The sequence below is a fragment of the Equus caballus genome, chromosome 18, assembly GCF_041296265.1.
Source record: "Equus caballus isolate H_3958 breed thoroughbred chromosome 18, TB-T2T, whole genome shotgun sequence".
In the NCBI taxonomy this organism is placed as follows: domain Eukaryota; kingdom Metazoa; phylum Chordata; class Mammalia; order Perissodactyla; family Equidae; genus Equus; species Equus caballus.
Window position 1 is genome coordinate 41,398,918 of NC_091701.1, and position 129,248 is coordinate 41,528,165.

General features: G+C 39.8%; 1 protein-coding gene and 1 long non-coding RNA gene across 4 annotated transcripts; one reads left to right on the plus strand and one right to left on the minus strand.

Moving 5' to 3' along the window:
- Positions 1-246: 246 nt before the first annotated feature.
- On the minus strand, positions 247-108,474 carry PLA2R1 (phospholipase A2 receptor 1). 3 transcript variants are annotated; one of them, XR_011428245.1, is made up of 31 exons: positions 107,980-108,474; positions 89,403-89,786; positions 86,743-86,916; positions 77,162-77,335; positions 72,723-72,836; positions 72,088-72,231; positions 69,833-70,027; positions 67,958-68,115; positions 64,784-64,882; positions 60,986-61,098; positions 52,343-52,512; positions 42,430-42,632; positions 40,113-40,258; positions 36,722-36,806; positions 34,418-34,550; positions 33,508-33,543; positions 32,864-33,021; positions 27,635-27,699; positions 27,272-27,375; positions 25,566-25,705; positions 17,185-17,302; positions 16,101-16,231; positions 15,327-15,474; positions 11,825-12,063; positions 10,348-10,508; positions 10,063-10,231; positions 8,158-8,298; positions 7,270-7,386; positions 5,922-6,098; positions 3,235-3,267; positions 247-3,108 (listed from the first exon to the last, which is right to left on the minus strand). XR_011428245.1 is itself a non-coding variant. In XM_005601532.4 (30 exons), the coding sequence occupies exons 1-30, from the start codon at positions 108,368-108,370 to the stop codon at positions 2,855-2,857; spliced, it is 4,713 nt and encodes a 1,570-aa protein (XP_005601589.3). In that variant the 5' UTR covers positions 108,371-108,474; the 3' UTR covers positions 247-2,854. The 3 variants fall into 3 exon arrangements, 2 of the variants coding, with proteins under 2 accessions (XP_005601589.3, XP_023478757.2); XM_005601532.4 differs by lacking the exon at positions 10,348-10,508; XM_023622989.2 differs by lacking the exons at positions 3,235-3,267; positions 10,348-10,508.
- Positions 108,475-111,480: 3,006 nt separating this feature from the next.
- On the plus strand, positions 111,481-119,475 carry LOC138918659 (uncharacterized). Its single transcript, XR_011428246.1, has 2 exons — positions 111,481-111,717; positions 111,835-119,475. It is a non-coding gene; the product is annotated as an uncharacterized lncRNA (long non-coding RNA).
- Positions 119,476-129,248: the final 9,773 nt, after the last annotated feature.

The window sequence follows — 129,248 nt, forward strand, 5'->3', positions numbered from 1 at the left end:
TGAGTGTGTGACTCCGCTTTTTTTATTTTTATGCTGTAGCTGTGAAATCTAGTTCAGATTAAAAATAGAAGTGGAAAAAAGTTTTTTAAAGTACACCTATATGAGTAAAACAGAACATTTCAGGACTTTCTAGTTCTGAAATTTCAGTAACAGGAAGGAGGGCATGATCTGTTCATGGGGACAGATTCCCCAGAGATGTGGTTCAATACTAAATACCAAAGTACAGAGCATGGACAAGCAGTACAGTTTCTTTCTGCAAAACCACTTTATTAATGACATACTTTGTCAGATTGTTACATGTGACTATTCCACTTCAATATACCTTGACTGGAAGGATAACTGATTAGCAGTTTTTACCAAGTCCACTGAAAAGAACAGAGCTTTAATTTCACTTGACAGATTGTTAAATTGGGCTTTTAGACCATCTGGTTAATTCAAGTCAATTATGATTTTGAGTCATATATATACAACGGCCATATAACACAATAACTCTTAAAAAATAAAGTCCCCCAAATTAAAAAAATTACGGAAGTTGATTGTCTCAGCATATAAACTACAACGGGATTAGCAAAGAGCTGCTTTTGGAAGCTGCATTAACTGATTCAGGCCACAAGGACTTCATTCTCAGAGCATGCACTTCAAAGTGTATTTCTAATGATGATGGTTTTCCACTTAGAAATTATTTATCCTTTTTCCCGGAGCTCCACCTTGTGACTAGTGGCCACCAGTTTTGAGGCAGCCAGTTGTAATAATTAAAATGCACACTCTGGGGAGGCCCTGACATTCCCCCAGTTTCTCTCTATCATGGGACCTTACTTAATTTTCATAACCATCTGATATTTTCTACTTCTGCATTTCTTTACTGGGTTCCTGTCAGTTTTCCTTCATTAGAAAATAAGTGCAATGAAAACAGAGATCTCATTGACTTGCTCACTGTAATACCTCCAGTTTCTAGAATGACACTTGGTTCTTAATAGGAACTCAATAAATATTTATGTAATGAGTAACTTTTGAATACTGGTTATTAAGTCATTTTTCCTTATAAGAAATTAATGAAGGAGGGTCAAAACTGTGATTTTTAATTTATGGACAGTATCATGCTTTTAAGACAGCCCTGGTGGTTAAGATTCAGCACTCTCACCAGCATTGCCCAGTTCGTTTCCTAGTCACAGAACCATACCACCTGGTTGTCATACTGTGGCATCTGGCGGCTATGTGTTGCTGTGATGCTGAAAGCTGTGCCACTGGTATTTTAAATTCCAGCAGGATCACCCATGGTGGACAGGTTTCAGCGGAGCTTCCAGACTAAGACAGGCTAGGAAGAAGGACCTGGCCACCCACTTCAAAAAAATTGGCCACGAAAACCTTATGAATAGCAGTGGAACATTGTGTGATATAGTGCAGGAAGGTGAGAGGATGGCGCAGAAAGATGGGGCAGGGTTCTGTTCTGCTGTGCACAGGGTCGCTGGGGGTCAGAATTGACTGAACAGCACAGCAACAAAATCACACTGTTAATCATTATTCCCCGACTGCGCTAACCAGTCCAACACAAATGGATGTGGTTCCCAAAACCCACCGTTTACTAAACAGAACAACCCCAATAAACTCATTTACATAACAAAGGTATCTAGCTTACCATTGGAAAGTAATTTATTTAGTACTTCTCAACATATCCTCTACTCTAGTTGTAATGGGACTGTGATTCAGATCTTCAATTTTTCCCCTTTAAATTGAAGTCACATTTTATATCTTTTAGTCGTTAGGAGGGTTATATATTATTTTATACCTTTAGTTTTAAATAAAGCCCAGGAGTTTTAAAAGCATTAAAATCTCAATAAATTCCTTTAAGCTTCTCTATAAGACATTATTAACTATCAATTGAGTCATCGTTCAGTAATTGAAGATTTTAGGCCACTTTGTGTGGCTGCTCACGAAAGCGTGCTGCTAACCAAGATCTTCATTGTTTAAAGAAAGGCTATTTTTCTTCTCCTTTGTTTGAGAAGCGAGAACTAATAAAAATGAATGTCACTCTATATATTAGTTTAGTGTCCAGAACCTGTGAATTTTAAGCTTAGAAATTAGTATTTTCCAAATCTTGCTGCTAAAACTGATTGAATTAAAAAGATTGCAGTAAAAGCAAACCAGAAACCTCTCAGAAGCCTTTTTTTTCCTTCTGATATACAAATGTAGGGTTTTAAAATTTGTTTCACTTCCTCTCTCTCTCTTTTAACGGAAAGAGTGTGGTTAAATGTTTGAATAGATACCAGATTAGTTTAAAAATTCCCCCCCCAAATTTTGATAGAAATATTAATGCAAAAACAATTACTCACATTAGTTTGAGAGTTTTCAATAGGGAGTTTCTTTTAATAGTTCTTATTTTCTGAATAATAACCACCATATAATTTCCCCTTTTTATGAATAGATCAGGGGGCTGGCCCCACAGCTGAGTGTTTAGGTTCATGGGCTCTGCTTTGGCAGCCCAGGGTTTGTTGGTTCGGATCCTGGGTGTGGACCTACACATTGCTCATCAAGCCATGCTGTGGGGGCTTCTTACATAGAAGAACTAGAATGACTTACAACTGGGATATACAACTATGTGCTGGGGCATTGGGGAGAAAAAAAAAGAGGAAGATTGGCAATAGATGTTAGCTCAGGGCCAATCTTCCTCACCAAAAAAATAAAAAAGAATAGATCACAGTTTGGGGAAATGAATAAATCAACACTCATCTGATTTGGTTACAATTAAAAACCAGTAATCACTTTAAGAATAATTAAAATAGTGACACAATTTCACATTATAATGGCATCTGGTCTGTAAAGGAAAACACAGAGGAGGCTCCCCTTATAGTCTTCTTTACTCATCCTCATGGCTGTGGCATTCTCTGACTTCATTATTATGGTCATTCTTCTCAAGGTCAGAAATGAGAATATTCTCTTCTAGATGGACTGTACTAAAGTTGGTTGTAGGATAGTAAGGATTCTCGAACCCTGCAAGTCTCCTGAAGGTACCATTATTGTGCTTGTAAATGCAGAAGGAAAGAGTGGAAATTGCCAGAATTACAATCAGTGTCAGTGCCACTGTAAGAGGTACAATGCTGTGACTTGGTCCTGAAAAAAGATGAAAAAAGAGAAAACTTCAATGACAATAAAGTAAGATAGATACTGTCACATAGTTACTTCCTATTTTATTATTTCTAAGAAAAATCAAAATGTTTTCTACTGTTCCAAACCTACCTTTTCCTGGATGCTCCTTTACTGTGTGAATATCTAAAATCAAATACAAAAAACATACTGAGATGAAATTTTTCCGTTAATTCAGCAAAATTATGTCGTTACTTAAAGCAGGGCTCAGCAAACTATGGCCCATGGATCAAATCTGGTCGCCTGTTTCTATAAATAATGTTTTATTGGAACTCAGCCACACTCATCCATTTATGTATTGTCTATGGCGGCTTTCATGCTACAATGGCAGCATGACAGAGACCATTATGGCCCCCAAAGCCTAAAATATTTATTATCTGGCCCTTTACAAGAAAAGTTTCCTGACCCCTGATTTATAGTAATCATTATTAGTGCTCACAAACAAATATACAATTTTTTTTAAGCCTAAGACTTCCCATCCAGTGTCAGCACTATGCTGCAATAAAAGATGTGGGTAAAATATAGTCCCTGCCTGCAAGGAACTCAGTTTTGTTGGGATGTGATGGAGTTTGTCCAGCAGTGATAACCTCTCTGCCTCTACACAAGGATGTTATAATCAGCACCTTCTCGCCTTTGCACTCTCAAGAATCTTGGGAAATAAATAATGGCTCCTCTGTTCCAACAGTTAGAGGGCTCCTGTTTGAGGATTTCCTACTGTAAAAATGTATCTCTTTCAACTGGGCTCTATCTGAAAATTTGAGCTCTGCTATTTTGATCTAGGTAAAGATCCAGAGAATATGTAGAGAATGAGCCAGAGAAAGAGCAGTAAAGGATTTGTGACTGGAGGAGGAAGTGCCCTGGCGCACTACTTATGCCCATTCACTGTTATATTCTCAAAGGAAGCATAAACATCGTTACCAATAGTAAAACCATTTTTTTTACAAAACCTTTTTTTGCAATTTAAAAATAACCTGGTATAATTTTATATAATATTATTGAGAACATGTATTATTGTGTGTGTCAAGATGCTTTTTAAAGAAAGACTGTTAAAAGAGTATTTATTGGGGCCAGCTCCATGGCTGAGTGGTTAAGTTTGTGCACTCCGCTTCGGGAGCCCAGGGTTTGCCGGTTTGGATCCTGGGCGCAGACCTAGCACCGCTCATCAAGCCATGCTGAGGCAGCATCCCACATAGAGGAACTAGAAGAACCTACAACTAGGATATAGAACTATGTATTGGGGGGCTTTGGGGGAAAAAAGAAAAAGAGGAAGATTGGCAACAGATGTTAGCTCAGGGCCAATCTTCCTCACCAAAAGAAAGGCTGAGCAGAATTATCATGCCCTTTTAAAAAAAAGAGTATTTATTTTCACAATGCCGGCAGTGGGCAGGTGTACAAGGAGCACGTAGCCAGAAAACTTGGAGTCTAGTCCTTCATGTGGCCTCAGTTTGGACAGCTACTTTTCTCATCTGTAAAATAGGAATCTTTTATCTGCTTGACTGCCATGAAAAGTTGCTGTGAAGTACAAAAGAGATATCCTATGTGTTACAGGAAGCTGTAAAGTCCTGTACAGACACGAAGTATTTCTGATTTGTTCTTGATGCTTAAATGCTGGTGATCACTTGGGCACACTATTTATTAGGCTTAGTCATGTTTTCTACACAGAGTTGGTATTCACACTATGAGGGCTTCAAATATTGGTGCCACATCTACCATTTCTTTTCTCCTTCATTCCCAGTATCTAATCAGTTACCAAGACCTGATGATTCTCTTTTCCCATTTCTACCCTCCTTTTTTATTCCTAGTTCTGTCACTCAAATTACAACTGCCTCCTGTTACGTCTAGATAAGTGTGACTCCATAGCAGGGGTCCACAGAGCACAGAGGCAGTCCCTGCCTCCTTCACCACGGAGTTCAGCTCTTCACAGCACTCTCTGTGAATGGACCCTACATCACTGTTCAATTTTACTCCCATCACCGCCTAACATGAGCCCTTTGCTCCAATCTAAGCTCATTCTCAACTGCTGCCTTTAGTCATGCTGGGACTTTTGTCCGAAATGCCTTCCCTCCTCTATTCTCTTCATCCTTTAGGATTCCAAAGCCTCATCTTTTCTCTAAAGCCTTCTCCAGCGGCACAGGCCACACCAATCCCTCCGTCTTTATAATACTGACACTGAGAACTGTTACGATTGTTACAAACATCATCCTACTGTCAACGATCTCATTAACATCCTATCTTAGAAATCTTTGCTGTTATTTGCAACTGACTACAATTTTCTGGCTTAGATTTCTAAAATTACTATTTTTTATCCTTACAAACTAAGTAGTTAGCCCAAGATGAAGCTAAAATACGACTTTTATGGCATAGCGTGCAACAGAGAATCATATCTGATTATTTACAGCAAAGATACCTAGGCCTGGATTATATTTCCTGGGACAAAAGATGAAATTCTAAGTGGGAGTTGCCGGAATGAGGCTCACTGGTTTACATTTCTGGCTCTATTTGCTTGAGGTAAACTGCTTTTTTGCCCATTAGTTTAACAGCTGGGTGACACAAGAAAGTCATAGTCTTTGAGTTGATTTATAATGGTTTTTTCTTCGTATCAGAGAAAGAAGGAGCTGAAATGTCCTCTGACTTATTTGATACAAACAAGATGATAATGTCAGAATCCATCTGAATACTCTCTGAATACTGCGATTTTAAAATCTTTAAATGCTAAGAAGGTGGGTCGACATTAGTCAGAGGAGAATCAAAACGAAGAATTTCCTTCTGACTTTACTTACCTGCCTCCATTTTACATATAAATCCCTTTTTTTCTTGACATGGGGATAACTGCCACACTCCTTCGGGGATCCTCAGGGCAACACACAGATGGGGTTTGACATGCTCCATCTCTGGCTTCCGAATGCCCCAGTTTGACTGGTCTGTGGGAGTTCCATCAAACCACTTTATGGTTTCATCTGTGGAAAAATTGCTCACTTATTATGAATTATGTGCATGGTTGTCAAACATACTAAGACTGGAATGAACCATAAAAAGGAGCCCCTAAACTTAATGAGACTTTCTCCTTATCTGATGCATTCAGCTCAGTCGGTACAGTCATGAACTCAACAACAAAACGTAGGTATTAGTAAAGTTGCCTTGCGAACAACTCTATTTATTTTAGATATACTGTTCTAATTTAGTTCATTTAGGATAGGTTTTTTAATGTGACACTTTGAATTTTGAAATATTCCATATCATAATCAATTGAAAGAATTCATTTCATAAACTAATCAATAAAAAGAAAAATCCAAGAGAAGTCCTAACATCCAAATCATTACAAAATGGTTCACTTTCTGAAGGAATTGTACAGTGAGTTTCTTTAAATAGCAAGCCAGTGGTGTACCAAGGGGTGGGGGCAGCTGGAGAGCCCACCCATGTCTAGGCAATAAGAGGGTGTATTATCTGAAAAGGATGTAAAACCAACAATAAAACTAACTAAAAGTCAGTCAGCTTTTTATTATCACCACGTGCTAGAAATTCTAACCAATGTCAGTGATTGAAATACTCCTCCTCGCCAGGGTGGGTCCTTCTCCACTTTGGTCCAACAGTCTAACAAGCTCTCCATACCAATTAAAATAATTTTCCTTACACACGCTTTCAATAACCATCGCTTACATAAAGGAAAGAATACCATACTCTCATTTGATTACAAACTCTTTTTTTGAGTGGTAAGTAACAAGTCCAATAGCACAATTTATCACTGAGACGCCTCCATAACTCTATTGTTTTTTTTATAACACAACCTTTAGGAACCTGAGGTAGTTTCAAGTAAATATGGTTTTGGTGTCTATGACTAAGTTTGTGACCACAAAGTTCCAGTTAAGCATTTTCATGATGTGAGGGTAAGTATAAGATAAACTGCTTGTTTTCATTTTGGGTACCTGTAGGACTATTTCAAAGGACAAGAGGGTATAGAGAAAAGGGTTAGCAATGTTGTCTTTGGAAGAAATGGCTTTAGGACCCATGCTATTTTTTACAGCAAATGCATCCAAGGAGAGTGTTCTGGTTTGCAGAAGCCATCTTCGTCAGCATTGACCACCATGCACTTATTTACGCCCTCTCCTCTCCTCTATCCAAATCACTTACCGTCACCATCAAACTGAGCATTCAGCCAAACCATTTGGACAGAAGAAACAAAAGCAAAAAGCTCTTCTAGGAGAAATGAGTTTTCAGCCTCATCCTTGATTGTCAAAAGATTAGATCCTATAAAAGAGACAAACAGCAAATGAACAAGTATTTGTGTTTACATGTAAATACAATATAACTTTGTTTTTTTTGAGGAAGATTAGCCCTGAGTTAACATCTGCTGCCAATCCTCCTCTTTTTGCTGAGGAAGGCTGGCCCTGAGCTAACATCCATGCCCATCTTCCTCTACTTTATATGTGGGATGCCTGCCACAGCATGGCTTGCCAAGTGGTGCCATGTCTGCACCCGGGATCCGAACTGGGGAACCCCGGGCCGCCGAAGCGGAACATGCGAACTTAACCATTGTGCCACCTGGCTGGCCCCAACGTAAACACAACTTTTAAAAATGTCTCCTATACTCTAATTTGTAAAGTTCAGCCTTTGAAATGTGAAAATTTCCATTGTAAATAAGTGATTTTTAATTAAAAATTTAGAAGTAAAACCCCATTTATTAAAAAATACAAGCTTGTACTTAAGAAGTTAAAGCATAGAATATTAATTTTAAGGAACATTAAAAATTCATAATTCAAGTGCATTCCAAAGGAACATTTTCTTGGGAAAGTACAGTATTCTGAGACAGTATCTTAGGTTTTCAAATTCTATACTTGACATTGAGTATTGTATATTAGCCATCCCCCAAGCAAGCAAATTCAACAGTATTTATTTTTTCAATTGTTTTTGTTGCTCTCAAAGTCACCAAATAATCAGATAAATGAAGAAAACCACATTGTTTACTGAAATGTCAAGAAGGAGCACACCGAAAGCATTTTACCAACACAAAAGAATTACCTTCCTTTTTGCAAAATTCATGAGCAGCCTCAAAGCTTGTACTGTCTAGGACTGTAGAAAAACTGTAGCAATTACTTTCGAATTTTATCCAGGGAATAGATGTTTCTGAGCACAACTCTGGGTATCCAAATGGTCTTGTTTCTATGAACAAAATTCAGTTATGATTTCAGAGTGGTGGCTTGGTTCATTTATTGAGATAACGATTGCATTACATTCTGTGAAGGACCAAGATAACTACATGTAATGAGATTTTCATGGTAATACTCTGAAAGGGTGAGTTTAATGTAAATGGTCACAAAACTAGGACTGGTTTACGGCGTTTCTGGCAGGAGTAATCTTTACCTACACATAACACAGAATATTACGCAGAGCTTCATGGGCTTAATGTGGGTGCTGCCTGGGTGAGGGGAGTTGTCTTTCAAGTTTACAGTTAGTAGCCTAAAGGTTGGAAAAACTGGAGGATGTGATTCACAGAAGGACTGGCAGCCAAACGAAGCTGGCAAAAGGCACTTCCAGATGTACAAAATGTGTTCCATGCAATGTTGAATATTACGGATTTTAAAAATCCTTACTTGCTAATAAACCTATGAGAGAAAATAATGTATTCAATAAAGTATCATAACATAACATAACATAGCACATAACTAGGGAATTTGAGGTAGACCGCTTCAGAAGGCAAGCATGAGAGTCAGACACAGCCATGTGAGATCCTAGGTGTATGGCTGTGGGCATGCTACCTAATCTCCCTATACTTTGATTTCCTTATCTATAAAAGAGAGCTAACAACAACACCTTTCTTACAACTAGAGTTTAAATAACCTAGTGCCTGACACTTTTAAGCACTCAATAAACACAGGGCTACTGAAAAGGGAAGACTAAAGTCTGTGGAGTTTTAGAAGCAGAATTAGCTTTCCCAATATATGTATCTCTCATTTACATTTTTATCCTGAACTGTTTTGATCTGAAGTTACATAATGTGCATGTATGCTATTGAATTGACAGTATCCAGAATGTAAGTAATTACTTGAACATTTACTAATTGAGAGATTGAAAAAGAAACCAGCTAGTGTGAAGGAACTCTCTTTGTGTACACCACAGCAATCAAGGGAAAGGAGACCTCATGTAATGGGATAAACATCAAATGAGAGAGCCAGAAAAGTTGGCTCCTACTCCTGGTGCTGTTGACGGACATCTATGAGATCTTCAGGAGGCTATTTAGTGCTCTGAGTCTGTTTCATCTTTAAAATAAAGTTCACCTGGTTGGGCCAACTGAACTTTAAATGTAATGAGATGCTATTTTTATTATATAAGTACGTGTGTAATATAAATATAAATGTTATTACTATGATTATTGTTATAATCTAGAATCCTATTAGTCTTTGACCTAAACATAAATCCTCAGTCTGGCTCAAGATCCTCTACACACACTCCTAACCCATGTTTCTAGCCTGATTTCCCATCTCTTTTTACCTGTAACCTGCAACACTGGAAAATCTCAACACCAGTTTTGTCTTATACATGCCCAGTCCTTTCTTCCTTCCATGTCTTTGCTGAATCTTTTCTGCTCAGAATGCCTCTCCATGTCTCATCATTGTCCTGTTTATACCCAACTATTCTTCAGGGCCAATCTCCACAGTCACTTCCTTCAAGAAGCCTTTCTACTTTTCCCCAAGTGGCTATGATGCATTCTTTTTCTTGCCCCACAACACTTGCTACCTCTCTTATGTCATTTGGTGGCCCTGCCTTGTGTAACGATTATTTGTCTGTACATCACTTATCAGGCCAGAGATTTCTTGAGGGCAAATCCTTCTTACTAGTCTTCTTCATTTCTCCTGCTTAGCACAGTGCTTTGCATACAGCAGGTGCATAGTACATATTTCTTGAGTTGAACAGAATTGAACCTACCAGTGGGTACCTGACAAATGGCTCCTTGCAGAAATGACTCGCAGGCTGCGCTACTCCAGCGTCCACTGGTGTCAGCAAAAACGCAGTCACCCAGGAACGATGACTCATCGTCTTTCCAAAAAGTGAAGGAGGATTTGGTGCCATCTGACCAGTCAAAGTTAAGACCATTCTGTGGAGGGAAATTGAGTTCTCATTTCCTTGCCAAGACTGCTGGTGACATCATTCAATGCTGTCTGAACACCCCTCACTTCACACAAAGATTTACTTTTTCACATCTAGACTTACATTTCAGGGGGTCTAGAACAGCTTGCAAATATGGCCTCACAAAAAGGAATATCTACAACAAGCAGTATCTTTTTTAGTTTTGGGGAATCCTTGGCTCCTTGCCGCCATAACTTCCCAGGAAGCAATCAGAGTGAAGTTGGATCAATATCTTGTTCTTTACACTAAAATAAATTTCAGATCGATCAAAGATTCAGACATAAAATTGAAAACGCAAAAGTACTAAAGAAAACTTGGCTAAACATTTTATATTCTTGGTGGGGGGAAAACCCTTCTAAGTCTGATCCAAAATCCAGAGGCCATCAAGCAAAATTGACTACATAAACTTAAAACGTGTACAAAATACAAAATATAATAAACCACCAGGAAATGCCATCCGTTCCCCTATCCCACTGGCAAGGATTAAAATTTTGACATACTCAGTGTTGGCAAAGATGTGAAAAACTAGACATTCTCATACACTGTTGTAAATTGGTGCAAACTTTCAGAGAGCAATGTGGCACCACTGGTTAAAATTTAAAGGGTACTTTACTTCACTTCTGGGAATTTATCCTAATTGCACAAGGATATCTGTTGTGCATTGTTTGTAACTGTGAAAAACTGGGAAGAACCCATAAGTCCATTCACGGGAGAATGGTTTAATAAATTGCGGTATATCCTTATGTGCTGCTGTCCCAAAGAATGTATTAGATTTTTATGTGCTGACATGGAAAGCTGTACAAGGCATATTAAATAAAAATGCAAGTTTAGGGACCGCATATATAGTATCATCTCATTTGTATTTAAAAAATACGTGTATATATATATATATTCATCAATTACATGTGTATATATGTGCATACACAGAATATTTATAAATGACACACAAGAAACTGTTTACAGTGATTGACACTGGGGAGCAGAACTAGAGGTCAGGATAGAATAGATTTATTTTTCACTAATTTGGGTCTGTAATACTTTTATTTTTAAAAAAAGAAAACTAAAAAAAAAAAAAAAAAGCTCACTCTCCAAACTACATCCTTAGAATGGGAAAATAACCCCTATGTTAAATTCCAAGGGGGACTGAATTAATTAATAACCAAATTTCTAGGCAGGAAGCATGATTCATTTTTCTTAGGGATTCCTTGAACGCAACAAATTACCTAAATGCAGGGGCTTGAGTTTAGGATGTGTTCCAGTGCACACGTGAGAAAGTATCCCAAAATTTCTCAGAAACTTTCAGAGAACCTTTGAAGGGCATGAATTTCCAGAAAATTAGGCAAGGGATGTTCATGCTAAAAAGGTGCGCACCTTTATTTTGTCGTCATAGGCTGCTCATAAAGTTGTCAGTAGTTATTGTATAAACCAATTACTTAAATGTTATAATTACTATTATTTCTGGGAATTTTTTTCTGTGCTAATTTCAGTGGCTATATCGCTAAGGAAGTAGACGTGAGACTTAATTATGGGAGGATTGTCCAAGGGATTTGAGAACACCTACATCTGCGGTGAACAGTCCAATCCAGTGGGCATGTCCTAGCCGGCTGAGGATAACAGTGAGGAAGGACTGGCGATACTGATCTGTAATGCTGACCAGTTCTGCTCCATGCATCAGGCAGGTTTTTACTGCTGTATACCAAGTCATATTCGCATTAATTATTTTGTAAGTTCTGTTTCCATATTCTAAGGTATTGGGGATTGGATACATATCAGATGTATTTCTACCATGTCCAGAAGTATCTAGAACAAGAACAACAACAAAAATCATTTGTAGCATCTGGATGAGAAAGGGGGAGGCAAAGCTTTGCATAGATCGTGTCACAATGATCCATCCTACTGTTAACAACAGTTTTCCCTCCCGGAATTGACTATTTCGAAATGAGGACACTGCCTGAGACCGTAGGTGATGCTAAAGAATTAGAACACTTTAGGAAATTTAATGAATGAGTTTCTTAAAAAATATAAACATACATCGAACCATTTCTAGAAGTTTTCCCATTTTTTACAATCTCTGTTAAAATAACCATCTTTTTGGTGGAACCGATGTGATCTCCTTAGGCAAGTTTCATCCTACTAGATACACTTGGCCTAACATATACTGTTATGGCAGAAATTAATACTCACTAAGAGAATATTGACATATATTATGTAGTCATATACTGCATTGCAAAGATAATTTAATGAGTGCATATTCTCAAATAAACTTTATTAAACTTTTGAGACCGTTTGATAGTTGCTACCATGTTAAAAGTTTACACGTATAAATTCTAAAAAATAGTTTTAAAATTAAGCTAATAAATGCTTAGAAACACACACAGGTCTTATAAACAGTTGCTAGTAATATGCCACCTGGCAGAGTCAAGAATTATAAATTAAGAGGCAAGGTTTTCCCACCCGTGATCACTGGTGCTTTCTTGTACATGAGAAGCTGTGATCATGTGAAAACCAACCCCGTGTTTTACCTACAGATGTTTCCTCTTTAATACGTACATTTGCCTTTTTGTTCTGTATTATATTATGTTCTAGGGTAGGCTAAATTTAGAAGACCTAACATACAAAAACAACGCAAGAATTTCTGAACTGTCTGATCCAAAGCGGCTGGGATTTCTCTCTGTATACTGGTTTCATTACATTTTGGCTTGAAAAGGAGCATCTTGAGATGTGGATAGGTGAGAAGACCTCCAACTCAACCCTAGCCCTGATCCTAAATGGCTAAGAAACCTTGGGTAAATTACTTAATCTCTCTAAACCTCAAATATCTGGTCTGTAGGATTAGTAAGGCCTTCCTTAGAGGGCTGTGGGGAGCATTCAATGAGATATATACACAGGGCACTTACTGTAGTACCTGGGACCTAGAAGGCTCTCAATAATTGTTGCTTCTTGCTCCCCTCTCCTCCTCTTGTCACATTCTCCCAAATAAAAATGGCAAAGTGGGAATTTGACTTTTCCTGAAAATGTTACCTCAATACAGCAGGAGTACATATTGTAAAACCAAAGTGAAATTAATCCAATTACCAACTAAATTGTGATGGACCACACTTTTATCATCTGTTCATTCTTTGCTAGAAGTTTGTTTGCTAGCCTATGTATCACGTCTGAGGCTATTTATACAAAACCAATAGAATACCAAAGTAGCTATTTAAAAATGATAACAATTATTAAAATTAAACTAACTGAAATCCTTTGTATATATGAGCCAAATAACAATTTAACTATTTTTCTCCACTAAGTTATGCATCTGTATTTTCGCAAATATAAATTTCTCCCTGTGTAATTAATTTCTTCAAGTTTCAAAATATAAGTGATTTGAGCAACATGATTTTGTCACCTGTTGCCATGAAAAAGAAAGATCTATTGGAAACCAAGTTCCAAACTGGGGTTCTTGACTTTGCCCTTGTTTCTCTTTTTACTCAGATATCTTCATTCTTTCAGGCAGATAAGAGACTTTAGGCTCTAAGCCCAATGCAAAAACATACTTATGTGGCACATAAAGAAGAGAAGCAGAATCTGGGTATTCATTGTCGACTACAAGAATTTGTGTAGTTGAATAAAATTTCTTGGAAATAATAATAAAAACAACTTTCATTGGTTAAACATATGCTAGGAACTTGCTAAGCATTGTATATACATAGAGTCTATGACATAGTTATTATCCTATTTTACAGATGCAGAAATCAAGGTTCAGAGAAGATACGAAACTTGACTGACAGTTTATTTACAGAGGTGGAGTGGGAACCCAGGAGGGGTGTGAACTCCAGTGCCTATGCTCTCAACCACGACAACTCTATACTATCTCTAAAAGAACATATATGTGGTTAATCCAAAAAATATCAAAGAGAGAAAGTGGTCAGAGAGTATATTTCAAGAAGAGATCAACATCAATGCTGTATAATAGAATCATTTAACTGAGAGACCTTGAGTGTATTACATATTTTTTCTAAGCCTCAATTTCCTCATCTGTAAAATGGGGAGAATTTTACCTACTTCATAGAACTGTCATTAGAATTTTATGGGATAATGCTTACAAAGCCAAGGCACAGTGCCAGGGATATCATAAGTGTGCAAGCATATGGTACATTGATATCATTTCTTTCCTTACAAGACTCTGCTCTTCTCAAAATATTCTTGCTATAGCTGATCTGGTATCTTCTTTCAGTTCCTGACCACTATTATGCTTAAGTGATAATTGTGAACTAGGAAACGGGACTTCCTTGGAATTGCTTTTCTGAGGATGGGTTGATACTTAGTATCATTAAAGAATTTACATGTATGCAACACTAAGAGGTATAATTCATATTCCAAGTAAGTGCATATATATATATGGATGAGATATACATATACTAGGCTGCCCAGAAGTCCACACAGCTCCAGACACAAACTCTGGCCTTCTAGGCTGGCATGGCACAGGAAGCCAAGCACTCAGGAGAAGTATGAGATGGGAGCTATTGTTGGCGTTATTTTTATTACTCAAGGTCACTTACAGTGCATTCACACTGTTCCTGGACCCCACTGGCTACCTGTAATAGTATGGCTTTGGTAATTCACACCAGAAGTCATTGGGGGTTTCTGAACATCAGGTCTAGAAACATGCAGCATGCCATATTTATGCCATGATAGCCAGAGACCAGTTTTAGGGTTCCGAGAAAGGAGTAAGTATTGAGTGGGTTTATTTCCTTGACTCTTTTCCAACATTTCCTCAATGTCTTTTTTATTGCCTGAACAGAAACATAATCCCAGAACAAAGCAAGTAAAGCCTTTTAATATGACCAAAATGGGTGCATAAACTTGGTCATCACTCAAGTGGACTCTGCAGTCCTTAGCACCCCACTAAAGGGCACGATCCTGTGGTAGCGGAGATTAAATGACCATATATAAGTAAAGCTCAAAGAATAAGTGCCTGGCACTGTTAGCTATGAAACAGTCAGTTATATAGTGTGTAAAACAAATAGGGAAGAGAAGAGTGGCCCATGGAAATGAAAAGAAAAAAAGGAAATATTTCTTACCCTGCATTTTTTCACAAACAAACCCAAAACCTTCTTTTCCACAGTCTTCGAAATACCATTTTCCAGTGAAATGAAAATTAGGATTAGTTGACAGCAGGGCACAGAGAGGCATGTGTTTTTGAACTTCAGTGGTGTTATGACTTGGAATCTTTAAAAGAATAAATGTTTTCCAAAACATGGTAACATATAACATTATTATAACATTGACATTTTTATTAGGGACATAATTTTTAAAATACAAACACCATTATTCCTTTATTTGCATTTAATAAACCTGTTCACAAATCACTTCATAACCTACACAATAAATAATTATTGTGATGAGTAAAGTAATTACCTTTATGGAACACAGGAAAATGATATGAAATTACACTATTAAAATTAATATATTAATAACTGACTAATAAAAATTATGCCTACAAAATATAAGTGAAAAAAAAAACTTTAGGGGGCTGGCCCAGAGGCATAGTGGTTAAGTTCACCACTCCACTTCAGCAGCCCGGGGTTTGCAGGTGGGTGCAGACATACACACCACTCATCAAGCCACGCTGTGACAGCGTCCCACATATAAAATGGAGGAAAACTGGCACAGATGTTAGCTCAGGGCTTATCTTCCTCAAGAAAAAAGAGGAATATTGGCAACAGATTTTAGCTCAGGGCCAATCTTCCTCACAAAAATAAAAACCCCAAAAAACAAAAAAACACTTCAGTAAACTAGTCTCAAATAGGATCTCCTGCTAAAACGATTTCTAAAAAATAAATCTAAAAACTTACATTTATTATGTCAAATGGAGACCAGTTAGAATACGCGACAGGCTTTCCATTTAGCCATTTTTCATAATCATCATTTTGTAACCCTATCCATACATTAGTGGTCTGGCCAAAGAGATTCATAGTAATGAAAGCTGAAACATAGGAATACATTATCAAATTTAATGCCATACAAACTATTTGGGTAATCATTGAATTCTGTTTATAGCTATGATTTTATTTAAATGAAAGCAAAACTTAATTATGAATCAATTGTAGGAATTTGTTACTTTGTCCTTATGAAGGTAATGCAGGCTCTTTCACTTTTGTTTCAGTTTAAATTGACAGAAATTAGCTGGCTAAGCCTGGGATTTCATCATATCATTAACAAAACAATTTCCAGTCTTCATTCAATGGCTTTCTAAACAAAAGAGGATTTGTTTGCTGTACCTTTCTAAAGTATATGATTGCCTAAATATCAAAGTGTATAAGTAAATCTAAAGGGATCTAAAAAATTATGCCATGTGGGCCGGCTCCATGGCCGAGTGGTTAAGTTCTCAGGCTCTGCTTCAGTGGCCCAGGGTTTCACTGGTTCAGATCCTGGGCGGGGACACGGCACCACTCGTCAGGCCACGCTGAGGTGGTGTCCCACATACCACAGCCTGAGGCACTCACAACTAGAACATACAACTATGTACTGGGGGGCTTTGGGGAGAAGAAGGAAAAAAAAAAATAAGATTGGCAACAGATGTTAGCTCAGGTGCCGAACATTAAAAAAAAATTATGCCATGCAATTATAATAGACTATACCTCAGATTATTTTAGCTGTTTTATAATACAGATATACAGATCATAAATATGTCCTTATTCTTTCCACTATTACCGGTAAGACAAAAGGCTCCAAACGTCAGCTGTTCAAGCAATGCAGTGTACGAACTTTTACAGATGTCATGATATAAACCTTACAGGCCAAACTGAAAATTTATGTGTCATCAGCAATATAGTACTTAAAATATTGATTTGAAAATGTTTGTATTCTGGAGGAATTTTTAATAAATACTTGAATAAAAATGGTAATTTTTGCCTGATTGAATATTGAGTGCTCTACCTTGCTCCACCTCATTTTCAATGGCGACCAGTGTGCCCCCTTCTTCAGCACACAAATCTTGAGCCGACGTCCAGTTCTTCCCATGACTTGGGTCTTTGGGGATTTTCACCAAAAGGCACTATAAAAAAATGTCAAAACAAAGTGTTCACCTCCATATTTTTCTAAATGAATTAAAAATTTCCCAAAGATACTGAGGATCAGCCTTGAAAATTCTTTACAAAAATAACTCAGTTTTTCTTTGAGCTACTCCAAAGGAGCAAAAGTAAAACAAAGAGGATCACGAACTTTCAGGGTGAGTCAATGCCTCGCGTGCATTTGCACCAGGAACAGAAGTAAAGATGTGTTTTGTCATGCAGGATATCAGAACAATGTCTTTGCTAGTGGAAAATAGCATTCCTTCTAAAAAGGAGCCAGCCTGATTGCAAAGTTTACAATGGCAGATTTAATCTAAAAAAAAGTTCTGTGAGTGGCAATTAACAGCTTAGTTCAATTTTACTTACACATTTCATTACAAATATTCATCACTTTAAGTGAGAGAGGAATACTGGGGAATCAAACCACATCAAGTATTTAAATTCACTGAGTACTTAGAGTCAGCCATGAAAGTCCATAAAGAAGAGCCAGAAAAGAAGAAAAATGAGCCCATTGGGAAGAGAAGCAAGGCAGGACCAAGGAAACTTAGGAAGGAGAAACAAAGGGGAGGGTGACCAACCACGTCAAATGGAGCTCAAAAAGAAGTCTGCGGGATTTGGCAGTGAGAGCTGACTGTTGCTCCAGGAAGACTCCTATCGGTGGCCTGGGAAGGGTTACTCATTATGGGATGAGAAATGGAACAGTAACTACTAGGCAGGACAGGCAAGGTTTAAGCATAGTTTTTTTTTTTCCCCTAAAGCTCAGTGACATTTAACACGTTAGGGCCAGACAGAGCCAGGGGAGAGGTAGAGAGAGAAGAGAAGGACTATAACAAATCAGGCAACATTCCAGAGAAGTTAGGAGAGACTTTATGCAAAGGATATTCCATATGGAATATTCTCTCATCAATGCACACAGACAACCCTCATCACTGATAGGTCAGATCTCAAGATCTTGTCACTGAGAAAATCTGAGCTACAAGATAAGTCTAGGCTAGTGTGGAAGCCTACACGTGAGAGAGCATCCTTTCTCATCTTCCTTTGGTATGCCATCCTTCCCTATCTTTCTTTAATTTCTAAATTTGTCAGTCCCTGACCCCTTCCCCACCATCATGAATGCCTTAAAAGGCAGAGAGGTTAAGTGTTATTCTTTTTTGAACATCACACTAAAGAAAGACCCCCAACAAATATCTATGGAACAAAATAAAATTCAATACACTCTGAAATGGTTGTCAAATGCCATTCTCAGGCATTCTAGATTTAGTCCAGCGGTTCTCAAACAGAGCCATTTTGTCCTTCAGGGGATATTTTGATAATGTCTGGAGACATTTTTGGTGGTCACAGCTGGAGGTGGGGGGAGTTGCTATTGGCATGCAGTGTGTAGAGACCAGCGATGCTGCTAAACATTCTATACTGCAAGGTGAGTCCCCTACAGCAAGGAATTATCCAGCCCAAAAGGTCAATAGTGCCCAGGTAATTCTTTTCACAACTCAGTCCTGATCACGTCACTCTTTAGTTTAAAGCTTTCAAGGGTTTTCCACTGCTCTTAGGATAAAAACCAGGAACTTTGATCTAGCCTGAAGTTGAGGTACCAACAAAGAGAGGAAGTACATTTTCAATTCTTCTGGTGCCCTTTACCTTGTTTGCTTCACAAAGAAATGGAATTGGCCTTAAAGGATTTTAATTTTATAACAACTATCCTTTTATCTATTTCCTTTCATTTTGCCTCTTTCCTCTAATTACAAATTCCAAAGAGTGGCACATACTAATTATTAGGAAGTCTTATCATTTAATGCGAATTCACCTTATGTTCAGATAGTCACACTAATGAACCATTCATAAATACCAATGAACCTCATTGGTTCAGTTAGCTCAATAAATCTCTCCAGAAAACACACACAATGCCCCCTCCCTGCCCGCTCCCGCTTTGCCTCAGCCAAGATTTACTAGCTTGACTATGGGAGCGTAGCCTCCCATTACCACAACCTCATTGTTTCTAAAAATATAACATATTTACTAACAGACTTCAAAATGGTGTCATTAATAATGAAAGCAAAGCAGCAAGATGAAGTACGGCATCTTTAATTTTAAGTTGTTTACCTACTAATCTGCAAAACGTGATCAAGTTTAATGCATCTCTGATTATGACTGTGAATTAAAGATATCCTACAGTACTGAATACGAGTTTTGAATATAAAATTTTGTTTTGTCTCAAAGTTATTTCCAGCTCAAAATTTGAAAATAGAATTCATGATCTTCCCCCCAAACTTAGTCCTTTCCCAGTGTTCTTACTGACCTTGAATGGCAGAGTCATGCATTCATATAAGCCTGCAACGTGGGAGTCTCCTCACTGTCTCACTCCATCATTCCTTCAGTGCTACTATTTGGCCATCCTAGTTCTCAGAGTCCCCCACCATCCCCACTGCCCCATAGTCTCTGCACCACCATCTTAGCCCAACCTACTAATCTCTTGCCTGGACCACTGCAATAGCTTCCTAACTGCTCTTGCCTTCATCACCCTAGCTCTCTCACAATCTATCCTTGGCACTCTTGAGTGATTCTTTTCAAAACTCAGTCCTGATCATGTCTCTCTTTAGTTAAAACCCCTCAGGGGTGTCTCATTGCTCTTAGGATAAAAACCAGAAACTCTAACAGGATATCACCCTTGCCTATTTCTTTTGTCTCATCTCCTACATTCTAATTCTCTAAACTTCCTTTAGTTTTTTAAATATGTCACATTTCCTCTCACCACAGGAACTTAGCACATGCTGTTCCCTCTACTTTTAATGTGTCCTGTCCTTCTGACCACCTCAGTCAGGTCCTCCTGTTGTATACTTTAAGAGAACTATGTAACTCTCCTTCATCACATGTGCCACAGTTGTAAATGACAGTTATTTTTCTGATTGATTTACTAATATTTGTCCCCCCTCTAGTCTGTGGGCTCCAAAAGAGAAGGGATTATGTTCGTTTTTCTTCACCATTGAATGACCAATATCCAACATAGTTAAATGAATGAATGAAGTGCTAAAAATTTGAATAAATTTTAAAAAAGAAGAGAGAGTAGTTTTTAAGGAAAAACCATTTTGTACATGAAATCAAATATTGGTTAATCCCAAACCAGATGATGCAAAACATCCAGGCCCTTGAATAAGAATGTGTAAGTAGAAGCATAAGACTTAATCTAATACACACACACACTTAGAATTTCTTCCTCCTGCAGCTCTGTTGCTACAAGTACCTTAGATGATTCACTCTTTCTGGGGTAATTCCTGGTCAAGCCTCTTTTACATCATCAAACATAGAGAAAATAATTTGTGAGACATTTTTTTTTTAAAGATTGGCCCTGAGCTAACATCTGTTGCCAATCTTTTTGTTTTTCCTTCTTCTTCTCCCCAAAGCTCCCCAGTACATAGTTGTACATTCTAGTTGTAGGTCCTTCTAGTTCTGCTATGCGGGACGCCGCCTCAGCACGGCCTGATGAGCAGTGCTAGGTCTGCAACCAGGTTCTGAACTGGTGGAACCCTGAGCCACTGAAGTGGAGCCTGTGAACTTAACCACTTGGCCATAGGGCCAGCCCCTATGAGACATTTAAAAAGATGCTTAACTTGTGGTATCTTAGTTTTAAAACTCTTAAAGGTGGATAATTAGTCAACCAGCTAGGATTTTTTTTCTTAGAAATAATCAATAAAAATTCCTTCCAGGAAGCTGACAAACAAGAAGTGAAGTTTAGGGGCCGGTTCCGTGGCCAAGTGGTTAAGTTCGCGTGCTCTGCTGTGGTGGCCCAGGGTTCAGATCCTGGGCACGGACATGGCACCGCTCGTCAGGCCACGTTGAGGCGGCGTCCCACATCCCACAACTAGAAGGACCTGGAACTAAGATATACAACTATGTATCAGGGGGGTTTGGGAAATAAAGCAGAAAAAAAAAAAAAAAAGATTGGCAACAGTTGTTCGCCCAGGTGCCAATCCTTAAAAAAAAAAAAGGAAGATTGGCAACAGTTGTTAGCCTAGGTGCTGATCTTTAAAAAAAAAAAAAAGTGAAGTTTAATGGGACATAATATATTGACACATTCAGAGCTGTGAAGTGAGTAATGTCTGTCATTGCTAGCTCCCAATTTTCCTTCTGTAGTTTTTTGTTAATCAGGGGAACCATCCCCACTAGGCTCTCCACTTCTCTCAACTATCAGTCCTCCTATTATCAGCTTTTCTAATGATCTGATAAACCCACTTATTCTAAGGTGTAGATGACAGATGAGGCAATCTCAGAAATATTTCCCTTAAAAAAAAAATAAAGGAAAATGTTAAGGCAAAAGAGTGAGACTCTGTTGGATTTTAGCTATTAATAGGCAGAGAAGGCACTGTGGGTGGGGAGACACAGTTGGGGACCCTGAAACCTCACTCTGAAAGGTCATCTTCTCATGAGGCTTGGTGCGACAGTATCCTTAGTAATCAAATCCTTTGAATGATTCAGAGACTAAGTTGTGCAACCGTTGCGTCGCTGGGCAAATATTTGCTGCACATTGGAATAACCGAGGGAATTTTTAAAAAATACCAATGACTGGATCACATGCAGATCAATTAAATCAGAATCTTTAAGATGTCACCTGCACCTTGATATTTTTAAAAAGCTCACCTGGTGATTCTAAATGTTTGATCAGGGTTGTGAACCACTAATCTAGCTGTTAGTTATCCATAAAGACTTTTTTAAAAAACGGAGCCACCTGAGGGTATTTTAATCCTGCTCCATAGCTAGCTTCAGAAAGCCCTTCTCCTGTCATGCATGTATTTGTGCTCTACTCACGCCCCTTTCTACTCCTTTCAAAGGAAGCATTCGCTTGCTCTTTTGCCCTGGGTCTGTTGCACCATCACTGCTGCCAAGCCCATATGTGTACATACTCCCTGTGTTCACACAAGAAGAAATATGGGACAGAGCTAAGCTGTGTGGATGAAAGAGTTTGAGAGAAGGATAATAGTCAAGGGCTGAACCATAAACAGCCAGTGTGAGTTTCCTAGAATTATTTCTCTAATGCCAAGGATTTGACTTGCCATTAATTTCCTTAAAATATCCTCTTTTACACAGGGGAGAAATTATGATTAGTAACTAGAACAGTTGTGTTCATGCTTTGGGGTTTCTCACTGTCTGTATCAATCTGTGATTTTAAGATGAGAGAGGCATTTCTTTGTGCCTGTTCCCTACAGACCACTCCAGGATATACTCGTTCTAACTGTTGTGAAAAACTATCATATACAAGGATTAACTAAAAATGGACCAACAACCTAAATATAAGAGTTAAAACTATAAAGCTGTTAGAAGAAAACGTAAGGGGTAAGTTTTCACGAGCTTGGATTTGGCAATGTATTCTTAGATATGGCACCCAAAGCAGGAGCAACAAAAGAAAAATTAGATAGATTGGACTTCATTAAAATTAAAAAATTTTGTGCATCAAAGGACATTATCAAGAAAGTGAAAAGACAACCTACAGAATTGGAGAAGATATTTACAAAACATACATCTGATAGGGGTTTAATACCAGACTACGTAAAGAACTCCTATAACTCAACAACAAAAAGACAATCCAAATAAAAAATGAGCAAAGGACTTGAATAGACATTTTTCCAAAGATGGTATACAAATGGCCAATAAGCACATCAAAAGATGCTCAACATTATTAGCCATTAGGGAAATGTAAATCAAAACCACAATGAGATAACACTAGACACACTAGGATGGCAATAATAAAAAAGACAGATAATAACAAATGTTGTCAAGAATGTGGAGAAATTGCTAGCATACACTCCTGGCAGGCTTGTAAAATGGCTCAGCTGCTGTTGAAAACAGTTTGCTGATTCCTCAAAAAGTTAAACATAGAATTAGCATACGACGTAGCAATTCCACCCTAAAGACATGAAAACAGGGACTCCAACAGATATTTGTATGCCAATGTTCATTGTAGATTTATTCACAATAGTCAATAAAGGGAAAACAACCCAAGTCCAACAGCAGATGAACGGATAAACAAAATGTGGCATGGAATATCATTCAGTCATAAAAAGGAAGGAAGTTCTGATGTGTGCTATAATGTGGATGAACACTGAAAACATTATGCTAAGTGAAATAAGCCCAACACAAAAGGACACAATGTGAGTTCACTTATATGACATATCTAGAATAGGCACATTTGCAGAGATAGAAAACAGATTAGAGCTTACTGTGGGCCAGAGGTATGGGGAATGGGGAGTTACTCTTAACAACCAGAGCTTCTGTTTGGGATGATGATAAGTTTTGAATATAGTGGTAACGGTTGAAAAACATTATGGATGCAATCAATGCCACTGAACTGTACACTTTAAAATGGTTAAAATGGCGTATTTTATGTTATATATATTTTACCACAATAAAATAGCTTAAAAAAACTAATTGTGATAGGTTTTATTAAAAGGCTTAGTTATATTCAGAGTCCTATTGAGTATTTCCTATGTTTCTCATATTGAAATGTATAAATAATTTACAACTGGTAGAAAGATTTTATAGTTTGAGAAAATAGGAAGCAGACAGAAGGTGTCAACTATTAAAAATAGTGTATCTCAAAACTATATAAAGTTTTATAGAACCACTGTATTATTTTAGAAAATATCTCACAGTACTGCTGGACTGATTGCATCCTGGGGCTAGGCTGATGTGGTAATTCTTAAGTTCTTCTATGAAGCGGCAGCTGTAGGGGAGCGACAAGACTGCTAGACTCAGGGTCAGAAAACCTGAGGTTGATTCTCGGCCTGGCACTTCTTTGCAGTGAAGTTTCAGAAAAAACACACGATTTTATTAGCCTCGATCTTCTCATATGTAAGATGGGATAACAATTCTGTGTATTTAAAAAAATTCAATAAAGTAAGAAATATATATATATATATATGAAAACACCCAGCAAAAACAGCTAGCCATGACGTGGAGGAAACCCAAACGTCCATTGACGGATGAGTGGAAAAACAAAATGTGGTAAATATGCACAATGGAATATTATTCAGTCTTAAAAAGGAAGGAAACTGACACATGGTACAACATGGATGAACTTGGAGGGCATTATGCTAAGCAAAATAAACAAGTTTCAAAAGGACAAATACTGTATGGTTCCACTTATACTCAGTATCTGAAGTAGTCAAATTAACAGAGACAGAAAGCAGAATGGTGGTTGCCAGGGCTGGAGGAAGGGAGAATGAGGTATAATTGTTTAATGGGTTTAGAGATTCAGTTTTACAAGATGGCAGATTTATTGCAACAATGTGAATATACTTAATGCTACTGAACTGTAGACTTAAAAATGGTTAAGACGGTAAATTCTATATTATGTGAATTTTACCACAGTTAAAAAAAAATTAGTGCCAAATACGTGGTAGGTGCTCAATAAGTGTGTGTCAAATTCAAATAGCCCCATTTTACAAATTAACAATGAGAGGAAGATCACCAAGGAGACAATGCTCTGCCAGTGTAACTGGACATATAGGGTGAAAATTTGCTGTTCACGATTGAAGCGTGATTTCACACTAGCATACGGAATGATGACAGTTTGGGTTTTTTAATTATTGAAGAGTTAAACGTTTATAATTTGGGATGCATTTAAAATACTTCCACCTAAGGCCTATAAAGTTATTTTATTACAAAACACAAGGAGTGGAGGGGAAGTCTCAGCCTTAATTGGAGGCAGTATCAGAAATAATAAATCTAGTTTGCAATATCCCCACTGTTAATTATTTTTTTAATTCAATTCTGCATGGAAGCACCAGCTTTAAGAGGCTCAAGACGACATTGACTGAGCTCTGTTATTACAGCACCATGCCAGCTCCAGGCAGGGAAGACACAAAAGAAGGAGATGGAGTCTGGGCCCTCTGGAGTTAACAGCTCCCTTAGGAGCAGGGCCTGGATACACACGCATGCACACAGAAATGTGCGCACGCACACACTCATCACACCTAACGAAAGAGTCACAGAGCGCAATGAATGACTGTGTCAGTAGCAAAAACTGATTATACAAATGAAAGGTGGTGTCAAGGCCGTTTCTGACAAAAACTTTTTATTTCAAGAGGTTTGTCCCTAAATCAAAAACTTCTCAAATCTCTTGAAATTTGTGACAAAAAAATTCCAGGTCGAAGGAATAACTCATGGTTTTTCAAAGCCACACACACCCACTTTTTCTTGCTTTCTAAAATTAACATCTACAAAAGAGAAACAAAGGCAACCTTTACAAAACAAATTTACCTTATAATTAAAATATAGCCATCCTTTGGGACACGTTCCATGTTGTTTGGGTGTATCTTTCTCTCTCTCTATGACCCAAAATTTTTTTCGCTTACAGATGCTGGGCATAGGGACTGAACACTCATCACTAGCCCAGAGTCCTGGAGGAGAAAATGAGTTAGAAATGACTAGAAACAATGGTGAGGCTCTGTAGGCATTTCTATTGATCACTATTTTTATGACAGCTATGGTTTATCATAATTTGTTTTTTAAATCTAGAAATTGAACTAAACTTAACTACTAATCATAGAGTTCTCTAGTGACAAAAGCTACCTGGGCAAGGTGCCAAATCAGTAATTCTCATTCAAGAATGTAGAAATTTTGCCAATGCAAAACAAAAAAACCTAACTAAACAAATACTGCAATTGGAATCACAGAACTGATTCCAGTTCTAAGAATATTTGACTGGGTTAGCAAAAGAGTATTTTGTAGAGTAATATTTTTGTTTTAAAATATTCAACTTAAAAAAAAGATTCTAAAACAATAGATCATTTCTATTTTATAATTCTTTAGAAACTATAATGACTTAGAAAAATTAACTCAGGAACTTCTAAGGAAGCATTGCTCAACACTGACCCTTAGACAAAACAGGCACACACATGCCCTCGGGAGGATCTAGCCCAAGGTCCTTGGTCTCCTGGAAAATGATTTTTAATTTAGAAGAGCTATATTTTCAGAGTAAAGGTTATAGAATGCATTTCATTAGCATCCAAGTTATAAATTCCAGAATAGGGCAAGGATGTATGTAAATTGCAAGGCCAGATTCAGTTTTTTAGTGAGGGATATGAGGCAAAAAGATGTTGGCATGTTGAAGGAGGGGCTGGAACGCTATTTTCCATGCAGATCAGCTGCTATTCTTCCAGAATCACTTAACAGCCTTTCTGCAGGCTGTTCTGACACCTGCTGGCAAAAGCAAGCTGATTAAACAACATCGTTTTTCCTTTCCTGACTTTCTCGGCAGACGCCCTCACACCAAGGATTGCTTTCTGTATTTATCCATCTCCTGACTTGGGGACCAGGTTCATTATGAACCTGTTGGAGTCGGGAACATCATTACCTTTTATTGGATAGAAAGAGTGGGGTGCATATGAGTGGACAATCAACCCAAATAACACTGTACTGATGAATGGAATAAAAACCCCATCTTAAACGTACATGTACTTCTAAATCCAACTTGCAAACAGTTGGTGTTCTAAGACAAGCAGCAATTAATGCCAGGTATTTTGAAAAAAGAATACTGAATTCAATGAAAATTTTTCTTTAAAGGGGAAAATGGAAGTAAATTTCAGGGGTTAAAGTTCTGGCCAATTATAAGGTGGATACCAGGAAGAGATAAAAAATGGGCACATAGTGAAATTTCACAGAGAATAGTATCTGTCAGACATATTTTTGACTAGTTTCAATGGGTCCATTTTTGGTGCTGTTTTGGCTCACGAGGAAGGACTTATCTGGATGGAAATTATTTTCATGAACATGGATGAATAGAATAAACTGTAGAAATGGCCATCCTTAGGCCTTAAACCTGATAAAATGGAACATATTCAGTTGAAAGGCAAAATAACCAAGCAAAACTTTCTCACTGAACTAGTGCAATGAAAAGGAGACTTCAATCCTCCTGAAAATGATCAGTTTGTATTATAAACCCCAAAATGGATGAATAAAATAACCTGTTATGGATGAAATGAAGCCACATCTCTGGCTCTGATTATTTACAGATCCTTCTCTTCCTTTGTCCCAGTTCTGGTAGATTACTGGTGTTCCATCTCTCCAGCTGCAGGAAAATTAAAAATTTTAAGGTCTTCTCTCATTCTGCATTTTCAATCTCCAACACCATTCTTGGAATTCTGGGGTATGGATTGAAGGCGTAATATTTTATTAAATTAAAAGAAATACGTCTTTGGTTAGGGAAATGGAAATTTATAAGTTAAAGATAATGTTTGAAGGCTAATCAACAAATTGATCACTAAGATCTAGTCCAACCAATAAAACTTGTCAAACAAAATTAAATGCAAATTAATCTAGCTTCATACCGAAATTCATCACCGGCTTTTTCTTCTCGAAGTCCAATCCACCAATTTACACCATACTTTGATAGCTATTAAAAAAAAAAAGAAAATGTCAGCATTTATTCTACCTGTTTTCCATTTTCACTATTAAGATTAATGGGGTTGCTGTTAATAGCTTTCTATTCTTCAGTATTTACCCAATTATCTAAAGAAGAGTACACTAAGGCCTAGCATCTTGAGAAAACCTGAAACTTCGTTATTCTAAAATGTTCCCTCCTCATAATGAATGAAAATTGGAATCAATTATTGAAACTCTTTCCTAAAACTTTCCCTATGTATCTAAAAGTAACTTTTCTAACTCTCATAGTAGAGATTTAATAAGTAATATGTATTGTAAAGTAAAATAGGATGTGGATTCCTTTTTTTGACTAAAAATTAGTGATTTATCCTCTCAGTGATTTATAGAAGTTCATTGCACATATCACACTATTTGAGAAACAAGTCAAGGCACAAAGACATCAATAGTAAAAAGATTTTGAATTTTACGCATTCGTCTGCTTTTTAAGTTTTTAAACTGAATTTTAGCACCCTCCTCATACAAATAGACAAATACAATATAGGACAAAAGAATACTGCAGAATTTCCAGTGTTTGACAACTAGAAAATTATCCTTTATATATTTTATTAATTTTACATTATTTATCACATAGATCTCAGTACAATAAAGCATAAAATTGAAAAAGCATGTGTGTACACATGTGCCCAAGCACACACAAATATTAGAACACATGCAATATTGGATTACAAGCCAGGAAATTGAAATTCTCTCTGTTACTCTGAGAGAGGAAGAGGCCGTAAGGATTTCTCTAAGACCTCTAAATCAATATACTTTATTGTGTGTGCTCTGTATACATGTGTGTATGTGTATGTGTGAAACGTAACAATTTTTTTAAACTAAAAATCTGTTAATTTGAAAGAATTATATATTTAAATTTGCACTTCCATTTCTTCTGTAAAGAGTTCGGAATTACATTTTAGGATACATATTTTTTTCCACATGAATTTCAGGTCATCCTACAATAGAACCTAATAAATCTCTAACATTTGAATTTAGAAACAGGTATTTTTCCTTAAACAGTGTGGCTGTCTGCCATATCAGCAATTGGAGAATAATGCAAGATGGAGCAACTATAATTTTGGATCCCTGAGGTGTTGTTTCATGGACGTGTTCTTACATGCTGAATTTAGATTCCCATTGTCAGACTTTGGAAGGGGTCCATTGAGACTGGCTGTGAACTCAGTGGGAGGACAACATTTCATCCAATCTAAAGAGGGCTCATGTGCAGCAACAGTGGAAATCATGGCCTGATTGTTCACTGCCCCCAATTAAGGACCTCTAAAGAGAAATTATAACTGCTGCACCTTAAGTGGCATATTTATCACCACCTCAGTTACAGCAGCATGGTGATCCTCCACATGGTGCATCACAACCTGTTGTGACATAGAACAGAGCTTCATAGGACAAGCTAGAAGATACTCAGAGTGAAAAATCCAATGTGAAAAATGGATGTTTTAAATTTTTGTGGTATAAAACCACAACAATAGAAGACATTGATATTCTTTTGTCTAAAGAAATGTGATATGACCACGGATTTCACAATATCAACTATGTTTCATTACAAACAGCCATTATAGATAGCATCACATGAGAATAATACTCACCAAAAAGAAATAAAACACAGCAATAACTAACATATTAATCTACCAGGAATATAAGGAAGAACCTGCCACCACTTCAAATGTTTCCATCAAAAATAACCAAACCATGTTATTATAAGGGTTTAAAACACCATATTTTGGAGGATGACTAACAGATTTGATATATTTTTGTTAGAATCATTTAGAAATGAAATTTAAAACATAAGAGTAAGTTGCAATTTCAAAATGCAAATATTGTACAACACAGCATAAAAATGTTAGTTGAGTGGACTAGTTGGCTAGTACTTCATGTTAAACAACTCCTAAAGTGCTTGCGGCTTTTTACTCTTCTGACATTAATCTAATCAACAGGATGGCTCAAAAAACAAATTCTCACAAATTCACTCTCATTATGCGCTGTGGTACTCTGTTATTCAAAGAGAAAATACTGACTCATCACTTTTCCAAGATAGAAACGTTTTGTTAAAAGAATTCTGCTTCGGATTTTTACACCTGTATCCAGCTTCCTTTTTCAATAGTTAGTTCTTCTACTTTCCAACTAAATGTTATTTTTGTTTTTCACATTTCTAAGTTACTTCTCTTCACAGGGGAACTATACAACACATACATAATTTTAAAAATGACTTATTCTGATTCTTTTGCATGGATGAGTGGTGTGCCACAGAAGTGAGTGGTATGACCTCCATGTGTTTGGTTCCTCATTCTGCAATAAAATAATTTCTGGACTGACCCATTCCAGTAGGACGTTCTTAGATATGGGATTTCTTACTTATGAAATGTAAATGGTCACCATAAATACCACCACTATCACCAATAAAAAGTGCCTAACACAGTCACAAGTTATGCAGAAATAAGAATTGCTTTGGAAATCTATAGCTTTCTTCCTTCCGGATTGATACCCTTTCCCCATGGCCTCCTTGCCCCTTTCTCTGCCTTCATGGCCTATACCATCTAGTAATTTTCTTTTGTAGTACAGCCAGTGTGGGGTTAGATCAGTCAGCTGCTCACCCATAATAGTGACAGGACATTCTGTATTAACCTGGTCACAGGCTGGGTAACAATTTTGCCATATAGGACACCACAATGTTTGTCTGGTTTGAGATCACAACTAGATCTAGTCCTCAACCAGATCATGGCACTGGCTATGACTTACTGTCACACTGCTAAACCTGTGGATTTACTATTCCCCTCTATGAGAGGTATTAACTCCACCATCTCCACTGGCTTCCCAACCACCAAAGATTGGGTGAGTGAATTAAGGGAAAGGTGAAGGGAGAAGACCTGTAGATGCTTCCAGGAGAACTAAGCTCTGTTGGAAAGATCAAAGAAGCTCTTCATTGTTCATGTCCAAGACAAAGCTGGTGTCATCTTTGGGGAAGGGATTTTAGAACTAGAATTTTAATGTAGTGAAGACACTGTGCTCTTATGTACCCCCAATGCTGCTGTTCGGCTGCCAGCAGAGGGTTTTCAAATGACCCTATAAGTTAGATGGCTTCTAAATTCCACCACTTAGCTGCTGTGTAACCAAGTTGCTTTATCTGTTTGAAGTCTTAGCTTCCTCATCTGTAAAATGTATTAATAATAGACTTCCCACAGACAGTTCTTGCAAAAATTAAATGCTGTTAAATATTAGTACTTAGCACAGTGCCTGACAGTGCTACAGTAAGTATTGGCCAAATATCAGCTCCTTTTGGAATGTGCACTTTGCCATGTCAATGGATTGGTTTTCAGCCATTTACCTCGTCTTGTTATTGCCACCTGGGGTGAGGAATCTGCCGTCCAGCTATAGAAGCAAACATATTTTCTGACATCATGACATGTAATTTGTTGATACTTAATGCTACAGTTTTGGCTTGAGTCTTCCATTTGTCAGAGAGGAAGGGTGGTACAATAGCACACAAACCAATAGTGGGGACCATCTGGTTCTAGTGGTTGGTCTGCTACTGCACACCTGAAGGACCATGGAGTTGTCACCTAACCCTCCTGTTTCTTGGCTTTTCCATCAAAACGCAGTAGTAGTTCTGACCTGCCTACATTTCACAGGCTGTATGTGCATCAGATAGGATTACAGAAACGGGAAAGCCCCATGAGCTGTGAGGGAAGACAATTCTCTTACAAGCCAAGGATGCTTTAATACAGAGCTTCATTTTAACAGTCAACTTACAAACACATGAAAAGATAATAGAGGGAGAAAGGATTCCTGGAGATCATGAAACAATGGTAAATTACAGAAAAAGAAAAAAGAGTCTCTTACTTTCAATGATTTCCTAGGGAAAATTGGGAGTGACGTTTTCCCTCCTTATTACCCCTGTGGTGATTTGCACATACTGCTCCCTTTTTACTTACAACATTGTACTATCTCCCACTTTTTTAAAAACAGAGACTGTATCTCATTTTGGTGTCCTTGACATTTTTGTGTCTTTGACAAATATCACAATGCTTGAAACACACCTAATGCTCAATGATTGCTTGTTGCTGAAGAAATACACTGAAAACCTACTATTTCTTGGCAGTCTATTTCATAATTTAACAGGCTCTGCATGCTCCTTTCTAATTAGCCTAGCTCCTCAAAGGATTAAGTCTAGCCTTTATCTTAAGTTGAAATGGAAAACCACTCCTTACCATTTTCTGTATATTGAGTCCTTACTAACTTAAAAATATTGTGCTCTTGTATGTAAAATCTGAAACTTTAAAACAGCTAGGCAACCTTGCCTCTCATTTGTGCTTTATTTTCCTCCATGGCATTTATCCATTTATCTTTTTCTAAAATATGATGTAATTCTATTTACTTATATTGATTATGGTCTTTCTTACCAGACTAGACTATAAACTCCATGAGGGCAGGAATTTTGGTCTATTTTAATCACTGATAGAGCCCCTGTCCCCAGAAGAGTAGACTCTGAATAAATATGTGTTGAATGATTGAATGAACCTCACAAAAACCATAAAACTACTTACTCACCATTGTTGCTAGTAAAGAGTGAAAAGAAGTGAAATGACTGACCAACATAGTAAACCTCTGTTTCCATTATTTTCTCTTAATCTCTATAACAGGAACGAAAATAGTTCTCAAAAATCTATGGTTGTTATTTGTGACAACATGGATGGACCTTGAGGGTATTATGCTAAGTGAAATAAGTCAGAGGGAGAAAGCCAAATACCATATGATGTTGCTCATAAGTAGAAGATAAAAACAACAACAAACAATCACATAGAGACAGAGATTGGCTTGGTGGTTACCAGAAGGGAAGGGGGAAGGTAGGAGGGCGAATGGGGTGATGGGGCACATGTGTGTGGTGATGGACTGTAATTAGTCTTTGGGTGGTGAACATGAAATAATCTACACAGAAATCAAAATATAATGATGTACACCTGAAATTTATATAATGTTATAAATTAATGTTACTGCAATAAAAAAAATCTATGGCTTTTAATGAAACTTAAACAAACATCTGAAGTCAAATAAAAAAATCCCCCCAAGGACAGAAGAGGACCTAAGCTCTGAATTTCTCATCATTAATTGTATTCAAGTACCATTTTAATTTTGCTGAGGATGAATTCTTGCTCATGTGCAGAATGAATTGTGAGAAGATCACTGTGTAGCCAGCCACAGACAAACTCAAAGGAGGACCATTCTGAGGCATGGGTATGAAAAAGGTACTCTGCATCCTGATAAAAGAGCCAGGGTGCATCTGAAAGAAAAATAAACAACGCAAATGAAGCAAAAACTATTGGCCGATAAAAATGCAGACTTAAATAGCATATGCTATGATTGACCTCAAAGTTGTAATTTGGTCACTCAGCATTAACAGAACATGTGTGTGTATGTATATATCTACATATATATAAATAAGTATGTTTACACACACATAAATATGTATATAATTTGCTTATTTTCCTTGGTCACATAACAAACCTTCCTTTGTAGTCAAAGGTTTGGGATAGAGGCATATTTTAAAATCATGTGTCATGAAAATGGAGTTTAGCTATGATATTAGTCTTTAATCATATTTAATGACATTTATTAATCTGATTATTTATTAATTAGTTAGTTTGAACAAATTAGCTTCTAGATTAACATAAGAAAAGAGAGGCTCTGTTGGAGGACTGTAATAACACAGTAATCGTATGTAATAGCACGTAATTAGAAATTCAAGGACTGCCAGGATAGTTCTTACCGTACTGGTACCAGGGTGGAATCTTGAGTCTCACATCTGTGAAGTGAAAGCAAACCACTTTAAGTGACCTTTCTTCACAGCTATGCTATTTCTGAACTACTTCAGTTCTAAACACAATATTTTGTACTCTGCCTTTTTTTTAAATGCCCATTTCCCCACATCCTCTTTTTTTTTTTAAAGAGTTAAGCTTTTAAAGATTTTATTTTTCCTTTTTCTCCCAAAGCTCCCCAGTACATAGTTGTGTATTTTTAGTCATGTGTCCGTCTAGTTGTGGCATGTGGCATGCTGCCTCAGCATGGCTTGATGAGCAGTGCCATGTCCATACCCAGGATTCGAACCAGTGAAATCCTGGGCTGCAGAAGCAGTGCACACGAACTTAACCACTTGGTTATGGGGCCAGCCCCTTTTCTTTGCCTGTTAAAAGACCACTTAAAAACCAGGTCCTGCGTGCTGTTTGGAGTATAGTTAGTTCTCATACTTGGAGAGGAGGCTCCAGAGAGACCTCTGACTAAAGGAGGAAGGACATGAAGACTTGTCGAGGGCCTCCTGTGTGTCACGCACTGTTAGGTGTTTTCACTTACTCATCTGACAAGTAATTTTATTTGGTTGTAATGTCACAGTGACATTTCTTCCAGATTGTGCTAGAAAACTACAATATTCCACAATATAGACAATTATCCTCATTTCCTATTAACTCTCTTAGCATACCGCCCTGATGTCATCCTTTCTCATTCCCCTAGCATAAATTCTTTGCTAAAATGGTGCAATTTGGTTCACGATGAGGTTGTTGGTTCACGATGAGGGCTGTTGGTACCAGGGTGCTTAACTTTTAGATCTCTGTAACTCCTCACTTGGGAAAGTGCTATAGATGATCAGAAAGCAAATGTAAAGATGGTATTAATATTTTTACCTCTTGGAACTTTGCATATCCATTCGCGTTTGGAACCACAGTGTGAGGGCAGCAATGTTTTATTTGCCTTGTAAACAGCACAATTTCTTGCATCTTCTCCAAAATAAGCATTGTCTAAAAATGAAGAGATAACCTGCAGCAGATGAAGTTCATTATTCCTTAATGATGGTCCCCCACAAAACGTTTCAAAAGATCAAAAAAGGCACCTCTGTAAATAATCACAATAGACTTCTGGAAAAAGCTTCAGAAATGTCTGGATATGATTCCAGTTAAAGGTTGTTCCACATCTGTGAAGAGCAAGCTAATCAGACATTGGCATTTTTTTCTTAAAGGTGTTTTTTTTTTTTTTAAGAGGCACGCTCCTCCTTTCTCCAGAAGGAACCAATCAGATGCAAGCTTCCTTCTGAACTTGCACTGTTTTCTCACTGGCAAAATTAGGCTAGCCCTGGGATCCTGGGTAAACTTCTGAGAGGCTCAGAGATCTGTCAGATTTGGGTCTCACCTTTGATGTAGATTCTTTTAATATACACTAAACTTTTAGTCTCTAATCATTAAATTCTAAGTCATCACTAGCTTTAATCAGGAAACTATCCAACGCTTTCCGTGAATAATCACATATCAGGAGTATGAAATAGTCAGCCTTCTCAGCGATTTAATGCCTACTTGACAGAAGAGTGTATGGACTACAAGTAAAATCGGGGTAAAAATTTTGAAAAAAGAAGATGTTTTGAAACCATTTGTACTCCTCAAACATGTGCAACAATTCATCTATGTAAATATATATAAACTTAGATTCAGAGAATGCCGTGAGTGTGAATATTTATTTTCTCCAGTGGGGAGCGGTGAGGAACTCAGTCCACTACTTCATGGCTTTATCTCATTTATTTGAAACCAAATTGTGTATTCCTTTCCTATTACTAACGAGTTTGTTTTACTAAAATAAAATGAAGTATTCCCAACCACTACATACCACATTTCATCTTGCAAGTGCCATACTGACGTTAGCCACCCAATGGTACCATGTGGCGGCTGCCATTTACGGGGCAGCTGGACCCTACTGGGCCCCTTCCGCTTTCTGGACCTCAGTTTCCTCATCAGCAAAATAGGTGGGGCTGGGTGATCTCTAAGATCTCTTTGCACTCTCTGGTTCTGATGCCCTTTTCCCAGGAGCAGTACTGGGGTGGAAACATTTTTTTTTAACTAGTGTACCCTTATTATTTTTGTTGCCACTATAAGCATATAGCATTTCCACAAATCCCTTCCTTGCCACCAATTTGAACACCATCTCTGTAGTGGGCCTAGAGGTCCATTTTCTCTGTTGATCTTTACTATTTCAAAATTTGGCTGCTAATATTTTACCAAGTAGGAGACATTGTGGCAGCGTGGCTTTGAAAGCAGAATGCCTGTGTACAAATCCTGCCTCTCTTATCTAGTATTTTAGGCAAACTACCAATCACTCTAACACCCACTGCACTGGGTCACCGTCAGGATGGAAGGAGATTGTGCAGGAGGGCACTCAGCTTTGTCCCTGGAACACGATCAAGGCTCGATGGGCAGGAGCTGCTTTAAACGCTCACTGCAGGCTGTTGCTGGCCACCCCAGTTCACAGATCAAACTGAGTAACTGGATTTTGCAAGTGCCCTCAGATGGAGCTCTTTTCAATCTGGGATACTGCTTCTGTTTTTTCCCTACCATCTTGAGGAAAATGTGAGAATTCCTCATTGCACCTGAAAGAAAATTTAATCGTGAGTTCCCTCTTTCCTTCACAGAGATTTTTACAAGGATGAGGCTAAAGGAAAAGCAAGTCTTTTTTTCCTTCTGAATAACTTGTTCCGGCTGAGAAGGAGGTGATATTTCTAAGGCTGCCATTTCTGTCCTTTTAGAGTGAGATAAACCGAAAATGGTTCTTTTCATTGTGACACAACCAGGGTCCCACAGTCACACAGTCAGGTGCTGTGCAGGAGAGGGAGGGCGGGGAAAGGAAGGCTCGCAGTATTTCAAAGAATAGTTGCTTCTCTGCTGGACACTCTTCCCCTGGGAGATGGTTTGGGGATTTTGGGGATTTTTGATTCTTTTTCAGGATGAGATCCTATAGCTGGCCTCTGAACTCCCTGCCAGTAAAGGCTTCCCAGGACCTGGCCAAAATAACTCCTCTGGTACCAAGGGCTGGTGCAGTTTTTGATTTGGGTCTGAGGCATGGGAAATATGGTCATTATTTCCAGGTTCTCTTGGTTGGTTTACCAAGTGGTTCCAGGGCCATCTGTTTTGAATTCATTTTCTTTTCTCTACTTTGGAATGACTTACAGGAGTTCCATCAGACCACTCCCAAGAGCCAGCATTCAGCGGGTTTCTTTTATTGAATCCAATCCAGAACTGCCTTTCTTCTGTCCTATGAAGAGAGGAAACAAAAACTTGGCCCTTCCCATTGAATTCACAACATTATGTAAAAGTTCAAGAAATATTTTCAGGTCTTTATGTGTGCAGGAAACAGCTGATACTCCTGGCAGAACTGATCAAGTCAACAAAGATTTACTGAACATTTCCTGTATGCAAAGGCTGAGCTCTGAGATGAGCTGCGAGAAGAAGTCGCCTCACTTCCTATTCTCTTGGTTTGTGTGGTGTGCTCATCGGTGACGTGCTGTCGGGGGGAAAGTCAGCCTATATGGAGAACATGGCTTCTCATGTTCATTAGGATTGGCAATGCCTTTCAATTAGGACAGGAACAGAAAACAGCTAGTTGGTAAGAAATTTTGGAACATCTTTTCCCTAGAGGTCTTTTTACTATTTTACTATTTATTTACTACTTTTCTATATTATTTGTCCCACTTTACTATGCTTTGATTTATTGCTCTTTATTATTACTCTGAAGGGTAATCACCATCACCCCCATTTAATAAAAGGTACGAGGCAAATTTAGTTTTTTTTTCTGATCCCAGTGTAAATAATTCCATAGTGAATCAGTGTGATTAACTTCAGCAGTCGCCACCGGGTTAGACTTGGCAAGAAGCCCCACAGAGAACCACCTTCCCTCCTATTCAGTGGAGGACAAATACGTCAAACCACAGAGTCCTCAATAAATCAAGCAATAAAGTCTAATTGTACAGCCAACCATCTCACTAAGATAATTTTCTGAGAATAATTTTGAAGAATTAAAGATTTAAAAGATTCAGAAGACATGACAGATGCTTTATTTTCCTTAGTGCAGAGAAGCACACCTATTCTAAAGCATCAGATATTTGAGCTACCCTGCCAGAACGATACAAATGAAAGTAAACTGGGACTTAGAAAATCCGAGTGATCACTGGGGCCCAGTGGGTCACTGCCATGATTACAACGTACATTTAAGGTGGTGGGAAGGTGAGAACGCTGTCTTAAGGTTAAGCCAGGCATATTAATCTCTATGACTTTGGCTGGAAATCCACGTTACCCTCCCTGCATCGAGAACTTTTCATTCCTTTCCTCCCTGAATTCAGAGTTTGACATTCTTCCTGCTATATACCAGCTCCTAGAAGATGAACTGGTATTTATTTTTTCTCTGTCAACTTCCTAAAATTGTATACTTTTTAATAAATAAGTATAATAAATAATAAAATAGAAATAGAAAAGCAGTGCCATAGGAAGGAGAAGAAGCATATATACCAACAATGATAACTGGTTTATTTGCTATAATTAAGCATCAAATTTGGCTAAAATCCCTGACAGTCGGGACAAAAAGTAAAACGTACATTATATAGCTTTCAAGATTAGGTGCTGAAGATCAATAATTTGAAAGATGCTTGGCACTAAATGCTACAAGAGATTCCAAGTGTGAGAACTTATAGAAATAGAAATGATATAATAATATTTGATCTTACAGCAGTGGAAGCAGTTTGCATGTGGTTGATTTGTATAGTGAACTACTCTATACGCAAGTATGTGGGTTAAGTTTTGCAAGGGGCTGAAGTCATGAAGCAAAGTTACAACTTAGAACAAGGGAGACCATCGCATATCCCTTGGATCTGTGGCCCCACACAAACTAACAGTCCAATTAGCCAGGAAGCTTCTTGAACTTTTCTTCAGCCTCAGAGACTCTGACTCAGCAGCTCTGGTGTGAGACCAGTGGTCTCTGTTTTAAAAGTTGTTCCAAGTGAATGATAATCAACCAGGTTTGAGAGCCATGGTCTCAGGTGAGCATTTCCTGCAGGGACCAGTAGTTCCATGGGATGTTGATAAATGTTCTTGAAAAAAGAGTTTTGGGGACAAAGAAGGTGCTTCCTTCTAGAAGACTTTATAATGTTAATGTATATGGCAAATTTCCAAGATTATGCCTCATTTCGCAAACATATTTGATTACAAAATTCCACTTTCCCCCCTAGAGTAATCCATGAGACACACATTGGGAGATGCTGTCAAAGACTCCCACCCTTAAGGTCATTTTTATAGATGCTGGAGATAAATAATTTGGTAGATGTCACATATTAACCTTCTTATGGGAGTGTCCTAAAGGAAACTTATTTGGAAAGCCAGGATTTTCCTCAAAAAATAGTTCTGGATTTTCTCTGAGATTCAGTAAGTGCTTCCTTGAGACTCCAGATTAGCAGAGCTTGGAGCAGAGTATTCGGTGATATATTTGTTTTTGTTAATCACTGTGCGGAGCCGTGGAGGCACCCCTCCCTTAGACTACAACATCCTCGGGGGCAGGATTTTGTCCGTCATGCCTGTCAGATTCTCCAGCCAGCTATGCACATAACAGTGCCCCTTCCATGGAAGATATTCCCAAAATGTATGCTAACTGACAAGAAAGTTCTAGAGAAAAAGGCCAAGGGGTGCAAAGACTCACTAAGAGAGAACATGAGGGCTGTCTTACAATATCTGAAAATAGAGTAGACTTGATCCATATCGCTCTGGCTTACTAGACAGTTGATCTTTGAAACCAGCCCCCAACAATGGCGTGGGCTTTCTGCTAAGCGGGGAGCACTACAAAACTGAAAAGAACTATGCAAACAGTAGATGACCATGGAAATGTGGTGGAAGGAATTCCTGTATTGGGTGGGAGGTAGCATAGGACCTTTTATGCTTCTTCAAATTTAAATTTTATTGCTTTTCTAGCTCCATGTAATTCAAGATGCTGTCAACTTGCAAGATGGATTCAGATAAGTGAATGCCTGTTTCCTCAAATGTAAAATTAGGAGGTTGGATTGGAATTTAAAAAAAAAAATCAGTGGGACTTTTTTATTTTTAAACAAAATCTTACATAGACTCCTATTATATACAAACTAACTAGAAGTAGAGCTAGTTGGAGCTGCTCTGCTGAGTCAGTGAGCAAGGAACCAGGAGCTCTGCCCACTTGGCCCTCTCCTGCCGTTGGGGTTCCAGGACTCTCAGCATCCAGACAACACTTTGAAAACCACTGAGCTAGATAATTTCTAAGTTCGGCAGAAAAGCTCTAAAATTCTGATTTGAGGCACACAGAAAAGATTTCACGTATCAAAGCAATCATCACTTTGTTCTTTGTTTTATGGAATAAGAACTTAGTGCAATATAAATACAAAACTGTATGTATCTATTTTTCTTTCCCAGCTAGTGTCTATTTGGTTTTAGGCTTAAGACAAATACTTGAGACTGTAAACAAATATTTGAGATACTCATCCTTCAGAAACCATTACCGGGAGATAGACTATTTGACTGCAATTTTTCAAAATTAACAAGTATTTACCGATTAAATTTTGAATATAAAAGCTCATTCACAAAATTCTCTTCCTCAATATGGGCAAAGCTTGCAAGATGAGCTCCAAATTCTTCGCAAAATGCTTCAGCTTCTCTCCACGTTCTTTTCATCAGGACTTTTTCACTATGAAATACCTGTAAAGTAAAAGAAAACGAAAGGTTGACAATGTCATGGATAAGGTGAGGCTGTTTAATTCTAGACAAGAAAATAACATTAATATCATTGTTGTCACTATTTTATACTAAAAGCTTGACCCGGTAGGGAGAAATAACATTTACTGAACTAGAATGTGTCTAGTTGTCATAAAACTGTTATCTCATTTTACTCTCACAACAAATTCATGAGGAGGATGTGATAAGCTCAGTTTTATAAACGAGCTCCTTGAGGACTTTTGTTTCCCCTAAATTTCCTGTGACTGGCATAAACTTGTCCTTTAATAAATGTTTGTCAAAAGATGATGAGAGTCAGGCTAACAGAGGTTATAAATTTGAGGTCACACAACCACAAACTGGCAGAGCTAAGATTAGACCCAGTACTCCTTGCTTCCAGGGTCCATGAATTTCCATTCCACCAGATTCCTTCAGACAAATTAGAATTGGCTGAATGATCATGAGTCTGGCTGACCCGTGGCAAGACACGAGAAATGAGCCTTGGGACCTGGGGCAGGGATATTTCTAGGGTCTTTGGGTCTTAGCTGTGCTCAGCTTCTCTGCTGTTTCTCAGTTGTCCTCACAGTAGCAGGAAGAAGTCAGTCAAATGCACCGTCTGCTTTTGACTTTATTTAAGATCAAGGAGGAGGGACTGAAGACCCAGACCTCCAGATGCTGGGCCTCTGGACCCTCCCCATTTGTAACTGCCTGGCACTACACCTGAGTCTCTGATGCCAGGCAGGCACCCTGAGGCCAGGCTTCACCAGCCTCTGATTGGCAGAGACCAGAATGAATAGCTTTCCCAGTCCTGTGAACCACAGCACAGCCTTTCCATCTTTTAAATTATAGGTCAAAACTTGCTGCCTCTGGGAACCTTTTCTCGAATCACTTTAAATTCATAAATCCCGCCGCCATGCCCATCAAACACACCATTTGTTGACATAGGGTGATATATAGTAGAAGAAGCATTGGACCAGGAGTCTCAAGACCAGGGATTTATTCCAATTCTGTCAATAAATAATTGTGATCCTGGACAAATCACTTCTTCTCGCTGCCTCAGTTTACTCATTTCTAAGGTTTAAGTTATTGCTCTGTGAGGTCACTTCTGGGCCTATTATTCCATGAATTTAATGTAGGATTTTACATGCGTACATTGAAATTGAGTGCATTCACAGGTGTTTCACGCCATCTAGGAAACTGCAATATCTCTAGAGATAGAGGCTGTCTCCATTCTTCTCGGCATATACCCACGTGCCAAAGAATAACTTTCTCCCAGGCTTTTGGAACTCTCTATTTGTAAAATGAACCAAACACAAAACCACCAAACAAAAGCATCATATTTCAAATACTGTATTTCTGACAAGAAAGTTGTAGGTACTGATTTAAATGTAGGATCTAAAGCTGCTTTGAGAAAAAGACATTTCTTCACACAAATATATACACACACACACACATATATATCAACTGCCTGTATTAGTTTGTTTGATCTTCAGGTGTCTGGCAAGCTGCAAAAGCTGTCTTTAATAGCGGAATGGTATTATTCCACAATAAGAACTTTATTCATTTGCTTACAAATGTCACAGAATTGTACCATTTCAACACCCAATGAGTGTCTGCCTTGTTTATTTGGTATAGGCAATAAGAAAAATATTGACTGGGGCCTTGACATCAGTCCTCATAAGAGGACCTTCAACGTCAGCAAGGATATGTCAATCTTTTTCTTTCTTTGTAGAGAAGGATTCCCACTAAGCTAACATTTGTAGCCAATATTCCTCTTTTTTTCCCTCGCCCAAACCTCCCAGTGCATGGTTGTATATCCTAGCTGTAAGTTCTTCTAGCTCTTCTATGTGAGCCCCTGCCACAGCATGGCAACTGACAGACAAGTGGTGTGGTTCCACGACCAGGAAAAGAACTGGGCCACTGAAGCGGTGAGAGCGCCAAACTTGAACCACTAGACCATCAGGTCTGGCTTTGTCAATCTTTTGACTTGAAAATTATTTTGGAGTATAACTGAAAGGATAGAGACAGTCAACAAATATTAATTAAGTACCTGTTGTGTGCTAGGCACTGTTCTGGAATAAAGGAATTTGGGATACATGGACAAAATTGAAATAATGTTGGTCCCCTTGAGAATGCCCATGTAACTTTGGCATCACCTTGAAGCAACTGGCCAGGCCAGGCTCTGACTCCCAGTCCAAAGAGCAGGGGTGAAAGGGCCATCTCTCTTCATGTTCAGTTTTCTCCCGATTTTCCACTGGTTGCTTGCACAGGGACATTGCCTTAAAGTGTTTACAGTCCTTCACTTCCCAGCGACCAGGTGGACTCCTGCCTCGCATGGCAACGCAGCCACCACTGTAGCCTAAAAGTGGCAAACAACAGAGTTTAATACTAGATGACTAGAAAATTTTGTGCTCAGAAGACAGCTCTTTACAGTGTTGAATAATTGACATCTCATAATGGAGCACCCAGACAAGAATAAAAAAGATGAAAAAGGATGCTTTATTGACATGATTATCTCCTTTTTCTTCTCTCTGGAGAAAAGAATAGAAGATGGAAAAGTGAGAGAAGAGAGACTGTGAAGCGTGAAATTTGGGCATTTTGAGCTCAGACAGAAAATGATGGGAAACTAGGAGCTGTTCCAACTTGCGACTGAAATATCCTCCATATCTCATCAAACACCAACATCCCTCTATTTTGAAATATTGAGCTTGTTCATTGTGCAGAGAAACATTTAACTCACCATTTATTGAGCACCCACTCTATATAGTGTGCTTGGAAACGCCATTGTGAAAAATCAACAATGAAAAATGCATAGTGCTCATCCTCTGAGAGATAGATTCAACAGGGAAAACACATAAATGATGGATTCAAGGCAGACATCAAGGTACACAATCAAATGTAAACCATGGGAGAGTGGAGAGAATAAGATAAATTCTAATTGGAGTGAAACTCTGAGGGCAGGAATGGGGCAGACAACAAGGAGAAAGGAAAGACCATATAATTATGAACAAAACTCCATTTTATCCTTTCGTGTATATTTGAACATTTTGGAAAATGAAACGTATTTTCCACAGAACAATTTCTCAGTTGAGTTAAGATTCTCAAATTTGTCATCAAATCTATACAACTCATAAGACACCTAAAAACAACACACTTCACATTTCAGTGACTAGTAGAAAACAATCCCATTCCAAAAATAGAATAAAAATTGAGTAACAATGGACTCCTTTTTTCTTGAATCCAGAGCAACCATTCAATTAACTAAATCAACATTCAACAAGAACAACAACAAAATTGTGTATCTGCATCTACATACCAGGCTAGGCTGCATATTAGCTGCTAGAGACAGGAGAACAAAACAAAACAAACAAACAAAACCCAATTCTTAGTTTAGTGTCAGGCACAGACATAAATGATTAATTGCAATAAACATAATGTGTGAAGAGCTATAGTAAAGACGTGTTCAAATTTCGGTGGGGAGACTTTAGAAGGAGTGTTGGAGTTTGCCTCAGGATGTCGGTAAAGGATTTGCAGGAAGTGACATTTGAGCTGAATTTTGGAGGATGAAAAGAAGAAAAAGAGTTTCCAAAGGGTGCTTGTAAAGATGCAAGCAATTATAGATGGAGTATCTGAAGAATTGTGATGATTCTGAACCTAAAGGCCCTTTTAAAAATGTAGTGACTGTGTACTAGATGTTTGTCTTACTTAATTTCCCTTCACAAGTAACGGCTTCATTTTTTTTAGATACAAGGTTATCCTTGTCTGCCATATTTTGGTTTTTTTATGCTCACGGAAAGATGAAAGAGAGAGAAAATGAGGAGTAAGGCTGAGATGAAAAAAGACAAAGACATACAAAGAGCCTTTCTCAAAGGACTGGAAGAGTTTGTGAAAGAGGAGAAAGAATAAGGAACTAAAGAATGAGTGCTGTGTCTCCAACAATCCTGGGTGCACACCCTGTGCTAGTTACTGGGCATCATGGCCATCCCCAAGAAGCTCACAGTCCTGTGTGTGTACATGCTGATGCATCAAAGAGACCCGCAAAGGTGAAAATGACAAGTCATAAATAAGAAAACATGATTAGCATGACTTATAGATGAAAAGGAAGTCAAGAGAGAGTTGATCCATACAAAGGCTGTCGGTCAGCTCCATTGGCCAAAAGAGCTAGTTAATGTTAAACATGAATGATTGGGGGCCAGGCCAGGGGGAGAGATTATAGTATGCAAATGCAACCTGCCATGAATGGACCTTTGCAGTCCTACTGAGTGTAATTTTGGAATATAGCTCAGAATTCGCTGAGTCATGAACAGTAGAGGAGATGCTGCATGCTCTGTGCAATGAGAATCTAATGAAATTGAATTGTGGAAATCCACATGGAAGCTCAACATGTAATATACTAATGGAGTTGCTCTAGTTGAAAGAGGAGGGAAAAATTGCACTCCCACCTGATTCCTCCATCCTTCCCTTCCAGCAGCCTTTGACTTGGAGACTGAAGTCTGAGGTTCTAGTCCTACCTCAAATATTTAGTAATTTGAAACTCTAGCAGGTTAATTAATCACAAAAAACCTTGTCTAAAGTATAGGGATAATAATTCCTTTTTTTTGTCTTGGGTTTTCAAGAAGATCAAATGAAATAATGTATTAAAAGTCACCCTGAAAGTATAAAAGGCTAAAACCACTCCTAATATGTTGCTAACATTCTTATTTTGACTGTTTTGATTACAAAAGCTGAGATTTTGTGGCAGGCATTCTGCCTGCATGTTCAAAGAATTTTTAAAAAGCTTGAATCAGCGAGTTGAAGATGTAATATACTTTTTTGTTGGTCTTGCATTCTGTCTTACTTTCCCACATTAGACAATGATTAAATAACTTCAGTTTTAGACACTATAGATAGCCAACTCATCTTCATTAGTGAAGAAGGAGATGTTTGCGAACTTCCATGAAGATGAAAAGTGCTGTAGGAGTGCTATTGGTATTCTCAAGTGGTCAACTTAATGGAACATTTGACCCAAATTTTAGAGTCTCAGCCCCAAAGAAGTAGTAAAGGGGTGTAATAAAGGGAGACTGGGCTAAGGAGATATAAACTGAATTTATACTCCTACATTGTGGGGATGCTTGCAAAGCCAAATAGTAAGGGTAGGGTGTGGGGAAGAGTGGAGGTGGTTTTTCTCCTAGAGAAGTTGTTCTCAAATTCCATAACGCATTTCCCACTGGAGAAGAAAAACTATCATCCTGTTCCTAAGCAGTGAATCTCACATTTAAACGGATTCTCTTTACCTTCCCTACCCTCCCTCTACCTGCCTTCACTCTCTCCCTCAAACATGAATGGGAAAACTTTCGGTTAATTAAGAAATTCAATTCACTATACTAGCCTTTTGTATTTGGCAAAGCTATCTAACCATATAAATTGAACTGAGCTAGGAAAGCCGCCATCTTTCGACTCTCTGGCCGAATACCTGAAAACAAACAAACAAAACCTATTTGTGACCTCAGGGCAGGAGGGAATCGTAGCAGGACCTTAAGAGCCTCTAGACAATTACTTTACTTGAGTCTGTCTTGCTATTTTCCCATTCTCTCCAACAACCGTTTCAGATCCTTGCCTCTCAAGTTCTCTACCCTATAGACTTTCCTTCTCTTCTTCTCCATGGAGAAAAGTGCAGCCACTGGGGAAGGGAAGGTGAGCTTTCAGGGAACGCTGCGTACCTGCCCCATGTTGCCTTATGCATTTATATGGTCTTTTCCCTATTTAACTTCAAAAACTCCTTGAGGTGGATATTAGTTATCTAGAGTTTGCTAATGGAAAACCTGGGGCACAGAGGTTTAGTAACTTGACTAAGACCACATAGTTAGTGAGGGTTTGATCCTGAATTTTAAACCAGATTTAACTGAGTCTACCATGAGACAGTGTCAAGGTGGAGAGTAGGTGGGTGTTCAATACATAGCTGTTGAATGAACGATTGAATCTTCCCCTCGAGTTACGCTCCTCCATTTCCGTGGAGCTCCCTCTCAATCTTCTCTCATTCACATTTCTCTCCTCCATGTGACCACAGCATTTCCTTGAAGATCTACTGTCACATTTTTACCTTGTACGGCAGTTAATTATACATTATAAAAAGGTACGGAAATATCCAAAGAGTGTTCAGGAATGAGACTAAATTTGTCCTCATTTATATGGTGGTTCATTTCAGAACTCCAATGAGCCTTAAAATGGATCGGCCTATCAGCTGGCTGGACAGGATTCTCCTCACTATGTGTAGGGCACTTTCAAGAAAACAGATCTTAGGCATGGGCCTGGTGGTGTAGTGCTTAAGTTTGCACACTCTGCTTAGGCGGCCCCAGGTTTGCAGGTTTGAATCCTGGGTGTGGACCTAGCACCACTCCTCAAGCCACGCTATGGTGGCATCTCACATAAAATAGAGGAAGATTGCCAGAGATGTTAGCTCAGGGCCAGTGTTCCTCACAAAAAAAAAAAAAAAGAAAGAAAGAAAGAAAACAGATCTGACTTGCTCTACTGGGATCCCATTTTCCTTGTCACTGGCAGAGGATTTCCATTAACTTGGGACATCTGGGGTAGATGTGCTTTGCAGTCACCCCATATGAGAGAGACACCATTTCTACAGTGGAATCTAGATCTAGAAGCAAAACTTCGTCACAGAGCCTGAGTTATGGATGTGTACAAAAGAGCAAACTTAAAGTGTTTCTTTTTCTCTGTACAGACACCTATGAGACTCTAATATAACTTGGAAAAGCTTTTGTGGGTATCTTAACAAGAATGGACTCATCTATTTTTCATTTTTCTTTCACCACAGAGCAACCTCCATTCATACTGAATCTTTAATCTAAGTACAAAGTACATTTTAGTTTCTAATGCGTTAGCTTCCGCCTAAATGAGAAAGGCTCTATTTGTCATCTTTCCCTTTAATCAGTTGTGCTAGTTAGTATGATCAAAACTGTTCTTCCTGTTTTACCTGAATCGTCACTTCTCTTAAAATACCAAGTGCCAAAGTCTCTTTGTTGTTGTTTTGGTAAAAATAGCAGGAAATTATATCTTTCTAGAAATATCTCATCTATAAATGAAGAAACCTCCAATGAATCAATGGATCTAGGCATTGATCAGTAATGGTTGCTAACACTGCAAAAAGTGAGAAAATTGGACATTACTTGCCTCCAGAAAGCACACACAAAAACGTATGAAATGGTCTTTGCAAAAAAAATAAGAAACTCTGAATTGGATCGGGCCTCTGATTCTAAGTTTTTAAATATAAAAATATCAATTTTATGGAAAATGAAGAAGATAGAGTAATATATTAAATAACCTAAGGGGATACAATAAAAAAGTCCAGACTGTAGGAAATTCTACAGGACAAACAACTTATTTGCATCAACAAATAAAATTTTAAAAAAATGGCAGGGGACAAGAGGGAAACCAAGAGATTAAAACAGACGTTAGGAGATCTATCAATCAATTGCTATATGTGACCTTTTATGGATCCTGATTCAAACAAACTGTAAAATACATTATATAATATTTATGAGTCATTTAGAAATTTGAGCATTAAGTGAAGATTTTATGATGTGAAATTATAATTACTTTTAGTTGTGATAATTGTATACATGTTTTTTAAAAAGGAGTCTATGTTTCAGAGACAATACTGAAATGTTTGTGGATGAAACAATATGATGTCTGAGATTTGCTATGAAAAAATATGGGAAGTGGGGGGAGTGGGTGGGGTTATAGATGAAACAAGATTGACCATGAGTTGATAATTGATGACACTGGGTGATGGATATATGGTGGTTTGTTATACTATTTGGAGAACATAATACAAAGTCCAAAATAATGGCAGAACTATGATTCCACCACAGATTGAATATTTTTTTTTTTTTAAAGATTTTTTTTTATTTTTTCCTTTTTCTCCCCAAAGCCCCCCGGTACATAGTTGTGTATTCTTCGTTGTGGGTTCCTCTAGTTGTGGCATGTGGGACGCTGCCTCAGCGTGGTCTGACGAGCAGTGCCATGTCCGCGCCTAGGATTCGAACCGACGAAACACTGGGCCGCCTGCAGCGGAGCGCGCGAACTTAACCACTCGGCCACGGGGCCAGCCCCCACAGATTGAATATTTTGATGATATGACATAAGGACAGAGTCTTAGCTGAGTTTATAAAAAGCTGCAGGCTTCCTGTTCAGTGGTCAATTTATAGAGTCAGTCTGGGCTGGATTAAGATTCTGACATGGGGACCAAGCTAATGGATTCTTTTGCGACAGGCATGAAAAAAATGTGATTTAGGATGGTGTTTCTGAAAACTGCAATTTAAAAGAAAAAAGGAAACAGGGGTTTTTATATTGCTATTTTCTTCGGGAAAAGATTTACATTTTCATCTTATTCAGAGACAATTTACTCAATGTCAATCAGCACGAGCAGCCAAACTGAGCACCACGATATTATTTTTGCTTCAGGGAAAAGAGTAAAAGAGTAGTGCCACTCAAATAAATTATAGCAGAAACTTATAAATGACAAGGAGCTCTGTTTCAATTCCAGATTTTAGACATCCAAATATGCCCCAAGGAAGGCAACATTAAAAACCAAGAATTTTGTCTACTCGAAATGTATTAATTTATTTTGATAGAAACAGACATTCCTAAGAAAATTCCAAAGTATATTAGAAATGATACCTGAGCTTTTTTCAGTAATAGTGTGACACAGATCTTTACACTCATTGAATTTTAATAATATTCATAGATTTGTTGAATGAGAAGGTTGTTTATTGAATGAATGTGATGTTTCTTGTTTACCTTTGCAAAGTCAGCAGTTTCTATACAAATATCCTAAACCAGTGATTATACACACAAAACTAATTTATCTTAACTTCACCTTGCATGCATCTTTAAAAAGAACAGTTTTTAGAAAAGATATAAACTATATATTTTAGAACATTGTTAGGTTCACAGCAAAATTGAGCAGAAAGTACAGACTTTTAGTTTGCAATTTTCCATATGATACCGAACTATTTTCATATGCTTACTTGCCATCTATATATCTTCTTTGTTTAAGGTCTTTTGGCCATTTTTAAATTGGGTTCTTCATTTCTTATTGTTGAGTTTAAGAGTTCTTTGTATATTTTGGATAACAGTCCTTTATCAGACGTGGTTTTGGCAAATATTTTCCCCCAGTCTGTGGCTTACCCTCTCATTCTCTTGACACTGTCTTTCTCAGAGCAGAAGTTTTTAGTTTTAATGAAGTCTAGCTCATCAGCTATTTCTTTCATGGCTTGTGCCTTTGGTGTTGTACCTAAAAAGTCATCACAATACCCAAGGTCCTATAGGTTTTCTATCATGTTATCATCTAGGAGGGTTATAGCTTTGCATTTTACATTTAGGATTAATTTCGTGAAGGGTGTAAGGTCTGTGTCTAGATTCTTTTTTTTTTTGGTATGTGGATGTCCAGCGTCTAAGCACCATTTGTCAAAGAAAACTATCTTTTTTCCATTGTATTGCCTCCTTTGCTCCTTTGTCAAAGATCAGTTGACGATTTTTATGTCAGCCTTCTTCTGGGTTCTCTATTCTGTTTTATTTATTTATTAGTCCTTTTTTTTTTCTTGCCAATACCACACTGACTTGATTACTGTAGCTTTATAGCATGTCTTTAAGTCAGGTAGAGTCAGTCCATTGACTTTATTCTTCTCCTTTAATACTGAAATGGCTTTTCTGGGTCTTTTGCCTCTTCATATAAACTTTAGAATCAGGTCATCAATATCCACAAAATAACTTGCTGGGATTTTGATTGGGAAAGTGTTGACTCTATAGGTCAATTTGTAAAGAACTGACTTCTTGACAATATTGAGTATTCCTATCCATGAACATGGAATATCTCTCCATTTATTTAGTTCTTCTCTGATTTCTTTCATTAAAGTTTGTAGTTTTTCTCATATAGATCTTGTACATACTTTGCTAGATTTATACATAAGTATTTTATTTTTGAGGGTGCTAATGTAAATGGCAATGTGTTTTTAATTTTACATTCCACTTGCTCATTGCTGGTATATAGGAAAGTGATTAACTTTTGTATATTAATCTTGGATCCTGCTATCTTGTTATAATTGCTTATGAGTTCCAGGAATTTTTTTATTGATTCTTTCATGTTTTCTACATAGACAATCATGTCATCTGTGAACAAAGTTTTATGTCTTTCTTCCCGATCTATATACATTTTATTTGCTTTTCTTGTCCTACTGCATTAGCTAGGACTTCTAGTATGATGTTTAAAAGAAATGTTGATAGGGGACATCCTTGCATTGTTGCTGATTTTAGTGAGAAAACTTCTGGTTTCTCACACTTAAGTATGATATCTGTGGGTTTCCTCTAGATGCTCTTTAGCAAGTTGAGGAAGGTCCCTTCTATTCCTAGTTTGCTAACAGTTTTTAACATGAATGGGTATTGGATTTTGTCAAATGCTTTTTCTGCATCTATTGATATATTCATGTAATTTTTATTTTTTAGCCTGTTGATGTGATGGATTAATTGATTTTCAAATGTTGAATCAGCCTTGCACACTCAGGATAAATCCCACTTGGTCATGGTGTATAATCCTTTTTACACATTGTTGGATTCAATTTGTTAATATTTTATTGGAGATTTTTGCATCTATGTTCATGAGAGATATAGTTTTCTTTTCTTATAATGTCTTTGATTTTGGTATTAAGGGAATGCTGACCTTATAGAAAGAATTAGGAAGTATTCCCTCTGCTTCTATCTTCTGAAAGACATTATAGAGAATTGGTATAATTTCCTTGTTAAATGTTTGGTAGAATTCAACAATGAACCCACCCAGGTTTGCTGCTTTCTGGTTTGGAAGGTTATTAATTATTGATTCAATTTCTATAATAGATATAGGCCTATTTAGATAGTCTATTTCTTCTTGTGTGAGTTTTAGCAGATTGTGTCTTTGAAGGAATTGGTCCATTTCACCTAGGTTATCAAATTTGTGGGTATAGAGTTCTTCATAATATTCCTTTATTATCCTTTTAATGCCCATAATATCTGTAATGCTGTCTCTTCATTCATTTATGATATTAGTACTCTGTGTCTTCTCTCTTTTTTCTTATGAGCCTGGCTAGAGGCATACTAATGTCATTGATCTTTTCAAAGATATTTTCTTTGGTTTCATTGATTTTCTTTATTGATTTCCTGCTTTCAATTTCATTGATTTCTGCTCTAATTCTTATTTCTTTTCTTCTGCTTACTTTGGATTTAACTTGCACCTTTTTTTCCTAGCTTCCTATGATGGAAGCTTAGATTATGATTTTAGATAGTGCTTATTTTCTAATATGTGCCTTCAGTGCTATAAATTTCCCTCTAAGCACTGCTTTCTCTGCACGTCATGAATTTTGATAAGCTGTATTTTCAGATTTTCAATTAGTTTAAAATATTTAAAAATTTCTCTCAAGAGTTCTTCTTTTACCTATGTGTTATTTAGAAGTGTATTGTTTAATCTCCAAGTATTTTGGGATTTTCCAGCTGTCTTTCTGTTATTGACCTCTAGTTGAATTCCACTGTGGTCTGAGAGCAGACACTGTATGATTTCTATTTGTTTAAATTTGCTAAGGTGCATTTTGTGACCCAGAATGTGGTCTCTCTCAGTTAATGTTCCATATGAGTTCGAGAAGAATGTGTAATCTACTATTGTTGGATTAAATGTTAATTATATCCAGTTGATTGATGGTGCTGTTGTGTTCAACTTTGTCCTTACTGATTCAGAAATGCATCTGCCCATTTCTGATAGAGGGATGTTAAAAGTCTCCAACTATAATAGTAGATTCATGTATTTCTCCTTGCAGAGAAGATTGCAGAGAAGAGGAAGATTGGCACAGATGTTAGCTCAGGGACAATCTTCCTCACCAAAAAAAAAAAGACCAGCCATATGTCACCGCCTGAGAACCTGTGGTAATCATTTTAGTTGATTGAGGCATTAAGAAAACATTAAGGAAGAATCAAAGGAGATGGATCAAGGTGTGAAAGGAATTTGGGGCAAAGAAAACAAGAGGGAGAAGGGGTGTTACCGTCCCTTCTACTCACGGGGCTGATGTGCATTCCAGTGTGTGTACTGCACCGGCTCAGACTTCTGCCTTGCTGTCTTCCAAGTGTATTCTCCTGTGTCATTTTGGTCTTGAAGAGCTATCCAAAAATAACTGTTCTTCGTTTTTACCACACTACTGATCAAACTGGTAATAAAAGCCTGTTCAAACCTTAAAAAGGGAAAAAGGAAATGGTTATAGTAAGTTTCTGGGCAATAAAAAAATGTCATTAAAACATAATGAGGTGCACAGAATGGCACCAGAGTAAGCATTTCTCATGAATGCTTTAGAACCTGGCACAGAAAACTACCCAAAGACCCTAAACATTACTAATAAATGCCAAATATCAGTGCAATTCCCAGAAATACATGAGTGAAGAGAAATTGACTCTTACAGACAAGGCTTAATTCTTTCAAGGAATAGAGTCCAGCTCCAGTTTCAAAGTGTAGGTGGTAAAGTCCGAAAAGCTAGCTAAAATGTATTTCTTGGCCCAACATGTGCCCCATTTTGTAATTAGGCCACACAGCACACACCATGCCATAATATGCGTGTGATGGGGAGTTGGCAGGGAGGAGGAGAAGGGATATTATGCTTTTCTGAATGAGCATCTGCCAACATGGAGTTCACATGCACCTACCCTCCACACTTGCCTGGTGAGAATGGAAGAGAGATTGGAGTAACAATTTTATGTTTCCCAAATCAGTTCACAGGCACATGGAGTCCTTGGCTTATTCAAATGTGTTCAGATGTGCATATTCACTGAAGATAAATTTAAAACTCTAGGAACTAATCCAAGGAAGTAAACCCACTAATATTTTCCCCAAACAGCTGAATGAATTAGTGTTCATTGACTGGTGGCAGTGCTCCCTTCCCGACATAGATACATCAAAAGCAGAATCTAGAAAACTTGTATATAAGCTTCTACATGAATACCTAATAGATAGACGTGAGTATGAACATTTAACCAGCATTGAAAATTTAAGCTAAGTTGAAAACTATCTTGAAAAATTTATTTTCAATGCATATAAAGTTTTGGAGAGACACATTTCAAACAGTGGTGACTTTTGGCCAGACCTGTGGAGTCAATGAGAAAGGAAAGCCCTGATGAAATTACCCAGGAAACCCTAAGGAGAAAGCAAATTAGACTTTTTCATTCAATTTTGGATTTTTTTATCACCATGCATCCTTAACTTGCTAATGGACGCAAAAGCAATGGGCATCATCCAAAAATAGAGGAATCTCAAAGGAAACGGGAGAAAAAGAGAAGAGAACACAAAGAAGAAATGTTTTTAACAGCCTTATGAGCATCACTAGTAACATTTAGTGATGCGAGGCATCCATGATATTCAACTTTGCAGAACAAATGGATGTTCATCAGGCTTTGGTAAATACTTTCTGCAGATAACGCTATTAATAACCTAAATTACACACATTTGAAATTAGAAAAGCTCTTTTTTAACCAGATTGCCGTGGCAGAACCTTATGTAAATGTGCTTCAAAAGGAGGGTATATAAAACTAAATACCATCTAGATGCTGTTGTAATTTTCCTTATACTTCCATTGGTTCATGTTCTCATAAGATAGGATCTACTTTTCCTTCTCCCCTCTGAGGCAGAGTGGCATCATTATCATGACCAGCTGGTGCCTGAAACTGCTGTGCTAGGGGCCAGCAAGGCCTTTTAAACCTTACCACGGAGGATATGGCCAGGACCACTGCTCACTGTGCTGGTTCTTCCATTACCGTGTACGATGGCATTTATCTGATAATGGAGAGAAACAGCATTTTCCGTGAACTTGGCCTCTGGTATCATTATTCAGGATAACATTTTGCTTTTGTCCCCTGCTGGTTTTAGATTTACTTAATTCACTCTGATTTGCTATTTTATCACCATTTATCACTGTTTAAAACAATAGAAACCTTCTGCTTTTTGAATCGGGAAGTACGTCTTCTAAGTAGTTGCATATAATACTTGTACATTAAATCCTAAAACCTTCAAATCAAAACAGGACTCCAGTTTTCTTGGTCCAGTTTAGAAGATGGCATTGTTAATAAAGAAATTCGGCAAATTTGTCTTTCTTCTAAGCCATTTATTCTAAGAAAGTAACTCTGGATAACAGTATGCCATCTCTTGAGTGTCTGTTTCCAACTGATAAAGAAACGAGAGCATTTTATATTCTTTACCACTCTCTATTTGGTTTCAAACACTAAAAGGGTTCTGAAAACTCTGGTTGGTTTACAGTAATAGAGCAGATGACCTTTTAAAGTCTTTTCTGGCCCTGTGTTTGAAAACTCTTCATTTGAGACTATTCCAGAGTTTAACAGTATCTGGCCTTTTTGTCTATTTTCACTGAGGTTGTTTAATTCAAATGTTGTTATGATTTAAGGAACAAAAAATAGCCATCTGTACATTTTTTTATATTATTGTTTGAACCAGGATAACATGTTATCTCTAAGGAATTCAGTAAAATAACAACTGTTTATTATTCTTTAGAAAAACAAATGATAAAAAATTTTGCTTGTGGGGATGGCCCTGTGGCGCAGCATTTAAGTGCGCACATTCCACTTCAGGGCCTGGGGTTCTCCGGTTTGGATCCCAGGTGTGGACATGGCACCGCTTGTCAGGCCATGCTGTGGTAGGCGTCCCACATGTAAAGTAGAGGAAGATGGGCACGGATGTTAGCTCAGGGCCAGTCTTCCTCAGCAAAAAGAGGAGGATTGGCAGCAGTTAGCTCAGGGCTAATCTTCTTCTTCTTCAAAAAAGTTTGCTTGTGTGTACCTACTAATAAGATCAATTTTTGCAGGGGAATAATTCTCAGAATCTGAAAGTAATTAAGTTTTCCAATCAACTCCTTAAAAAAGTTTAGAAAACCAATGTGCATTTTCAGTGTAAGTGAGGAAATTATATCTTGAACTTCCAACAGTTTGACAATAAATTGTTGCTCATGGGGCAAAGCACTAAATTTTAATTAAAAAAATGCAATTTGAAGACAGCGATACTATTTGGGGGCATATACTGACAAATTTTTTCATTTCAAAATAAATACTTTGCATTTCAAAACATACACACTTCAAAAGGAAGAATTTTATGCTTGAATCTCGAATTGAACACTATATTTACTCAGCAGTTTAGATAGTGACATATGTAGTTGAAAAAAAAATGTTTCTTTTTCAACATGAACAACACAGTACTTAGCAGATAGCAGTACTACAATCATGTGTTTGTATTACTTAAGAGATTGAAAAAAAGTAATGCATTGGAAGTAGCTTCGTAGAGAGCTATTTCAACAACAATAAAAATAGTAGCAGTTTTTGTATATAATGATCTGGTTAAGAGAGACTCAGCTATGAACTGAATAATTGCTATTGGATTTCTCCCAATAACACAATTGTTAACATTTTTGATGCCATTTTCAAATAACTGACTGTATTGCTGAACTAATATAAAAATGATAAATTTCTTTTCAATAAAGAATGGAAATAGAATATCAGTAGTTTTAAAATGGGAGACACATATCATGATCATTATTGCAAGACGTTTCTGATGGCATTCCTCAAGAAGTAGAAATGTGAAGTTTTTGGATATTGTTTCTTGCAAAAGACAAGAAGAGAAATATAGACTTAGAAAATATACTTACTATATACACAAGAAATAAGCCTAGAAGAGCAAATTCCAAACTGTTACTGGAAGTTACCTTTAAGGAGGGGAGTGAGTTTCCTTGGGAGGGGGAGGGGAGGAGGCGAGGGGGCACTTTCACTTTTTAGTCTATATTCTCTGGCTTCCCTGAATTTGTACGGAGAATGTTTTTACTGTGTAATTTTAAAGAGGGTAACTAAAACGTGTTTTAAAAAGGAAAATTAACTGCATTCTACAAAAAGCCCTGTTAGAACTAATATATGAATTTAGCAAAGTTGCAGGATACAACGTCAACACACAAAAATCAGTTGCATTTCTATACCCTAACAATGAGCAATCTGAAAAGGAAACTATGCAAACAATTCCACTTATAATAGCATCAAAAAGAATAAAATACTTGGGAATAAACTTAACCAAGGAGGGTGAAGACTCGTACTCTGCAAACTGCAAAATGCTGCTGAAAGAAATTAAAGAAGACACACATAAATGGAAAGATATCTTATGTTCATGCATTGGAAGACTTATTGTTAAAAGTCTTCCAATGTCCATACTACCGAAAGCAATTTACAGATTAAACACAATCCTTATCAAAATCCCAATGATATGTTTGCAGAAATAGAAAAATCCATCTTAAGATTTATACAGAATTTCAAGTGATCCTGTATAGCAAAAACAAACATAAAAAGAATCCCAACAAAGGTGGAGGTCCCACACTTTCTGATTTCAAAACTTACTAAAAAGTACAGTAATCAAAACAGTATGGTACTGGCATAAAGAGAGACATATAGACCAAGAGAATAAATAAACCAGAAATAAACACTTGCACATATGGTCAAATGACTTTCAATAGAGGTGCCAAGACCATTCAGTGGGGAAGGGATAGTCTTTCCACAATGATGTTAGGGAAACTAGATATTCACCTGCAAAACAATGAAATTGGACTCTTTCCACTATTTACAAAAATTAACTCAAAGTGAATGAAAGATCTAAATGTAAGAGCTAAAGCTATAAAACTCTTAGAAGAAAACAGGGGAAAAATTTCAGGACATTCAATTTGGAAAGGATATTTTGGATATGATACCAAAAGCACAGTCAACAAAATAAGATGGATAAATTGGGCTTAGTAAAAATGAAAAACTTTATGCATCAAAGGGCACTATCAACAGAGTGAAAAGGCAACCCACAGAATAGGAGAAAATACTTACAAATTATGTATCTGATAAGGGATTAATATCCAGAATATATAAAGAACACCTATAATTCAACAACAGAGAGCAAACACTCCAACCCAAAAATGGACAAGGGACTTGAATAGACATTTCTCCAGAGAAGATATACAGTTGGTCAATAAGCACATGAAAAGATGTTCAACAACACTAATCATTAAAGAAATGCAAATCAAAACCACAAGGAGATACCAATTCACATCCATTAGGATGGCTATTATCAAAAAGCCAGAAAAGAACAAGTGTTGGCCAGGATGTGGAGGAACTGGAACACTTGTGCACTGCTGGTAGGAATGTAAAATGGTGCACCTGCTATGGAAAACAATATGGCTGTTCCTCAAAAAATTAAAAATAGAACCATCATCTGATCCAGAAATTCCATTTCTGGGTATATTACGCAAAAGAATTGAAAGCAGAGACTCAAAAGATATTTGTTCATTCATATTGATAGCAGAATTATTCACAAGAGCCAAAAGGTAGAAGCATCTCATGTCTATCAATGGATAAATGATAAAGTAAATGTAGTCTATACATCCACTGTGGAGTATTATTCAACCTTAAAAAGGAAGGAAATTTTGACACATAATACAACATGAATTAATCTGGAGGACATTAGGCCAAGTGAAATAAGCCCAACACAAAAAGCCAGCTACTGCAAGATTCCACTTAGGAAGCAACCAGAGTCATCAACTTCACAGAGATAGAAAGTAGAATGGTGGTTTCCAGAGGTTGGGGCAGAGGGGAATGGGAAGCTATTGTTAAATGGGTACAGATATTTCAGTTTGGGAAGACGCAAAATTTTCTGGAGATGGATGATGGTGATGGTTGCACAATAATGTCAATGTCCTTAATGCCACTGATAATAAAATACATAGTGAACCATACATAATGAAAAACTTAGCTGCAAACGTGTTTGGGGGATGTGGAGGTTGCAGGAAAACGGCAGAGCTATAAAAATGGTTGAAAATAATGCACATTTAAACTTAAGAGAAAGTGAGATATTACAGGATTTCTCACTTTTGACAAAATTCACAAAATCTAAAGTTGTTTGGATTAATTTGTGCCAAATATTCCATGGCTGATTGAATCAAGATTTAAATATACATGCATTTAAACAATTATCCATGGTCACTCTGGAACTCAAGTTTTGCATTCATGCTTTGTCTGGAAGCAAAGCGGTCAGGGCTGACAAAATTTTGTTAACAGTTAGCAAGCAAATAAAATTCTGTTATTCAGCAATAAGGGTCTGTTTTTCTTCCCTTTTCTATTCCACAGTGTTAAAAGTCCTAGACCAGGAGCAGTTGCCCAATAACAAAAGAAATAAGTAATTTGTAGCAGGTGGTCCTAATTGTGCCCATCAAACCTGTCGCTCAACTGTGCAGCAGAGTGGAAAATCAATTAGCAACTACAACCTTGGGTACTGGTGAGTGACAGGAGTGTTCCAACTCCAACAAGAAATCAGTAATGGAAGAAAATGATTACCGAGGCTGCTGGTGGACACTCCTGGATCTGAGAAGGCTTTCCATCTACTGTCTAGCCTTCTCAGACAAAAGATGCTGTTGAAAAATATTCGAACATGCCTTGCCACTCAAAGAGCAGTACAGCGTGGGTCTGAATGAATACAAATCAAGAGCATGGGTCCCTTCCTTTCCTCAACTTGCATGTCCCATATTGGAGTCACTGCTTTGGATGTAGACGTGTTTGCAGGGCAGTGTACATGCATGTTAACTGTCTTGGGGAGATGCCTCACTGGGGCTAACGTGTAGTACCGAGGGAGATTGGCTGGTGACCGAGTAGCATGTCAGTGCAAGGTCACCGAGGTGGGCCTAGGAGGTTGCAGGTGGGATGAAGACAAACTTACCTACGCCATAGTTCTGCTTGAGACCATGTGTTAGTCTGGTTAGTTAGTATTGGCTACTGAATAAGAAACACCCACTAGTATTAGCTACTGAATAAGAAAAATTTTAAAGTATTTACCACGTACTCTTGTATCCAGTTTTGGGAGAAATGACACAGAGTAGATTTTTTTCAGACACTTTCTATCATTTGCACGAGGTCCCTAAGGGTTCTTAGAAAATGAAGCATTTGCACACTAATGAATTTCTGCCTTAATTCAGTCACTTTGGCACTATGGGTTATCTGTAATGCCACTCTGAGTTTATCCATTTATTGTGTTATTCTCCCTTCTTCACTTGTTTCATGTGTCTATGTTCTATCTCCTTAGCTGCTGGCCTGCAAGTGGCACCAGGACAATTACACCCTGCCTTTTATTTCTTTTATATGGCATGCCAGTGTTTAATATGGTACCTCTCACAATATAGACATTCAATAAATAATTTTCTAATAGACTCTTGACTATTGATTTTTTGCACAGTCAGATAACATAGGAAAAGCACACAGCACCAGATATGTGACAGACACCCAATGAATATTACACAAAAAAAGAAAATAAAAAGACAAAAAACAGGTGAGACAATTAGACTTATTTTTCTTCAATGAAAAACATAATTAAGTTATAATTAAGAAAAGAGCATAGCTTCATGGGTGAGGCTCCTGAATGAAGTCCAGTGTTGACTCACTGACTGGAGGGCTTCCAACCCCAGGTGCTCTTGAACCTTTTGGGTGGGTGACCAAGTTGAGGATAAAGGCTTCTGTCTGCCTAGTAGCTATTCTGGGCAGGAGAAAGATAGAACTACAAACAACACTGAGATACATCCAAGGTGGTGCAACACTCTGAAAGAAGGACTCTTCCTGAGCATTTAAATAAATTCCTGAGGTAACTTATTTTGCCCAATGCCAGTCAATCTCTTCTTGTGTGTGTGTGTGTGTCTGTGTGTCTGTGTGAGTGTACATTCCTCTGCATTGTTTGGCAGAAAGAAAGCAAGAGGTAAGAGGGGGAAGGAAATTCCGGCAGCTTTGAATGTTGACTTCCCACATGGGGAAGGCAGAGAAAGTACATGGGAATTCCTCGTACAGGTTAGACCTACGTATGAAGGGCCTCTAGATAAAACCATAGCACCAGTTGTCCTGTTTTCTGGTCTTCAGTGGATATTTTTAAAGGCAATGGCCCTGGTGAAAAAGCAAGTGACTAGCTTTGCAGGTGTAGTTTCTCTTGGAACCACTGAAGAGCTCTACCTTGCTTCTGTCTTCAGCAAGGAGGAATCGGTCTTCCAGCCTTTACTGTCCTCCTGGCATTGATAGCGACACTGAGGTCACTTCTGCTGTTGGCACTTTTATTCCCTCTTACACATCTGTAGCATGTTGCAAACTGTATGGGGTGTGAAAAGGGTACGGTTTCTTTGTAAGCATCATGGAGACACTTGTGCACAGAGAGGCCTAAATTTAAACAGACATAGACCTAAGAAACAATGGGGAAGCATGTGAGTATCCTCCACAGTTTGGTTATACTTACTTTTGTTCTTAAAAAAAACCCATCACATTAAAAAAATACTTCAGTGTTAACATATTTCTTTTCCATTACAAGCACTTAGAAGATAAAATCTAAATACAACGGAATGAATTAGCAAAGCTAGATAATTAATAAATCTTGATGGAAAGTAAAAGTCACCTTAAATTTTACTATTCGTTATTCAAAAATCAATTTAGGAATAACATTGTATGATTTAAATTCATGTCAATCAATAATTTAAATAATTTAATACTCTAATGTATAGTACACTTTAGATTTTGACAAGTTACTGATTACGGTTAGATTTTATCATTTCAAGAGCCCTCATGTCAAAAAAGCACAGTCATGTTTCTGATAGGAGATTTCTAGTTCACCTGTTTGTAATGGTTACAAGTGCAGGAGGACAGTAATAACCGCTGGAGGCGTGATCAAAGCTTCGAAGGACGGTGTCAATTTTGTAACAGAATCCACCATGTCTCTCCCATCCCTTGAAAAATGAAAGGGAAAATTAAGCACATAATCTGATTTAGTTAAATAGCAAAATATCCTTTTTTGCATATTTTCATTTCCCACTTACATAGCTTTCTCCTCTGACCCACTCAAAACTCAAAACTTGAATTTTTGTCTTGATATTTTTATATTTATTCTATCTGGTAATGCCATTAGCTACAGCCCCATCTACATTTTACTTAATTAATTCTTGAAACCTAAAAGTTTAACTAACTTAAAACCTTAAAACCTAAAATCTTAAAGGCAAATGAAAATAAAGGGGCGCTTACTCAAGATCTCTCACTCTTTCTCTTCCACACACACATGCTCACTCACTCTGTTCAGACATACAGAATTTCATATGGTTTCTACAAGACAGTAGAAATTAAGAGTGTTGACTCTGAAGACAAAATGTGTAGGTTTGAATACTGTCTTCACCACCAAGAGACATTATTTATCTGTCCATGGCTTAGTTTTCTCCTCCGTAACATGGGGTAATAATAGTATCCATGGGCTTTGCTGAGAATCAAACGCAGACAATGCAGGCAGAGACCTTAGAATAGAGCTGGGGACTCAGTATGAGCAAAGAGGACATATGTATGTAAATATATTGCATTTTTTTCAACTTTCTTTCATATTGCTTATTTCATATTACCCCACTGAGATCCACTGAGTTTAGGCACTCGGATAAAATCACAGACTAGTGGATAAGTTGGCCTGGAACCTAATGTTGGTACAATCCAGGATGGTCTTGGCTGGATCATGATGCTTCCAAATACAGAATGGCCAAAATATTTTTTTTGGTAAAGATGATTCCTAAATCAACTGGCTAGCCTTTCAGAGAGAAAGAAAGCAAGTCTTGGCACTCAGACAAGAATGACAAATGTGTAGCTCTATGGCTCAGCCCTGGGAGCAACGAAGGGTGGCTCTGTTCTTCAAAATGATACGGTACAGGAGACAAACATTCATTAGTCTTTTATATTTCAACTGAGTTATTTTAGTTCTTTTTCTTCCAGTATTATAAAATCACATCACTTATATCTATCTATTTTAAAATATTCCCCAGTTTTAAAATACACTTGATTTGGTGCCATGCCAATGCTTCCCAGATTTTGATCAGATATAAAATAATTTCTACTATATTTCTTGGAAAAATGTCTCGGTCCTGCAGTAAATAAAAGAAAACCTTATTTTAGAATTCAGCTATTTTAGTTGAAACATATTATTAAATGAGGTGTGGATCACAGGAGTTCCTCATCCAGCAGCCAGGTTGTGCCCTGAACTCACTCCCTTAACCTCTCCGTGACCTTGTCTGTGTGAGTGATTGACAGCTCCAGCCAGAGCCGCTCCATGGACCACTCCAGACGAGGCAGGGCAGTTACACTGCTTTTGTATTTGGAAGGACAGGCAAAGGAAGGCTGACAATTTTACCTTTCTAACAAAGTATTCCCTCTTCATTAGCAGTTTTTAGATCACAGGCTGTTTAGCAAAACAAAAAATCCAAGAACTGGGGGCCAGCCTGGTGGTGGAGTGGTTAAGTTCACACGTTCTGCTTCCGCAGCCAGGGTTCACTGGTTCAGATCTCAGGTGCAGACCTACACACCTCTTGGCAAGCCATGCTGTAGCAGGCATCCCACATATAAAGTAGAGGAAGATGGGCATGGATGTTAGCTCAGGGCCAGTCTTCCTCAGCAAAAAGAGGAGGATTGGCAGCAGACGTTAGCTCAGGGCTAATCTTCCTCCAAAAAAAAAAAAAATCCAAGAACTGAAGAGGCTCAAGAAAACGGGGATTGGGGGGTGGAGGGGGAGGGGGTGGGGGTTGTGGGATAGTAATAATTAGAAAAACAAAGACTCTTTACTACAAGCCTTTGTCTACACAGTGAAAGTGGGAAGAATAATTGATTGTATCTGTGAATATCCTTTGTACATGAGGTGCCATTTCATTTTAAATGAAATGATGATGATGACAACACTGAAACAATTGCTCATATTGTCCAATCCCGAAAAAGTGACTCAGAGGGAAAAATAAATCGTTTTTTTTTTTTTGCTTTGAAATTATCAGGACATTTTACAAGTTGATTTTGCATGTGCAGACTGTCTAAAAACTTGCATTGAAGCAACTGGCTAAAAGAAAGGAAACTTTCAAAACCATATACATAGACTGATGCATAAGGAAATTAACGGGAATTTTGCCGTAAAGAGAACTGGGTCTGTACTCAGAATCTTTAAATACTGGTAATGCTGGCCAGAAAAGGAAGGCAGTATACAAAACTTTGAATAGAACATCAGTTCTGTTTCCACTGAGTAAGAAGTTAATTTCCCTTTCAACACAAATAAAACATGTTGAGTTGCCTTTAAAAGCCGCACAGTAAGTGTGTAAGTAAATAGTTCCAATATTTCTGTTTAGGCAGAGATTAGATCAGAGATCAGCTATAACTAATTCAGGAATTGTAATCATTAGATAAAACATTTGGTAACATGTCATCTATGGCACATGTATTGTTCAGCTAGAATATGAAGATAATTCACAGGTTTACACATTGATTAAGGAATAAAATGCAGTTTCTGAAGAAATGCATTATTGTTTAATTAGAACATAAATAACTGGATTATAAAATAAAGCAGAATTTCATAAAAAACATGTTTGGGAAATTTTTGAGCCTCATACAGCATAAAGATCTCCAATGTTTAAATCCAAATTCTTTAGCGTGTGTGTGTGTGTGTGTGTGAGAGAGAGAGAGAGAGAGAGAGAGAGAGAGAAAGAGAGAGCGAGAGAGAGAATGCATGTGCAGAGGACACTGATAGGTAGATTTTTTGTAACTTTACTATAGGACGTTGAATCTGTTTTAAGAAATTTAAAACAAATAATTTTATACCTTTTAAGATTTTATTTTTCCTTCTTCTTGCCAAAGCCCCCCAGTACATAGTTGTGGGTCCTTCTGGTTGTGGCATGTGGGATGCCACGTCAGCATGGCTTGATGAGCAGCGAAACCCTGGCGAAACCAGGGCAGCCAAAGCGGAGTGCAAACTTAACCACTCGGCCATGGGGCCGGCCCCTCTAACTTTTAAGTTTAAACCTAAAGTATTAAGTATTTTTTATTACTTAAAATACTGAAAATACTTTGTTACTTAAAATACTAACTTATCCTTTATGATCTCTTTCCTAAATAATAAATATATTGCAAACATGCACTTCTTTCCATTATTGTATTCTATCCCAATATTTAAGTTTAAGCAAAGTGAAAAGGAAAGTAAAACTCTGGGTGCAGAAGTTCACTCTCTGACTCAAAGGAATGCGTTTGTTTTCACTCTGGCATCCCACTGGAAAAACCATGATCCACATGTGAGACAGGGCGCCAAGTGACAGGCATTGTTTGTACAGATGGTGTAACAGGATCATTTACATTTTTTATATCAAAAAATAGGTTGAAGAGGGTGGCAGGACAGCAGTCCTTTGCAGGGCTGTCAATGCTTTATGTTACGAGCTGATAATTGCTTGGTTTGTTAAAAGGAGCCCACACTCAGAAAAATACAGGGAAGGAAAGAAAGAAGGAAGGGAGGGAGGGAAAAGAAAGGGAGGGAGCAAAGGCAGGAGAGAGAGAGATTCACTTTACATTGATGGTGGATAAATTATCCTAGTTATGAAGTCCTTGTACCTAAATTGCAACTTTAACAGCACTTACCTCTTGACAGCCTGATTCCGTGTCAGAAAGGACGTGGCCTGCTTTCTTACAAACGTAAAAAAGTGTTTCTTCACAATTTTTAACTTTCCAGTGTCCCTCCTAAGGGGAAAAATGTTACAAGGTGAATGAATATACTCCATTATTGATGCTGATAGAGAATACCAATTGTTTTGAATAAAAGTACAATTAATAGTAAGTGTTTCAGGATGGGGTAATGTGTCAGCACCTTCTTTTGTCATTAGAAAGGGTTGATTCTCTCTCTACATGCAAGTGGGAGGCCCTGCTCTCTCTCCAGGGGTAAACAATTTCAAGACATGCAATCCTGGCCTGGCGGGCAGGAGAGGAGGAGCGACCAATGTTTCTCGATTGTGTGCCAGGCTTAATGTGGGGTGATTTTCCTATATTATCTCAACGCTCCTGTGAGGTGGACATTATTATTCCCATTTTAAAGGTTAGGTTTAATGCTTTGCACAAGGTCCAATAGTCAGTAAAAATTGGAGCTAGGATTTAATGCCAGGTTCAGTCCGACTTTACATTAGGCTGCTCTCAATTTTTCTTTTAAAGAGACGGGATAGAGCAGTGATTCTCAATCTTTTGTATGCACCAGATTCATCTGAAAGGATTACTAAAACACAGATGACTGGGCCCCATGATCAGTGTCTCATTCAGCAGGTCAGGTGTGACCTGATAATTTGCATTCCTAAGAGGTTTTCAGGTGACGTTGATGCTGCTGGTCTGGGGACCCCACTTTGAGAACCACTTGGATGAAACCATCCCCCTGACCAAGTGGGAATGCTGCCTCCTTTCTTCAACCACTTCTGAGTGTTAAATCGATTGCCTTGCTGCTTACATGTATAAACCTGATGCTGAGGAAATGCCTGGAAGCTACCAGGAATCACCCTAGATAACCTTCTCATTGCTGAACTTCATGTTCAACCCCCAATGTCCTTCTTCATCACTCATTTTCCAAAGCCCGACTCCATTTCCTCTTTATATATCAGGCAGATACCTTCATGTCCTCTCCTAGTTCTACTGAAGGCTCACAACCTTCATTAATAACGAAATACAATAACTGCCCACAGATTAAAATTTTACCCTCCCAAAGGAGTTTGTTAGTTTAACACAAATCAGACCTTTAGGCTAAAACTACACACTTCAAATTTTAGGTGGTATCTCAGGCTTGCAGGGTTTTAGGGAAGCATGGAGTCCTTCCATGACCCTCAGAAACATACTATGCGGGAGGCTGACACCTTCGTCTATAAGAGCAGCCGTGTAGCCCTTCCCTGTGGAGTATTCCAGCAAACCATCCAGTGATAAGATAGCGTCAGACAGACTGTAGTTGCTTAATAACTATCGAATGGATGGATGAACAAATAAATAGTTTCCTAGGCTCTTGCATCCAAATTTAGGCTTCAACCATGCTTAGGTAATTCGTTAATTATGATAATTATATTCATATTGAGCTCTACTTCATGGGAGCAAATGTTACTTTTTACTCATCTACTATTTAAGAAGATACCGAGCTGCCAAAAATGGGGCCGCAAACTCTCGCACTTACAGCAGCATTATCCTGACACATCCAGTAACATGAATACCTTTCCTCACTATCTTAAAAATAACCTCTCTGTCCAAATGTTGGCTCCTGTTCTATAAACATGCTAAGTAGGATACCCATGTCTGTCAAATAGAAAAAGAGAATGCCAGTAGGAAATGAAGGTCATCTTAATGATATCAAAACCAATGAGCCAACAAAGCGTTCAATATTGTAGAATAAACTGTGGTGGCTTTCAGCAGAGTTAGACCCAAGAAAGCATTTAGAGAGGTCGTTGTTGGTCCCTCCTCAGATGTGACTCTGACACACTGCCTAAGCACTATGATCATAACTGCACATATCTGTGACAGCCTTAAAAAAAGAACAACAAAATATGTCATAAAATCGAGTCCTTAGAAATTTTCCATGTTTGGTTGGCACAATGCCTTTGTCAAGCTATTTAAATAGCATTCAATAAACTGCTTCTTGGGGGAACTTGATATGGTTTCCTGGTGGTTTGAAAGAGTAAGGACGCCTATAAAATCCCTCTAAGTCCAAAACTCGGCAGCTATCTGATCAAAGAGATTAAGTCTATTCTAAACACATAATAAGCCCTTCAAATGGTTTGGGATTAAACTAATTCTGTATAATCAGATGTTTTAGATAAATGAGAGACTAGAGCTTATGGATAAGTGTGATGTTAAGGCCACTGGGACCTTATACTCATGTGAGGAAAAGAGCAAGATTTTCCATTGGTTCACAGTTTTCAAAGAGGTTGCACATACTGTTGAAATTCTTTTATTTTAATAAGATAATGGAGCTTAAAAACCATCACTCTCCAGAGTAACCTCCCAACACCTCGGTTCTTCCCATTGTCTTTACCATGGTGGTCAATGGCACCACCATCCACCAAACTGGTGGTCGCTCAAGACAAAAACCCACTGCTCTCTCACCCCTACATCTAATTTAGCGACAATTCGTATCTTCCAGAGGATCCTTGAATCTGTCTGCTTGTCTCCATATTCACCACACCCTAATTCGACCCCTGGAGTACCCTCCAAAATGGTTTCTCTGCTTCCCTTTGATCCCTCTCCAATGTATTCTCTATGCAGCAGCCACGGTTACTTTTAAAGATGTAAATCAGATCATGCCCTTTGTCTCCTTGAAGCCCTTTGGTATAGGAATACTGGGCCCATGAGCCTCACATTTTTGCACTCCTCCTGCCCCATCTCCTACCACCCCTCACCATTCATACCTTCATGCCACACTGGTCTGCTTTTGGATTACAGGCTTGGCCTGCCTTTGGGCTTCACACTAGTCTCCTCCTGCGTGGGGTGTTCTACCCCTGCTCTTCAAGAGGTTTTTTTTTTTTTTCCCCTCCTTAATTAAACGTCACCTCTTCAGAGAGCCCCCCGTGACGGTCCCGTCTGAAGTAGTTGTTTCTCACCATCATGTCTCCTATCTCCTCAGAGCTATCATCACTATGCTTTTTCTGGGCGCACATGTTCACTGCCCAGCTTGGGAGCCCCATGAGGGGCAGAGACTGTGCCCGTCTTGGTCTCTGCCATAGTCCAAGTCCCTGGCACAGATGGCCTTCAGTACGAGTCCAGCAAAGGGAGCACTGAACAGATGAATCAACTTACAGATTGCTCTGCTGAGACACACAGCTGGCTTCTATTCGGAAAAATCTGGGGCTCAAATGTGTGCCAATTAGTAAAGGTGACTGAGGAGCCATTAGACCATTCAAAGGAAACTGGAATTTTTCTGCTGCTCAAACCAATCCATGTTTCTGATGCATTTTCTGTAAGACATAAATGTGAATTACTTATAGGAACCCAATATCTGCAAAGCACACAAGCCACTGGGGCTATTACCAAAATATACCACTTTGCATGTGATTTTCTCTTTATTTCTTCATGTGATGAAATCTAAGTCTCAGTATAAAATACCTGCTTGAAACTTTCCCCCCTATCCTGTCCGATCTGCTTGATATCGGCCTCATAAGGGAGGCAGAGTGTGACCTAAAGCCAGCGGAAGGACAAAGCTTAAGCAAGTCAAATTGCTTGGACTCTCATTAGTTCCTGCTACTGTATGCATAGTAGATCTGAAAAGTCAAGCTCTGTTTCTGTCTAGAGAAAGGAAAAGTAGAAAGTTCCATTGGATTAGGCAAAGCGCACTTTAAAAAAAACTTTTAATGGTAGTCTAGCTTAACATATATTTTTTTCTTGCTTTTTTTTTTTGTCATGGTTAAAAAGGATACTGAAACTCATAGAAGCACTGAAATGGGAGCAATAGGGTTGCTGGAAAAGTAAATAGTTCAACAGCTCAGGCAGGCTGAATAGACCCGAGGTGGCCGAGAGAGATGTTCAAGAGCCCTTGCTGAGACAGAGGCAGCCACAGGATTTCTTTTAATCCCAGATGCAAAGGGTGCAGAAAAATGACAGAGAAGGATTTTCATTTTCACTCTGAACTAAAACCAGCATTGGAAAGGTCATCAGAGTAGACTCTGGAGATTTATTTTTATTTTAAAAAAATTTACTCTAACTCAGTGATTTCAATGTTTTCCAGCAGACTCCTCTGTCAAATATATGACATAGGTAGGAGCAGACCTGCTCTGATGGACTAAAGCTGGGTGGAGGCCCAGGAGCTTGGAACTGCTGACATGGCACACAGCTTGAAAACCACTGCACCAAATAAACTACCCATTTTCACTGGCTGAAGTTATGTAAGGCAGCCCTGGTGGTCTAGTGTTTAAGATTCGCGATCTCACTCCCACGGGGTGTGGTTGTTTCCTGGTCGGGGAACCACACAACCTGTCTGTCAGTTGTCCTACTGTGATGGCTGTGTGATGCTGTGATGCTGAAAGCTGTGCCACCAGCGTTTCAAATACCAGTAGGGTCACCCATGGTGGACAGGTTTCAGTAGAACTTCTGACTAAGACAAACTAGGAAGAAGGACCTGGCCACCCACTTCTGAAAAGATTGGCTATAAAAACCTTGTGAATAACAGTGGAGCATTGTCTGATATAGTGCTGGAAGGTGAGAAGATGGTGCAAAAAGACCCGGCAGGGTTCTGCTGTGCTGTACACAGGGTCGCTAGGACTTGGAATTGACTCCATGGCACTAACAACAACAAAAATTATTTAAATCCAATTATTTGTCTAAGGAATTCCCTTTATTGCTTGGATTACATGCCCACAGTACACTACCGCTATCTAGCGGCCATAAAGCTAAATTACAGGTTCAGGTTTCTTCATTAGAAGTTTCAGAAATAACCTTTGCCCCTTGAAAAAAATTTTTAAAAATCGAATCTATCTGGCATATGTGAGATGTTACAAAATTTCTCAACACGTATTTTGTAAAATCCAGTAAATTTTCACTCCTGAATATATTTTAGAAACTTCAGAAATTTGTGCCATAGTCACTTTTAAATAGCTTAGTTTCTTTTCAACTCCGCTAATAAAGATAGTTAATACATTATATTTCATATCTGTCAAGTCATAGACAGTTGGCACTCACCATCTCCAAGGAGGGTGACAAGAAACTCCACCTCTGCCAGCGAAGTTACATCTATTAATACACTGTTATCAGACTGGCAAGAACGCAAAGCCTCAGCCCAGGGCTTTTCTTCTTTCTGAAGTTTATAGCAATTACGATTGTGGGGATTCCAGCCAGGCTCACAGTGGGTAGCGTGATATTTCCAAGCATCTTTTTCTTTTTAAACCAAGAAAAAACAATGTCATTTTCCACAATAATTTTAACATTACTTATGACTCAATATAAATTACCATTAATACATGATTTTTTTAAAACTTCCAAAACAGAAATACATGAAACAATAACATCTGACTCATAGAATTCTAGATCTTCAGAGTTGAGAAGGATTCGATCTATGCTGTAAACACAGCATCAAGTGAATGTCAGCGCTTCATTTTCCAGGTGAGATATCGAAGGCACAGAGGTACAGAGACTTTGTAAAGGTCACACAGCCAAAGCTGAGAGTCAGGGCTAGATATAAGATTTACCAGCTAGAGCTGTCCATTTAAAAAAAAATTTTTACACTGGAAAAGGAGTATTATGAAACACAACTTAAATGGTGTTTAATCCCAAGGATTTTATGTACAGTATGTAGGTCGGGATAAATATTTTATCCTCAGCTTAAGTGAGTCTGAAATTCTGGCCACTTCCTCTAGGGCAGAGATGACAAATAGCTTTCATCCCGAGGGGCAGTCTGGGCGCCTGTGGTGTCCCTCTGGGTTCATATGGCCGCTGGGTTAGGCTTACAGGAAAATAGTGCCAGGATGCTCTGACAATGTTGGGGAAGGCAGAGGTGTGCCTGCCAAGTTCTGGCTCTCCTCTTCCAGGAACTTGTCCCCAACCTGGTGATAGCATTTTTATTCTAGTAACCATCATAGGTGCCTCCCTTAAGCACTAATTTAGTTAGATATAACTTCATTGCTATTTGGGAAACAAGATGTTCTTTTAAAATCGCCTCTAGGACTCTGACAGTAATGAGAATCACAGTCGAGGAATGTTAGCACATTTAGATATCATCGACTGCAGTGGTTGTCAACCTAAAAAAAACAGTCATGGAGCACCTTTTAAAAATGTAACCTTAAACTTTACTCTAAAGGTAAGACAAAGAAGAAAGAGGAACTTCTCTGACTCAAGCAAAGGCAGAGCCACGCAAGGAAGCCGCGGATCCTAGAAACCCAGTTTGAAGACCCTGGACCAGATCATCAAAGGAATTTGTTGAAGTTGAAACAACAGCAAATAATCCAAACTTTGTGTAACTACCCTCATTTCTGGTCTTCTGACCTCAATCGGTAGATCAGGAGAATCAATAAAACAGAAGAAAAGAAGCCATGGCAGGAAAGAGTGTAGGCAGGCATAAGGAAGAAAGAAAAGAAGGAAGAAGTGGAGAAAGAAGGACATCAACAGGAGCAGCAATTTCAGTAAATTATTGAAATAATGAGAAAATCTCTACAGAAGAAAATGGTTCGATGCTTCTTCTCCCTCATGTACCCCATATTCTAAAATACCCTTAGGCTTAGCGACTTAACAATGAAAGTTAAAGCTTAATTGTAAGCGATAATATTTAAAAATGACAACTCAGCTTATTTTTTTAAACGCAGAGTTGGTTCTAATTATACTGGTAATGATTCTTTTAAAAATGGTTATGCTTTTATCTCCACTTTCCGAGTTAAGACATTAATTCCCACAGAAACCAAAAAGAGGTAATAGATCTTAAAAACAGAAATAATTGGGCTTCAGGTACTAGACCGTAATTAGGTAGTATTTGTCTTAAATACACCTAAAAGTTTGGCATGTTATTTTGGGGAGGAGGATGTGTTACTAATAAGAGATACAGAGTGTGATAGGAAATCAATAAGGTAAGGAATTTCATAAAACTATTTTCTAACGCACATTTAATTTCTAGAGTAACCATAAATAAAACTCAAAACTAGAATAGAAAAGGAAGCATGTCTTGTTTTTCTAATTCGGAATGACTAAGAGTGCAAGTTTTTTAAACAGAGAAGAAGAAAATGTTTTCTATGCTCAGTTTATTTTGCTTTCCTTTTTAGTAAAAATCTAAATGCATTTGTTAAATTCATGGAATAACAGGTATTATCTAGTTATACATTTTTATTCCTATAAAAATTAGCCTTAGCTGAGTTTAAATGTTGAATTATTAGCAAAAAAAAGAGGGATGTGAATATATTGAGAACACAAGTAAGCGACTCAGAAGAACAGCTTAAAATTAGAACACTTACCAACTCCTTCGTGATCAGTGTCGTTTAGATATTTTTTACATACATAAGGCAAGGTGGACTCACAATCCCGACTCCTCCAGGCATTTGGCATAAACGGATTAAATGTTCCGCAGTGATATTCAACAAACGGCTCAAAGTTTATTTCTGAAAATACAATGTGTGTGGCTAATGTTAGAAGCAAAAGTGGTTAGTTTAATATACACTGAAATGTAGCCTTCGCATCAAGGAGAGAGTCTTCTCTTTGGCATATACAATAAATCCTAGAAACTGTTCTATCTATGATTTTGCAGTTGAAGTCCAGACATGGCAATGAAATGATTTCCCAAAGATAGCAACAGTTGATTTTATTGTTTTAAAGTAGAGAAATATTTTGCAATTTGCTGCTATTTCTAAAACAGCTGACTGGAATCTTTGCTCTGACTCAAATCCTCCTGCAACATTGACTAAATAGCTTACTTTCTTGGCCTCCATTTTCTTGTCCGGAAAAGCTTGCCTTAAAGGAATTCAGGCAGGCTTAAAAAAATGTTCATAAACCACTTTCAACGTAACATGTCTTATACACATGTGGGAAATACTGCTGTTGAAGGCTGTGGGATGACGCCACCTGTCGAAGGTAAATAAAACGCTGTGAGTACCTGGGTTCCAGTTCAGGTAGTTGAGCGGCATTCTATCAGACCACTGCCAGCCAGCATTTTCATCCAGCTGATTCAGACCTATCCACACCTCCACTGCGTCACTGCTTAAGTGCTCTGAAATGAAGAGAAATATGAAGTTTCAAAAAAAAGATCAATGTTACGCTTCTTTCCTGTTTTCCTACTCCTGGAGCATGCAGTCATACATTAACTCCAGTCAGTGACAGAAAAGGGTTTAAGTGCTGCTAAATCCCACCCTGATGCTTCAGAGGAACAAAGCCAGTCTACTCTCCAGCTGTCTTGAAAAACTCAGCAGTCTCCTAAAGCCTCTCTGACAGCAGCTGTGAAGTGCTTAACCTAAGCATCCAGAAATGCTGCCTTTCAACGCTCATCAATGCATCCAAGGGTGCGTGGCCACAAGTCTGAGACCATCTGACTCGTGTGAGCTCATGCACTTAGGGGTTTTAGAGGAAGAAGGAGGAAGTGTCCAGGGTCACTCCCAGAAAGTGCCCTTTTGTCTTCTCTCACTTGTCATGTGTGCCCCTTGGCTTCAGCTTGGAGGCTCGAGACTCCAGTACTCTGAGGCCACGATGCACCCTGAGCAAGGGGGCTGGAAGAAATGCTCTTAAATCCGTGTAATGGGTATATGTGTGTGCACATATAATTTTATGCACTTAATATTTTTGAAATATTTCACAGTTAAAAAATGGAACAATTTAAAGAAGCTTTTCTTTAGGGATCTGGCAATGAAGAGGAAAGCAGATAAATATTGTTGGTGAATGGAGGCAAGTCTTCAACTTAAAGAAGGTATGCTCAAGCAGAGAAGGGAGGGGGCTATCCAGTAGGTGTTGTCTGGCCAAGAGGAGCAGCATAATCCAAGGGACAGGAGCATCCACAGAGATCTACAGCAGGTTGGGAAGTAAGGGCCAAACACAACGCAAACGCATGAGGCTGCTTCTTCACCTTGGAGTGGATCAGATGTCCTGGCAGGCTGGCTCTGTGGCCCCTGCTCCGACCACTGCACCACACATCCTCATGTTCTAATTCAACACCACTTTTGTTATAAATGCTATATATAAACATGTGCATTGACATGCTTGTGCAGAAAAATATGGTTACTAAAAATATAGAATTAGGGAAAACTTTCCTTTGGTTTTTCTTTTTGTGCACCTGAATTTTAAAAATTATTACAGAGTAAACATGAATTACTTGTGCTATAAAATGTGGGGGAAAAAACAGAGTCAGAAACTTTTAGTGAAAATGACTAATTTTGTGACACTTTCAAATGTTGCCATTTAATTTTTTAATCTATAAGAGAGAGATTGTCCTCTTATGGTTCATCTGCTTCGGAACCCAATTTATTTTGAGCCAGATGCAGGGGCCCTGCCTGAGACTGAGACCCTGATAGATAAGAGTTATACATAGGCTGAGCTGTATGTCCCAGTTCGCCTGGAAAAATGGTTTATGCTGGTAGTTCCAGAATAATTATTAATCGAAATCCTTTTTACTCTCAAAAGAGTCTCGGTTTGAATGATCAATTGTATGGTCACCCAGGTTATGAAGATTAGTGAATTCACACAACAAGGCTGCAGCATCCTCTGTGATTGGGCATTTCAATACAATTGTGGAAAACTGGAAGAACTTAACCCACTTAAGGAAAGAGAAAAAGGTGCTTTATTATTTTGAGACCCTAGAAATCTGTAAACAGAAACAGCATAATATTCTTGGGCCCTGCCGTTTCAGGTTTCTGTGACATTAACATCACCTCTTCCTAATGTTGATTGGATTAGCCCTTTCAGTAGCACCATTTGATCAAATCATGTAATGGGCATCGCGATGACAGGAAGTGGGCTGGGAGAAGGATTGACAAGAAGGAGAAATTTCCACATTTCCTATTAGGGCAAGTGCCAAGTGATGTTTTCAAATAATCTACTTAAAATATTTAAAGATGAAGTATTCTTATGTTAGAGTTCTTTTGAATACCCTCTGTGCAATTGTTTTAACAATACACATGCAAAATCATTTTGTAATTTGTAATCTGTGTTTAAATGTACCAAAACAGTCTATTAAGCTTTACAACTAAACTGGCTCACAATTCTATAACAACAAATTTGAACCTAAATTCCTTTGGATATTTCTTGGCATTCGTGACAGCTTAGATAATTCCTTATACCATAGCTAATGTCCATCAGCGATTAGCAAGAAACAGTAGACTATTCTCATTATATAGCGCCGGTCTTTGTCTCTCGTTACAGTTTTTGTTCTAAAGTCTATTTTGTCTGTTCTAAGTATTGCTACCTCCACTTTCTTTTCTTTGCCATTTGCATGGAATATCTTTTTCCATCCTTTCACTTTCAGTTTGTGAGTGTCTTTACATCTGAAGTGTGTCTCTTGTATGCAGTATATACATGGGTCTTGTTTTTTTAACCGATTGGCCACCCTATGGCATTTGATTGGAGCATTTAGTCCATTGACGTTTAAAGTAGCTATTGATAAATACGTATTTACTGCCATTTTGTTCCTTTTTTTTTTCTGGGTGTTTTAGTAGCTCTTCTATTCTCATCATTAAAAAAAACCTGGGTGAGAATAGGCTTCCATCTATATGACTAGACTCCTGTTTTCTTAAACAATCCCCAAAGTCTGAATCATAGAACTGTGGTATTTAAATCAAAGTCTCTGACATACCTGATTTCTTTCATCGTATTGAAGTCTGATGAGTAAGTCCAAACCCTCTTATTAGAAATCCCAGCAGTCTAGATCATTTTAATTCATAAATGCTGTGCAAAATTTTCTATGAAAACCATTACAGGCTAATGATGATATTGAAAATGGGTGTTTTCCCACAATATGACTCACTCAAATGAGTTTCTGTGATTAATTTCCCACTTTTGCATGTTTGTGGGGAAAGGCACAGGCATGCACTGCTCCTGCCTTTGTTACAATCCCTCTGGAAGGTGTTAATGACTCTCAAAAGCCTTAAAATGTGCTTCCTCTCCCACCCAATGAATCTACTTCTACAAACTTATAGAGAAATAATTGGGGATCTTTGCACAAAGGTATGTGCAGAGGTGGTTTATAATAGCAACAAATAAATAAAAACAAAATAAATAATTTTATTTATCTATCCCTAATAGTAGGAGATCGGATAAATATATTATTGCTAACCTATAATACTATGGAACCATTAAAAATTATGATGTAGATCTACATTTACAGACATGGACAGATGTTCATTATATGCAGGTAAATGAAATAAGCATATTACTAAACCGTGTGCACAGTTGTTGTTAAATGGTTAACATATATGGAGTGTTTATTTTGTGTGCCAGGCACTTTTCTAAGACTTCACCTGCACAATAACACGTAATCTGCGCCCCCTAAAAGGAGGCATTATTATTATTTCCATTTGATAGAGGGGGGAAGTTGAGGCACAGAGAGCTTAAGTCACTAACCCGTTTAGCCCTGCTAGAAAGTGGTAGAGGCAGGATTCAAACCCAGGCAGGTGGCTCTCTGGTCCCTGCTCATAACCACTGTGCAAGAGCTGCCTCATGTTTTTATTCAATACCAATGTCCATAGACACTAGGTATGTATGCAAGCACGCATTTATATGTTTTCCCAGGAAAACGTGGTTATCTCTGGATTGTGGAATTATGGGAGATTTTTCTTTTGTTTTTCTTTCTGTACACTTGAAATTTTAAAATAATTCTAGAATAAACATGTTCTACATGTGCAATAAAGTTTGAAAAAAAAGCATCAGAAACTTTGAACGAAAGTGGGTAATTTTGTGGCACTTTCAAATGTTGTTTCCAAAAATTTTTAACAAGCTATATGTACACATCTACACACACATTTAGTCGATAAAGGAGAAGTAAGAGGAATGTTTAGGTGATAGGTGGAACACAGACCCAGCTCATTAGCACAACTCTTTAGACATCTTATATTATTGTTTTATGCTGTTAGTTAATGTGTGTGCTTTTGCTTTTCCAACTAAATTTTAAGTTCTTTGGCATTCACCAGAAGGCCTGCTGTGTATCTGCACATAGTGACTTACAGGTAAGATTTTGTTTAATTAATAAATGACATAATTATTTGTTAATGGAAACTGAATGGCTAAGATCTCCAGCAGAGCAGGAAGTTGTACTTAAGTTTAGAAGTCTCCCAGATCCACTTGCTAGAACTGCAAACTCTCCTGGGTTCCTTGGGGTGGACTCAACTTCTGTTCCCCAAGGGGAGGAAATAAGGAAGACACGACCAGGTAGCAAATGGAATGGCCTAGAGTTTAAGTCAAGCTTCTGGGTGGGAGTTTGGCCCATGTTAATAAAAGAAAAATATATTCCCAGGGACTTTTTTTCCAGAATACATCTTTGCATACATGAACATAACTGTTCATGACAGTCATTTTAATGGTATCAATATCAATGTGCATCATCCAACTACTTACTCCTTACGAAATTTTCTTCATTCTCATCTGCAATACTTAGTAAAGCACCTCCTTGAATCTGGCATGAAGAATGTGCCTCGTTCCAGGAGAGAGAGGAAAGCAGGTTGAATTGGTAGCAAATGTGTGAATTGGGATCCTTCTCCCAGACAGCATCACAACCCACCTCTGAGGATGCTGGAAATAAAATCCATTAAAACATTAATTATAACCTTATTTTATCTGTACAGCAATACGTTTTTGCGGTGAATTTGAATGGAATGATTCCAACTTGCAACCTCTAAAACTTCAGTACCTTATCGATTCTTGATTAGGCCTTTATGATGAAATCTGCATTGTTATCCCATTGGCACTTTATGGTTAAACTCTTTCGAGATTTAAAAGAAATTCAAGAAATTATCAATAAAAAGGTTCTGATCCTTTCTGGGAAAATAATAGCAGCCATTTTTGAGAAGGCAATGAAGTGAAATATTTGGGAAATAACATGTGAGTTCTTTAAAAAGCAATCATTTAGAGTTTTATACTGAAAGCTGTGTGAATTTAAATGTTTATTTGAAATGGAATCTAATGTTGTTTCAAAAGGCTTTTTTCCCCTCAAATACAAAAATGCTAGATGGAATAAAAGGGATATGGTAGAAATATGAGTGTATAATGAACACAAGTTTTCAAATAAACACTGAGAACAGGAACACTGATATTTAGTTTAAGAAAGTTCTTTCAGCCAAAAGGAAGAGAAGTGAAATCCACTGGTAAAACATTGGCCAAGATTGCACAGTAAGCTTAAAAGTAAATTTAATAAACTATGACATGTGTATCTGAAATTTGAAGTTTATTGAAGTAACAGAAAATGAAGACCTAGTTTGGGTGCTTTGGTTAAAATTTTAAATCAAAACCCAAGATGAACTAAGCAGCCATAATATTTACCTGAAATCAGACTCAGCCAAGGAATTTCAGAATGTAGAAAATGTGAACCATGCTACAACATGAGTATAGCTGATGGACAGGCAATCTGCTAAAACCTAGAACAACTTTTCCCAAAGAGTGGGCCATGGTGTAATATAACTTCAAGAGCTTCTCAAGAAACTCTGGGATATAACGCATATATACCCTTCTCTGGAAAATTCATAACATCCATTAGCATATTAAAGGCCCTGAGAAGTTCTGAAGTAAAGCAACGGCTTAATTTTAACTCAGTAAACCTTGAACTTATTTGACAATGAAATCTTTTTTGTTTTGTTTTCCCCATAATACTTAGTTAGATGGTTCCCTTGGAAACGTGGAAAGTTTGTTTTCACGTCTGCTTGCCATGTGCTTTCCCCAGAACTGAGTTAGTTAACCAGAAGTTATTAAACCACATATAAATCTAAGGTTGACTATAGAGTTTCCTGACTGGCAAATATAGTGTAGAAGGATCCAAGATTGAAAGAGGGCAGATATAGGGCTGTTGTCACCACGTAAAACTGAAGGAAAGGAAGGGAAAGATAGGAGGAAATTATCAGTAATCACCTTGCCCTGGCAGCTGAAATTTCCCCATTGACACCGAGTCCTTTAAGATGGTCTTCGGTTAAAATGCTAGGCCATCCCTGAGATGGACAACACTAAGCATTATAAGACATCAGTTCAGCCCCGTTCATCCAGTGTGACAGCTGAGGCCATGAGGGAGGAGAGGGGAGTGTTCATAATTTCAGTGTGCATAGGAATCATTCAGCCGGCTTCTAGAAAAAGTGCAGATGCCTCGTTCTCGGTCTCAGAGATTCTGAATCAGTAGGTCTGAGGTGGGATTCAGAAACCTGGATGTTAAATATATTCCTGATTCTCAGCAGATGGTCCATGAAGCAAATACTGGGAGACACTGGTTTAAAAGAAGAAATTCTCAAGGAGGGTAGGTCTGAGTAGCCTTTGGCTACTAGAAGATAGTAGGACATTAGAAAGGGAGATATAGGGAGAGGATGTCTGGGAGTAGAGCACCTGCCTCTCATCTCCTGCTGCGAAGAAAGATCGGACGATAAGTCCTCATTAGAAGCTGCCAAGCCACAGCCACGCACATGATAAGAGAAGGTCTGGAGGACACTTCAGTTGATTTCATTTCCATTTTTGCCCAGAGTTGGTCCTGCCTGTTCAACTGGACATAGATCAAGCTATGCAAACACAGCCTTTTTAGTAACCTGCCTGAATTCTATGTATTAAACAGTTAAGATGAGAGACTTACAGTGATCCTGTCTGTGCTGCAAGTTATGTAGCCCAGTTTTGCTAAATTTTCCTTGGTTTTAGATTATCTGTGCCAATTCTCAAGGTTAATCAAAAGGAAACTCCAAATATTTGCAATATGCCCATATTCTCCTAACAAGTAAGTTCATTCATTATTGAAATTTGCTTTTAACTAAAATATAAGCATTTGTACTTCTATGCAGGCTGACCACAAGTCCTCTCTCTGCTTCTCTAGGTGGGCTGTGCGGCACTCCGCGGATCTTATTTGAAGGTTATACAGTGACGAATGGAATGAAAATGCTACCCTGGGCCCAGGTGCTGCGATGGGCTATCCTGATGGCACTTCAGGACAGAAGGCCTTATTCCTCCACTGCCAGCAGACGCCTCTCAACGTTAAGCTTTCGTCAAGGATTGCCTTGGCTTAAGAGCACCCAATGTCACCTTCACTTCCCAAGGGCAGCTGGAAAACCATGACTAGTCAGTGCAGGGCTATAAGGCCCCTCCTCTCTACCCAAGTAGGGGAAATCCAGTTTGAGATCTCTCATAGGTCAGTCTAGGAGTTGCCAGGCCCGCATGACAATCCTGAGCAGTCTTGCCCTCTTCCCTTCCTTCCGTGTGTATTGATCCTGACAGCATTCCTCAGGAGACCTCCTGCATGTTCCTCTCTGCCTCAGAGACTGCTCCCTGGGAACCCACCTGGCACAGGTGCCCACCTTGGCCTGGGGTGTACGCATTTATTTACCATTAGTTCTCTTGCTGCTTCTTATATAATCTCTCTTTCCAAGCCACTGAAAACGCAACATTGAAGCCGGGGATGTCAGGTATGTTTAATTATTCTTAAAAATTTCTTTTCTAAGGGCTAGAATCATATTGTCATATTTCTTTGCACCTTTGGTTGTCTTTATATTATCTCCTCGGTTGCTATAATATGAGCTCCTTAAGGGAAGCAACTGTGTGATATATCTTTGTATTCATATTATTTGATGAAAGATCTTTTGCATGAAGTTATAAATAGGTGATTTTCCCCTCCCAAAATACACCTCTCTTTTAATGAACTGAGGTATACTCATGTCAGCTCTGATTTTATTGTGGGTTATGAGTGAGATAAGCCATTCCTCTTCTCCATTAATGAGGCTTGTTTTTCTTCCCTAAGAATATGGCTTTGCCATTGTCCCAGCTGTGCTGTTTCTTGCCACTTTTTAAAACTGTTGAATTCTTTTAAAAAAGTGAATTCTTCCACTATTAGAGCAACTCCAAGCTGCAAATTTACTATTTTTCTCTCTCTTTGGTCTTTCATATACTCAGCAAATAGTTTGAATATTTGCTTCCTGCAAAGTGCTATGTTGGCAAATCTCAGGTAAAAGGGATGGCAGACCGAGTCAGGACTTCTTGCCATACACTCCCACTGCCTTACACGTTCCTTGGTAGCCCTGATCGCAACGGAAATTAAATGATGCATTATGTGATTGCTATTTGATTGTTTCTCCTGATAAAATGTATCAGGAAAGCGGGTACCACATTCATCTTGTTCATGGTATTCTCCAAGCTTGCCCATCAGCATTTAACGGTTATTGGGTAGAAAAGAATGCTCTCAGAGGAGGCTGAGAAGTGATGGTCACAAAGGAAAGAGGAAAACTGATAGGTGTGGGCCACAGAAGCCCAAAGAAAGAGTTGGTGTCAATTTTGTTACATGTGGCTGAATCTTTGAATATGATGAAAACTGAGTGCATTAGTGACTTTATGGGGCTGCCTTCTCTGTGCCTGCACCCAACAGATGACCACTACCAAGAAAAGTCATTCTGATTAGTTCATTATCAGCTACCTCCATACTCTCTGGAAACATTGATAGTTTTCTCTAATAAGCTTGCTCTCCCAGCGGCCACAAAGCCCACTTCACATCTTTTCTATTGTGCAAACCTCTCACTCCTTCTTCCTCCTCTTCAGAGAGAAAGTCCACAGCCAGTGGACTAGTTTCTCCTCTTTCTCCCATTACCCAGCCTATCAACCTTCCCGGACCTGTACTATCCTCTCCCCCTTTCCTCCTACGGAGAAATTGTCTTTACATCTACAAAGGCCAGTCTGTCCATCTATGATCTGGACCCTACTTTGTTCTGTCTTCTCAGAGACCACTCATACTCCACCAGTTGCTTTGACTTTCCTGCATCTTCAACCGCTCTCTGTTAGATCATTTCTAGATACATTCAAAGATGGCCTAACATCTCTCATTCTTAAAAAGTATGAAACACACTTTTATATACAGACTATCTCCAATTCCTCATCTCTCATCTACTCTTTTAAAAAAGTAACAGTCTTATTGAGATATAATTATCATACCATATAACTCACCCATTTAAAGTATAGAATTCAGTGATTTTTGGTATATTCAAAGGATTGTAGCTTTAATCAGCTACTCAGACACCTGATAGCTTAGCTCTCTTTCTCCAACTCAGTTGAGTTCCTGACAACCAGGTCCTGTTCAGTCTATCTCCAAATTAGATCTTCAATATATCCATTTTTCACCAACCTCCTTGCTGCCGCCTAGCCCAAGTCACCACTATCTCTGGCCCAGACTATTGCTGGAGCCTTATAACTGATCTCGAGGATTTCCTTCTTGCTCCCTTCCAAGCCACTCACCATATGAAGCCACGGTGATCTTTAAAAAAAAATTTTTTTTTTTGAGGAAGATTATCCCTGAGCTAACTACTGGCAGCCTTCCTCTTTTTTGCTGAGGAAGCCTGGCCCTGAGCTAACATCATGCCCATCTTCCTCTACTTTATACGTGGGACGCCTACCACAGCATGGCGTACCAAGCAGTGCCACGTCCACACCCGGGATCCCAACCAGCGAATCCCGGGCCGCCGAGAAGCGGAACATGCGAACTTAACCGCTGCGCCACTGGGCCGGCCCCATCTTAAAAAAAAAAATCTTAAAGCATAATCAGTCTTCTGCTTAAGACTCTTCTATGGATTTCTTTTACACTTGGAATTAGGTAAATCCTTACCTCTAGGACACTCTGAATTATCTTGCTTGCATGAGTTGGCCTCTGCCTACCTTTCCAGAGTGTCTTGTTCCTCTCTCCTTCACTCATGTGCTATTGCCACTCTGTATTTCCTAGACAGCAAAAACCTCTTTCCCTCCTCAAAGACTTCAGACATTTGGCCAGTGGTATGCTGGGGGTGTGTGGTAGGGGCAGTCAACCTGGACAGGTGGGAGTATTTTATCATGGACCTTGTTTAGAATTGCCAGTTCATGTGCGTGGTCAGTCAAAAGCAGAATGACCTTTAGCTGGGTTTATTACTATTTTTTAGTTCTAGTCAAACAATAAACTCCTTTTATTGCCTATATGAGTGCCGACCACTCCTATGGCTTCTTCCTCTTGCCTCCTTGGTACACTGCTGTACCACTACAACTCTGGATGGACATCTCATCCCCCAACTTTCCATCTTAATAACACTCAGTCATCTCTTGGGCTAGAGTTGAAATGCAACTTCCTCAGTAAAACTTTCTTTGTCTCTCAAATTTACATTTGATTTCTCACTTAGAACACCATTTTTGTTTTTTTTAAAGTAGCACCTATCAAAACTTGTAATTATAAATCAATTTGAGTGTTATACTTGAATGTGAACTTCATCAGGGCCGACACTATGACGTTCATCTTTCACATTCATGGTTATGATCCCAGCAGCCAGCAGAGTGCATGGCACATAGTAGGTGTTCAATGCATATTTGTGGAAATGAATAGTTTGTGGACATAGAGGTCAGGCATGCACCATCATAGAACCAAATAGTGACAGTGCACTGAGGAGTGAAAGCAAGATGCGAAGGGGTAGACAATTCTTTTGAGAAGTCTCTCTATGTAGGGGATGAGAGAGGCGCATTTTCAGGAGGCAGAAGTAGGGATGAGAAGTTGTATTATTTTTAAGGTGTTATTTTCAGACAAGCAGGTTTAACTGCTAATGAGAAGGATCCAGTAGAATGGTGTGCATTGGAATCACGGAGAAGGCTTGTTAAAACAGACAGCAGGGCTGTACTTCTAGGATTTCTGATATAGTTGTTTGGGTGTGGCTGATAATTTGCATTTCTAGCAAGCCCATGCTGATGCTGCTAGAATGGGGACCACACTTTGAGAACCACCGAGATAGAGGTTGGAGAAGGTTGAACAGGAGGCTCTAGAGTCCAGGTGGGGAGATTTGCCTTGGGTCGGAGGAGGAACACCATTGTATAGGATGGAAGGGAAAAAAGATGAGTCCAGATCTAGGTAGGCTTAAATGTTAGGGAGCATGAAGTTGTCAAAACTTCCCCTCTGATGGATCCTGTTTTCATTATGAGGCAGGAATTGAGGTCATCTGGTGAGAATCAAGAAAGAGAATGGAGAGTAAGGATGGAAGTTAAAGGAGAATATAGAGGTTGGCATGGTCCTTGAGGGGAGTGAGAAGGCATCATGACAAGAGAGAGATAATAAAATTGCTGACCACTGTTGGAGGCTCTGGTGAGGTGGGCAGTCATACATCTATATTGGTACCAATCTGCTCTGCTGTATCATTCAAGTTACTGATAAAAATGGTATCAGCTGAATAAGGTTTAAGGGCAGTCAGATTGTTACAAAGGTTGATATCCTAAAAATATCTCAAACTAACTAAGCATGACTCTCCAGCTGTGTAAGACACACAACCAGGGGGACCGAGCATGGCCCAGAATTTCCTCTAACTAACCCAGAAAGATTCCTATATATTGGCCTTTTCCCTGAAGATCTATAGTGACAGATGTTTTATCGCATCCCTCACTGTTATCGTGTTTGTGTATGTGTTTTTTAGTACTAAGTTTAAATTTTGCTCACTTACAATCAACTTTTTAAAAAAAGATAGCATCATTTTACATTGAGGTACTAAACAACTTCCACGTAAGAAAGATGAGATACAGAAGTACGAATCTATGCTTTATTCCACTTATTCCTCTCTGTCCTATCCATTTGTTGACCCCGTGGAAAGAGCTATCAGCTTGCTCAGATTTCAGTCTCCGACATATCATTTTGTGCTATGTTGGCCACCAGGAACCAAAAGTAACAAGAAAGGAAGAAAACTGGAACTGTAATTTCGCACTGCACAAATAAAAATGCTCTCTGCTGGTTGTGGTAAAGGTCAGGAGAGCTGGAATGTGGCAGGCTGTCAAGCGGAGGAGGCTTCTAAGCCGTAGGAAGCTGAACAAACAGATAGTCTGGGGAGTGCAAAGCCCTGAGTACCTCTAAACCCAGGCTTCCACCTGGGAAACCATAATTGGTGAAAAGTGAAAGAGGATGGGGACAGGGCTCTTTGCAGGACCTCAAGGAGAATACTATAGTTTTAAAAAATGTCCCTAAGATTGGGGCCATGTGAAATACATGTTAATTTTATTAGTATTGATTTATTTATTTTTAATAGTGACATCTATTAGAGACGGAAATGGAAAGAGAAGATGCAAATAACATGATATTTGATTCAAGAATCTAAGGAGTGTAGGGATTACGTGCACATACACCTATATATGTACATTCAGATTCAGATGGAGAAGGCTGATAATCTGACAGTTATTAAATGATGACAATACTTTCATGCTGATTGGTGAAAAGCTCCTGTCCTGAGCTCCTTGAGTGCCCCTTGTTGCCCCAGTCTCCTCTGCACCTCCCCTTGCCCTTCCTCACATTCTAGCAGCTAAGGGGTTAATACCAGCAGTGGGACTCCAGGACTCCTAACACCCACGTTAAGGTTTCCACCTGGATTGGTCAATAGCCCACATCATATTGGTTGTTAAATGTCTTAATATCATCCCTGTATTTAGATGCATAGAATTATCTGCATATTATTAATTGTCTGATGAAGAATTACCTGCAACAGGATCACCTGGGCCATTTGTCAAAAATGCAGATGCTTGGGCCTCACACACTGGACCTGCTGTATCTCTGGGGGAAGGGCCAGGATATGCATTTTTAACTCTCCCCCAAGTAATTCTAGAGCATCATATCAAATACACTCTGCATTTTCTGCTATAGAACAAATCTGTCTGTCCTGTGTTTCATCTAGATGCCAAGTCCTTGAAGGGAGGGTCCTAAGTCCTCCCACACTTGGTATTCACTACTATACCTAGCTTAACGCTGTTGACAGACAATAAAGAGGAAGGATCTTTGATTCAGAAGTGCATGTTAAAAGGATAAGTTAGGTTTGATGATGATATGATGATGATGATGATGATGATGACAGCTAATGCTGGTGAGTGTTTATTATGTACCAAGTACTCTAATAAGTGCCTTAGATGCATCATCTAATTGCATCCTCTCAATAACCTTAATAGATACTGTTATTATCTCCATTTTATGGTGAGGAAACTGATACTCAAGATCTCATCATTGAGAAGAAGTAGAACTCCAATCTTGGTCTGTCTAATTTCAAAGCCTATATTCTTTTTTATTCACTGAGCCATATTGGCTCTTAGATTAGAAAACAATTGTACAATAACTTACCAATCAGATTCTTTGGAGTTAATCTCTTCAATTTGCTTTTGTTTCACATTTATTTGTTGTATTTTATTATATATGTGGAGGGAAGGTAGGCATGGAGGATGAGGAGATTGCAAAAGCTAGGCTCACTGACTCTCAGGAACCAAGGTGAAGGAGAATGAATATAGAAAGTAGAAGGTATACATAAATATCCCCCCGTACTTAGGAACCATTGGAAACCTTTTAGCTCAATAAAAATTAAATAAAATAATAAACTACTAACTGAAAAAAAAAAAGTTAGAACTTTGCAGCTGTCACTGGACCTTGAAAATCAAGTTAAGAAGACAAAAAGACTTTAAGGTTATACCTAAAAATTGAGTACTAAGGAAAAGGAATAAAGATGAGAACTCATTGTCGAGAAATAATGAGGGCAACTGTGATTTTAGAAAGACCATCAAGGGGCCAGCTGATGCCTGGACTTGCCAGTGGGCAAGACAAGCAGCCTGGATGTGGAGAAATTAAGGCAGCTCATAAGAGGAAGTGGACTGAAAGGGTAACTGAGCTTTACATGCATTCAGGTTTGTTTTGAAGTATTCTGCCTGGAAACTGGGATTAATGAGATCACAGACTATTATGATCTGATTCCAGTTAAAGCGTCCTTATGCAACAAGCTTAGAGAAGAATGGCTAATTAACATCTTTTGAATGTAAGGAAAAAAAGGAATACACATCAGGATTGTTTTTTCAAGGCAAAAACAAACATAAAATCAAAATCTGGATAAACAGAATCAGAATGCTTATTCAGACTTCAATATGTCAATCCCAGTGCTTTTCTTTAGATACAGATAGCTTTCTAATCATCCTTGATTCATTCATGACATACGGGGAAGACTAGATTTTATTCTTACTGGGATCTGGGCAAAATCCCCACTTCTTGTCTCTTTCATATCGGCTCGTCGTGGCGCACCACAGTGAGTTGTCTTCCCGCCCTTCCCGGGTGCATTCATGATGCCACTGATGGTTATACAGGAAGGGAAACATGCACGGTGTCCCGTGGGCGTTCCCTTTGATTGTATACAAATCTAGGAGAAAGAAAGGACAAAGTCTAGTAAGTATTACATCAGCTTTATTTTTGGAAACTGTCATATAGGAAATGCATTTTTTTATTGACTGAAAACCTACAACAGGCCAGGCCCTCACTCCATCACAGGGAATCCTCAGGAACTCACTGTCTACAGTATGTACAAGTTCAAGGCTGAGTGCTGGCATCAGAGCACACGCTGATAAACTGTTTATATCCTTATCTACTTGTTTGTTCACTATGGTGCATGGCTACAGTAGCATACATATTTGTGAATGGATGCAAAAGAAAATTAAATGGGGATTTTACATTAAAATATCTTCAAATCCCCAAATACACCAGCCATCAGCATCTGAACCTCAAGAGTTTTACAGGCATTTATTAACGTATTCATTCAACAGATATCTATTGAGGGTTTAATATGCCCAGCACTGGGGATGTAAGAGGGAACAAACCAGCAAACGTTCCCTTTCACAGGGAGCTCCCATTCTAGTGGGAAGCAACAAAGAGAAAACAATATGCAAGTAAACGTATAATTTGAGGTAGTGATAAGTACCATGACGAAAGACAAAGCAGGGAAAGAAGACAGAATGACTGTGAGTGAGTGTGTGTGTGTAGTGGAGGGGGCACTATTTTAGATAGGGTGGTTAGGGATGGCCTCTCTGAATAAGAACTTGGTCAAGTGAGGGGGCACGTCTTTAGAAAGGAGTTGTTCTGGCAGAAGGAACAGTGAATATGAGGGACCTGCAACAGGAGTGTGTGCGGGGTTAATGAGGAAGAGCAAAGAGATGCAATGAGGGGTGGAATCAGGGAAGTGCTCTGATCAGATTTCCATTTTTAAAGACTCACTCAGGATGCAGTGTGGTGAGCAGAACCTACAACTGGAGAGGGTGAAGTGGGATGACTAGCTGGGGAGCCCCACAGCTGCCTAGGAGAGAGATGACTGTGTCGAGGTGGCCTGCTGGCTGCTTTCTCAGAGTGTTTCAATAATCGGTCATCCTCGGCCTTAAGCAGGAAACAACAACTTTTCATGACTGAACTGGGGCTTTCTATTGTGAGAGGATGAGGGCCACCCTCAACGAAGTCAATAGGTCCCGGAGCAAAAGGGCGGGCTGTGGAGATTCCCACTCCTTTCCCACAATTGGCAGGGGCTGGACTGAGCTCACGTCTCAGCCCCAGAGGTTAGATAGTCTAGGACACATCCCCTTGTTTCAACCCCCTGCCTTCACTCAGTCTTCCCCTGCAGGCATTGTGAGTGTGGGTATAGGGCTGAAAGTTTAGCATTAAGAAAAATTAATTCCTTAGGAAGGTAGATTATTCAGAGAGCTGGTTTGTAGCACTTGCTTTATTGTAGTGAGTCCTGAAAATGGCTTGGCTTTCTTTTTAATCATTTCTTGTAGGTACCAGAGAAAGTCTTGCCTTAGATCTTAGGGGTTGCTTGCTCTGCTCCCTAGGACTGGTATAGAATCTTAGAAAGATATGCTCTTATGAAGGCAAACTTCTATAAAGCACTATGAGAGCAGGGACCACATCTGTCTTGTTGGTCTTTGCACATCAAATGCCCAGCACTGTGCCTGAGAAACAGTCAGTGCCCAATAAATGTGTGATAGATGAATGGATGGACAAAGAAAAGAAGGGAGCCACAAAACAAAACCTTGAGAAAAAGTTTGAGGTTTCAGAATTTAACTGTGCTGCTTTCTTTCATTGTTTTTTTTTTCTGTTTAAAAATGCCAAATATTACAGATGATGGAAAACAAATGCCTCGTAACAACATGGCCATCACATAGATGCCAGCCAGGCACTAGGAGGTATGGCGGTGCCCTGCAGACACGCTCCACACTTGGGGCTGAGTTTTTACGATAAGAGAAATGGTTCTTATATTCATCCTGACAAGTCTTTAACGTCAAAGATCTTTTCCTTCCACCTTTGTTTTCTCTCCCCTTCTTGTCCTCCTGCTCTTTCTTTTCCTTTCCATTGATTCCCAAAGTTATTTAAGTGTTTTCTCTCCTAATACCTTTAGATCCTGAGAAGTTCTGCTTCTTTTTTTTTTTAAAGATTTTATTTTTTTCCTTTTTCTCCCCAAAGTCCCCCGGTACATAGTTGTATACGCTTCGTTGTGGGTCCTTCTAGTTGTGGCATGTGGGACGCTGCCTCAATGTGGTTTGATGAGCAGTGCCATGTCCGCGCCCACGATTCGAACCAACGAAACACTGGGCCGCCTGCAGCGGAGCGCGAGAACTTAACCACTCGGCCATGGGGCCAGCCCCGAAGTTCTGCTTCTTTAGCAGAATTTACCAAGTTCATTTCTGGACTCCAGTAACTCCTTTACAATAGGCAAGTGAGCAACTAAAAAGGATTTAGCAGAAGTCCCCTGAGGTTCCAGGTGTGTGTACCTCTTTCATATAATATATTTTACAAATCTTTACTTATGGGCAAACTTTCTAAATACATTATTTCACGAATACTTTGGTTTAAATTATTTTTTACCTTTGTGCAGATATTCACAAATGCCTCCACCGTCTGACATGTAGGAAATCCACCTATGAAGATACTTCCAAGAGGCCACGAGCGTGTTGTCAGGGTTCACTTGGACCATGTACTGGAGCGGGCCGGTGATCATCTTCCTGTTACAGTGCCACTTCAAGGAAACGAGGGTGGAGTCACACTCATATAAGCTCAGTGGCTGCTCTGGATTAGATAAATTCAGGCCCAGGCAGCCGCTGCCCCCTATGTTAAAGAGGCGGTCGTTGGAAACCCATTTCCACAGCATGTGCTTGCTCAGTGGCTTACAGTTCTCCAGGGTCAGAAGAGACTTGCCTGCTTGAATGCATTTCTCGAGGCCCTCACTTTGGATAACAAATATTCCTTTATCTGAAACAGCAAAATAGAAGATATGGTATGGAATTTTCATGTATAATTAGTTAATGTCAGGAGGATCCCAGTATGCAGGTCTAAGCTGTGATATGTCAGAATAAACAGCCCCCCCCCCTTTTTTTTTTTGGTGAGGAAGATTGTCCCTGAGCTAATATCTGTTGCCAATCTTCCTCTTTTTGCTTGAAGAAGATTGTCCCTGAGCTAACATCTCTACCAATCTTCCTCTATTTTGTATGTGAGACAACAGGCCACCACAGCATGGCTTGATGAGCTGTGTGTAGGTCTGCAGAGCACGCAAACTTAACCACTACGCCACCTGGCTGGCCTCTCAACAGCCATTTTAAATAGATCTGGTGTTGTGGTGGGGTCTGCCAGAAGGGCTTTATTTGCACAAAACAGAAGCATAAGTGGGCTTCTTGGAGCTATTGGGAGACCTCTGATCTAAGACTCCGTGGCCCGACAGTGACAGGGGCTGCCTGTCAATCCACTCGGGAATGGTACTGACAGAAGAGGGGCTCACCACAACTGGATAGAGAGCAGGGATTGGTCATAATACTCAGGGTTAGAGGGGAGGGACATTGGGTGCCCAGAGGTATGGTGACACTTTGGTTTTCTTCAGACAAATGCCTGAACATTAAGAACATGGCAGCTGAATCAAGAGGCACTGGAAAAAAAAAATTTATACCATCCAATTCCTGTAGAAAACGCAAAGGATAGAAATGAAGTGCTGCCTTGAGTCTTGATACAAGAAGTGATGCTGGTGAGAAAAAAATGCTTCTACCTGTCCGCTACCTGACCTTACCTCCAGCTGCTGGCCTGGAAGGCGCCTATCATACCACAGTTACGAACTTGACATCCCACAGGTTTTTTGAAGGTGGAAATCATGCCTAATTTCTTGAGTCTAAGCACAGAGTGTACTGAGCACATTGTAGAAGTTCAGTGAATGCTTGCTGCTGATTAAACACGCTGGCTGCCTCTGCTTGGGCCTGTGGTTGCTGAGGCTGCTCGGCTCAGAACGTCTGGTCAGTCCAAGAGCTCTTTTGTTCTCCCATTAGTTAGGCTCGCCTCTTATATTTTACTTCCTGTCCATTCGTCAAAAATCCAAAGGGACATTTTCTCATTCCCTTAAAATGGCTGCAGTTTAGGGCAAGTTGCCTTATGTGGCAGGGGCATAGCAGGAACAGGGAGAGACCTAGAGATTCGGAACAGTGCAGAACGAGCCTCCTCAAGTATTGGTGCATGGGAACAATGCTTCCTTTTGGTAAAAGTTCTTTTTTTTCCCCCTCGAAAGTTACTCAGGCCGAGAAGAACTGATTTACAGTAACCAAAATCACTTAAGACACTGTTAAAAACAGATTGTCAACGTATTAATGAAAGCTATACTTCATTTAATAATTGATAACCTTACTTGTAACCATATATTTGAGGAGTTGAATTAGTTGTCAGAAAATTGCTTTGATCACCATGCATCAGAGCAAAAGAGATGGGAGGGTGTGTTGTGGGGAGGAGAGAATGAATAGTTTAATGGAGATTTCATTTAGATCAGGAAATTTATTTTCCTAATGAAGCCCATGTCTATATGGTTATTAGTAATAGTCATTCAAGATCAAATCTACCTCTCGCCAACGCAACATGGACTGTGATAATTAACCTCCTCTCCCACTCTCCTTTTCACCTTTTCACGCCTGGGTAAAATGGTAACCTTAATTTCTGTTGTAATCTACTAATTACTTTCTAGTTAGACCAGAGTTTCATTAATTTTTCACTAAAGGATAATTATTTTATCATAATTGTTCTGTAGTTTTGCTTCTATCTAATATGTTCGAATATATCCAACTCTGCAATTTACTAGCTGCATCTCAGCCGCTGGGCCTCAGTTTACACATTAAGATAGGTGAGTAGACCACCTGGCTAATGGTTGAGAGCTCTGGAATCAGGCAGACCTGCCACAGATCAGCTTTGTAACTTTGGGCAAATTTCTTGACCTCTGTGAGTCTCACCTTTCCTCTTTAAACTGGGAATATGTATGATACTGACCTCATAGGGATGTTGAGTATTCCTTTAAATAACCCATGCAAAGCACACTACACTACACCTTGGCATGGGAAGACCTCAGTAAATGTGAGTTGTTGTTATTATTGTTATTATCCCTCTGGTTTCCTGATTCTTGGTCTGTAGTTCCAGCTGTACAACTGGTTGGATACCTGTAGAGTGCTAATTTGAGCATACCTCACAGACTTCTCTCAAAAACTCATTTTTACTTTAGCTTCTGCAGCACACAGAAGCTTTTTAGTCTTAAACAATTGTGAAATACCATGCTACCACCTTTTATGGAGGAAAAATACTCTTCAAACAACCAGATAACACAATCATTGTCTTGTTTGTTCAAATATATGTGTAATTATGAATTAAGATTCATCTGTTCATCTTCCACACTATCTACCTGTACAGTCTATACTGTAGCTCTCTTATAAGAAATGTACGGATGGGTGAATGGGTGGTCTGTGAGTAAGTGGACACGAAAATTATATGTCACTAAAATTTGGGGTGCATAAATAATGTTTTTAAACATCCAAATTATTAAGTGTTAAGAAAAAGGAGTGGTAGAATCAGAACTTCTTTGGTCACACCAGTGATCATAAAAACACTTTTCCAAAGCAGAAGATATTAGACAAACAATCTCATGCTGCTCAGTTGTGAGGTGCTATTAGATTTCCAAGCCCAGCTGCCTTAAGAATGCAGCTTTGGAAAACTTCTTCAGAATGTGTCATAAACAAGTAGCTCTGGCTTACCAATAACAATAAACATGCCAACTCCAAACTATACTTTGTTATACTCAGCTGAAAAATGGCCCAATCCCATTTTCCCGTTAAGCTATAATAGAATGTGATCCTAGCACCATTAATCTCCAAAAATCACTGAAGAGAAAACAATTGTTTTCAAATAGACTATGAGGAGACCCAATAGGTATCAATATTCTGATTATTATTATCGCATATGGGCTGTCTGTAACAAAAACATAATGTGAAAATAAGCCACCAATCCTTAGTGTCAGTAGGCAGATTTCAAAAGGGATGAAAATCAAATGTAGGAAGAATCGAGATTGATTATATGTGTCAAGGACATCAGTTCTGCTTGAACACTGATTAAGTGATTAATGAAGTACCGCCAGAATTATTAAATCTCTTTGCAGTAAAATGTTATTATACTTCCCTTCATAATTATAAGTTTAGGAGGAGAAAAAGATTGATTGACTAGAAGTAACTTATAAGCTAATTTTCATCATTTTTTTTTAAAGTAAAATTCATGGAAGACAGTGGCTTTACTTTCTTCTTCTGAGTTGCTTTTAGGAGAAGACCATTTTAGACCCATCCTTTGGCCCCACAGGAGAACTTGTATTTTCTAAGGAATGGGAGGAGAATGCTTCCTTGGTTAAGTGTTGAATTAAGTTTAAGGTAGTCCTTTCATGACTGCCTGCAGAATACGACTTCATTCATTCAACAAGCATTCACTGGGGGATGACTATGTGGTAGGCACTGCGTAGGGTGCTAGAGATAGAGAGAGGAATTATTTGCTTACATACATGTCCCTTAAAACTATATCTATTTGTTGTGGAATCACGGGAATTCTCCTAGTTAATGAAAAGAAGGGAGTTTCATTAGTTCCAAAGAAAACACTATAAGTGCACTCAACATAAGCCCTTAAAGACAAGTGATGAAAAATCATAAAAAAGAACATAGATCGGAATTTAAAACACTCAACAGGATCCTTCACTGATGTCATGTGTGAGGTGGACATGACTTCTTAGTGTCATCAGAGCTTTCTGCATGGAGAGAGTGTGTGTTCTCACGTACTTGCCCACTTCCCATGGAGGAGACAGCACAGCACTGGGAGGAATATGGACATGGCAGAGGAGACTAACTTTACCCATTAACCCAGAATCACGAACTTCAGAGCTGGATGGGTCTGTAAAGCTCATTTAATTGAATTGTTCTTTTACATTTTTTTCCAAATCCATTTTGTCTTAGAAGTTTCATACCCGTATACTCAGAGAGGACCATATAGGTCCAGGTCTAGCTTTATTTACATAAATTCATTTATAAACTAGAAAGAAGAAAATGAACTGCTATAGTTTGTTGCCAAAGAATTTGAAATAGGAGACTTGAAATTTCAAGCAAACATTTATTGAGTGCCTAATATGGCATGTGTTAGGAAGGCTGCAGATAGAAGGAGATATATGTCACAGTGTTTGCCCTCGAGGACCTGATGTTCTCCCTGGAGTAAATCATGAAATGCACAGAAAGAATAAACTTAATGCCAGAATATATTCTGATATAAGAGGTTTAAGCCCAATGGGGTGGAAGCCCAGGGTAGAAGGGGTCAGTTTGGCCTAGAAGATCCGAGAAATCAACCTCTTTCTCTCATTCTGTCTTGTACGTGCATGCATACACACACACATAAACACACACATACACACACACACATTTTCATTCAGCAAACATTTATTAGGGATCTACTATTTGTCACACATGGAGGTACACTGGTAAACTAGACCAGCACGAATGCCAGTCCATCTTCGTCACAGAGAGAGAGTTCAGGATAGTGGAGGAGGTCCACAGAGGGAGAGGTGAAGAGTTGATTAAGTGGCATTCTGGACAGAGTGAATGTCACCAAAGCTCAGATAGGATAAAAATAATCAGGATGACAAGAGCCTGGCTACATAAAAGAGTTTGGTGGTTGTAGAATATGAAGTTGAAAAGAGGCAGTCGGGGGTCATTTTATGAAGAACTTGAATTTTATCCAAAAGTTTGCATATTATTCTTCAGATAAAACAAAGCTTTCGGAACAAGAGAAGGCATGATTGAGGCTGTGAGGTAGAAGATGAATTGGGATGGCAAATCATTCAACCAAAACATTTATTGAGCACTTAGTGCATGCCGAGCATTGTGTTAAGAGCTAGAATATAGGTATGAAGGCAAATGTCCCCGTTGCTGCCTCGGAAGAGTCCTTAGTTAGCTGGGATGAGACAGTCCACATGTGGAATGCAGACCAGTCTGGAGACGATCGCTACAATCTGGCAAGGGAGCCAGAATGTGTCATTCCAACTGGTGGTGATGAGAAAGGAAAGGAGGGAATGGTTAGTGCCTAGAGAGAGAATTCAAAGGGGGAAGAAATGACAGGATTTGGTGATTGATAGAATGTAGGATTCTGGAAAAAGTGGTTGCAACGACTTGTTTTCTGGCTTCAGGTATTTGATTGGCTGTCAGATGCCTGCCAACTCCTACAATGCCAGGAGGTTGGAGTTCAAAGCCTGGGGCTACTCCTAGAGTTTGATCTGTCTGTTTGAACAGTGCCAACTGGGAGTACCTATAGAAGTTTCTCTTGAGGTCTCTCACTTCATGTTCATCACGCCTTCTGATCACCTCCACCTGCCTTTTGGTGTCCCCTTCTGCCTTAAACAGCTCTTCTCTTAGAATTGGCTGAAGGGTTGAAGTGTTAAGTGAATAAGATAAGGTTTGAAGTGTTAAGCAAGGGTAATTTTTTTTTTCAACAAAAAACACTTGAAACAAACAGTAAAACAACAATTCCTAAAGAAATACTCTTTTTATAGTGGATTTTAGGCCAGCTGGCTCTTATGCTTTCTGGTATTCAAGAAATTACACCATGGTGGTGGCCAGCTAATCCAATACACACATACAGTCGGCCTCTGTGCTACTCCATGTTAAGGGAACTGGAAGGAAAAGTTTAAATGCACGGTTCACATCAAGTGCAATATTTAAGACAAGCTATTAGGAAACCGCAGCTTTCCAACTGCAATCCAATTTCAATCTCCTACCCTTTTCCCCTGGGATTAAACCTCTTCCACTCCATCCACCCAAACAGTTGGCACTGGGTTCACACACTTCCTGCCCTGTATCATCCCTTGACTCTGTCAAGTTCCTTGCTGTTCTGACAGTATTTCAGTCTCAGCATGGAAGGGGTCTGGGAGGTAGCGGGGGCGGGCATCTCTGTCCTACAACCAAGCTAAAGGTAAGCAGCTTCTCTCTTGAAATGTATTGACATATTCTAGCTACACATATTTGGATTTGTCCCGTCCAGTGAACAAAAGATCCAGATCTGATTGTCTTCCTTACTTAGATTAGTCTGTAGCAGGAAGGGATGTTGTTAAGTGGCTGAATCAAGTCCCATTCATGGCTGAACGATGCAGAAAATCTGGACTCTTAATATGGCTTTCCGAACCAATAAGCAAGGAATTTTGGATGCTTGAAGCATGTGGATTGTGCTTGAAAGAACAGACTCACAGAACAATGTGAGAAGTGTGCCCGCCCTTCCTGGCCCTCTCTGTATGAATCTTTGTATTTTATCCCAGATCATCTGAGATTCGGTGCTTGACTCTTGACAATCTGGCAGCACCTATAAAGTCTGTGGCTTCCTATCAATTGCCTTCTACTAATCAACTAAAAAGTTAAGTACATTTAAAAATATCTCCTCATCCTGTCTCAGAACTTCCTTCTCTTTCCCTGACCTCACACTCTCCTTGACTTTGAGACTTCTTTATTCTCCTGCAGCTTCTGAACCTGGATAATCACCACCTCCACAGGTCCCTGGGACCCCTCTTGTTAAATCTTTTTACATGTTCTCGTCTCCTTTCTCTCTAATCTCCCCAAATCTTCGCTCCAAGTTCCATGAGGCATACTAAACTCTTTCTCACATGCGGGAAAAATGAAACCCAGCTTAATCGGCTCCACCAGGCTCCAGTTTTGTGAGGATTCCAATTGCCTGTTACCAACCCCTGTGTGAAGCGGGTTAACCTTTTCAGACTGTCCTTTGCGCTCCCTGCCATTCTCCTTCCCTGCCCTGTCCCTCCCTCTCCGTCTTGCTCATTTAGCAGGAGCTTGCAGAAAATCTTATTACCTCTTCTGAAGTTCTTTGCTCTATCTCGGGATCTTACCAAAGAATTTTTAAATGGAGTTGAAAACATTTTTCTTCCTTTTAGCTCTTGGTCTATTCCTCCATCATTTTCTCTTTAACTCAAAAGTATCTAACAGCTATTTTGCTTCCAATAATGTCACAATAGTGACTTTCCATAATGAGCTATCCATCTTAACTGCTCTGAGAATACACTCATTTAAAAAATTACATTTTCTTAAGTGGCAGGTAGAAATTAAAGCAGAAACAGAACCAACTTTCAATGTTAGTATATTGTTAGACCATGTATTACAGTCATGTGTCGCTTAACCACAAGGGTACATTTTGAGAAATGCACCGTTAGGGGATTTCATCATTGTGCGATCATACAGCGTGCTTACACCAAGCTAGATGCTATAGCCAACTACACTCCTAGTCCATATGGTACTAATCTTATGGGACCACTATCGTATATGCAGTGCATGGTTGACTGAAACGTCATTATGCAGTGTGGGACTGTAGTTTGCTAGGACTACCATGACAAAGTACAATATTATGTTTTTTAAAAATTGAAGGTTTGTGGCAACCCTGAATGGAGCAAGTCTATTGGCTCCATTTTTCCAACAGCATTTGCCCTCTTCCTGTCTCTGTGTCACAATTTGGTAATTCTTGCAATATTTCAAACTTTTTCTTTATTATTATACATTTTTTGATGATCTGTGATGAGTGATCTTTGATGTTTCTATTGTAATTGTTTTGGGGTGCCACGAACTGTGGCATACCCATAAATGATGGTAAACTTAATCGATAAATGTTGTGTGTGTTTTGACTGCTCCATTGACTGGCTATTCCCATCTCTCTCCTTCTCCTTGGTCCTCCCTATGCCCTCAGACACAAAAATATTGAAATAAGGCCAATTAATAACCCTACAATGGCCTCTAAGTGTTCAACTGAAAAGAAAAGTCACACATCTCTCACTTTAAATCAAAAGCTAGAAGTGATTAAGTTTAGTGAGGAACACATGTTGAAAGCCGAGATAGGCTGAAAGCTAGGCCTCTTGCACCAAACAATTTGCCAAGTTGTGAATGCAAAGGAAACGTTTTTGAAGGAAATTAAAAGTGCTACTCCAGTGAACATACGAATGATAAGAAAGCCAAACAGCCTTATTGCTGATATGGAGAAAGCTGCAGTGGTCTGGATAGGAGATCAAACCAGCCACAACATTCCCTTAAGCCAAAACCTAATCCAGAGCAAGGACCTAACTCCCTTCAATTCTATGAAGGCTGAGAGGTGAAGAAGCTACAGAAGAAAAGGTTGAAGCAAGTAGAGCTTTATTCATGAGGTTTAAGGAAAGAAGCATTTCCATAGCATAAAAGTGCAAGGTGAAGAAGCAAGTGCTGATGTAGAAGCTGCAGCAAGTTGTCCAAAAGATCTAGCTAACATAATTAATGAGGGTGGCTACTCTAAACAACAGATTTTCAATGGAGATGAAACAGCCTGAAGAAGATGCCATCTAGGGTTTTCATAGCTAGAGAGGAGAAGTCAATGCTTGGTTTCAAAGCTTCAAAGAACAGAGTGACTCTTTTGTTAGGGGCTAATGCAGCTGGTGACTTTAAGTTGAAGCCAGTGCTCATTTACCATTCCAAAAATCCTAGGGCCCTAAAGAATTATGCTAAATCTACTCTGCCTGTGCTCTATAAATAGAACAACAAAGCCTGGATGACAGCACATCTGTTTATGACATGGTTTACTGAATATCTTAAGCCCACTGTTGAGTCCTACTCCTCAGAAAAAAGATTCCTTTCAAAATATTACTGCTGATCAACAATGCACCTGGTCATCCAAGGGCTCTGATGGAGATATACAATGAAATTAATGTTGGTTTCATGCCTGCTAACACAACATCCATGCTATAGCCCATGGATCAAGGAGTAATTTAGACTTTCAAGTCTTATTATTTAAGAAATACATTTCATAAGGCTATAGCCGCCATAGATGGTGATTCCTCTGATGGATCTGGGCAAAGTAAACAGAAAACCTTCCGGAAAGGATTCACTATTCTAGACGCCATAAGCACATCTGTGATTCATGGGAAGAGGTCAAAATATTAACTTTAACAGGAGCTTGGAAGAGCTTGATTCCAACCCTCAAGGATGACTTTGAGGGGTTCAAGACTTCCATGGAGGGAGTAACTGCAGATGTGGAGGAAATAGCAAGAGAACTAGAATTAGAAGTAGAGCCTGAAGTTGTGACTGAATTGCTGCCATCTCATGATAAAATTTGAATGAGGAGTTGCTTCTTAGGGATGAGCAAAGAAAGTGGTTTCTTGACGTGGAATCTTCTCTTGTTGAAGATGCTGTGAAAATTGCTGCAATGACAACAAAGGATTTAGTATATTATATAAACTTAGTTGATAAAGCAGCATCAGGGTTTGAGAGGACTGATCCAATTTTGAAAGAAGTTCTACTGTGGGTAAAATGCCATCAAAATGCCATGCTACAGAAAAGTCATTTGTGAAAGGAAGAGTCAATTCATGGAGCAAACTTCACTGTTGTCTTATTTTAAGAAATTGCCACAGCCACTCCCACCTGACCAGTCAGCAGCCATCAGCATTGAGGCAAGACGCTCCACCAGCAAAAAGATTACAACTTGCTGAAGGCTCAGATGATAGTTAGCATTTTTTAAGCAATAAAGTATTTTTTAACTAAAGTATATACATTGTTTTTTTAGACATAATGCTAACACACACTTACTAGACCACCATACCCTGTAAGCATAACTTTCATATGCAGTAGGAAACCAAAAAATTCTTGTGACTCTTTACCGCAATATTTGTTTTATTGCAGTGGTCTGGAGCTGAACCCGCAATCTCTCTGAGGTATGCCTGTACTGCCACAAACTGAGGGGCTTAAACAACATAAATTTATTGTCTTACAGATCTAGAGGCTGCAAGTCAAAACTCAAGGTGTCAGCAGGGCTGGCTCCTTTGGAGGGCTGCGAGGGACGGATCTGTACCAGGCTGTTCTCCCTGGCTTGCAGAAGGCTGTCTTCTCCCTGTGTTTCTTCATATCATCTACTCTCTGTGCATATTTCTGTGTCCAAGTTTCCCCTTCTTATGAGGACATCAGTCATATTAAATCAGGGCCCACTCTAATCAACTCATTGTAACTTGATTGCCTCTATAAAGACCCTATCTCCAAATAAGGTCTCATTCTCGGCATTGGAGGGTTAGGACTTCAACGTGTAAATTTTGATGGGGACACAATTCAACCTGTAACAGTCCCTATGCTTTTTGTTCAGGCTGGCTACCTAATTTGGAGGACCCAGAGTAAAATAAAAATGTGAGGCCCTGGCTGGGGCAGGGAAGTCAAATCAATCTCCACTTCCCATGGGCCCATGAGGGATTGGAGCCTCCTAGTCAGAAAGTGCTGGGAACACCCTCGGTACCTGGATCGAGATTAGGTGACAGCTTCTCACTCAGTCCCTGTCTAACACGCAGTGGTGCTGCCAGCCCAGCGGGGTCAGCCACTGCCCTGCTCTGCTGTAGATGCCACTGGCCGTCCGCTCCCAGGCCCTGGACATCCAGTCCCCCAACCCCAACGCAACCCAGTTGCCACGGCAGGCAGAGAGCTGGAATGGGGACAGGAGGCTGAAAACCCATCCAGGAGAGGTAGGGAGGTGACATGAGGTGGGACTGAACTTGAGCCAAAGCTCCAAGGCCCTGGCTCATGCTCCATTGTCCCACGGGACTTCATGCCCAACACACAAATTCAAATATTAAAATTATTACGAATTCCAAAACTCAAAACCAGAGTATTAAACCTTAAGTTTAAGGGCTTGCTGAGCATGAGGCCCTGTGTGACTACATGGGTCACATGCCCATGAAACCCACTCTGTTCTCATGTGAACCAGGCTAAGACTATGGAAGAAAGACTTTGGCAAACTACAGAGCACTTTTTTAGGGCAAAACTGCTTGAAGCTAAAGAGTATCTGCCTTGGTTTCCCCGTCTCCGCAATGGGTTTATAGGATCACAGGATCCTGTTAAGGATTACCTCAGTTACTATGGTCACTTTGTATTTATTAATAAGAGAAACGCAAATCTTAAACTTGAACATGGACAGTGCAAAATAAGACAACACTGTTCATAGTTAGATCATCACTTAGAATTTCCTGTTTATATTTTCATAATCGAAAAGGAAAGCACTCAAGAAAAGAATGCCAAGAGCCAGAAACAGTGGGCCTTTCTTATTAGCATATTTCTTTGGAACTGTGGTAGTCTGGAAAGTATCATAAATTAAAAAGTCATGTGGTCACACATGAAAGCAGAAACCTCTTGTCTGTTTTGTTTAGCTCTTTATCACAGAACACAATTTATAGAAATTCAAAAAATATTCCTCCATTTTTTTGAGTGGCTTTATAAAATATTTCCCCCAAATGTCTTAATATCGTGTTTATAAGGTGTTGTTTGTTTCTTTTGTGAACTATAATATTTCTTTTCATTCTGATCAATTCAAAAAATATAACATGTTCCTGGCTTTGCAGTGGAACATCTCCTAAAAGGCTTTCAAGGATAATTTCTAAAAGAAAATGGCGGCAGGAGTCTATAAATGTGTCAAATACGTGACTTTGACGATCATGTGAGGATTCACTGCAGAGGGATGAGCTCAGAAGAGGCAAAACAAAGGAATCATTTCTGCAGAAAACCCGAGATAAATAAGCAAATTGTTAGGTCAAGGAAGGGGAGCTGACAGGACAGCTGAGCTCTCTGTGTGGCTCAGCCCTTCTGGTCACTGGCTTGGAACCTGCATTGTGTGGTATCAGTTACTGCGACAACCAACAATAGGAAAAGAGGGTAGGAGCTTAATGAGAAAGAGTAAAAGGTCCAGGAATACTAAAAATCTACGCTGACTCCCAAAGGCTCGTGAGGAAAAGAGCCAGTCAGAAAAGCTGGGATGAGAGAGTATGGAAGTGGAAAAGATTCTAGAGATGACGGAGAGAGATGGGAAAAATGGAGTCAGATGGTTGGAATGATTTACGGCCAGGAAGGGCAGCTAAACTAGTATCTGATCATGCTTTTAAATTCCAAATCTCCACATTAGGAGAATGGCTTGTTGTCCAGGGCTGTAGGAATTGCCTAGAACAGTTTTTAGAAAATCAATAGCTTTCCAGATTTCTGCTTTATGAATATATACACTCCTACACGTGGAAGTACTAGTTTGGAAAAGGAGGAGTTGCAGAGAACAAGAGGCTGGCTTCCTGTGCCTCCTGCCATGAAATCAGATCACAAGCTCCCAGCAAACAGTGGGACACAGAATGAACTACTTTGTGGGGTCACAAGGCTATCCAGAGGTACTTTGCATTAGTGCTCCACCGCCTGGTTCACATCCCCACGCTACAAATTCCTGTAGGTGCAAGTTGCTTACCCCTTCTTCATGTAAATGAAGGGTGTGTATTAATAATACCTACCTGATCATGGGGAGGATTCAGTGTGCTAATGAATGTAAAATGGCACACACTAACCACTCCCCAAGTGTTAGATACTATTAGGAGCAGCAGAGAGTGGCATTTTTACCTTCCTATAAGAAATGGAACCTGTGGGGGAAATTTCAGGGTCACGACTTCTGCCCACTGCTGTCTTCAGGTGGCGGGTCTCATCACCCTTTTTCAGAAAGCTCTCCCACAGGGCATCCTTTCTTCTCTTCCTCTGCATTGTAGTGCACTGCCCTGAACCCCTTCCTCGTATTCACTACGTGATACCATCAGGCACCATGTTGTCCTTTCTATCTCAGAGGCTTTACCTTTCACACAGATGATCTAACACCCTGGCCCAGTGTTTTCTCCACCACAGGTCGTGGCTCATTAATGGGTCATGAAATCAATTTAGTGTGTCATGACCAGCACTACAAAACAAAATAGAATGGCACAGAGTACAAAGTAGCAGCACATCATATTAGGTAAGGGTATTTTTTTTTTCTGAGGAAGATTGGCCCTGAGCTAACATCTGTTGCCAATACTCCTCTTTTTGCTTGAGGAAGATTGTCACTGAGCTAACACCTATGCCAATCTTCCTTTAGTTTATGTGGGATGCTGCCACAGCATGGTTTGATGAGTGGTGCTAGGTCCACACCCAGGACCCGAACTCGTGAACCCTGGGCTGCAGAAGTGGAACGCACGAACTTGACCACTACACCACTGGGCTGCCCCAGTAAGGGTATTCTTTGATGAAACTTTTATTCCAGACACGCATGTCTGTACGGCTCTGGACTCTCGGTTCTTCAACCTCCTCTGCTCCAAGGACCTTCTTTCACCTGTTCTCCACTTTAGTGATCACTCCTATAACCATAGCTTGGATCCAGTCACTACTGAGAATGGAGCCACCTCCAAAACTTGTTATTTCCATTGTATAATTACATTCTGTCATTTCTTCCATCTCCTGATTTTCACTGTCTATTATTTTTATTTTCTTCCTTTTTAACCCATATTTCTTGAATCCAAACTTTCTGCTCCTCAATATTCCTACTGGTTCTGACTTAGTTCGGGTCATCAGCATCTTTCTTTACAGGCAATTGCTTTAACCTTCCAGATGGTCTCTTTGCTACCCTCCAGAATCATCCTCCTCAAGGTGCAAACTGACCATGGCATTCCTAAACTTAAAAGTGTGATCTGGTTCCCCTTTGTTAAAACTCACAAGGCTCTTCTCAGCAGTACCCACTTCACCCAACCAGAATTGTTTTCCCATAAGCAGAGTGCCTTTAACCAAAATCTTCACTTCCTCATCTCTCGCATGCTCCCAAATATAGACGCGGCACAGCTTCTTGTTCTGCCCTGACCCTCTTCTGGGGATTTACTCCACCCATGGCCCCTGATGGGGCAGCATCCCTGTGTGCTCCTCATGCCCCTCCCATGGCCTACGAGCCATGGGAAGGCCTCAGATTCAAGGGCAGAGCACAGGGACTGGCCAGAATGCTGTGACCAGTGTGTCCAGATTCCTCTCCCAGGAAATTACGACTCTTCCAAAGAAGCTATGGGAGCTACATGTGAAAGTCCTGCACATGAAAGCAGAAGATACCAGTCCACAGAAAGAGAACCAAATGGGACCACCATGTGGCCCGAGAGAGAAAGGAGCTGCTTCATTCCAGTGGCCAGTTCTCAGTTCCCAGGAGGGCTGGTTGCACAAGAGAGCCTGTCCTTGGGTCCCCTTGAGATCCTGGTCCCCATACCTACAGCCCCACCTTTGCCTGAGTGACCTTCAGTGGCTCTTTTTCCTCCATCCAAAAGAGCCTGGACTAGAACTTTCAGCCCATTAAACTACTATTGCCCAACACGTGATTCTGTGCTGTGCACATATTCCATGCTTTCCCTTGAATGCTCTTTCTCCTTTTTTGATGTGGCAACTACCTACTTATCCTTCAGGAAAACAAATGCCCTTTTGTGAGTTCCCAGCTCCTCAGGCCAGTTCCCGCCTCTGCATCCCTCTAGCTCTTTGTTCATTCCTTGCTATCATAACATCTACTGCACTGTTTTGAAATTGTTTGTGTTTCTTTACCTGTTTCTGGACTCTCAGCCTCTTGCGAATAGTATCGTATCCTGCTCATATTTTTCTCTCTCCAGTCTGGGAGTGAGTAACAGATTCTGTTAGTTCCCTACCCATGGGCACCTCCCCTGGGGCTCACTCACCTGAGACGGTTCCCATATACTCCAACTGACTTTCTGTGTCTCCATGCCTGATGGTGTTCCACGCAGGCTGAGGAGACTTCCATCAATGGGGACGTCAGGAACCCTCCATCAATGAGGGGTGGGGGTTCTAAGTACCTGTACTTCCCGCCCCTCAGTGTGTCCACCATATTCTCCCAGTCCCTCAGGGGGCCTTGTGCAACTGAGCCTCAGTTGCCTGTAACAGCTTTCTTTCTTCACTTCCCTGTCTCATTTCCTCACTCCCTCACCACACCTTCTAGAATTACCTCCAAAATCAACTATTTGCACCCAAATAAATACATGTCTCAGTTACTGCTTTTGGGTGAACCCAAACCAAGACAGGGAGATAAAGCACACAGTGCTCAACAGATAATGAATGAACAACTGAGGCCTCCAGCTCCTCATCCCCTCCCATTGGCACAGGATGTCAAGAGACGCCCCCACCACCACCCCCCACCCCAGGTTCGCCCTCTTCTCCCCAGGACCCCACTTTAACCTCACGCTCATCAGCACCCTCACTTCCTTTGGTCACTGCTCATTCAGAAGAGCCTACCCTGACCATCCCCAAGGACTGATACAGCCTTGGACTCCCTCACTGCTGCTGCTGGGCAGACGAATGCTGCAGAGGGAACTCTCCTACTGTGCTGGTTGGGGCCATTTCACATTGATAATTCTCAGCCCTCAATGTAGCTTCAAAATTCTTTTACTTGCCCCCAGTTCATTTCCTTTAGCAACTTCCACAGAGCCTAGACCCTTCTGCATTCTCTCTCCTGCCCTGCCATGATTGGGGGTACTTGAGTGAGTGAAGTTACTATGTTTTAGCACTTTACTAGAAGAAGAGCTCAGACACCAGAACCACAATGAAGCCCCTTGGTATAGCCAACTGGAGGTTGCAAGAGGTAGGAGACAGGCTGCAGGAGGTAGGAGACATGCTAAGTACAGTGCAGTTTGCAGGACAGTAAATAATTGTTACAGGGCTGTCAACCTGTCAAAATGGTCCGGACTGGCAGAGGAAGAGGGAGCTGTGGTGATATTGAAATAAAAGGACAACACTTGGGTAAGCACTATTACTAGCTCCATTTTTACATATGAGGAAACTTAGGCACACAGAGGTTAAGTAACTTGCCCATGGTCACACAGCTTGGAATTGGTAGACCCAGGATTTGAACCCAGGCAGTCTGGCTCCAGACCCCATGAACTTAACTACTATATGACACTGCATCTACTGATTTTTGAACACGAAATTTTTGACAAATGATTAAGAAGTCAGCACAACGCCACCCACCATCTGCCTCCCAAGGCTGGGATGCTTATAATACATATCAGATCAATCATAATACATATGGAACAATGCATATCAACAAGTCAGAAGAAAAATACTATATGCATAATCCGCCTTGCATTATTACATATCCCTTATTGGCAGATTTGAAACTGAAGTGGTGCATATTTTCTCCTGGTTGCTCTGTAGATGCCCATCATGGCTAAAAGTAAGTCAACATGGTATAGAGAACACAGCGGTAAAGTGAGGCACCCAAAAACATGACTAAAAATACCACGGCTGTATCTCAGCTTCCACATCTGAAAAATGGATGGCTGGAGCAGACAGTATCTCAGATCCCTTCCAATGCTAAGATTTTGTTTTTCCATCTTTGTACAGACAGGAAAAACTTGCTTTCAAGCTCGTTTAGGTTATGCTTGAAATTCTGCTGATGTGGTGATTGCAGTCATAGATGGGAGACTGTGTGAGGATTGGTACATTCAACGCCACATAATCTCCTGCTCTTTAGCAAATTGGTAGCAGCATTTTCATATTTGAGAAATCTCCGTGCCTATTATTTCAAAGGCCTTCAGATTTGCAAACTGTCGCCTGGGGTGCACAGGAGGTAGCAGATGGTTCTAACTTCAGAGTGTCCTTGACTACTGAAAACAAGGCACTGATTAGAAATGATTTCAGGCCAGGATTTGGGTCTGCTGCATATAGTAGGGATTAGCCCATGGTGCTAACCCTGGCTCAGAGGATCACCAGCGCATTCTCTCTGCATGGCTCACAGCCAGCTTCTGTCCAGCTGCTGTATTCTAGATACCTGGTACTCCGGCAAAGCCCTCATTTCAAAATGTAGAGGAAAAAGCAGTGTACGGTAAACTCACAGTGGACATGGATCACATCATGGGGCCAGATGTGCATCCACAGGAGCATTTTTATTGAACTGACCAAGAAGGTAAGAGATCTCTGACCTATGGCCACTTTAGAATGAGAATTACTCAACCAGTCCCTGAGAAAGCCTCCGGGGAGTGCTAGAGAATTCAGTCCAGAAAGACGACCTCAAAAACGTATACATAGGACGTGAAGAAGGAAAAAAAATGAGCACAGACATAGATTACACCTTGCTTTACCCCTTCTCTCCAAACTTATCCCAGAGGCAGAGAGGAGAGAGGCTGTCAGGAGGCTTCTCCCGGTTTACTTAACTTCCCCCTCCGTCCCCCTCCCTTCATATATGGGCTTTGACGTTTGGACACTGGCTTCTTTGCCTCAGAGGCGGCCCATGCAGTTATTCAAGCATGTGAGTCCCTGCAGGACAACGTCTCCTCGAGTCCCTTTGCACGTCTCTTTATTAGTCTTACGTGAAATTTGTTGTTAGAGCCGTGGAGTCGGTTCCGATTCCTGGCGACCCCGTGAACAGCAGAGCAGAACCCGGCCTTCTTTTGCGTCCTCCTCTCCCCTTCCCGGGCTCTATCAGACCATGCTCCGCCGCTATTCACAAGGTTTTTATGGCCCACTTTTTCGGAAGTGGTAGTAGGTGCTCAATAAATGTTTGGTGAACAGGTTCGTGTGTGCGCTTGCGTGTTGTGGGGGTAACTGAAGGAAGTCTCGCTCCCTGGCACACCAAGTGCCTTACAGAAGTCATTTAATCCTCACTGGTCCTATGCATATCACGGACACCATTTTTCGGAAGAGAGAAACTGAGGCGCAAAGAGGGTAATTTGCTCCAGCTCACACAGCTCACCCAGGCCACAGGGTCTCCTCTCTCACATTTAGTCTACGAGGCGTTAATAGAGAAGAGTAAGTTTTCTTTCCCTGAAGGGGAAGAGGGGAGAGGCTTGGCTTGGGGCCATTTTGCAGGTGGTGGTGCACACCTAGACGGCCTGCTTTGGAGGGGGACGAAATGGGACATCTTTTTTGCCATCATTTATCCGAGAGATGGTCCTCCCAAATAAACAACTCAGGAGTTTACATTTTGAAAAGTCTCCTGTCCTCCTGTGCCCCGCTTTTCCTGGGTCAGAGCTGGGTCAAGTTGCCTGCGAGCTCAGACCCCGCCCCTCACCGCGCTCCCTGCAGGAGCCTGGAGGATACGGGGCAGGAGGAAGGGTTGCGGAGTCGGGAGAACTGGGTGCAGGCCCCTCCGGATGCAGGACTGGCCCATCCACAGGGCTTTCTCAGGACTACAGAGACGCTGCCACCATATAAACTCGGCCGCCTTTGCTGCGTTCGCCCGCCCCCAGCGTCGCCCCTTCCTCCTCTCCCTTCACCACTCCAGCCCCGGCTGTGCCGATCTGGTCCCTTTGGCCCGGGGGGACACTCACCCTGCCACTCGAGGATCCGCTCGGGGGTAAGCGCCGCCGCCGCGCTCTGGGCGCAGCCCCATGGTGCCCCCAACAGCAGCACCAGCAGCAGCGAAGGCAGCAGCATCGCTAACCACTGGACTCGCCCTGAGCCGGGTCGCGCCGGCAGGGACCAGCGCTGCAGCCCGGGCGCGCCGCCCCTCGGCGCGGGAGGTGGGACCGCACCTTCCTCCGCGCTCCACCCTGCCCGGGCCTCGCCACCCCCTGCGCCCTCCGAGACCCACTCCGTCACCCCTGCGGCCAGAGTGTGCAGGCGCTGGGGCCTCTGGGCTGGAAGACCGGGAAGTCGCAGGGTTTTCCCCGCCCTACGCACTCCGGCCTGGAGAAGGAGGAGGAAGAGGGGGTGGACCATCTGCCCATCCCAGAAATTCCTGCCTTTGTAGGGGGGAGGGACGAAGGGGGAGGCTGTCCCGTGCACGTTCCTCCTGCTTCCAGCCTCCTCTGTCTTTCCTGGGGGAGGCTGAATAGGAGTTGGGAGTGAGCGAGTTGAGAATCTCTGGGCCAGGAAGTCTGACATCTGGGTTTGCAGATCTCCCAGATTCTGGTAAACACTGCGGGTTTGGCAGCAGGCTGTTTAGAGTTAATGGAGCTGCTCGGGGAACCCAGGCGCTTTGGGAGCGTTCTTGACCTCCTCTCTTCTGGAATGCGGACCACTAGAGATGCCTGGGGTGCGCCTGGGTGTCCACCCTCCTCCCTCCAGAGTACCCAGAAGGTTCTTTCATTGTTGAGCTCTTTTCTGTTTTAGAATATTCCCCTCCCCTCCCCTCTCCTCGGATCCCCCTAACCCAGCACAATAGCTGGGTTATCCTCCTTTATAGCTGAGAAAACCCATCTAGAAAGGCAAAGTGATTTGCTCTAGGTTACTCCTTAATCTAGCAAAAGTTACTCCCTAAACTAGGAAGGAGAAAAACGGACTAAAACGTAGTCCTTCTAACTGTAGTCTTTCAAATAATCAGCAGAACACTAGAAACATTTAATATTCATAAGAACAGGCTGATATAAGACCTTTCCTGAATAGTACCTTGATGTTAGTCATTAAAACGCCAGAGAAGGGAAGAAAGCAAAAGGGAGCTTTAAAAAGAGGAAGGTGAGAGGCGGCTGTGGTGTAGTGGTTCAATTGGCTCTGCTTTGACTGCCATGAGTTCAGATCCTGGGCAGTGACAGAAACACAGCTCATCACACCATTCTGTGGCTGCATCCCACATAGAAGAACTAGAAGGACTTACAACCAGGATATACAACTACGCACTGGGGCTTTGGGGAAGAAAAACAAAAAAAAAAGGGAGGAAGATTGGCAACAGGTGTGAGCTCAGGGCCAATCGTCCTAAAAAAAGAGGAAAGTGGTGGGATCTTGGAGGACCTTGCCTTTCTCAGCTGCCTATTGGCCAAGATCAAACCAATACTTTTGGGTAACACTGTCTGCTAGTGTTGAACCTCCAATATAATTGTATTTGGAGACAGGGCTCTTAAGGAGTTATGGTTAAATGAAATTGTAGGGAGTGGGGGCTGTCCTAGATAGGATTGGTGGGCTCGAAAGAAGAGGAAGAAAAGAGAGAGCTCTCTCTACCTGCAGGCCATGAGGAAAGTGCATGTGAGGACACAATGAGAAGATGGTCATCTGCATGCCAGGAAGAGAGTGCTTATCAAAAACTAAAACCTGGGGCCAGCCTGGTGGCGCAGCGGTTAAGTGCGCGAGTTCTGCTTCACTGGCCCAGGGTTCACCGCTTCATATCCTGGGTGTGGACGTGGCACCGCTTGGCAGGCCATGCTGTGGCAGGCATCCCACATATAAAGTAGAGGAAGATGGGCATGGATGTTAGCTCAGGGCCAGTCTTCCTCAGCAAAAAGAGGAGGATTGGCAGCAGATATTAGCTCAGGGCTAATCTTCCTCAAAAAAAAAAAAAAAACCCAAAACAAAACCTAAAACCTGCAGGACCTTCTTCTTGGATTTCCAGCCTCCAGAACTGTGAGAAATAAACTCCTCCTGTTTAAACCACACCATCTGTGCTATTTGGTTATGGCAGCCCAAGCAAACGAATAAACTGAATTGCCTGGTTCTCCAGAAAGCAGAGCTTGGGATGAGCCCCCCGGCAGGGAGTAGGATTGAAGATCAGAGTGAAATAGGGAAGAAGGGAAAGCCGCTACCCTGTCTACTGCAGTAGCAGCCTGTGCTCAGTCTTGCAGGAACCTCAGAATGCCTCAGAATTGTCCGCTCTGAGGAGAGAAGGACAGAGCATTTATCCACGGGCTCACCATCCCCGCTGGTTAAGGTGATCCTAGGGTTATTAACTCCTCTGCACACTTCTGCACATTGGTGAGCTTCCAGCATGGGCTCCCGCCTTGGCGTCTGAGAAGCCTAGGGCCAGGCAGCAACAGGTGCATGGCATGGCCAGAGGTGAGGTGCTGTCAAGTTGCTCCAGAGCGAATCAGGGGTGGCTACTGCAGAGGTGACTGAAGTAAGAGGCGGGGCTGAGAGGATGTGAGAGGTTCCAATGTGAGTATTGAGTCAATAGCGTGTCATTATATGTAGAAGTCGGCATTCCTGCCTGAAAACATGCAGAAAGGGATGCTTTCAGCATACCGGACTCTGCGGACTTCAATCACGAAGGACTTTTCAGTCTCCCCTATGGCCTCAGAACCACATTGTGTGCTGTGAGAATATCCCCGAAGTAGACAATTCAGCCGGGTCTGAGTGGGCTGGCATCTATTGCAGCAGCCAAGTGCAATCCATGTGGCATAATTAGCTGGTATACACAACCCTGATGTTAATCTTTGGTGAGGCACAGGGCACTGAGTGTAAAAGGTAGAAAGACCAGGGGAAGCCAGCATGACTGCACGTGGTTAGATGTGTTCAGATAAGGTGGAGGATATTGGGAGGAAGAAGTTATTCTAAGCTGGGAAGAAGTTGTGTGGAAAAAATACAAAGGTTGGAGTGAGAAATGCTTGAATGGGAGACAGCGAGTAGGCGGGCCTGGCTGGAGCAAATGGCAGTTATTGGGGCACCCAGGCAAATGAGGTCAGTCACTGGGACATTGGACTACCTCCTACTGGCTGTGGCATCAGGGTGAGACAGTCACCTGCTTCAGTTTTATCCTCTGTAAAGTGAAAAAAAGAAAAAAACCTTCCCTAATCCACTGCGGATAATATTCCAAAATAGCAGAGCTATGAATATGGACAGGATAGAGAGGAAACAGCCATATGTCATCTTCAGAGCAATTAGTGTAATGAAGAAGGGTGATGACAGCTTCCTGCCCTACTGACACCACATTTCCTCTTCAACGATTAGAAGTCTGAGAAAGAGCTAGTTTTTCATCTCTTCCTGAAGTGTTGTGGCTCTGAGGTGGAAATCTGTGGCAAAGAGCTTTTTAGCCATTGAGAAAATGATCCTTCCCCATACCCAGGTCTTGTGTCCATTTCACATTCACGTGGCAGGTGATGTAATGGTTAAAAGAGGCGCTCTGCACTTACCAGCAAGCCACTTAGCCTCGGTTTCCTATGTGAAACACCTCACTGCGGTGCTATATGAAATGAGATAAGGATGTGCAGTGCTTAGCACAGAGCCTGGCATATTGTCGCTATTCGTTCACAGGAGCTGTGAGTGTATGGGGAGGGAGTGGGGCAGCAAAGAGAAGAGCAAAGGAGAGGTCAGAAGCAGCGCTGCCAAGGACCGTCCTGTTGTCATGAGGTCTCCTGACCCAGGTTTGTATATCTTTCCATTGCTCAACTTATCATTTTGAATTAGAATTAATTAGGTATTTCTATCTCTCACCTGAACATGAGTTCCTGACTGTATTTTCCTTCTTTTTGAATCGCCAGGGCAGCATAGTTCCTGGCACTTCATAAATTCTCAAAAAGTTTCTGCTAAATGAATGAAGAAAGGAAGGAAGGAGGCTGAAAGAAATAACAATGTTTGGAGTCATTTGAGACTCAAGAAAAATATTAGAAACCTGAATTATGTTGAATGAAAACATAAACTGAAAGAAAATAAGTTGAAAGAAACTGCGGGGATTAAAACCCAGTGTATGGGTTATGGTGAGGGTCAAATTAACAAATATTTTTTGAGCACTGTAGGAATCAGGGTCTTGGCAAGAAAGGGTGAGACTCTGATTTGTAGGGAAGGTTTAATGAAGGGACTATTTACAAAGTATGGGCAGAGGGAAGAAAACAAAAACAGGATGGTAGAGCCCCTTTTTCTAGCAAGTGCTGGAAGCTGCCTTTATTATGCCTGGGCCTAAGGGAACAAGGACAGGGAGTAGTTACAAGAGCCCTGAAAGAACTGTTCCTATGGGACAGTGAACATCCAACAGGACAGGAGAGGAGCAGCTACTACCAAACACTGACGCCTGTAGGGGAGGAAGCTGAGAGAATAAATGGACTGTCGGGTCTTCTCTGCGCTCTGGTCTCTTCCCATTGGCTGGACCAGCTGGACGGCAGTGAGCAAGAGGTCCACAGAAGTCAGCTTCCCAGAGCATGGAGCAGGGTGAAGACTATGGACAGTGAGGCTGGAGAGACAAGCAGAGAATATCCAAGACAAGCAGCTCTGTCAATCTTTGTGCTGGTGCAAGGATACAACAGAGAAGAGGGCAGAATGAGTTCTTGACCATGATCGTAGAGTTTATAGTCTTGGGGGAGAAACAAACAGTAACCAAACAATTATAATAGAGTACGATACATGTCATGGTATAAGGTATATCTGAAACTCAACGAGTACTTAGAAGAGACACTTATCAAGGCTTGAGTCTCAGAGAAAACTTCCAAGAAAAAGTGGCATCCAAACTGGCACCTCGAATACTCAGCTGACTTCAAAAGATACAGTTAAGAGAATGAAAAGAAGCCACCAACTGGGACAAAATATTTGCAAATCATATATCTGATAAAGAACTTGTGTCTAGAATATATAAAGAACTCTCAAACACAATACTAAGAAAACAAACAACCCAAATAAGAAATGGGCAAAAGATTTGAACAGACACTTCACCAAAGAAGATATACAGATGGCAAATAAACACATGAAATGATTTTCAAGATCACTGGGCATTAGGGAAAGGCAATTTAAGCCACAGTGATATAATACTATACACCTATTAGAATGGTTAAAATTAAAAAGACTGGCCATACTAAGCATCAGCGAGGATGAGGAGAAACTGGAGCTCTTACATACTGCTGATAAGAATGTCAAATGGTGCAACCACTTTGGAAAACAGATTGGCCGTCTTTTAAGAAGTTAAAAAACATATACCTACTTAGTTTCCTAGAGATGCCATAACAAAGTACCACACCTGGGTGGCTTAAAACAATAGGACTTTATTCCTCTCACAATTTTGTAGGTCAGAAGCCCAAAATTAAAGTGTCAGCAGGGCTGGTTCCTTCTTGAGGCGCTGAGGAAGACTCTGTTCCATGTCTCTTTCCCAGCTTCTGGTGTTGACAATAATCCTTGGCAGATGCATTAATACAATCTCTGCTTCCATTGTCACACGGCCTTCTTTCCTGTCTCTCTCTCTCTATCTTCACATAACCTTCTTACAAGGACATCAGTCACTGGATGTAGGGCCCACCCTAAACAATAAGACCTCATTGTAACTATTTACATCTAAAAAGATCCTATTTCCAAATACAGTCACATTCTGAGCTTCCAGGTGGACGTGAATTTTGGGGGACACTATTCAATCCAGTACAATGACCGTATGATTCAGCCATTCCACTCCTAGGTATTTACCCAAGAAAAATGAAAGCATATGTCCATATAAGATTTGCACATGAATATTCAAAGGAGCTTTATTTGTAATAGCAAAAAACCGGAAACAATTCAGTTGCCCATTAAGGGATGAATGCATAAATAGGTTTAGGTATATCCAAACAATGGAATGCTACTCAGCAATAAAAAGCAATGAACTATTGATGCATGCAACAACATGGCTGCGTCTTGAAATAATTACGTTGAATGAAAGAAGCTAGACAGAAAAAGAGTACATACTTTATGATTCCATTTATATTAAATTCTGGAAAATGTAAACTAATCTGTGGTGACAAAAAGCAGATTAGTGGTTGCCTGGAAATGGGAATGGGAATGGGAATGGGGGGCTAGTGGGAGGAGAGAGACTTAGCTGACTCAAGAGGGAATCCACAAATGTTCCAGACAGAGGGAATAGAGGCAAGAGTGGACATAAGGTACTTGAGAAACTCTTGTAGTAGAGAGATTGGATATTGAGGTGGGAGGTTCTGGAAGCACTGAGGCTCAACAGGAAAGCTAGGGCTCCCAAATCGTGTTAAAAATCTTTATGCTAAAGCCAACAGGAAGCCATTAAGGAGTTTTATTGTGACAAGATTTATGTGTTACATTTTAGAGAGAACATTCCTGCTCTAGTATCAAGAATGGATTGAAGGTGAGTTATTCATAATGGTTAGGAGGCTGCTGCAGGAGTCTGGATAAAGAGATGGCCCTTGTCTGGACTAGAAGGCAGACAGTGAGGATTAGGAGACCTGAACATACCTTGTAAGATATTTAAGAGGAAGGCTCATCAAGACTTAGTATTTGACCAGGTGTGTTGAGGAGAAAGAGGAGTTGTCAGGAATGATGTCCCCTTTCTGGCATGGCCAATCTAGTGGTTCCATCCACTGAGAAACTAGTTTGGGGGGGGGGGGAGGTGTAGGACTTTAGTTTGCAATATGTTGAGAGGCTTATGAAACACTTAGGTGGAAATGTCTTGGGGGCAGTTGCATGCATGGGTATCAAAGTCAGAAACAGGATGGGAGCATAGATTTGGAGGTTATCTGTGGTTAATAATTAAAGCCATGGGAGTAGATGTGATTTTTGTAGGTTGAGAGAAGAGAGGCCTGAAAAGAATCCTAGGGGACAACAACATTTACGGGCCAGCTAGGGAAGCAGACTGAGAGGGAGTAAGGTGTCTAGAAGCTGAGGAGGAGTGTTTCAAGGAGAGAACCATCCGCAGCTTCAGATGCTCTGGAAAGGTCAAGGATTTAAGAACAGAAACGTACACTGTATTTAGGGACACAGAGGTAAGTTATAAACTTGGGGAGAGTGTTCCTAATAGTTGAGGGCAGAAGACACTCAACATTGGTGGTTTGAGGATGACTAGGAACAGAGATACCAAAAGTAGACAACTCTTTAAAGCAGTTTGTGGTTGTGGGGAAAAGGAGAAATAGCTGCACAGGCTGTGGGTTTATGGTTGGGGATGAGGGCAAATGTTGTTGTTATCATTATGCGATTTTTTTTTTTTTTGAGGAAGATTAGCCCTGAGCTAACATCTGCTGCCAATCCTCCTCTTCTTACTGAGGAAGACTGGCCCTGAGCTCATATTCCTCTACTTTATATGTGGGATGCCTATCACAGCATGGCTTGCCAAGCAGCGCCATGTTCGCATCCAGGATCTGAACTGGCAAACCCCTGGCTGCCGAAGCGGAACATGCGCACTTAATTGCTGTGCCACTGGGCCGGCCACTCATTATGCAATCTTTTAGATGAGAGACTTGAGCATGCTTGAATGCTGATGGGAAGAATCCAACAGAGAGGGAGAAGTCAAAGATACTTACTGTTGGAAAAGTCAAAGTGAGATCCCTGAGAAGGCAGAAGTTTCCAGAACAAAAAGTAAAAGGATTCACTTTGGAAAAGAAGGTTATTCCTCCCATTATAGCAGGAATGAAGGAAATAATGGCTGTGGACACAGGTAAGTCTGTAAAGGTAGAGTTGAGAGTTCTCTTATCTACTAGGTTCTAGTTTCTCAGCGAAGGAGCAGGGGAGTGCATCTGCTGAGAACAAGGGGAGAGCTGGAGTTGGGGAGAGGAGGTAAGAGTGGCCCTGATGTCCACAGAGAGAGCTGCTAGAGAAATGTAACTGGCAATCTGGGCATAACCAGGGGCCCAGATGTGGTCAGGGACCATGAATTTATAGTGAATCATGTTTTTCCTTAATGATGCTCAGCAGCCGAAGTACATGCAGGGAGAAGGTGGGTACTGGGCTTCATCCAGATTGATGTTATGCAATCAGGATATTGTGTACAGGGAGTTGAAGACAACGCTGAGAGGGACTGATGATGGTGGTGGCATCTCACAGGACTCGGCTCCAGGATCACAGATGGACAAGCGGAGGTTGGCAGACAGGGCTCTAGGGCCATCCGGTCAGTTTCAGATTCTGGCTTTGTCACTCACTAGTTGTTTGACGAGGGCAAGTCACTTGACCTCCATGTGCCTTAGTTGCCTCATCTGCAGAACTGGAATAACAATAGTGCCATTTCATTGGCTTCTTGTGGAGATTAAATAAATTACTATATGAAAAGTGCTTAGAACTGTGACTGACAGAGAGTAAACACTCAGCAAAAGTAGTTTTTATTATTAATTGTTATTACTTTAAATAAAAAATATTTAGGGGGCTGGTCCTGTGGGGTAGTGGTTAAGTTCATGCACCAAGTCATTGTATCTCGCCCAGCCTCAGTTTCCTTTCTATAAAATGGAGTAATAAGAGTGTCCAGCCCATAACATGGAAAGTACCCATAACCTGGCAAATAGTGAGTGCTCATGAAATGTAACCATGATTAGATAATACTCACAGGAGTTACACCACAAGTCATCATAGACTGAGGAGGACACTGAGAGAGTTTAAGTGATTTATTGTTGAAGCTTTACCCTGAGCTACCCATTAACTTTACGTAATAAGCTATCTCATTAAGAGGAAACTACCGTAGATAAAAGAGAATATTAGTTTATGTAAGACATGAGTTTTCTAACCTGTTTAATATGTATTTTTAGCAGCTTTCCTCCAGCCATTTATTAAACACTTCTGGATGTGTTCAAAATATTATTTCATGTTGTGATTTAGCAGTACCATGATATTTTAACTAATAACACCTATGGTGGCTGAAGTATGGAGGGGTGAAAAGAAGTGAAAATTCATTGGGCTAAGGGCCAATTTCAGTACTGAGTTAATGAACTACTTTTTCACCTTAGTCCAGGCAGCAATTTATATCAATTTAATTCAATTAATGGCTTTCCCAGTGTGTGGTATTTAGCCAGAAAGAATGTTCTACTCATTCGGAGGTTTCAGTTGAGCCTCTGTTTTGGTTGGGTGTGCACAGGGTGTCTAAAATTTGCTCCTGTCCATGCATAGCCTAATTTCTGAATGCACATGCTTTCCTTCGGCCCCCTTTGATGTAACTTTGTTGGAGATGTGCAGAGGAAGCAGGCAAAGGGGCACACATCTGTGGAAGAAAGAGAACCACCCTGCGACAGAAAGTCCACCAGCAGCACATGTTTTCTGAAAGCTAGCTGGCCCAGTAGTGCTCAGCCCTCACTGTGGTCAGAGTCACCCAGAGAGCTCTTAAAAACCACCAGTGCACGGACCATCATCCCCAGAGATTCTGATTCAAGTGGTCTGGGGTGGGACCCTGGCATCAGCATTTTTTTAAAGCTCCCAAGGTAGTTGTAATGTGCAGCTATGGTGGACAACTTCTGGGTCTGTGCTCAGAATCCACGTTGGGTTCTGAAAAGATGAGAGCAGGAGGTAATGTCTGGCGCACGAAAAGGAAGTGGAATCTACAATAAACCTGTCAGTTCAGGGAGACGAGGCTGGTTTTAAAAGTAAAATTTCCAGTTGGCTGTGTTGTTACTACAAAGGAGAGAGGCACAGGTGTGGGAAGCCGCAGCAGACTTGACATGGCTGTCACAGGAGAATGTTGCTGCCTGACTCTGGGGGCCCCCACTGGGGAACCAGAGCTCCTGAAGAGTCTTCTCAGGCCTCGTACCTCTGGTTGTCACCCCGTGGACTATAACTTTCCTAGAACTTAAGGCGAAAGGCTGGGGAGAGATCAATATTTATTTTAACATCTATTAATGATTTTCTAGTAATTTAGATATTCTATTCGATTTAATATTCAGAAAAGTGTACAAGATAGTTTGGGTAATCACTAATGCTCCTTTTAAATAAAAACAATAACGAGCAGAGGGGTTGCTGCACCTTTTGATTTCATGCAAAGACTGCCACCATAAATCCAGGCAGTGTTTGTGGGTGGGTTCACATCTCGAAGGAGTAGGTAAGGGGAGAAGGAGAAGGCAGATAGAGAGCAGGGTAGAACCGATGGGTTAAAGTCCTTCCTCCATTATTTCTTAGCTGTGTTACTTTGGTCAAATTACACAATCTGTGTACGCAGGATAATAACAACCTACCTTATAGGATTATCGTAAGATGAGAAACAATGTGAGCCAAATGCCAGGCACAAGCAGGGCCCCCAGAAGGATAGCCAGAGCCATTTTGAGGGGAGGAAAACGATGCTGATGGATCAGCGACAAAGAGCCTCTGTTGTCTTTATTCTTGTCTTATTGTGCATGCTTGGAGGATAGGAGACTTTGTCAAGTTTGATTTCTAAGCCAAATCGAAATGCTAAAGCTCAGGGTAGAGGAAATTGGGGGGTTGGACATGAGATAGTCATGGGGCAATGAAAAGAAACTTGCAGACCAAGGTGTTCACATGCCCTTCTTAGGTTAAACTGGTTAAATATTAAAGTTCAATGTAGCTTTCTGAGAAGGTCTGCAAAGCTAAGCGACTAGAGCACTAAGAAATTGGCAAACCTGTTTTATATTGCTAGTTCTCCTAGGAATCATTCACGGCTGGCTGCTTAGCTTTTCCATAGCTTAATAATTTTTCTAGGTTAAAACAGGAATCATAGTGGTGTCAAGTATATGGATTTTATAAAAGGAGAAGATATGGATAGCTAGCTGACCAGGAATCCATGAATAGAACTTAATTTTTCCTGCATTATGTTCATAAATCAACATATAGTTTTGTTTCTGTGTAATGGCTTTATTTTCATTTTCTTAGTAGAAAAAAGCAATTTATTAACATAAGCCTGAAAAGCTCAGCCTTTTAAACTAAGATTGATGGGTTAAATAACATTTTTAATATATTCCTAGTGAGTCCAGTAAATTAGAAAATTATAAAAGGCCTTTGTTGTAGTTTTATTGAGATAAAATTGATAAACAATAAACTGCACAAATTTAAAATGTACAATTTAGAATTTTTGACATTTCTATGCACCCATGAAACTATTATCATAATCAAGATAGTGAACACATCCATCATCCTTACAAATTTCACTGTGTTCCTTTATAAGCGCTCTCTCCCATTCCTCTCCATCCCAGGCTGCAGTCAGCTATTGGTCTGCTTTCTGTCACCAGAGATTAGTTAGGAATCTCCAGAATTATATATAAGTGCAATCATTTGTAAACTCTTTTTTTTTTGGTCTGGTTTATTTCACTTAGTTTAATTATTTTGAAATACAGCCATGTTGTTGTATGCATTAATAGTTCAATTATTTTTATTGCTGAGTAATATTCCATTCCATTTTCTGGATATACTGCAGTTTATCTGTTTACCTATTGATAGATATTTGCATTGTTTCCAGTTTTGTACTCTTATAAATAAAGTTGCTATGAACAGTCATGTACAAATTCTTGTATGGACGTATCCTTTCATTTTTCTTGAGTAAATAACTACAAGCAGAATAACTGGATGACATAGTAGTTACACATTTAACTTTTTAAGAAACTACCAACTTGTTTTTCAAGTGGTTGTACCATTTTGCCTTCCCACCGGGAGTATGTGGGAGTTCCAGTTCCTCCATGTGCTCACTGGTATGGGTCGAATTGTATCCTCCCAAAGATGTTAAAGTCCTAATCCTCAGTACTGGTGAATGTGACCTTATTTGGAAATAAGTTCTTTACAGATGATCAAGTTAAGATGAGGTCACCATGATATTTGGACACAGAGACAGACATGCACACAGGCAAAATACCATGTGAAGATGGAGGCAGAGATTGAGGTGATGCATCCAAGAGCTAAGAAATGTCCAAGATTGCCAGCAAACCAGCAGAAGCTAGGGGAGAAGCATGGAACAGATCCTTCCCTCACAGCCCTCAGAAGGGGCTAACCCTCTGACACTTTGATTTTGGGCTTCTAGCCTCAGAATTGTGAGACAATACATTTCTGTTGTTTAAGCCACCTAATTTGAAGTACTTTGTTATGGGAGCCTAGGAAACAAATATACTCACCAGCACTTAGTATGGTCAGTCTTTTAAATTTTAGCCATTCTAATAGGAGTATAGCGGTATTTCATTGTGGTTTAAATTTGCATTTCTCATACAGCATGGTGACTATAGTTAATAAGTTTATGTCTTGTATACTTGAAATTTGCTAAGAGAGTAGATCTTAAATGGTCTCACCAAAAAAAAAAAGGTAACTATGTGAGGTGATGGGTATATTAATTAACTTGATTATGGTAATCATTTCATAACGTACGCATATATCAAATTATCGCATTGTATACTTTAAATAGATATAATTTTGTCAGTTATACCTCAATAAAATAAATAAATAAATTTACATTTCTCTAATGACTAATGATGTTGAAAATCTTTTCATGTGCTTATTTGATATCAAGATATCTTCTTTGGGGAGTATCTGTTCAAATCTTTTGCTTGCTACTTTTTCTTTATTGTGTTCTTATTACTGAGTTTAGAGAATTCTTTATATGTTCTGGATACAAGTTCTTTATCAAGTATATAATTTGCACATGTTTTCTCCCAGTCTGTAGCTTATTTTTTCATTGCCTTAATATTGTCTTTTGAAGAGCAGAAGTTTTGATTTTGCTGAAGTCCACTTTATCAATTTGTTTTTTTATGGATCACGCTTTTGGAATGTAGGAATCTTTTTCTTTTTCTTTCTTTTTTTTAAATGATTGGCACCCCCACTAACATCTCTTGCCAAGCTTTTTTTTCCCTTCTTCTTCTTCTCCCCAAAGTCCCCAGTACATAGTTGCATGTTCTAGTTGTGAGTGCCTCTGGTTGTGCTATATGGGACGCCACCTCAACATGACCTGATGAGCGGTGCCATGTCTGTGCCCAGGATCTGAACCGGCAAAACCCTGGGACGCTGAAGTGGAGTGAACAAACTTAACCACTCAGCCATGGGGCCGGCCCCTAGTAATCTTTTTCTAACCCATGATTATAATGATGTTCTATGTTTTCTTCTAAATGCTTTATATCTTAAATGTTTATTTTTAGGTCTCTGGTCCATTTTGAGTTGATATTTGTTTATGCTGTGAGGTTCATTTTTCTACATGTTAATAAACTCCATTTAGTCAGGATATATTTCCTTATGTATTGTTGGATTCAATTTGCTAACATTTTGTTTAGAATTTTTCATCTATGTTTATGAGGGATATTGGTCTTTAGTTTTCTTTTCTTGTAATGTTTTGTCTCGTTTTGGTATCAGATTAATGCTGGCCTCAAAGAATACATTGGGAAAGATTCCCTTCTATTCAATTTCCTGGAAGAGTTTGTGTAGAATTGATAGGTATTCTTTCTTCCTTAAGCATTTAATAGAATTCATCTGTGAAGCTATCGGGGCCTGGAATTTTTTTTGTGAGAAGATTTTTAACTATAATTTCAATTTCTTTTGCAAATATGGGCAATTCAAGTTATCTGTTTTTTCTTGAACAAACTTTGTAGTTCTTGTCTTTCAAGGAATTTGTCCACGCCATGGAAGCTTTCAAATTTATAGGCATAAAATTGTTCGTAATATTCCCTTATTTATCCATTTAATATATGTAGAATCTATAGTGATGTCACCTGTCTCATTCCTGGTTGATAACTTGTGTTTTCTCTTTTTCTTTTTCTGGTCGGTCTGGCTAAGGGTTTATCAAGTTTATTTATCTTAAAGAAGCTTTCGGTGTCATTGATTTTCTCTATTGCTTTCCTGTTTTCTATTTCATGGTTTCCACTTTGACCTTTATTAGTCCCTTTCTTCTGCTTACTTGGGTTTTCTTTTCTTTTCTTTTTCTGGTTTCTTAAAGTGGAAGCTGAGGTCATCGATGTAAGACCTTTCTTGGTTTCTGATATAGGCATTTATTGCTATAAATTCGCCCTCAGCACTGCTTTGGTGGTATCCCACATATTCTGATATATTGTGGTTTCATTTAGTTCAAAATTATTGCTAATTTTCATTTTGAGTTCTTCTTTGATCCATGGGTTACTTAGAAATGTGTTATTTAGTTTTCAAATATTTGGGGATTATCTAGATATCTTTTTGCTAAAATTCCATTATGGTCAAAGAACATATAACTTGTCCTTTTTGTATGACTTGAGTCTTTTTAAATTTATTGAGATTTGTTTAATGGCATGGAATATGGTCTGTTTTGCTAAATGCTTCATGTGTGCTTAAAAAAATCATGTCTCCTGCTCTTGTTGGGTAGAGTGTTCTGCAAATGTCAATTCAGTGAGCTGGGACCACCGTAGGACCCACTTTGTTTGTTTCCTGTCTCTCGGGGATCACTGTCCTTCAGTGCCTGATGTCCATTGTTTCATATATTTTGTTTGTTTGTTGTTGCTGTTGTTACAGGTGGGAGGGTAAACCTGGCCCCTCTTACTCCATCTTTTTCAGAAGCAGAAATCTCATCCATTTTTTAGAGATATTTTTTCTCACATTGAATTTGACTTCTCAGCTGGCTTTCCATGAGGAAGAAGAGGAGGCAGGAAATAAAGACTAGGATAAGGAACTCTAGAAATCTGTACTACGACACTTTTTTCCAATGGCTATGACTCTGCTTGGTTTTTCCCAAGGAGTGGTTGTGTGTGTGTGTGTGTGTATGGCGTTAGTAGATGGATGTGTTTCACACTCACCTAGAACACATTTCAGAACCAATGACTAAACTTTAAAAAAAATGAACAAACAAATCAAATCTGAGCTGGCAAATTAGATGTAAAATCTTAGAAGCATGATACTGAAGTCTCTGGGCGAAAATGTCTATGGTTTATTTACAGGAGAACACTCAGACCCACACTCTTATATTATAAATGATTTTAATATTGAGATATCAGGTTTTAATCCAGTTTCACAGAAGTGATATTTGAAGGAGAGGGGGCTGCACGCTGAGAACCCTGGGGAATGGTCCTTGCACTCCAGCTGCTAATCCTTTCCAGACCAGTGCATGCCTGTGTTGGAAGCTTCCTGTTCATCTTAGGCAGTGCAGAAAAAACACTGATCAAGTCTTCCCGTCACCTTTTTCTTCCTAGGCTCCATGAGGACCATTTGTCCACCATTAGCATTGTCTTTCCTCAGACCATATAGTAGAAAATACCGTCAACTGTCTTGTGGGTTTCTTCCAGAAATCACATTCCAGCTATATTCTAGTCTTTCTTCCATTTGTGGATATCCAAGTCTTCCTGAATCACTTAGTCAAGGATGATCTCTTGGGTTATTTCTACAAGGGGTTAATCACCTCCATTCACACTGGTTTTTACTGGTTTCATTTCCAGAGAAATTTAACTTCCAGCTCTGGGGATGGCACACAGTGCCTCTGTAGGCTGGATAAAAGTGTGCTGTGCTTAAACCACACCACCCAGCCTGCATGGCCATACTTTCTATACCATCCCACTCTCTCCAGTGTGATGGAATACTCTGCCTTCTGGATTTTTCCCTGGTCCTCTACTTTTAATTGTATTCCCTGAGAGAGTTTTGTGACTCACCTATGTGAGCTACAGAAAACCTGTGCCTCTCTTTTCACTAGATCTTCCTGTGTTTTAACTTGCACTTTCTATTCAGGCAAATTCCTATTTGTTAGTAAGAGCAATTATTTTCAAGAGAGTCCAAACCCAAGTCTGAACTGGTCCTGGCTTGTTAGCTTGAGTTTCTTAAAAAATGAAATCTGAAATCTGTCACTTGTGTTGGTTCTTTATCATAGGTAGTTGTGGCCTTGTTATTTCCATCAGTGTCCTTAATTTTGCCTGTAGGTCCTCATGGTTTACATTGTTCGTCAACCTACATTATTCCTTAACTCCTTCCCCTCAATTTTCCCAGCGCCTTCCTATTTCTCAGAAAAGCCTGCGATTCGTTTTCTGGGCTATCCCTCTGGGAGGACTGGCTACGGGAAAGACTGAGTAAGATCTATTATTGTGAAATTATTCTTAAAACTGAGCAATGACCTCTAAGGGTATGCAAATGTTAATTTGAGAAACGTTGCTTTAAATTGTTTTTCCTCTGTCTACCTCTGTATCAAATATGTCTGTTCTTTGAATCCCAAACCTTTCCAAGTGTTGGTACCTAGTGAGTATGAATGCAGTCTTTTTAACATTCAGCCCCGAATTTTGTTGTCTATATTTCTCACCATGGTACCCAGAAGATTTAAGGGACCTCTTCTAAGGTTCACTCTCACCTCTGGTATCTGGGGATCCTCAGGGGGCAGGCACCTCACACGACCCATGGCGACTTGTCTGTGCTCCTTTAGGCAGCTGCCTCCCCAGCACCACGCCCAGGCCCAGAACACTGCTCCACACTCCACTGCCTGAGCTGAGCACCTGCCTCCAGGCCCCACCTGAGGCTCCGCCACCCTGCATTCTCTTCTGCTGCCCGTCTCTAGGCTTCTGCTCACCCTGTAGCCCAGGCAGGGACCTGCTCCCCTGCTGTGGCTCACCTCCACACCACAGCATGGTGCTCTGCCTTCTGAACCAACAGAGCCCATCTTTATGTCGCCATTTGGAAGCAGCTCCCGTCTCCTGGGTTCCACTCTTTTCTAAAGAGTTCCACAATAGAATTGCTTGGGCCCCAGGAGTTTAGTGGGTCAGACTTCAGTTTATACAAATTCTTTGAAGAACTGGTTTAAGAAGCTGTCACCACTTTTACCCAGAACTAGCATTCTCCTCCTACAATTTGACGCTTGTTCTGAGTTATCTAACTCACGATATCAGAGACTTTTCTATGTTATTCTTTCCCATGTTCTTCAAGGTTCTTCCTTGAAATTTGTCTTCAGTTTTACCTCCTCCTTTCCCCAGTTCTCCAGTCATACCTAGAACCCAGCCTTGGATACTCTGCTCTTTTTCACATACAGGGATTATTGGAGGCACTCAGTTCATCAATACACTACCAATTACTGAACACTTATTGAGTGTATATGTCAAATACTTTAATATATAACTTCCTTTTATTCCCACAACAACCCCAGGAAATAGGCGGGAATATAGACAATAGTGATAGAACCACTTTGAGGACAGGATTATCTATCAGATTGTTATCTCTTCCTTGTGAACTTCTCAGTACCTGAAGTGAAGACACAATTAAATATTCACATCCTGTTACTGCCTAAATCTAAGCCTAAGATATTAAATGGTAACTTTGTGTGCTGAGAAAGTTGCTCTGCAACTATGCGTAAAAATTACAATGTGTGCTTTCCTGTGTCCATCTGGATCTGAAACCATTTTCAGGTTTTTGGATGAATCATAGAATTTTATTAAAGTATGGGTTGGCTATCTCTTAAGATGAATATCAGGTTTGATTAAATCAGACAATGACTGAACATGACCAAGAAAGTCTCAGAGGAAAACACTATATATAGTTTTTTTTGCCTCTATAACAATTCATATCTTTTATTATGCTTAGTGTTTCCAATCTCCTTTTATTTATATTTTTCTTTTCCAATTCCATCTTCTTAGTAAAAAGGTTTCCAAAATCTGACACTTCTTGAAATCAATGAAATAAACTTTTAATATACTGAAACTATGCAAAATACATTTAACAGTGAGTCTACTTAATTTAAATTTTCATTACCCCACTGCAGTGTTTATAAAACTAATAGTATTCTGTAGAGAATGTAGTAGAATATAGTCATTTGTTATAGAAGGAGATGAATAAACAAATAAAAGAGACACAGTTTTTGTTTAAAAAGGAAAGTATGAAACAAAATAGTTATTAATCAAAGGGAAAAATCAGGGCACTACTGTTAAGTTTATTAGTAGCATTAAAATATTTTTTGTAAGACATTTCATAAAGAGGATTACAACTTGAATTTGGGGTACTTTATACAATGCAGCCTAAGGAGAACTTGAAAAAAATTTTTAAGTAAATGGTAATCATCATCTTTAATTTTAAAAAGACTAATCACAATTTGTATCTTCACTAGTTTGTTCGGAAAAAAAAAGATGAGGGCTTCAGAATTACAGAATTATTGGAGAGCCTTTCGTGTCACAGTCATTATCATGTTCTGGCTACATTTGCCATCACCATCACCCCCGACCCCACCCCGGTCTTTCCCTTCTAATTAGTCACCCAGGAAAGGGAGGCATTTGTCCTCTTTTCATCCAGGTTCTCTCTCTTGTCAAGCAGGGGGGGCCCCTCTGGTGCTCTGAATGAAGGCCGGCAGGTGCTTGCTTCTGCTGGTACCAGGCCCGAAGGGAATGGGGGAGCAATGAGGACAGCAGTGTGTGCACTCAACAACGACATGGTAGAAAGAGGGAGTCTCACCTGTCAGGCAACCAAGTCTTAGCATAAAACAGCAGCATTTCCAGAAAATGCCACTGTGGATGTGGAAGTCCTTGCTGCTGAGAAAAGGTTCCTTGACATGCTAAGACCCCTATCTCCAAAACACTCTAAACCTCCCCTGAGAACACATGATGTTGAACTTCACACATGTGTGCACAGTGGCAGTCCTCTGAGGCATCTGGCTTAAAGCGTGACAGGCAGAGCGATAGAAGGAGAACTGAGCTGGACATGTCCCACACTGATTCTCAGGCTCACTGATATTTTGGTTAGAGCCCAACGTCCTGAAAGGGCCTTTATTTTATAGCTAGATTTCATCATCTCCCTGCAGTTAAGCCTACATGGCTCAGTGCAAATCCAGTATTATACCTGGGAAAGCAACTCGAAGCTACATCCTACCAGGGGCAGGTTGGTGGTAGCACAGAGGGCAAAAGAGAGCACCGGCAGAGACTCTCGTATAGCATAGTGGAGTATGGCAGCACACAGCAGGGGGAAGAACCCGCTGATGGTGGCGCATCTCTGGGTTAGCATTCTCTCTGCCCAGCTCTTGCTGTTCAGCAGTGGAGATTTCTGCCCCACTGCTGGTCCTGTGGCTGACACTGTCTTCCCGAAGCATAGTGTTTAAGACAGAGGGCTTTGGAGGCAGATGTGCTCAGGTCCAAACCCCGCTCTTGACATTTATAAACCTGGTAACTGTGGGTAAGTCCCTCAACTTTCTGAGCCCCAGTTTCCCTTAGTCAAGTGGAGAAAACAATATAAGCCTCTCGGGAACTAAATACAATAAGATACATAAAACGCTTAACATAATACTGATTATGGTAGATAATCAATAAATGGTGGCTTTTGTCATTATCATGTCTTTAACTGGGATTTATAAGACATTATAACATAGTGATTAAGAGCATGGATTTGGATCCAGAGTGCTTGGGTTCAAATCCTGGCTTCAAAGCTTGCTAGGTGTGTGACCTGGGCAAGTTACTTAACACCTTTGTGCCTCAGTTTCCTCATCTGGAAATAGGAGATACTGAGAATACCATCCTATAGGATGATTGTGAGCTCTGAACGAGTTGGCATATACAAAGCTCTTGGAACACTAGGTATTAACTATTTCTATTAGCAATGCAAGCTATTTAATGCTAGTAAGATACATCTACTAAAATAAGAAAGAAACAATAGATACATCCATTAAAATAATAATGTATCGGGGCTGGCAACATGGCCCAGTGGTTGGGTTCGCCCCCTCGGCTTCCACAGCCCAGGGTTTCCCAGTTTGGATCCTGGGTGCAGACTGCGTATGGCTCGTCAAGCCATGCTGAGGCAGTATCCCGCATGGCACAACTAGAGGGACCTGCACCTGGAGTATACAACTATGTACTGGGAGCTTGGGAGAAGAAGGAGAAGATTGGCAACAGATGACAGATGTTAGCTCAGGTGCCAATCTTAAAAAATAAATATAAATATATAAAATAATGGTGTATCAAGTAAGATACATCTATTATATAGCAGTAGATATAAATAAGAGGTAATAAATACAAATAAATCTAGTAATATACATCTATTAAAATAAAGAGGAAATATATATGTGTGCATGTATGTAAATATAGAAAAACACATACCTACATTAGGTATAGCAAAACCAACAGGATGAAAAAAAGTCACATAGTAACTTTTTACCCAGTTATTGCCAAACAGCGGAGTTTCATGATGCACTATCTTTCAGTGTCACCCTGGAACAGGATTGGCTGCTATGCAAGGACCAAGAATATAAATACATTTCAGGCTGAAAACGCATATACTCTTTGAGCAGTAAGTTTCCTCATAAGACATCTACCTAGAAGTTGCAAATGTCAGGTCGAAGTTTCAAACTGCACTGGAACCTCTGTGGTATTCGTAAAGTCTTCAGGTTGTTAATGACACCCAAGAGTGTGTGGGGGTCAAATCTGTGCTTTCCAGTGCCCGGTCTCTTCTAGGGTCCAGCTGCAGGGCAAGTTTATGGGATGGAAAACTTCTAGGGTGTTCATGCTGCTCTTTCCTTGCTGGTTGTGCAGCCAAGTGGGAGAGAAGATCAAGCTTTTGACCCTTCACTCAGCCTAGGGTGATTCACATTTGGATGTCTCCAAAGCACAGGGGCAGTATTTAACCCCCTGTGGTCCACAGCCCAAAGGAATAAGTGTCTTGGCCCAAGTTGTGTGCTCACCCTCCTGGCTGCAGAAGCCTCATCCAGAACACCACTCATTTAGTACTAGAGCATCCTAACCCAACCGACCTATTAAAAGAGCCACTGTAAAGCCCCGAACGCTTAAGTTTCCTTGCTGTTGAGCTGTGTTGACTTGAGTCTGTTGCAGTGTGATGAAATTTAACAGAAGGAAAAATTCATTCAAATTTATTCAATCCCTCTTTCTCATTCTCTCTGAATAAAGAATTTTTTTTCCATTTAGATTCCCATAAAATGAGGATGATACAAAATGGTATGAATCATCAATATTTAAATAAATTTACTCTTTTGGGAGGTGAACTTCCTCCTGTAGCTAAAGAATACTATTGGTAGGATTGCTTCTCTAGTCCCTTCAAGAAGTACTGGGAGGGATGGGTGTGGAGAGTGAAGGAGAAAGCAGATCAGAGGACTCTGGGTTGCTCTGGGAGGATTTGGGGGCTGCCATTTGGGGGATTTGCAGGAGTATTGCAAGGCTTGATTATTTCTGGTGTTGAGGAGTCTTAAAGGGGAAACCTGAGCCAGATAAAATCCACCACGTGCACTCTCAGCTGAAACCCCCGCGGAGCTTGGCCTCTTCCCTCACCTTGAAGCCCTGCAGGCTGCCTTAGAGGAACAGCCGGCTCAAAAGGATGAGTACCTTTAAAATGAGCTACCAACCACCCGCACCCCCATGTATCTCATTCTCAATATTGCCCATACATA

Excerpts from the sequence above, each read along its gene's own strand:
- PLA2R1 (XM_005601532.4), bottom strand. The coding sequence starts at position 108,370 with ATGGTCCACCCCCTCTTCCTCCTCCTTCTCCAGGCCGGAGTGCGTAGG. Across the intron at positions 34,551-36,721 it reads AGTGGTCTGATGGAACTCCT|GTTATCTCTTCATTTTTAGA; the intron begins GTAAGTCATTCC and ends CATCTGCTGCAG. Across the intron at positions 3,268-5,921 it reads TATATGTAAAATGGAGGCAG|ATATTCACACAGTAAAGGAG; the intron begins GTAAGTAAAGTC and ends ATTTGATTTTAG.